We start from the raw sequence: 110,545 nt of genomic DNA on the forward strand, positions 1-110,545 counted from the left end.
CACGCGCTTTCGGTGACAGAGCAACAAGTTAATAACCAGGCGTCTGGTAGGACCGCCTCCAGATGTCATTTATGGGACAGAGAAGTAAACAGGCTTGTTTAAGCTGCTACTGTTTGGGGTTTCCATCACACCAACCTCAATGCATTTTTGTCCAGATTTGCTCCATCAGAGTTGCACAGGTTCTGTGCTGCCAGTTCACTCTCTTGTCTTTGCCACTTCGTAGTTCAGTCCCCGCTGCTGTCACAGCCTGCCATGGGGTCCCGCAAACAGAAATGTGGGTGGGGCCGTGTTACCCCTGGGGTAACCTAGAGCAAACATGTCAACCATGGGTCTACACTGCAGGTTTGCCTGGGCTGCACAATGCTGTATCGTGACATCGTGGGTGCCCCCTGTGACACTATGGGTGCCCCCTGCTCTCCTCCAGCTGCCCCCATACTGCTCAGTGTCTCCACCTGTCTTCTCTCCTGGCTCCTGCCCTGTGTCCTCAGCTTCCCAGCAGCTGTCAGAGCCTGGATACCCCACCTCCCTATCCTGCAGGGCAGTCCCTCTCAGGTGGCCCAGAGCCTCCTCCAGCTGCTGCCCGCTGGACCACAGGATGTGGTAGAACTGCCTTCTCAGTCCTTCATTCCCCACCCAGCCCAGCCAGCCACCTGTCCTCAGGACCCCAAGGGCTCCTCCTCCCCCAGCTGGCGTCCACAGAGCAGGGGCTCAGGGAGCTGATTGTCTCTTGCTGGGGTTTGTCTCATCTTCAGTCCTCTGGGCCCCAGTTTCTCCTCTAAGGGAATCAACACTAGACTTGAAAGGGTCAGAGGTTGGGTGCTCTGGAAGGGCCTGGGGAAGGTGCGTCCTGGGGTCAGGGAGAGTGAAGGCGAGCAGGGAGCTGCGGTCATCGGCGAGGGCTCCCCTCCGCCTACCGGATGCCAGTCTAACCCCGTAGCGGAGGGGACACTCCCCTCTGCAGGTGAGGCCTCGGGCCTCGGGGCGGGGGCGGGCGCGACGGCGGCGTCCCGAGGAAGGTGCCCCAGGTCCGGGGGACTGGGGGGAGGGTGTGCCTTCTGGCCCGCGGGCCACTAGCTCCTCCCCGACGGCGCCGGGCGGCACAGGGGCCTGAGGAGGGAGGGGAGAGTCGCGCACGGAAGTCGGGAAGGAGCGCCGGGCGGCTTCGCAGCCACACTCGGGTTCCCACCGGCGCTGGGACCGCCGGTCCCGCCGGTCCCTCCGACCCCTCCGAGCGCGGCGCCCAGCACCGCCACCAGCGTGCGGGTGAGTCCGCTCCGAGCCACGCCCACCCGGACGGGGTCCGAGCCGAGGCCCCTCCGGCCGGCCCTGCCCCCTCACCTGGAGGGTGCCTGGGGCGGCCGCGGGTGGGGTTCTGCCCAGCCCCGGCCGCGGGGAGGCTGGCCGGGCTGGGATTGGGGCGGGACAGAGGACGGCGGCCCTTCGAGAGTGAAGGGCTTACGCGGGGAGGGCAAGTCCACCCCCTGGGCCCCGAGCCGGGGTTCTTGGGTCCCTCCGGCCCGGCTCTCACACTCACACAGAGTGTGCGGGAAGGCATATCCACCCCTGGGCCCTGAGCCAGGAGGAAGACCCCAGACCTGCCGCTCTGCCCTGAGGGGAGGGGCTGTGGTCTCTAGGGTGGGCTGACCTGGGGATGGGGAGTCCCAGGGTGGCCAGCTGGGCCCTTGGCTCCCTGGGGGTTCTGCCTAGGCAGGGGTGGGAGCCCGCCGAGGGCTACTGGATTCTGATTCTGGGGGCAGAGCAGGAGGCCGTGGGGGCCCTGGGGAGGTAGGCGGGAACATCCTGGAAAGACTTCCTTCCTTCCCTCCCCAGGGAAGAGGTCGGTCTCCGGGGCGGGGCCAGCCCTTGGGCAGCTGGCGGGTACCCGTGCTGAAGTGGAGAAGGAAAGCGGCCTCCCACTCAGCCCCCTCAGGGCGCTCCCAGGTGTGGGCCCAAGCAGGCGGCCTCTCACTCTGCCCCTGCCCTTCCAGAGCCAGCTCTGGAGCCCCGGCTGCTAAGGCTGGCATGTGGGCATACGCTGGCCTGACCCCGAGCTCCCCTGGCTGCCCCTTCCTCCCATGCCAGCCCTGTGCTGGAGTGGAAGGGAGGCGGGGCTGGCAAGGGTGGCTGGGGAGGATGCCCCTGGTTTGACTGAGGCAAGAGAATCAACCCTTGGAGAAAGACTGATGCACACAGCAGAGAACTCTGTGGCCCCAGCTGGACCTGAGCACACCCTTCCCCTGCTCCAGTCCCTTCCACGGCTCCCTGCTGCCCCCAGCTGAAGTCCAGGCTCCCCAGCTGCTGAGAGGCCCTCTGATCTGGCTTCTGCTAACCCCCAGTCTCACCTCCCGGCAGCTCCCTTCTTGCCCTTTATGCTTCTGCAGAGCTGAAGTGCTGAGTACTGAGTCCCTGGGAGGTAGCACCGAGCCCCTGGACACCAGTTGCCCGCTGCCCCTCAGGGCCTGTCCACACCACAAGGGCAAGCTCCCCTGCCAAGTAGGCACCTGCTCTCCGGGCCGTGTCCACTTACACTACGCACTCCCCGTGAGGGCTGCACACAGAGCAAGCTGTGTCTGGGGGTGGATGACCGGACACATGAGACAGAGGGATGGCAGAAGGGAGTGGGTAGGCAGATGACAGGACTCGGAAGATGAGTCAGAGGAGGAAGCAGGGGCTTCCCCGGCGGTCCAGTGGCTATAGGACTCCTCGCTTCCACTGCAGGGGGTGCGGGTTCGATCCCTGGTTGGGGAACTAAGATCCCACATGCGAGGGGGTACGGCCAGGGGAAGGGGACTGGGAAGGGAAGATGAGGAAGCAGAGCCAGCAGGTGGGGCATCCACTGGGGGGGTGGGGTCAGAGGCCGGACGAGCCAGGGCGGGCCTCTCCCTGTTCACGCTGGGCAGTGGGGCAGGAGGGTGTGGAGTGCCGGCAGGGCTGTGGTGTGACCCTTGGCGTGAGACGGGCCGTGGAGAGTGACGGAGGCCCACGTGTGCCACATGCAGCTGGGGTGATGTCACACGGGTGCTCCCCGTAGCCCGCAGGGCCAGGACTGCTGGGAGCTGCGTGGCAGTCGCATTCGCCCCTCCGGTGACCTGGAGGCTGGCCTGGGAAGGGACAGACAGGGGCAGGACTCGCCCGGCTCTGGCTCCCAAGGCTGGGAAGGTCTCCCGGGAGCTGCAGCATCGTAAGAAGTTTCCTCTTGCAGAGCCAGCGGGTGAGGCCGTTGGGACTCCAGTCTGTACCAAGCCCTGGGTGCATGGCCTGCAGGGGTGGGGGCTGGAAGGCCGAAGGGAGGACAACAGAGAGCCGGGTGCCCAGAGCCTGCCCCCCGTCCAAGTGCAGGGACTTGCTGGGGGTCTGCACATGGCAGCGCTGGGATCCCCAAGGCCAAGAGTGCCAGGGTAGCCCCTGTAGGAACCCTGCAGGAGCCCTGGGGATTGGGAGCCTGATGGGCACACATGGCTTCCTGGGGGTGGGGTCTGATAGACAGGGACGCAGGGGCCCCAGACACCTCGCTTCGGGTGCACCAAGCAGTCTGGTTGGCTGGAGGTGGGGGTGACTTCAGGTGGACCTGGTTCCCATCTGTGAAGGCCTCTTTCCCTGGAGGACAGGTGGACAGATGGACAGCCTGATGCTGGAGGCTGTGTCTGTGACCACGGCCCAGAGAGGGGCCTTGCATGTGGCAGGTGGCCTGGGGATGGGGCTGGGGAGCCCAGAGTGTACAGGAAGCTGATGCTCAGGACCTGGTCCCTTTGCGGCTGTGGGGTGTGGGGTGGCTAGACCAGGGCTGGGCAGGGGGCACTCAGACCTGGCCGCTCCTGTGACTGCTCGCCCATTGCCCAGGGGTGACCAGGGCAACCCTGAGGGGTGCATGTACCTTTGCCCTCGGTGGGGGGTGTCTCCCCGTCCAGTGGCCCGAATCAATCGTGGGGGTCAGTGCCCGTAGGACACCTCTGGTCCAGATCACACACCATCCTCCAGGGAAGGTTGAGTTCCCCTTTTCCAAGAGGCTCTGGGTAATGTCCCAAAGCTGTGTGATGTCTCTGGGGCAGGAGGGGTGTCTGGGACCCCAGAGCTGCACCAAGTCCAGCAGCTCATTTCTGGGGCCGCCTGAGGGCCGGCCTCCCGCTGTCGTCTTGGCAGGTCCCTCACAGGCAGTCTTCCCCAGGCTCCCTCCTGCTGCCTCCTGCCAGGGTGGCTTCCCTGTGCCGTCCCTCCCCGCCCTGGGGTCCCGTCTTCCCGTTCTTCAGCCTCAGGCCGCTGCTCACGTGAGGGAGTCTCTCCTTTCAGCCTCTGTGGGACTGTCCACCAGGGACCCTCGAAGGGTCCTCCTGCAGGAGGTCCCGGGCCTGGGGGAGAGGTGGGCGAGCCCTCATCTTGGATCTGAAGCCAAGCACGTGAGGATCCGTTTCACTTACGAGTTTGTCCAACATGACACTTAGCCCCTAAGGCGGGCAAGTCAGAGCCTGCTGTTTGCTCACTGGGTGTAAATGAAGCCTAAAGACCCCCCTCCACTCCCCGCCCTCCCCCCCCCCACCAACCTGGATGCCAATCCCAGAACCCTCCACTCCACTTGTGCAGTTTTTACAGGTCTGTGAGTTTTCGTAAAGAGTCACAAAGACGGTGCGTGGTCCCCCGTGCCCCGTCGCCTGGGGCGCTGGTCAAAGCTAAGAGCCCGACACGGCCGCCTTGACTCACGTCACCGGCTTTTCCACGCGTGTCCTCTCCTGTTCCCGGCTCGTGCGGGACCCCCCACGGCATCATCGCCACGTCTCCACGGCCCCTCCTGTCTGTGATGGTCCCTCCGTCCCGCCTTGTCCTTGGCCGCCTGACTCTGGGGTCCGCTCACTCGGGCTCAGGTGAAAGTGCCTCTGACGTCTTCTGCTGAGATGGGACTAGGGGCTTTAGGGTGGGGATCACGTACTATCACATCACATGCTGTCAGGAGGTCCCCGACATCTCAATTACATCACCGTGACCTTGACCTTCATCACCTGGGTGGGGGGCATCTGCCAGGTTTCTCCTTTGTAGGGTGACTCTTTTCCCCTTTCACGCTTCCTTCATTAGTCACCGAGTCCAGCCCACCCTCGAGAGGGAGGAGTCTGCACCATCCTCCGGAGGCAGGAGCGTAGAAGGATGTATGAGGTTTGTTGATGCTGCCGCAACATTTAACAAAGAATCGGGGAGACTCAGGGGCTCGGCACCATCTGCTTCCCCCTTAAGGTTCTGCCCGCTGGTTTTAGTGTCCGTCCGTCTGTCCAGGACGTGCCTGCAGCAGTCGCTCCTGCACAGTTCTCACTGGACTTACTTTTAGGAAACTCAGTACCGTGTCACACTGGTCCCCAACGCCCTGTGAGCAGTGGCGGCCCTCATGTTCCTGTTGTGTGTGGTCATAGCACAGTGTTTTCACCCATCTGCCTACCGACGGGAATTTGGGTTATTTCCACAATTCTGACATGAAATGTGCTGCTGTGAGCACTCTCGTCTGTCTCCAAAGGTGGCTGGCCCAGGGCGTAGTGTCTGGGACGGTCAACTTAGTTTCCCAAGTTTCAGCACCAATGTGTGAGCCACAGCAACGCACGGGGGTTCTGCTGAGTCACCGGGCTTTTTTTTTTTTTGACGTATAGTTGATTTACAACATTATAGTAGTTTCAGGTGATTTACAATATTATATTACATTCAATATTGTTATAGATCACCCGGGCTTTTTTTTTTTTTTAATATTTATTTATTTATTATTTATTTTGGCTGCTCTGGGTCTTAGCTGCAGCAGATGGGATCTTCATCGTGGCATGTGGGATTTAGTTGTGGCATGCATGTGGGATCTAGTTCCCGGAGCAGGGATCGGACCCGGGCCCCCTGCACTGGGAGCGCGGAGGCTTAGCCACTGGACCACCAGGGAAGTTCCACCCAGGCTTTTTTTTGGGGGGGGGGGCGCACCAAGCAGCATTGGGGATCTCAGTTCCCCTACCAGGGATTGAACCTGGGCCACGGCTGTGAAAGCACTGCATCCTAAACACTAGACAGCCAGGGAACTCCCACACCTGTGTTTTTAGAGCTGTCTGGCCGTAAAATGTTGGCTACCAAATGGTGGAAGGTGGTGCCTCCTTGGTCACCTGGCCTGCGTTTGCCAGATGGTTCCCTAGCTCCATGGTTTCAGCTTCTGAGTGCCCCTCTTTTGTGAAGTGTGCATTTGCATCTCTGGCCCACTTTAAACTGGGCTGTCTGCCTTTTCTTATGAATTCTGGGAGCTCTTTGTATAGATTTCCAAACCAACCTCTGCTGGCCACTTGTGCTGTAGCCTCATTGCATGCACTTAGCCCCACCCGGAACTACCCCTTTGCTACCAGAGCACCCAGCCCAGGAGGTGCTTGTCTGCTGCAATGAGCCCCATCCTCCGTCTGCTCTTCACCCCCAGGGAGAAGAGAGCCTCCGGATCCTGGTGGGGACCGAAGGGGACAGCCCCCTGCAGATGGACATCAATACCACTGAGGTGAGTCTCTGCTTGAGTCTCTCCTGGGCTTGGTCCCACCTACTGCCCCATGGCCCGCACCTGGCCCGCCCTGGTCCCCAGTCCCCACACCTCCTTCTTCTAGACCGAGGCCTCCGAGCCATGGGACTATGTCCTTGTGGCTGATCACTGCACCCAGAGAAACCCCAGGCAGGTCCAGCGGCAGCAGCAGTTCCTGGAAGAGCTCGAGAGGAAGGGCTTCTGCTACAGGGTGGGCGGGCTGAGGGCCTCGCCTGGGCGCAGGGGTCACGGGGGACTGGGCGGATCCCGGGGAGTTGTCTGGGGAGGTGGGCTGAGGACTCGTGCAGGAGAAGGATAGGAGGGGATAGGCCATTGGCTTTGGATGAAGGGGAGGGTCTCAATGTGGAGTAGAGGGTCCCATGCTGCCCCCCACCCTCAGGCGAGGGAGGACCAGGCGAAGGTGTTCTTTGGGATCCGAGCTGACAACCGGGTCTTTGACCGGTACCGCAGACTTCTCATGGAGCCCGAGGCTACCGCCCCCAGAGGGGAGCTGGCCAGGCCAACTTCCATCCCAGCCACCACCAGGTGAGAGGCTGGCCCAGAGTGGGGCCAGGAGGACCCCTGCCCGCCCACATGCCAGTCCAGACAGGCAGCAAGGCTCCCAGGAGTGGTCCCAGGGTGGAGGGCCCAGGGGGCAAGGGTCTGTGAGTCAGTTTCCATGTCTGTAATATGGGAAAATGACAGTTCTCACCTCTTGAAGTGTTTGAAGGTTACATGTGACTATGTCCCCCAGATGCAGAATAGAAACCAGCCTTAAAGGGTGGGCAGAATTTGGAGAGGCTGAGAGGATCCTCCCAGCTGTCTCTCCTAGGCTCTGAGGTCATCTCCCTGGATTCACGTCCTGACTTCTTTCCTCCAGACCAAATGCCCCTCCCTGGACATCTATCCCCTGCTTCCCAGGCACCCAACACCTCCTCTCTCTCCAAGCACCTGCTTCTCCCCACCCCGATCCTCTAGGCCTCCAAGCCAGCCCACCCGCCCTCCCCACAGCCCTCCTCCATCATCTTCCTGGCCCCAGCCCCGGCCCCCTGAACTCATCTGGGGCCCGATCAGGGAGACTAGCGAAGAACACTCCTGGAATTTGGATACGAGGCAGTGGAGGGGGGCTTCCTGTGAACACAGAAGGACTGGCCGGTCTTGGGAGGACACATGAATAGAGGCATCTTGATGGGGCCTGAGAGGAGCAGGCTGTGGGGAGTGCCCTGGGACACTCAGGGGGCCGTGTCTCATAGGAGGATGTTCCAGAGGAGCAGGACTGTATAGTCAGATGCCCGAATGTGCCGCTTCCTGGCTGTGTGGCCTTGACCAAATTACTCACTCTCTCTGAGCTTCAGTCGCCCCATAGGCAAAATGGCTCACAGGGGTGCAAAGAGGATTTGTGCACATAAAGAGCATGCTCTCGACGTGTGGGGGCTCCGGGTGGGACAGGTGATTGGAGGTGGGAGGTCTGGGGGGGATCTGGGAGAGACTATTGCAGGGCTGAGCATCGGGGCCCTGGGAAGAGAGAGACCACCCTGAGGGAGGCGCACCTTGGAACCATGGCACAGCTAGACCCTGGGAGGATTTAAGGAGGTGGGCTCCCAGAGGAATCCTGGATTCTGGGCTCTGGTCAGGTGGTCTGGGGGCTCTGCTAGGACACAGAGGGGCCTGGGACCTGGCCAGATAGAGGGCCATCCTGAGCCAGCTCTTGTGTTCCAGAATCCAAATTGTCAACTTTGTGCTGAAAAGCAAGATGGCAGCTGGTGGTAAGGACTGGATGGCAGCAGCCCACCAGGAGGGGCAGTCACACGGGGAGAACGGGACAGGGTCCTCCCTCACCCCTCACTCCCTTCTGACCCGAGAATCCCTGTGACCACCAGACACGCTCCAGGATTTGGTGAAGGATGGGGTCTTTGAGGCCGTGTTTCCCCTACACAAGGTGAGTGGTGGGCCGGCTGGGAGAGGACCTGAGGGCAGGACCTGAGGCAAGAAGCTCTCACTGTCTGTCGCCTACGCTCAGGGGGAGGAAGACCTAAAGAAGAAATGGGCCTGGTGGAGAAACATGTTCCAAGAGCAGCCAATTGGTGACATCAGGTACTACTGCCCCCCGCGGACACACCTGCGCCCCCGCAAGGCAGGCTGCGCCCCCCGCGGTCACACCCACGCCTCCAGCAAACTGCTGTGCGGGCTCCCATTTAGACACACATTTAGATGCCCTCAGTACAGACGCTCCTTGCCCGCCCCCGCATGTGGCATGTCTCACCCCGGCGTTGGCGCTGGACGGTCACCCCTGCTGGGAGTGGCCCTGACGGGACGGCTGTGCCCCTAGGAACTACTTCGGTGAGAAGGTGGCGCTGTACTTCGCCTGGCTCGGCTGGTGCACCTACATGCTGGTGCCTGCCGCGGTGGTGGGCCTCATCATCTTCCTGAGCGGGTTTGCCCATTTCGAAGCCAGCCAGATCAGGTGGGGCGGAGTCAGGCAAGGGACGGGACTGGGGGGTCAGGGAAGGGGCAGGACCGGGGGGGGGGAGGTCACGGAAGGGGCGGGGCTAGGGCGGGGTCGTGAAAGGGAGGCACTGAGGGTGGGGAGGAGTCAGGGAATGAGCGGGACTGGGGTGTGTAGGGTCATGGAGCGGGCGGGGTTGGGGTGGAGTCACGTAAGGGGGTGGGACTGAGGGGGCTGGGTGGAGTCAGAAAGGGGGCGTGACTGGGGCGGGGTCGTGGAGCGGCGGGACTGAGGGTGGGGCGGGGTCCCCCAGGGGCCACAGGAGGGGCCACAGGAAAGCGCCGCCGACAGCCCGGTCCCTGCACCCCCAGCAGGGAGATCTGTGATGCCCACGACGCCTACATGTGCCCTCGCGGCGACCACATCCCCAGGTACCAGCGGCTCTCAGAAACCTGCGCCTTCGCCAAGGTTTGCGCGGGGGGGGGGGGGGGGGGGGGGGGGTTGGGGGGGGCACTGCGGCTGCTCGCCCGCGGGGAAGAGGTCCCAGGGGGTCCTCCCAGGGAAGGGAAGGCCGCCTCAGCCCCACGCGCCGCTCTCCCCAGCTCACCCACCTCTTCGACAACGAGGGCACCGTGCTGTTCGCCGTGTTCACGGCGCTGTGGGGTGAGTCGCTGTGGCACCTGGGGGGCAGCCGAGCTCCACGCAGCGGGGACACGCCGTGAGGCCTCTGCTTTCTCCCGGCTGCAACCACCGTGTTCCTGGAGTTGTGGAAGCGGGAGCGAGCCCGTGTGGTCCTGCAATGGGACCTGTACGGGTGGGACGAGGACCAGGTGAGGCTGAGCCAGGTGACCAGGCCCAGGGCCCACACGAGTCTGCTGTGTCTGAGGGGGTCCCCATGTATGAGGCGCGGTTCCCGTGGGTGAGGAGTCCCGTGTCTCAGGCGTGTCCGGTGCCGTCCACAGGAGGAAATGCTGCTGGGGCTCATTGCCTGCCCTGACTACCAGCCCCGGCTACGCGCGGAGTACCGTCATCCTCCTGCTGTCTCTGTTGATGGTACTCCTGGGGCGCCCCTGGTGGGGCTGGAGAGCAGGTGGGGCGGCCCCTGGAGGCCTGCCCATCCTGGCCTCCCCGACCCCCGCCAGATCTGCCTGATGATAGGCATGGCCCACGTCCTGGTGATCTGCCGCGTCCTGGTCGCTGCCCTTTTCAGCTCCGCCTTGCCCTTCCTGGGAGAGCAGGTGACCACGGCCGTGGTGGTGACCGGGTCCCTGGTTCACTATGTGACAGCATCCTCGTCATGACCAAGGCAGGGGTCGGGGCAGGGCGAGGGTGCCGGTGGGGGTGGAGCTCTGCTGAGGTCCGAGGTGAGCCCTCCGTCTCCCCTCCCACAGATCAACAAATATGTGGCACTGAAGCTTTGTGACTTTGGTGAGAGGAGGGCCCCCCTGAGCCCCTCTCTGGCTACTGGAGGGAGGATTCAGGGTGGGGATCTTGGAGCCCTAGGCTGGGGGGGAAGGGGGCCTACGAGAGGGCAGGGGCTCGCACCTGGGAGACAGGTGGGGGTCGCAGGTGTCCCTGAGTTGTCAGGATAGGGACAGGCTGGGCGCGGGCTGTCATCGGGGTGAAGGATGGGGGAGGGACGGCCCCACATCTCATTCCAGAGAAGCCCAGGACCTTCTCAGAGCGAGAGAGCGAGTTCACCATCAAGTTCTTCACTCTGCAGTTCTTTGCTCACTTCTCCTCCCTTATCTACATCGCCTTCATCCTGGGCAGGTAAGGGCCACCTGCTCCCACATGCCTCCCTCTAACTCCTTTCTCCCCACCTTGAAAATAGAAATACCTGTTCTTGTTAATTTTTAAAGTAAATCATGCTCAGAACACGTGGAAACCCAGTACAGAAATATGTGAAGGAAGCCCACAGCGAACTGTCCAATCCTCGTCCTCAGAGATGACACTGTAACTGTTTGTTGGGTCTTCCCAAACTTTTTTACACATTTAAGTACACACACATACACCTATTGACATGAGTGATTTTGTCGTGTAAATAATTGTATCTGCCTTACACTGAAAACGTACTATGGGCGTTTTCCATGTCTGCATGGGTGGTGAGGCTTTGTTTTTAAAAACATACTATGGGCGTTCTTTTGTGGGATGCCCTTGAATTTATTTAACCACTTCAGTTGGTGGACATTCGGGTTAATTCCAGTTTTGAGGTTTATAAATAAAGCTGCAGTGGGCATCCCACGTAACACACACGCACACGCACACACTTCCCCTCACCTTCCTAATTAATGAAATGAACATTTTTGGTTCAGTCAACATATCTTTTCTTGTCTTTTCTGAAGAAAATAATTCCTCTATGTGTTCTCTATGTTTGTTCAAATGTTGTAAGTTATACATACACTGCCAATTAATCCCAAACTCTCTAGCAAAACTTTATTTATTTATCTGCAAAACTTATTTATTCAGTTATTTATTTATTTTTGGCTGCGTTGGGTCTTCAATGCTGCGTGCGGGCTTTCTCTAGTTGTGGCGAGTGGGGGCTACTCTTTGTTGAGGTACCCAGGCTTCTCATTTCTCATTGCGGTGGCTTCTCTTGTTGCTGAGCACGGGCTCTAGGCGTGCGGGCTTCAGTAGCTGCGGCACACGGGCTCGGTAGTTGTGGCTCGTGGGCTCTAGAGCGCAGGCTCAGTAGTTGTGGCGCACGGGCTTAGTTGCTCCATAGCATGTGGGAATCTTCCCGGACCAGGGCTCGAACCCGTGTCCCCGGCACTGGCAGGTGGATTTTTAACCACTGCGCCACCAGGGAAGTCCCTCTAGAAGAACTTTAGAAGAAACCAACTCCTGCCAGTATGGTCAAAGACATCATGAGGTCCTTGGAGACGCCCTCGTGGCATCTGTCCCCTTCTCTTGGGGCTGTGCTTGGCCCTTTCATCCTGGGAAGCCCCTTACTCTCTGCTGTGTAGGATCCCAAGTTTTCCAGTGGCTTCCTGTGAAAGGCTACATGGGAAATCATATGTGCTGAGTTTCCTCTTTATTGGGGGCCTGACTGAGCGTCTGCTGGAGAAAGGGTTCTAAGTTGGACATGGTTTTCCTCAGATTTCCGAAGGGTATTTTGGTTTCCGGCTTCCAGCGTTCTGTTCCGCAAGTCTGGCGTTAATGTTCTTCCAACTCTCTGTGCATCTTCTCACTGTCCCCCGTCTTCTGGAATTTCTCAGCCGTGTGACTTGGTGGGTCTTTTTCAGTCGACATGCTTCGGTAATTCACATCTCTCTCCTCCACACGCCAGCTTTCCTCTCTCTGCCGGATGATTTCCACCATCACACAAACATGCTGTCACAGTTCTTTCCGGAAGTCTTCTCATCGGCGAACCCGGTTTCTGGTTCTCCTGCCTCGCGCTTCTGCCTCCCCGGTACTCTCACTGCCTCCTGGCGCTGACCTTTGCTCTCCTGCTGGCCTCGGAACGTCGCCTGGCCCCGAACCCTGGTCCCTCAGACTCCGCTCTTCCCTTGCTCCCCCTCCATAGCCGCCGCCACCCAGGACGTGATGCACATTTATTTGTTCACTGTCTCTCTCAGAAATGGCAGCCCCCCAGGGCGGAGGGTAGGGCGCTTGTCCTTTGCTGAATGCTCAGCTCCTGCAGTCGGCCAGGCGTGCAGAATCAATGCTGGTCAAGTGGAAAGAAATTACCAGGTACTCACTGGGCCTGGAGCCTCAGGGCCTTCAGTTTTGAGAGATTTTCTTATGTACCTGAGAGCCTCCTGCTTCAGCTCCCTCTCCTCCCTTCTGAGGAATTCTTTTTGTTTGGAAATTGGACCTTCTGAATTGATCTACTTTTCTTCACTTTTTTTCTCCCATTCTTGTTCCAGTTTCTTGGAGTTTTTCTCAACTGTTTTCCAACCCTTCTACTGAACGTTTCACTTCTGCTCATGTTCTTAATATCAGAGCACTCCTTTTGACACGTGCAGATTCTTCACAGCCTCCTCTTCATGTCACCTGGACACCAGGGCTTTTCTTTTCTGAGGATGTGGCCTCTTTTTTTCCCTTCTACTTTGACATTTCTTCTGTTCCTTTCGAGTTTCTTTTATGCTCTTTCTTTGATCGGTCTCTGATTCTGGTGTTAGAGGCCCCCCACCCACCCACCCCACCCCCGCCTTAGATGTCTTTTATTCTTGGCCACCTGTCTGTAATTGAGAAAGGCATGTGCCAGTGGCTTTGCTCTGGACCACGTGTCTCCTGTCGGGACCTCTTGCTGTGTCGGTTCCTGAAGGGGAATCCCTGGTCTCCTGCCTGGAGGCAGAAGGATGCCCGTCAGTATGCTGGGAGCCCAGCTGGGGAAGGGACACTGTGGGGTCTCAGTGTCCATTGGCCCAACCCTGCGATCTGAATCTTTGGTTGTTCAACCCCCTAGAAATGTCTTTGTCTTCTTGTGTGTGTGTGTCTTGTGTGTGTGTGGGGGGGTGGATTAGGGGTTGGATAGGAGGCCCAGGGGTTCAGCCGGGCCTGCATCCCATCCAGTGGGTGCCCCCAAGCTACCAGAGGTGCCCAAGTCCTGGGGTGTTCCAGGCTCTTGGGCAGGGTTGTGTTGCTATTCAGACGTCTTCCCTGCAGGCTTAGATCCAGCTTGATGTCTCAAGTGGGCTGCAGGCCTCTCCAGTTCCCTTCCACCTCCGAGGTGATGCCTGGCAGTGGGTGTGGGCAGCCAGCCATTTTAACTGGGAGTCGGCAGTGCACATTTAGATTGAGAGACATTGCTAAAGCACCCTCCAAAAATGCTGTGCTGACTCACAAGGCCACACACTGTGTACGTGACCGCACACTCCACGCTGGTCTGATGAACAAAGACCTTAAAGGTGCGTTATTAAAACCTACTAGTGAGGGCTTCCCTGGTGGCGCAGTGGTTGAGAGTCCGCCTGCCGATGTAGGGGACGCGGGTTCGTGCCCCGGTCCGGGAGGATCCCACATGCCGCGGAGCGGCTGGGCCCGTGAGCCATGGCCGCTGAGCCTGCGCGTCCGGAGCCTGTGCTCCGCAGCGGGAGAGGCCACAACAGTGAGAGGCCCGCGTACCCCAAAAAAAAAAAAAAAAAAAAAACCTACTAGTGAGAATCCAGCATCTTTCCAGATACTTTTGGCCATTGAGTTCCGTTTCCTATAAGTTGTTCATATCATCTGAGCATTTCTAGAACATCAAGGTCAAGTGGATTCTCTTCTGACTCATCATGCCATATTTTACGCTGCTTCTTATCTGACCGTTTCTTTGTTGTACAGCTCTTTATTTTTCCTGTTGTTTTTAATTGCCTTTTTTCCTCCTTGCATGTCTTTATCTTATCAAGGGTATCCAGCCTCTCCATTGTCAAACTGCCTATTGCATGGAGTCTCTTTTCTCCCAGAGACCCTCCATTCTCCCCACACTGGGCTGGTGGCTCTCCGTGCCTCCTGCATACCTGTCTCCCTGGGACTTCAATCTGCTGCTTTCCTGGGTTAGGACCATCATCTCCTGGACTCCCAAGCCTCCTTCTTTCTTGATTTTTGCTTTCATTTATTTTGAGAAGGTATATCGGAGAGGTAAACTCTCTGAATTCATGTATGTCTAAAGGTGTCATGTTCTACTGTTGCACGAGATTGACATGGCTGGGTGTAGAAATCTAACTTCAAAACAATTTTCCCTTCTAGAACTTTAAAGACATTGCTCCGTTGTCTTTGAACATGCAAAATGGATGATAAGAAGTGTGCAGAAAATCTGATTTTTGTTTCTTCCTAGTTGACCTAGAAGCTTTAGGATCTTCTCTTTAAACAGGGGAACAATCTAGGGTGGGTCTTTTCTTCACGCACTGTGCCGGGCAATTGTTGGCACCTTCCGATGAAACAGCCCGTGTCCTGCTTAGGCTCACTACGTTTTCTTCCGTTTTTCCTTAGGTTGTTGTTGTTTTTAGTTTTTATTGGAGTATATGGTTGGTTTACAATGTTGTGTCAGCCTCCACTGCACAACAAAATGAATCAGCCATACGCATACAGTACCCCTCCCTTTTGGACTTCCCTCCCATTTAGGTCACCACAGGGCATTGGGTAGAGCTCCCTGTGCTCTACAGTATGTTCCCATCAGCTGTCTATTTTATACATAGTGTCGATAATGCATGTGTGTCAGTCCCAGTCTCCCAGTTTCTCCCACCCCACCCCTTTCCCCCTTGGTATCCATACGTTTGCTCTCTACGTCTGTGTCTCTGTTTCTGCTTTGCATATAAGATCACCTATACCATTTTCCTAGATTCCACATATATGTGTTATCATATGATGTTTTTCTCTTTCTGACTTACTTCACTCTGTGTGCCACTCTCTAGGTCCATCCACGTCTCCACAAATGACCGCATTTCATTCCTTTTTATGGCTGAGTACTTCTCCATTGTATGTATGTACCACATCTTCTTTATCCATTCCTCTGTTGATGGGTATTTAGGTTGCTTCCGTGTCCTGGCTATTGTAAATAGTGCTGCTGTGAACATTGGGGTGCATGTGTCTTTTTGAATTGTGGTTTTCTCTGGGTATATGCCCAGTAGTGGGATTGTTGGTTCAAGTGGTAGTTCTATTTTTAGTTTTTTTGGGTTTTTTTCCTTAAGTTTTTAAAAATATTTTTTTCCCCTCTGCTCTCTATGGAACACCTGGTCCTCTTGGGTTTCTTATCTTTTTCTCTCATATATTCCATCTCTGTGTCTTTACATTCTACACCTGGAGAGATTTCCTTCACTTTGTCTTTTTGCCTTTTTTTTTTTTTTAATGTTTATTTATTTATTTATTTGGCTGCACTGGGTTTTAGTTGTGGCATGTGGGATCTTTAGTTGCAGCATGCGAACTCTTAGTTGCGGCATGTGGGATCTAGTTCCCTGACCAGGGATTGAACCCAGGCCCCCTGCATTGGGAATACGGAGTCTTAGCCACTGGACCACTAGGGAAGTCCCTGTTTTCTTTTTTTAAGTTTAACAGTTAAAGTCTTAATTTCCAAGAGGGTTTTTATTTTTTTATCCTTTTTTTTTTATAGTGTCCTTTTCTTGTTTCCACAGATACAGTACTTTCTTGAGGATATCAATGTTCTTTTTTCCCCTTAAGTTCTCATCTGTTTCCTCATTATCTCATTTCCTAAAGGGTCCATCTTCCTGTTCCTTTATCGTAGTCCTTCTCTTTTGTACAGCTGGTTTTCCTCGTGCCTGAAGATTTGTAGCTGTCCATTCATACTGAAGAACGAAGGACTGAGTAGGTTTTCCCAGGCAGGATGGGATATGTCTTTATAATAACTCACGTCTGCTGACACTCACCCATTCTATCCTAAGGGCCTCACATTCATCAGCTCTAATCTGCACAACAGCCCTATGGGGTAGGGACTCTCTAAACCCCATTTCACAGATGAGTAGACCGAGGCACAGAAAGGTTAAGAAACGATCTCAGGGTCGCACAGTCAGCAGATAGAAGCGAGTCTGGCGCCTTTTGTGTACTGGCCCTGCATGTGGCATCCCTGGGAAAAGAAGGCAGGAGCCTGTGCAGTCACTCGTGTTTCTCTGGAGGCCGTTTCTGTTTTGTCACGAAGGTTATCACTGTGTCTCTTTATAGTTCCTGTTTTTCATGCCGTGCTCAAAAAGGCCTCCCCTCCTCAACATTAAAAACATGTTCAGGGGCTTCCCTGGTGGTGCAGTGGTTCAGAGTCCGCCTGCCAATGCAGGGGACGCGAGTTCCTGCCCCAGTCCGGGAAGATCCCACATGCCGCGGAGCGGCTGGGCCCGTGAGCCATGGCCACTGAGCCTCGTGTCCGGAGCAAAAAAAAAAAAAAAAAAAAAGTTCAGCTGTGATTTCCCTTAGATGCTTATGGTTTCAACATTTTAAACATTTAAATCTTTGATTCACAAGGAATTTGTTTTGCTGCAGGCGGCAAAGGAGGGAAGCCTGTTTTGTTGTTTTCCAAGTGACAGCCAGTTGTCCCCAAACCATTTGTTGACTGTTCCATCGCCACCACCACCCTTCTGTCACACAGCAAGTTCCATCATTCACTTGACTGTTTTGGTGCTCCGTGGATTCTGACGATTCTGGTCTAGTACCTTTCTGTGTCATTACTACTGTAATGCTTTCCTGTCAGATAGGTCTGGTGTCAATTTTCTTTTTCTCTTCTTTTTCACTTTTCCTTTTTTGTAGTTATTTACGTGTTTATTCTTCTAGGTGAACTTTAAAATAATGTTTGTCAAACTCCATCAAAATTCTGTGGGATTTAGCTTAAGACTGCAGTGAAATTATACATTCTTTTAGGGAGAATTGACATAGATACTGTATTAATTTTCTGTTGCTGACCACAACTTAGCGGCTTTAAACAACACACATTACATACAGTTCTCGAGGCCAAGAGTCCAAAATGGGTCTCACTGGGCTAAAATCAGGGTGTCAGCAGGGCTGTGTTCTGTCTGCAGGCCCTCAGGGAGAGTCCATACTCTTGTTTTTTTCAGCTTCTAGAGGCTGCCTGGCCCGCTCCGTCCTGTGTCTGCAAAGCCAGTAGTGTCAGGCTGAGTCCTTCTCATCCTGACATCTCTCTGGCTCTCCCTCTTACTCATTTAAGGACTCTGGTGATTACAATGGGCACACCCAGATAATCCAGGATTCTCTCTCCATTTTAAGGTCAGCTGATTACCACCCGCCATGTCAGATAACATATTCACAGGTTCCAGGAATGGGATGTGGTATCTTTGGGGGCCTGACATTCCACCTGTCACAAAAATACAAGCGTAAGTTTTTCTATCGAAGAACAAGGTTCCTCTATTCAATGTTGTTTTAATGTTCTTTAGCTGTGTTATAGTTTTCTTCTTATGGGTCCCCCACATTTCCTGTGAATTTCACTCTATTTTATCGTTTTTGCTGCTATCTGCGACAGATATTCCCTCCTGCTACATTTCTCGGTGGTTTTGTTGCACCTAGGAAAGCAAAAGGGAGTTGAGCTTGATATCAATTTTATATCCACTCTGAGCATTTTTCAGATTTATCTGCCCAATCGTTCAGTTGATTTATTTTGGTTTCCCAGATATATAATCGTATTTTCTACAACAAGTTTTTCCTTTGCAAAGTTACACCATTCTGGAATAGTAGTTGTCATGAACTGTAGTAACAGGAGTGCTTGCAGGACTTCACCATGGAGCGTAAGCCCAACGTTTGGTTAAATATACCGTTTTTATCATGGAAATCAGGTGATTTAAACACAAAGTAGCGCTGTATGCACGGTTACCTGGGGAGAAACTGGGGCCCCTCCTCACAGCCTTTCCTGAGCCTGTGAACAGCTGAGAGGTCCCCGGCGGTCCTGTGCACACGCAGGCCTGTCTGGGTTAGCCTCTGCTCACCTGTGGGGCGGGTCTCCTTCCTTCCCCTCCAGGCCCCACTGCTCCCCGACTCCCACTCCTGTCCTGCGCCCTCTCTCAGCCTCGCTGCCCTTCCCAGGATCAACGGTAACCCCGGGAAGTCTGTGCGCCTGGCAGGGCTGTGGAAGCTGGAGGAGGTCAGTCTGTCCGGAGGCCTTACTGCCCTCTTCCTGAACTGCCCCAACCCCCTGGTCATCCCCAGGCCCCGTGCCTGACCTCTCACCCTTGCCCCCACAGTGCCATCTCAGTGGCTGCATGACGGACCTGTTCGTGCAGGTGGCCATCATCATGGGTCTGATACAAACGCTCAGCAACTGCATGGAGTACCTGGGCCCCTGAGGACCACCCTCCCTCCCGGGGCGCCACCCTCACCGCAGGGAGCCCCCGAACCCACAGGACCCCACCTCCCAGAGCCAGCAGTCCCGAGGGGTCCTCAGCCCCCCTCCCCGTCCCCCACCCCGTCCTCCTCGCTCGCAGGTGCCTGGCCCACAAGTGTCGCTCGATGCGAGCCACGTCCCAGGACCCCGAGCTGAGGCACTGGCGGCGCAACTACCGCCTGAACCCGGTCAACACCTTCAGCCTGTTCGAGGAGTTCATGGAGATGAGTACGCAGGGCGGGGCTGGTGGGCGGAGGGGCGGGCGGGCACCGTGCGGGGGCCCACGGTGACGACCCCCACCCCCAGTGATCCAGTATGGCTTCACCACCGTCTTCGTGGCCGCCTTCCCGCTTGCCCCGCTGCTGGCGCTCTTCAACAACCTCGTGGAGATCCGCCTGGACGCCATCAAGATGGTCCAGGTGCAGCGGCGCCTGGTGCCCCGCAAGGCCAAGGACATTGGTCAGGGGCCCGACGGGGCGGCCTGAGGGCGGGCGCTCCAGCCAGGGGGGCATGAGCCGCGAGGCGCGCTGGGGCCACGCCAGTCCCCCTGAAACCAGCGCTCTGAGCCATGGGGGCAGGGCTCAGGCCCCAGGAAAAGGCGGGGCTGGCAGGCACCTCGCAGGCCGCTCCCCCCCAGGGATCCCATTGAAGGGCCAGCGGCCGCCCTGCGGAGGCCGTGCAGAACGGCTTGACTCTCAGGGAGCTGAGGGAGAGGGGTCCAGCAGCTGGGCACAGGGACTGAGAGCAGGTGGCCTTAGTCACCTTGACTGGCCTCGCTGAGGTGGACGGGTGTCAGGGATGAGGCCAGGAGATGCGGCGTTGGACATAGGCAGTGGGAGAGAAGTGTGAGGGAGACTTGGGACCAGGTTAAGGCGGTCTGCCCTGGGGAGGGGACCCAGGAGGTGGAGCAGGCCTGCGGGCAGCCGAAAGGTTCAGGCATAAGATAGGGGGCGGAGACCTGAGCCCCTCCCTGTCCACATCAAGAAGAGGGGTGCAGGAGAGTGGAGGCTGCTCTCTGTTGGCCTTGGCCCAGGTCTTCCTCATCAGGGACCTGGCCCTGTGGCTGCCACAAACAGAGGCATGATGAGGCCCTTGACCATCCAGGCTCCCAGCTTCAGGGGATCAACAGAGGTGGGGGGGGCAGGGGGCGGGGAGACAGTGCAGGCCTCACCCCCTGCTGTGGCCCAGGGACCTGGCTGCAGGTGCTGGCCGTCATTGCCGACGGGATGGTCATCGCCTTCACATCTGAGTTCATCCCCCGAGTGGTGTACAAGTACTGCTATGGCCCGTGCCGACAGGGGGCCCACCCTGCAGTCGAGTAAGGGGACACCGCCACACAGACCCTGGGGGAGCCTCAAACTGTCCAGAGACCCCTGGGAAACTGGCCCAACCATGGCCCAGCCCCAGGGGACCCCAGGGAAGGGCTCGATGCTAACAGTATTGCCTGGGGTGGGCTGCCCTCCCACAGCAACCTGCAGACCCTGAGTGGACCCCGGGAGTGCTGACGGGGACCCCAGTAGGGGATTAACATCCCAGAACCAGCTGTTTTCTGAGCAAGTGATACTGGAACGGCTCCCCTTCCAAAGGCAGACCCTTAGTGGTCTGCATGCTGTCCTCACCCAGTTCCTCCAGCCCTGCAGGGGGGCAGGTCTCCAGGGGTAGGTCTCCCCCAGTAAGGCTGGCAAGGAAGCCTCGGCCCCTGGCAAGGAAGGCAGGTGGTGGCACCTGCAAGTCCCTTCAGCCTCCCCCAGGGGCCCCTCTCCCATGTACAGAGATGAAGGAGGGGGGTCTACACTGTGGCCCACCCTGATGGCCCCCACCAGGCAGGGGTCGGTTACAAGCCAGCACCCCAGAAGCCTGAAGGGACCACACCAAACTCCTCTCCCACTCCCCCCAGCTGCCTCACGGGCTACGTCAACCACAGCCTGTCCGTGTTCTACACCAAGGACTTCCAGAATCCTGTTGAAATAGAGGGCTCAGAGAATGTGACTGAGTGCAGGCTTGGACCCCCATCCCCTGAGAGCACCCTCTGAACTCCTGACTCCTGACCTCAGGTGCTTCCCACCCCAGGTACCGGGACTGTGGCACCGCTCAGAACTCCAACTTCACTGAGCAGCCCTGGTTCCTCCTGGCCGTCCGTCTGACCTTCCTCATCTTCTTCGAGGTGAGCCAACACTGGGGACAGGCCCCAGGGCGGGGCAGCTCTCTGCAGCCTTCCCTGGGCCCCTGCCCCCTAAAGTCCCTGCTCAGCGCACCTTGACCTCCCCACTCTGGCCCTCCCAGCACGTGGCCTTATGCGTCAAGCTCACTGCTGGCTGGTTTGTGCCTGATGTGCCTCAGTGGGTGAAGAATGAAGTCCTGAAGAGGAAGCACCAGAGACTTGGGGAGGCGGGGCTGCCGGGGCCTGGCCCCGAGTCCCGAAGTACCAGAGACTCCGGCCGAGAGCACAGACATGGAGCGGGCCCAGAGCCGGTCCAGAGGCCAAGACGCAGAGCTGCTGCCACCACCGCCCACCCCAGCCCTGGCTGTGTGTGTGTGGGCGGGCTTTAATTAGACCCGCGTATATGTGGGGGTCCTGGGAGCCCCTGTATGTTTGAGGTGTCTGTGAGCTGCACACCTGTCCATGGTCTGGGAGGCCTGTTCCACCTGTGAGGGCTCAGGCTTGGTACTACCTGACTTGAACTCTGAGTGACCCCTGCCACCCAGAGAACTGGGGCGGGGTTGGGGGGGAGACAGTGCAGGCCTGTCCTGTCTTCTCATGCCTGTTTCCTGGGCCCCAGATCCTGCCCCACCCCACTGGCTCCCCTCAATCAGCAGAGTTTTCTCTAATAAAATAAAACTGCTTTGTGTTAATTTCTGGGCTTCTGGCCGATTACGTCTGCCCTCAGGGCTAGCTGGGAAACTGAGGCCGTGACGGGGAGAGGCCCGGAATGTGGTAGCCTCCGCCCTCCTCTGGTTTTCCGTGGGCTTCCAAGTGAGGGGTGCCTTACAGAGGTCTTACCCTCCCTGCACCTCGGGTTTAGGAGCGGGAGTCAAGGCAGGCTTCCTAGAGGAAGACAAAGAGCTTGGGAGGAGAGGCAGAACCGTACCAGGTGCTCCTGGGGACGGTGGAATTTCCGAGGAGTTCCTGGGGCACCGAGACTCTCGGGGCTGGTCGGGCCGGTTTGGCCTCTGCCCCCAGGCGCGGCGGCCGCGGCTCCAGGGGGCCGAGCGCAGGACCGTCTTGAACACCAGCCTGAGGCTCGAAGCAGGACAGTTGGGTCCGCCCTCGCCCCGGCTGCTGGGCGGGGCTGCACCTGCCACCGTCGCTGGGGCTGTCGCCGCTGCGCACCTGGCCCAGGTGAGCCGCTCCACCCTCGCGGCCGCGCAAGCCCCGGGTCTTGGCAGCAGGTGAGTGGCGATCGCGGCTCCTACCTGCGGAGGTGAGTGGAGGTCGCCGGCTCCCGGGAGCCAGAACCGGGCCTGGAGCTTGGGGGGCCGAGGCGGCTTTTGCCCCGGGGAGCCTCTGGACCGTGGCGGGTGCGGTTCCGCAGGAAGCGCCTCGGAGCCGAGCCCGCTGCCCGCGTCGCCCGGAAGCCTCAGCTCCCCCTCGTTCCGGCCCCTCCGGCCTTGCCGGGGCGAGGGCCGCTCTTCCCGCTCCGCCCGACTTGGCCCTCGGCCAGGAGACGGAAGAGGAGCGCCGAGGCGCTGAGGGACCCCGCCTCCGCCCCGAAGTCCGAGCCCAGGCCCGAGGCCTCCCAGGGCGCCGGGGGCGGACGGAGAAACCTGCCGAAGCCGCTGCGCACCTGTGTCCGGGCGGAGCTACAGCCTTCCGCGCACCCCGTCCTTCCGTGCGCGCCCCCGACCTGCCCGCCCCCGCGCCCCTAAACGTGCGCGCCCTGCCTGGCTCACCCCACCCGGAGGAAGGGGGTACTAACACCCCACCGGGAAGGCGGAGCGCGGGTGTGGGGTGTGTGGCGGGCCCGGGGGTGCAGGAGGGGGCCTCTAGGCTCGCGGGGCCACAGCGCTTTGTGCAAGTTCTTTCCTTCGGGACAGACGTCCGGGGATGAAGCACGCGCCAGGCGCAGAGGGGCCGCCGGTCCCAGATGAGGGGGAGTCGCTCAGAGACTGGGGTGCTGAGCAGCAAATCAGACGGCTGGGCGCCTGGGGACAAGGCGCGGGCGCGCGCCCGGCGGCCAGGCTGACGCCGATGCTCCGAGGAGGCGGAGAGCCAGCGTGAGGCCGGTGGGTGGGAGGGGCTAGGGCTTCCTAGGAACCGCGCGGGTGCGGCCGAGCGCGGTGGGCGGTGCAGGGGGCGGGCTCGGATTCGGAAGGGCTATTCTCGAGAGTGCCTGAGGCGACGTGGGGTTTTCTGCTCACTTTGTGGAGTGGGCCTGGGGGACAAGGGAGGGTGAGGGTGGGCGTTAGCAAAGGGGGGACGGGCGCCCAGTCGCGGCTGTGAGGTGGTGGCGCGGGTGGGCATGCCGAGAGGCAGGCAGTCTGGCAGGAGCTTTGAGAGGCAGCAAAGCAGGTGGGGACACCAGGGAGAACCTAGCTCTTTGCCTCCTGCCTGGGCTCTCCCGGGCAGGTCACTGACTGCTGGTGGCCACTAGCCTGTCCGTCAGGTGCTTACGCTGTTCACTCAGCCTCAGGGCCCACTGGGGCTCCTTGGAGGAGCTGCGGCTCGGTGGGGAAGGGGTGCAGTCAGGACTTCTTCCAGTTCTATTGGACCCTGAGCCCAAGATGCACCATCGTCCAAGGGTCTTGGAGGCCACGGGGGGGCGGGCGTTGTGCAGGGGGCCTTGGACAGGGTCAGATTAAGGATGTAGGAAAGCTGACGCTGCAGTGAGGATGCTCTGCCCCTGGAGGGTGAGGGCAGGGACAGGGACCACAGGGGACCCTGCCCGATTGCTATGAGCAGCGCCATCAGCCACCAGTGCTGGGCCCTGAGTTCCAGGTCAGTCCGGGATGGTGGTGCGGGGGAGTCTGCTGTGACTCCAGGAGATGTCGGCTCTCCCCGACCTGGGTTCAGAGCTGGGAGCCTTGCTGAGGCCTCCTATTTGCTTCCTTATCTAGAAGAGGGGGCTTAAGGTCCATGTGATACCCCAGCCCCCTTGTAACTGCTCACCATTTGGGGGCTACACCTGGGAGGTGGACAGGGAGGGGGCCAGAGAGCCCTGTTCAAGGGCCCGTTATTGGTGAGAGTTTCCACAGGAGCCCCACCCGTCACCCTGGCAGGTCAGAGGTCAGAGATACATCGGGGCTGCTCACTGGGGCCTGGGGAGCTACGTGGAGACACCCCCCCATCTCCTGGGTGTTGGGACCATAGGGAGTGTCCGGGAAGCAGGCCATACTGCCCAGCTCCTCAGGCGTGTGCAGGATGGCCCTGACTGGGGGTCCACTGGCCAGGACCCCCACATATCACCATGGCCCCCAGCCCTTCTGCCACCTCCCCGCTCACCCAGGCCTAGCCTTGGGAAGGGAAGGACGGTGCCGGTGCCCGGGTGGGCTGGGGCGGGCCCTAGAGGAAGGAGCTGCTTGACTCAGAGTTACAGGAAGAGTGGGGCAGGCGGGGCTGGCGGGGAGAACCACCAACTGCCCGCCCGCCCGCCAGCCGGCTGGGGAGGAGGGTGGGTGCCTGGGTGGGGTTTAGGTTGAGGAGAGGATGTGACTGCAAAGCCAGGAAGCTACGGGGAAAGTTCTTATTAAAACGCACAAACAAAAGCCAGGTCCTCGCCGTGCTTGGCGATGCGTCTGGGGCAGCCGTGGTGATTTGGACTGGGCCGGGGGCCCAGCCGAGCAAACAGTTTGCTCCCAAGCACACGTGAATGACCTCAGTGACGGACATCCCCTCCTCAGGAGGAAAGAGCTGGAACCAGGTGACTTCGTGTTCTCGCTGCTCAGCGTGAGCCTGTGTTCTCGTCCTTGGATGCCTTTTCCGGCCTGAGCCCTCTCCTCGAAATCAGGCCTGGCTGAGGGGAGGCCCGCAAAGCACGTGGCTTGCGTGTGCGCGTGTGTGCGTGGTGCGTGTGTGCCAGTGAGAGAGCGAGGGCTGACGGGAGGCTGCGGGTGGGTGTGAGGCGCCGTGTGTGTGGTGTGGGGTGTGCACGTGCAGGCGTGTGTGGGGCGTGCAGGGGGCGGTCGCACAACACAGACTACACAGAGGATGGGGAGGGTTGCAGTGGAGGGTGTGCAGGGGGACACCTGTCGCCTGGCCATGTGGTCTGGCCTGAATTTCCAGGAGGGTCCGAGGTTGCCTTTCCAGGGGTAGGAGATCTTCTGAGGTTACAGAGGCCAAGGGGCCACTGTAGGAGTTGCCCTGGGACCCGCTGGGCTGGGGGAGGGGGCGTGAGCCGCCCAGCCTCCCATAGCCCTCAGTGGGCTTGTCCTCCTGCTTCAAGGGCCTTCCCAGGACTGCCCTCCACTCCAAAGGGCTTCTGGAAGGACCCTCCGCACCAGCCCCCCGGGAACGAGCCAGATGCTCCACCGATTTCTGAGGAAATTCCAGCCCAGCCAAACCAGGGGCTTCCAGCTGATCACGGGTCCACATCGGGTCACCCGTGCCGAAGGAATGGGGGGCAGGCTAAGACTCGTCCCTGCAAAGCCTCAGGGGCCCTACAGGTGGGGGGAGGGCCTGAAGGAGCCGGGGCCCTGGTGTGTCCACTTAGCAGGGAGCAGGGGGAGGACTAGGTGCCCAGTAAATACCCGCTGGGCACCAGGGAGGAGGTGCCCAGGGCCCGGCTGCCAAGGAGTCTTCCTCAAAGGCTCTGCCACTGGGGCTTCGTGCCCCGCCGTTCAGCCCAGGTCACTGGAGAGCTTTTTGGGTCAAGAGGCGTGTGGCTGCTGCCAGTCTGGCCGGAGTGGTCCCAGACCCCGTGGAGGAGAGAAAGGTCACCGTGGGCGGGTGGGGGCTTCCCTTGGACAACTATATGGACAGTGTGGACAAGAGTGTCTGGGTCTGAAGATGACAAATGGGTGGAGGCGCCAGCACAGGACCCAGAAGGAGGGCTGCCCCGTGAGACCAGCCTGACCCCCCGCTCACCCCTCCTGCCTCGACACCTCGGCCCAGTGCAGCCTCAAGTGCAGGGTTCACGCGTGCGTGGTGCACCCAGGATGGCGTCCAGAACAAAACCCCATGGCTGGGAGTGAGGCTCAGTCAGGCAGCCCAGCACTTGAGAACCCCGAGCCCCCCGGAGCCTCGGTACAGGCTGAGTGCGGCTGTACTGCAGCCCCCCTGCCTGTGTGTGGCAGCCCTGTCCCAGGGGACTTGGGAACGAGGCCAACTCCTGGGCTCACGAGGTGTGCCGGGAGTGCTGTCCCACCCTGGGCTGTCACCGTGTCCCTGGGGCAGATGACGTGCAGTCTAGGCTGTGCCTGGTGCTCGGGCCTCCACGCGGCAGCTGGGACAGAGGCAGTGCTTCAGTGGCCAGAGTTACACGTTAACTTATCCTGTTCTTGTTTAACTTGCTTCCGGGGATGGCGGCAGCCTCTGACCCATCCTGGTGCCCTGACTGTCTGGCCACAAGGACAGAGAGTGAATCCTGCCCAGCCCTTGAGGGATCAGTCTGCTCGGCCGAGGAGCCCCGGGGAGCCGTGGGTGGCACCAGTGTCCAGCCTGCCTCGAGGAGGCCCCGGCCAGACCATGGCAGGTAGACGGCCAGAGAGGGATGGGCACGGGCTCCACTCCCACCTCCTGCCCCTCAGGCTGGCTCCACGCTGCAGTGTGGCTTGGCCTCAAGCCAGGGGTACAAAGACCTCTGTTTGCCCCTCCCCTATGGCCCGGGGTCCTGACCCCATGGTTAGGATGGGCCCACACCGTCTCCTGCCCAAGGCCTCTAGACCAGGCTCGTGGGGGTCAGGAAAGCCCAGGGATACTGGGAGTGGGCGCTGGTGGGGGGCCATTGGGGGTGGGCTGCTGGGAGACCACACTACCAAGATGATGGCGGTCTTCTATGACTACCGGCTCCGGCTCATCACCCCAATTTAAAGATCTTGGGGAGGTGAGAAGGCTTGCCTGTAGCCAGGAGTAGAGGGTCCTGGAACCCCCAGCTCCCATACCAGGTGGAAGGTGCTGACGCCCAACCCGACTCCCCCAAACCACTGGTGTCCAGCAGAGGGGCCGGGGCCTGGGCATCAGAGCAGTGGGCGACAGGTGCACACAGGAAATGTGTGCTGGCTCACGTCCTGGGTAGACAGGCAGCTAGGCGGGCCCTGCTGAGCTGGAGGGCGGTGCTGGGCCAGCTCAGCCATGACTCCGTGCTAACATCTTCTCTGGGGACGGGCAGCCACATCTGGGGCAGGCAGAACACATACGAACCGGCTGCTGCGGGGGTTAGATGTGCCAAATGCCAGGCCCTGTCCCCCGTGGGACGTGTGGACAGACGTGGTGCGGTTACCGAGCAGCACATGCCACTGGCCACCGTGGTTTTCTCCTGGCCCACAGACCATCTGTGGACAGTGGGAGGCTGGCATCGTGGGCACAGCTAACCCACTCGGTCCTCTCTCTGCAGGAGCCTGCGACAGGGCCCCTGACTTCCTCTCCCCATCTGGAAACCAGGTCCTGTGGCCTGCCCCGGGCAGTGTGGTCACTCTGAACTGCACGGCCTCAGTGGCCTCTGGGCCCCACTGCCCCTTGCCCTCGGTCCAGTGGCTGAGAGATGGGCTGCTGCTGGGCAATGGAAGCCACTATGACCTCCATGAGGACTCCTGGTAAGAGATGAGGGTGTCCAGGGTCAGGTGACCATGCTGGATATACCCCCCCCCCAGTGGCCTCTCTGACCTACACCCTGGTCTGTAATGACCTGGACATGGGCTGGGGAGTGACTGGCCAGACATGCCATGGGCAGAGTGCCACTCTGGATGCACACTGACTGCAGGGACAGATGGCCCCTCTAGACACTCACCTTGTAGACCACCCAGGGCCATGGGGGCCAGCAGAGTCCTACAGCCTGAATTACTCACTGACCGTCGGGCCAAGCCTAGGATCTGAGGACCCCCAGGACCCAGATCCAGGATTAGGGTGACTGTCCCAAAAGAGATCCACACCCCCTTCATGTTCTGCCATTTCTCTTAGCTTATGGCCCAAGGACTGCCCAGGAGGCCCAAATCTACAGCCTCTCTGGGTGAGTCCCAGACAAGTGGGGCTCTGGGGCATCCGGTGATGCTGTCGGGCCCCAGGTGAGGGGGTGGGGCCTGGTCTCCCCAGGGTCAAGGCCAACTGGTCAGAGGTGCTTGTGTCCAGTGTCCTGGGGATCAACCTGACCAGTACTGAAGACTTCAGGACCTTCACCTGCTCCGTCCAGAACATCAGCTCCTCTTCCTTCACTCTTTGGAGAGCTGGTGAGTGGGGTCCAGTGGGGCAGAAGGTAGGAGGGAGGCCTGGGGAGCCTTTAGGCTTGGAGGGTGCTGGGCTGGCTCAGTCAGTGGCTCTGTCCCCAGGCCTGGCTGGGCACGTGGCCGCGGTGCTGGCCTCACTTCTGGTCCTGCTGGTCCTGCTGCTGGCAGCGCTGCTATACGCGAAGTGTCGACTCAATGTACTGCTCTGGTACCAAGACACGTATGGGGAGGTGGAGATGAACGGTGCGTGGGGCGCGGATGCATGGGGAGGCGGAGTCAGCCACGGGGCCTCCCTAGGCTCAGCTCTGGGTGGGGGGGATTGGCTCTGGAGGTGGGGCCGAGGAGGCATCCGTCCCTGGAGGGCACTGGAGAGATCCCAGTCCAGGAAAGGGGGGTGTCTCTGTGCAGCCCAGGAGGGCACAGGGCCAGCAGAAGGGCGCCACGGTAGCCTGGTTCCAGGGCTCCACTCGGAATCCTGTGCTGAGGAGGGGTCTAAGCGGGGCCCGGGGCCGAGATCTGCTGGATCTGCGTCTGGGGGGCTGGCCTGGACCCCGGGGCACAACGGGGGAGGTTTAGGGGGCCCCGAGGGTGGCAAGCCTCGGCCTGGAAAGCGGCCGGGCTGACCCGCCGCCGTCCGCAGACGGGAAGCTCTACGACGCCTACGTCTCCTACAGCGACAGCCCCGAGGACCGGAAGTTCGTGAACTTCATCCTGAAGCCGCAGCTGGAGCGCCGTCGGGGTTACAAGCTCTTTCTGGACGACCGCGACCTCCTGCCACGCGCGGGTACCGCGGCGCCCTGCCCCTTTCCGCTCGGGCCCAGCCCCGATCCGGGGCGCAGGCCCCGCCCCTGTTCCGACCCAGACCCCGCCTTCCCAGGGCCACGCCCCACCTTTCCAGGGCCACGCCCCTCAAAGCCCATCTCCTCCCCGTGCAGGGCCCAGCCCCATCTCTACTCGGGCCCCGCCCCTGTTCCGGCCCAGATCCCGCCTTCCTAGGGCCACGCCCCCTCGGGTTCTCCTCAGGCCCAGGCTAGGGCCCCGCCCCTTCTAGGGCCCCGTCCGCACCGCCCCAGCCGATGCACGGGTTCCCGCAGAGCCGTCGGCCGACCTCCTGGTGAACCTGAGCCGCTGCCGGCGCCTCGTCGTGGTGTTGTCCGACGCCTTCCTCGGCCGGGCCTGGTGCAGTCACAGCTTCCGGTGGGTCCCGCGCGGGGCTGGGTGGGCCCCAACTGCGCCCCCCCTGACTGTGCCGCCCTCGCAGGGAGGGCCTGTGCCGGCTGCTGGAGCTCACGCGCAGACCCATCTTCATCACTTTCGAGGGCCAGCGGCGCGACCCCGCACACCCTGCGCTCCGCCTGCTGCGCCAGCATCGCCACCTGGTGACCCTGCTGCTCTGGAGGCCCGGTTCCGTGGTGCGGAGGGGCAGGGGGCGGGGAGGGAGGGGGCTTGTGGATGGGAGCCCGTGGGTGGAGTGCCATGGTCAGCCGCCCAGAGGAATGGGCTCTTTGGGGCCAAGGAGACCAGGGTCTTTCCGTGTTGGCACCCCCTCAATTGTTCACGCTCGCTAACTGCCCCACGTTGGCCTCCAGACACCTTCCTCCGATTTTTGGAAAGAGCTACAGTTGGCATTGCCACGGAAGGTGCAGTACAGAGCGATGGAGGGAGACCCCCAGACCCGGCTGCAGGATGACAAGGACCCCATGCTGATTGTGGGAGGCCGGGTCCCAGAGGGTCGGACCCTGGACCCGGAGCTGGACCCTGACCCTGAGGGGGACTTGGGTATGCCCACCGGCCCCACCCCTGACCCTGAGAAGCTCAGCCTGAGTTGGAGGGGGGCTGCATAAGGTGGAGCCCCAAAAAGGGTCCAGGTGGCAGGGACTGCTCCCTGCAGCCCGTGGATGGGCTTAATTCCCAGCACCTCCCACTGCCTCTTTCCATGAAGGTGGTCGGGCCCGGGGCCTGACTGGGAACCTCCAGGACCTCAAATACCACCATGCAGGAGGGGCAGCAGGGAGTGACCCTGGCAGAAGGCAGGCTGTGGGCGGCCCAGCCTCAGGCCTGGCGGTACCCCTCCCCAGGTGTACGAGGGCCTGTCTTTGGGGAGCCAGCAGCTCCACCGCATGCAAGTGGGGTCTCGCTTGGAGAGGGCCAAGGCAGTGAAGTGGATGTGTCGGACCTTGGCTCCCGAAACTACAGTGCCCGCACGGACTTCTACTGCCTGGTGTCGGAGGATGACGTGTAGCCCCTGCCCCCTGGAGCAGCAGGTTCACCAGGGACAGCTGGGGCAGGGCTGGGGTGGGTTTTTTTCCCACTCAGCAGGACCACGAGCCCTGTCTACCTGCAGCCTTGGGACCTCGGGGAAGGAGAGTGGGCCCAGCAACCCTCCTTGTGCCAGAAATAAAGTCCTTTGGAATCCTGCCCAGGTCTCGGCCTCTCCTCCCCTGGGGCAGGAAGTGGGTATGCAGTGTTCTGAGCAGAACACCCCACCCCTCACTTCCGTCTCAGGCACTCCAGGGCCCTGGATCCCTTCCTTTTCTCGCTCCATGGCCACCTGGTCACTGCACCTGGGTGTCCCCTCAAGCCCACCCTCTCCCCATCCTCCTCCGTCCTGAGCCAGCTGAGGCGTGTCTCTTGCAGCGGCCTCCTAAGGTCTCCCTGCTTGGGGCCGTGACTGTTCCTAGTCCCACTGTGATCCAGACAGTCCCTGGGGGGCAGGCCCCTTAGAGACTTCAGGTTCTGAGCTTTGCAAAAAAAGCCTGTTGTTGTAATAAATGTCAGTGGGAACTTTACAACCAAAGGGCCTGGCTTGGTGAGATGGAGAGGTCCCAAAACCTACTGGACCCCAAGCCTCAGACAGCATGAGTATACCTATCAGGGCACCTCCAGGCCCAGGAAGGCAGGGCAGGGAGAGGTGTTGGATGCATCTGCCACGTGAGCACAGCCCGGCAGGGCAGCACCGAGGCCAGTAGGAGTCACAGCTGCCCCAGAAGTGCTCGTTCCTCTGCACACCAGGTCCCCAGCTCCGCTGCTTCCGCATCTCACTTGGCTTGAGGCTGCCTCTGCTGTCTGCCCCATCTCCTCCATTCTCTCCGCCAGCTCTCCTGCTGCTGGACACGCCCTCCTCCCTGTCCTGGGTCCCCTGACCTGTAGAGGCCTGTGTATGGGCCCAGCGGGGAGTGTCCTAAGGGGCAGGCATGGTTGCAGGCATGGTTGCTCTTGGGGACATTGCTGAGTCCTTGGGTCCGACCCCCAAGTCTGACCAACCAAAGAAGCATGAGGGGCTGTGGCTGCTATGTTCACGGCCACCTTTATTCCCATTGCTGGCTGTCCCGAGGCACTGCTGGGCCACAGCCAGAGCCACCTCTGCCAGTGTGACCTGGCCACCACCCCACGCATCAGAGCAGCCTCAAGCCCTGCCCCACCCCCTGCCCTGCAGAAGCCAATTCCCCAGCCGCAAGCCCCTGTCCCCTCCCCCGTGGCCCAGGCCTTCAAGTTGCACGTGGATGGGACTCCAGCGAGAGCCCCTGGGCCGTCATCAACCTTCTCCTCCAGGCCAGCTGGTGAGCAGCCCTGAGCTGAGCCCTTCTCTCGGAGGCGGGTCACATCGCACGCTCCTTCTCCAAGGGAGGCTTCGCCTACGGGCCCAGGAAGTCTTCCTTTCGGTAGCCCTTCTGCGGCGGAGAGGGGCCTGGAGTCAGGGCGCTACTGCTCTGCATCCCGTCCCCCCAGGCCCCTGGTCTCATGGGTGCCCTGGGCCACATGGGTTTCCGTGTCCTTCCCTGCCGTCCTGTGCCCACGTCCCACGCTCACAGCCCCACCTGCCCTGGACCGCGGGAACATACCGCCCGGAAGTCTCGGTGGAGCTTGTTGTACTGCCACAGGTTGGCCAAGAGGCTGGAGGCTGCCCGGGAGGACTTCTCACTGTCAGGGCTGGGGGGTAGGGGGCAGGGGTCAGTGGGGTGACAGGCTTGGCCAGGAGGCAGGGCAAGCAGGGGGCGTGCGGGGCTCGGGCCCTCACCTGTCCCGTGTCTTCTTGATGAAGAACAGTTTGTGGAGTCCGTCGAAGTAGAGCAGGTCTCGGGCGGCCACGGGACTGACCACCAGCAGGTTGTTGAGGACGGCCATGATGTTCACCAGCACGTCGGCTGGGGGAGAGCTCTCAGCCGGGCTGCCGGGCAGCTTCTCGATCAGGTGGCTCACCACCTTGGTGGCTGCCAGCAGGTCGGGGTGGTCAGTCTCCGTTGCCCGCCCCCTGCCCCGCCCCCTCGGCGCCTGCCATTCCCTGCTCCCCCTCGGCGCCTGTCTGTCCACCAGCGCTGGCTTCCCAGAAGCCGGCCGGAGAAGCAGCAGTACAGACAGAGTCCAGGCACGCGCCCGGCCCCCAGGGGAGGTAGAACCCAGGCCTCGGGACGGCTGGACTCACACAGCTCATCCTTGTTCCTGGCATTCCGAGACAGGTTTCGGATGAGGCCGGTCAGTGAGCGCAGCTGGTGGTGGTCAGCCGTCCGAACTCGGTCCAGCAGCGGGTTCAGGATGCGTTCCTGCTCCAGAGCCAGCCGGCTCAGCATGCCCGCCCACTGCCGGCGGGAGAGGGGCTGGTGAGAATGGGTGCTGGTGCCCCGTGGAGGCCCCGGGTCTGCTCCCTCCTGGCCCAACCCTCCCGGCACCTTCCTTAAACTCAGTGCAGACCCCGGGGGCCGAGGTGGCATCCTCCAGCTGCATCCTGCCCGCCTCCCTCTCTCGCTCTGAAGTTCTGGCCCCCCGATGCACCGTAAAGTCCGGGAGAGCGGGCTCCTGTCCGCCGTTCACCCCTTGCGTCCCCAGTGCCTCGCGCCGCAGCGCGTGGCCCGGTGTGGTCCCAGGCCACCTCACCCTGCGGTCGCCTGCGGTGATGTTCTGCAGCGCGCCGGCAGCCGCTTCCGTCGTGTGCCGGTTGAGCTCACAGCGCTGCAGCAGCCGGTTGTACAGCGCCACGACCTGGGGGCTCCACAGCCACTCCAGGCCCTTGGGGTCCTTAGACACCTCGGCGAAGGTGAGCGCGTCGGCTGTGAGGGACAACTGGGCAGGAGGGCGTGGAGGGTCAGCCGAGGTTACCCGGGATCCCTGCTTCCGCCCGCCCCCCTGCCCAGGCCCGCACCCACCTCTCGGAGCCGCCGGCTCTGTGGCGTGAAGCAGCCCACTGCCTCGCCTGGCAGCGCCCCTGCCGTATCCCGGCGGCCTCGGCCCTCCAGCCGCTGCAGGGCCGACGGTGGCATCTCGTCGTACAGGCGGTAGGACAGGTTCCTGAGCACGCACACGGCGTTCTCCACGCTCTGTGGACAGAGGGCGGACCTCGGTCAGAGCAGGCTGGAGCCCCTCGGGCCCCGGGGCACTGGCTGAGCCTCACCTTATCCTCGCACTTGCCCACGTCCAGGGCGTGGTTGATATAGGTGACCAGGGAGTCCACCAGCCCGTGGCACTCACGCATCTTCTGGCGAGTGGCCTGGGAGGCCGAGCTGAGGTTCCTTTGGATGGAGGCAAATCAGAGACCCCCACTGGGGCCACAGGCAGAGCCCACCCCTCAGGGACCCACCCAATGCTGAGATCCTGAGCACCAATCCCCTCCTCCCCCGAGCTGGGCTCTGCCCCTCGGCACCTCCGCATGCCCATCCGCCATCCACTTCTCAAAGTGTCCGGGGCTCCGGGGAGGTTATAAATATCAGATCAAATCCCTGATTTAAAGAAATTTGAGCCTGCAGCCCCCAGTCTGTTGACGTCTGGTCGGGGGCCACACCTGCGTCAGCGCCTCTGCCTCTCTGTCCACTTCTCCCAGACCCCCACCCCCGGTGGCCCCACCTTGTCATTCAGATCTCAGATCCTAACGCCCCTTCTCTGGGCCTCCCCTGCCTGCTGCCCGTCGCACCTGAGGAAGCCCGTGGCATTGTAGAAGATCTCCGCTTCCGAGGCGTTCTGCTGGGTGAGGAGCGGTCCCCTGGCCCCTGAGAAGGGGCTCAGCACCAGGTCTGTGAGCTGCTCCAGCGTGTCTCGGGCCAGGCGGTCCTTCAGGTGGTCACTGGAGGACAAGTTCCACAGGATCCCTGTGGCAGGTGGGGCGAGGCTGTGGTCAGGGACGGCCCTCCAGCCCCTCTGCTTCTTCCGGGGATGGTGCCCAGGGCCCCGCCTGGCACTTCGAGCCTCACCCAAGAGCCTCGCTGGGGAGAGCCTGAGTATGGCGTGTAGGGTCACGGGGCCGCAACAGCGCAGAGAGGAGGACGCTTGGGGACACGGGGCCTGGGGCTGGAGTCCAACTCCAAGGAGACATGCCCCAGGGATGGCCGTGGGGACCGAGGGAAGGGTGGCAGAGCGGCGGGCGGGGAGCAGGGCCACCTGTGACATTCTTGCGCAGCTCGTCGTCCTGCTCACGCAGCGAACGCAGCAGCTCGAATATGCCGTTCTCCTCCACCAGGGCCAGCTTGTTGTCCGCGTTGTCGTAGACAAGGTTGCGCATGGCGCCCGTGGCGTGGCGCTGCACCTCCTGGTTGGCGTGGTTGAAGAGCTTCACCAGCCTAGCCACAGCCTGCAGGCTGCGGGCCTGTGGGCATAGCCACACGGGTGTTAGCGCTTGTGCACACGCTGCATAGGTATGTGCAAACGTATGCAGGTGTGTGTGGATGTGTGAGTACATGTGCAGGTGTATGGAGATGTGTGCAGAGGTGTGCAGGTATGTGCAGGTATATGGAGACGTGTGCATACACATACAGGTGTATGGAGATGTATGCAGGTGTGTGCAGATGTGAGCAGAAGCGTGCAGGTGTATTCAGATTTGTGCAAGCCAGTCCCTCCTGCCCCTCCTCTGCTGAGGAGGCCCTGGGCAGATGGGGTCTGCCCAGGCAGCCTGGGGATCAGTGAGGGGTGGTCAGGGACCAGACAGAGGACAGTGAGTGAAGGGGGGCCCGTGAGGGTGGGAAGCAGGGGTGGTCACCTGGTTCTTGGCTGCTGTGTCACTGTAGCACTTGTGCTGAATGTAGGCTGCTCCCAGCACCTGCAGGTTGGGATCTGAGGCCATGAGGTACTTGACCGCCGAGGGCAGGTCGATGTCATCAAAGCTGCAGAGAAAAGAGGCAGGTCAGGCTGAGCCTGGGGACAGGCCAGGGTTAGGCAGAAGCCCCCTCCCCGAGCCAGGCCCAGCTCACCCGCTGCTGAGCCTCTGCAAGGTGCGGTGGCCACTGTAGCTGTCCAGCCTACGCACGTCCGGCAGGTGGCCCGAGTTGCCCAGGCTGAGGCTGAGGCTGCGCACAGATGGCGCCCGGGTCACGGGCTCCAGGACGCCCCCTGGCATTCCGCCAGCCGCCACACGGCTGCGGTGGCCGCTCTGGAACCGCTGCAGGGTCCGCACGGCGGGGGCACGGATGGTTCGGCTGGGCGGCCCCTCGGCAGCCTCCAGCCAGCCCAGGCCCCCAGCCCGGCCAGAGCTGGAGCTGGCCCGGCGCTCAGAGGCAGAGGCCCTGTAGGGGGAGGCGGCCGCCGGCTCCAGCCACTCCTCCACCACTCCGTGGCGGTCATCCGGGCCCCCGGCCCCCAGGCTGAGCGAGCACAGGGACAAGGTGTCGTGATCTGCCCAGCTCCCCACCCCGCCACGCTCGTGGAAGGACGTGGGCCGGGTGGGCGGGGGCGCGGCGAGCCGGGCACCCCCATACCCTGCCGCCCCAAGGGCGCTGCCCCTGCTGTGGGCTGAGCTCGGCCTTCGGCCGGAGCTCAGGTCCATGGCCGAGCGGGAAGACCAGGAGACAGGGCTGCAGGCGGGCCTGGCGATGGGCTGGAAGGTCTGTGGGACAGGGAGGGGAGGGCAGTGAGGGCCGCTTGGCTTCCTGACGCTGGAGCCCCCAGAGCCCCCAGAACCTCCCTCACGGGACCCCGGGCTGTCACTCACCGAGGTGTCCCCGCTCCGGCCCTGGGAGCGGGAGCTGAAACCGGCCTGCAAGGTGTGGTACTGAGCCCGGCACGCACCTGCGGACAGGGACAGCGCAGCCTGGCTGGGCCGATGGCAAGGCACTGGCCTCCTGCCTCCCCTCCTGCCCTGAGCCCTGGTGGGGAGGCCAGTGGACTCTGGGGCAGGTGCCTTGGCTTCCGGTCCCTGCCGTCACCTTGTCATCCCTCCCACAGCCCCCGTCCCTTCCAGCTGTGCCCCTCAGCGGGGGACAGATGTGCTCACCCTGCTGACCTCCCGGCTACCTAGTGTGCCAGGGCCTCCTTCCTCAGCTCCCCGATCCCTGCCAGGGCACAACGCCTGGCCACTGCCCCCAGGAAGCCACACTGACCTCCCGGGAGCCCATCCTGTGCTGTTGGTCACTCGCCGCGGACACAGTCTCCCTGGACCAGTGCCCTGAGGCGCAGTCCCCTGACCCACCTGGCCGAGCCACACCCACCCCTAGCCACACACAAACTGGGGGCACCGGCACCAGCCCGCCTGCATGGCGAGTGGACAGACGGGCAGGTGGATGGAGGGTGGAGGGTGGAGAGATGGGGGGAGGGTGGGTTGGATGAACAGACTGACTGGTGTGTGAAGGGGTATTTAAGCCGGGAGGATGGATGCTGAAGGGACAACTGAATGAATATGTGGATGACAGGTGGCGCGGTGTGGTTGGTCGGGTGTCTAGGAAGAGCTGAGAACACCCGGAGAAGAGTTGGGCAAAGGTCAAACCAAGGCAGAGCAGTGGGAATGGACTGGGGGGTGCATCACCTGGGCAATGCCAGGGGTGGGGTCTTTGGGTTGGGAGGGTATTCCTGGAGTGGTCAGCCTCTGCTAGAGTCCCTGCTGTGGTCACACCTGGAGGGGGAAGAGTCCTATCCCCCGAAGGCCAGGGTAGAGTGACTTGGCTGAAGGGATTCAGGGTGAGGGTGAAGGGAAGGAGGGGCCTTGGACCCTCCCACAACCTCTGCCTCAGTTAGGTCTGGGGGGACTCCCCCACCCAGCACGCTCCCCAGACAGGCCCTGGTTAATGAGGCTTCTGGGAAGGGGCTATTAACCCTTTGACGCTAGTGAGGCCCGGCCTTGGCGGGGCACGGCCCCCACCCCCAAATTATAATCCTCTTTCCCCTAATTAACCCCTCCCTGCTCCCTCCTCTACCCCATGACCCCTGGGCACCCAAATTGGCCACCAGCAAGGCTGAGGCCCAGGGAGGGGAGGACACAGGAATCCAGCCAGCCCTGGCGGCCCCCGTGCTGGCTGACCCTCTTATCCCCCGACCAGCCGCTGGCGGCCAGCACTGGGAAGGGCCCTCTGGAGATCACGCGAGCCGCCGTGGAGCGGGGTCTTGGCCCCGGACATCCTGGAGGCTCCTCTTACTGTCTGACCTTGGTCCCTGTGGCTGCAGCTGGCAAGGGAGGGAGTGGCATTTCTAGAAGTGCCCTGAACTTGCTGCACACACTCATGCACACGCACATACACACTCACGTACACCCGTGCACGTGCCCCATGCACGAACCGGGGTTCCTACACAGGGAGCTGCCTGGCCCTGAGGGGCATTCCCCCACCCGCTGCTCTCATGGAGCGTATCCGGGTCACCCCAGCAGGGCCTCCCCCCTGGCAATTCCGCAGGGAGACCCTGGCCCAGACAGGCCGTGGCTCTCCTCCAGGAGTCCCAGACCCCGCCCCTCACCTTTCTGTCTGCTTATTCCTGTGGGGCATGGGGGGTGGACGCTACAGTCTGGGCGTCTGTGTCTCTGCGTTTGTGTCTCCAGGGGAGTGACGTGTGTGTCTGCGTGTCTCTGAGACCGTGTGTGAGCCCGTGGGGTGTGGGACCGGACGCGTGCGTGTTCCGGGTTTGCCGACAGAGACAGACCTGGCCGGCCACGTGCCACTTCTCCCGTGCCCCCCCTGGGTGGGTGGGAGGCTCAGGGCCCGGTGGGCAGGTGAGGCCCAACCCGACTTGCAGGGAGGACCCTGGGGTCCCTGCCAGGAGGTGGAGGCCTCACCTCTGGCTTCTCCCACGCCTGCAGGGGTAGGGCGGTGACTCAAGACGGGCCTGGGTGAGTCAGGGAGCTGAGTCCGGAGTGGCCCCACCGTGGCCTCTGGCCCTCGCACCACCGTGCCTGCCGGGGCCACCTCCACCCGCCACCCACCGTGGGCACCCAGCCAGCGTCTACCTACCTTTGGCAGCCCTGGCCGCGCCGTCGGGCTGGGCCGGCCCGTTCTGCCAAGACTGCTGACCCAGCTGCAGGAGGCGAGCGCGGACCTGCTCCTGGACACGAGCTGCACGCAGCCTCTCGGCCTCCGGCCCTTCGGTGCCCCGGCGGTCCAACTGTAGGTCCGAGGGCAGCGCCAGGGAGCACACACCCGTCTCGGGCTGCAGGGCCGACAGTAGGAAGTTACCGTCCTGCATGGCGGCGGGCACGGGGGCCGGGATTTGTCTCCGCTGTCTCTTCCCGCGCGGCCCTGTCCCCGAAGTCCCCTCCCTGCTGGCCTTGCCCAGGGCTGGCCCGGAGACTGACCCCGCCCAGCCCTGAGCTCAGCTAGGGGCGGGGACACCTGGGCCAGGTGGGAGGGAGGGGCCCCGCTTAAGGTGGAATTTGGGCGGAAGAACAGGCCCTGCGTGACCAGGCACTGCAGCCATGGTTGGAGTGAGGCCTAGCAGGGGTCAAGTGCTAAGGGACAGCATTGAGGATAAAAGGCTTGGAGTGGAGCTTCAGGGTGGAAAGGGGCTCTATGGGGCCCTCGTCCTGGTCCTTGGTGCCCAAGAGACCCCAGAAGCAAGAGGCGAGATGGGCCCACCCCAGGCTCATGACCCTCCAGACCTCCACCCTGCAGACTCCGGAAGTGCCCCCAGCACCCCCACCCCCACCCCGGCCTCTGCAGAGGCCTCCAAAGGGCTGGCTAGCCCTCCTGGGCTCCCGCCCCCTGTGGAGGTGGGAGGCCTCTCCCAAGCCATGAGTCAAGGCTCAGCTCAGCAGGGGCAGGCGGGGCTGCCCCAGGGGGTTGACTCAGAGGGGCCCTCCTGCCCTGGCTGGGGGCTCAGGATCTGGCGTGCTCCAGGGAGAGCCCAGGAGTCCAGGCGGAGCAGGGTCAGAGTTGTGTGGGGAGGGGAGGCCCAGCAGTCGGTGGTGGGAGGGGAAGGGCCAGGCTTAGTAGCGCTCGCCCCAAGAAGGTCTCCCTGGAGCGCCACCGCCAGCTGGACCAGCACCCTCCAAGGCCTCCCGTGTAGGCCTGGCTTGGATCCAGGACAGGCCCCTGGTGGACTGAGTGGGGGCCGAGCCCAGGAGGGCTGGAGGGGTGTGGGCTGAGTGGCCTCATGTACCTCCTGGGTTCCCCTGGAAAAGTCGTCCTGGGGCCACCCTCACAGGCCTTCCCTCCCATGGGAGGCCCTGACCCTGGGCCCTGGTCCCCTGAAGGCAGGGGACGTGAGCCCCAGGTGGGAATGGTGGCTGGGGGCAGTGGCCTGGGGGTGAGGTGGGGTCGAGGTCAGAAGGCAGCCCTAGGGGTGAGGTCAGTGCTGGGGAGGGGACTGGGGGTGGGAGTCAGAGGTCAACGTTGGCGGTGAGAGAGGGAGGGGAGGGTCCCCGGAAAGGGCAAGGTGAACCCTGGGGTGGAGCCTCCCGGCTCAGGGGATGTGCACAGTGGGCGACCTACCCTTCTGGTGGTCCAGATACTGCCAGCCCCCGGGCTCATCCCAGAGGCCTCTGCTGCCGGCTGAGGAGTCCTGGGCTGCATCCCGGGCCCAGCACTGCCGTCAGGGCCTCAGTGTGGGACAGGACTGCCGGGGCACCGGGAGGGTGGAGTGGGAACGCCCGCACGCCCAGCGAGCTCATCAGACCGGTTGCTTCCCTGGGAGATGTGTTTTGTGTGGAGAAATCCCAGGATACAAGTTTGTACAGCGCTGAGTGCGCCTGGAGGCCCGCCCTTCACTCGAGTCCGCCTGGGCCCACCTGGCAGGGCAGCAGGCCTCGAGGGGCAGACTGCAGGTGGGGTCCAGAGGCCCTGGGTGGTGGGACAGGGCCGCAGAGGGATGGAAGGGGCTTTGGTGGGGTCGGAGCCACGGGATGGAGAGGAGGCGCCAGGCAGATACCCCCTAGGTCCGGTTTTCCACAGCCTGTGGGGCTTCCCCCTCCTCTTGGCAGGGAGGGCTGCGGGGGCCCCCAGGCTGTGCAGAGCCTCCCTGAGGACCTGTGGACCCCTCCACCTCCCCACCTCGGATCTCCTGCCTTTGTGGCTCAGTGCCCAGGGAAACCCTGGGGATCCCGAGCGAGATTTCTCTAACCACTGCAGGGCCTGAGGGACTGGCTGTGGCTTGGAACCTGTGTCCATCTGAAGCTCAGAGCCCGGTCCAACCCCTGCGACCAGCCTTCTGCTCCGTCCTCCCTGAGAGCCCCCTCTTCCTGGAGCCGGTGTGTAGGGAGAGAGCACGAGAAGGATTCTGTGCTGGCTTGAGGGTGAACTTCCTGGGGGAGGGGACTCTGTGGCAGATGGGGGAAGATTCACCCAGGGAGCTTAGAGAACAGGTGGTAGGTCCTGGGAGTCTGCGTTTGTGCACTTTCGGGTTTGAGATCCCGGGACCTGAGGGCCTGCAAGGGTGAGTGATGCTCTTACTTGGGAGGTGGGGGGATGGGGGAGCCTGGACTCTGCCCTGGGGCCTGGGAAGGAAGGGCTATGGGGGCCCAAGAGGGGCAGGTTAGCATTTACAACCCCGACAGCTTAGAGGTCAGGCTGGGGTATTTACTGGAGGAGGGGGACCCCAGGCAGTTGTTACAAAAGTCTCTGGAGGAGGGGTAGGGGATGGGGGGCGATATGGGGTGGTTTTCAGGTACGAGGGCCAGAGTAGGGGGCTGGTGGAAGGACGGACGCCCTCCTGGTGCTGGCTTTGGTGACCTGGGAGGCGCTCACTGTGAAGGGGCTAGGGGTTGCCCGGTGTGTGCGGGAGCTGGAGGAGGGGTACAGAGGGCACCCCACCCCACCTCTGTGGGGAGTCTGGAGTGGGGCTATTGGGGGCAGGAATGGAGGAGAAAAGCTTGAAGATGTAGACAGCAAAATAATATTCAAAACAAGATTCTGGAGCGCGCTGGAGCACAGAGAAGTTAGGTAGATCGTCCGGGGCCACGGAGCCTGCAGAGAGCGGGATGGATCAGCGTGAGGGCGCGTACCAGGCGGGAGGGCGCGGCGCGCCGCGGGGGCCGCGGAGGTGCGGGTCTTGCTGCTAGGGCTCCAGCCGTGCGCGTCCCGGCGTTTCCTGTCAGCAAGCTCGCGAGCGTTCCCACGTCCCGATGGCTGGGCTCCCGCCAAACCCAGCCCAGCCCAGCCCAGCCCAGGGTTAGGGTTAGGGTTCCTCCATGAAGCCTACCTGGGCTTGCGCATCGGGCGCTGCCCCGGATCCCCCTGGGGCGGGGCATCCTCTGTGTCCCCTGGCGCCTCGCCCCTTTGGCGGGGAAGGTCGCCAAGGGTTACTGCCCCACCGCCACCCGTCTGCCCCCTCCCCTCAGGTCTTCCGTCCACCTTGCCGGTTCTGCGCTCTTCCATGCGCTGGCGCTGCTCCGGGGCAGGTGTGTGACCAAGGCAGACGCAGCTTCTCGCGGGAGCGCTCCTTCTGGGGTCGGGGGGTGGGGGGGACACAGACACAGCGGTCCGCCCGCAATGATGCTAGTCTGGGTGGCGGGGCAGCTGAGAGCCTCTGGGACAGAGGGGGCGCCTTGCAGAGGCCCCAGAGAGGACCCTAAAGGGAACGGGGTGGCCGGAGCCCATGGTTGGGGGTGCTCCAGCAGGGGAGGAGGATGAATTGACTAAGGGGAGGGCCCCAGGGCAGGGAGGGTGGAGAGAAAGCTGCGTCCAGTCCCTGGAGGGGTGCGGGATGGTGCTTCCTCCCTCCTGAGTCCCGTCTCGGGTCCTGGAGAAACTCGTCACCACCCATGGGCACTGTTTGCGAGGGCTCGGCGGTAGAGGCTGGGTGGTGGGTGCTCTGTTCGCAGTCTGTCCTTAATCTTCACAGGAGCGCCGGGAGGCAGATGTGGCTCCAGTTTACAGGCCGGCAAACAGGTTCCCCAGGCTAAATAAGTTTCCACAAGTTACGAAGCAAGTGAGGGTGTGTAGGGAAAGGTCTCCCTGAGCGGGACAGGGCTGAGCTTGGGGGCTGGCGCTGGCTGGTGGGTGGGCGTCTTGGTAGTAGTCCCCCAGCTAGGTCTGGGCCGCTTTCTCCACTGAGGTTAAGAGGGCGTTCGTTTGCCTTCCTCCCGGTGGTTTTGCTTTAGTCTTGTTCTCAAAGGGGTTCCCGCTCCCCTGGGCCCTTTCCCATCGCTGCACGAGGAGCCCTTTGCTCTCACCATCTGCTCGGCTCCGAGAACTGCTGTTGCCTTTTTGGTTGAACAGCATCAGAGCTGGGTAACCCTTCAGGCTCCAGCTTCCTTTCCCGAAGGACCTCCGTCCCCTGGAGCTGGGGACCGGGGGTGGGGTGGGGGGCAACCAGGGATCTTGTCGGTGTCTGGATTTTGGCCATTCTTATAGGTGTGTAGAGGTATCTCGTTCTTTTATCATATGCATTTCTCCAATGACATAGGATGTGGAGCATCTTTCCATGTGCTCATTTGCCATCTGTATTTCTTCTCTGGTGAGGGTCTATTAATGTCATTTGACCATTTTTCAGTTGGGTTACTCATTTTATTGTTGAGTTTTAAGAGTTCTTTCTATATTTTGGATAACAGTCATTTCTCAGATGTGTCTTTTGCAAATATTTTCTCCTAGTCTGCGATTTATCTTCTCATTCTTTTGACATTGTCTTTTGCAGAGAAGAGGTTTTTCATTTTAATGAAGTTCTGCTTATCAATTCTCTCTTTCATGGATCAGCCTTTGGTGTTGTGTCCACAGAGTCATCAGCACACCCAAGGTCATCTAGGTTTTCTCCTGTGCTCTCTTCTAGGAATTTTACAGTTTTGTGTTTTATATTTCGGTCTATGATTGATCTTGAGTTATTTTTTGTAAAGGGTGTAAGGTCTGGGTCTAGACTCATTTTTTGCATGTGGATGTCCAGTTGTACCAGCACCATTTGTTGAAAAGACCATCTTTGCTCCATTGTATTGCCTTTGCTTCTTTGTCAAAGATCAGTTGACTGCATTTATGTGGGTCTATTTCTGAGCTCTCTGTTCTGCCCCACTGATCTATTTTGTCTAATCTTTTGCCCATACCACACTGTCTCGATTGCTGTAGCTCTATAGTAAGCCTTGAAGTTGGATACTATCAGTCTTCCAAGTTTATTCTTCTTGAATATTATGTTGGCTATTCTGGGTCTTTTGCCTCTCCAGAAAAGAATCAGTTAGTTGATTGGTGGGGTTTTGATTAGGATTGCATTGAATCTATAGATCAAGTTGGGAAAAACTGACATCGTGACAATATTGAGTCTTCCCATCCATCAACATGGACTATCTCGCCATTGATTTAGGTCTTTGATTTCTTTCATCACAGTTTTGTAGTTTTCCTCATATAGATCTTATACATATTTTGTTAGATTTTAACCTAAGTATTTATTTATTTTTTTCGGTGCTAATGTAAATGGTATTGTGTTTTAAATTTCAAATTCCAATAGTTCATTGCTAGTATATAGGAAAGCAATTGACTTCTGTATATTAACCTTGTATCCTGCAACCTTGCTATAACTGATTATTATTATTTTAAAATATTTATTTATTTCGGCTGTGCCAGGTCTTAGCTGCGCCATGCGGACTCTTAGTTGCAGCATGCGTGCGGGATCTATTTCCCTGACCAGGGATCGAACCCGGGCCCCCTGCATTGGGAGCACAGAATCTTACGCACTGGACCATCAGGGAAGTCCTTATAATTGATTATTAGTTCCAGAAGTTTCTTTTTTTTTTCTTTTCTTTTCCTTTTTTTTGGCTAATTCTTTTGGATTTTCTCCATAGATGATTATGTCATCTGCAAACTAAAACAATGTTATTTCTTCCTCCTCAATCTGTATACTTTTTATTTCCTTTTCTTGTCTTGTTGCGTTAACTAGTACTTCCAGTATAATATTGAAAAGATGTGATGAGAAGGGTTTATCACTGATGTCTAAAAATGTCTTCAAATGTCACCTCGGACTTCCTCCCCTTCCCCATCTGTGTCCTTGGCAGCCTCACCAGCACCTCAGGGCTTTGCTGAGATGTCACCTTCTCAGGTCAGGCTTTTTCTTTAATAAAAATTTTGCCCATATTTTCTTCTAGAATTTTTTTTTTTTAATTTTTGGCTGAGTTGGGTCTTTGTCGCTGCGAGCGGGCTTTCTCTAGTTGCGGCGAGCAGGGCCTACTCTTTGTTGTGGTGCGCAGACTTCTCATTGTGGTGGCTCCCCTTGTTGTGGAGCACGGGCTCTAGATGTGCGGGCTTCAGTACTTGTGGCACGTGGGCTCAGTAGTTGTGGCACACGGGCTTAGTTCCTCCGCGGCATGTGGGATCTTCCCGGACCAGGGCTCGAACCCGTGTCCCCTGCACTGGCAGGCAGATTCTTTAACCACCGCACCACCAGGGAAGCCTGGTCAGGCTTTTTCTGACCACTGTTTACAATGGCAGCCACACTCAGACTCGCTATTCTCTTTCCGGCTTTACTTTTCTTTACAAGCGCTGCCACCAGCTGATATACCAGATATGGTTTTACTGTGTCTGTCGTCCGCTTCTCCTCACGCTTCACTAGAATGTAAGTTCTACGAGGCAGGGATTCTTGTCTGTTTTGTTCACCACTTCTTCCACAGTGTCTGGCACATAGTGGGTGCTCAATAAACAGTTGTTAAAGTGGATTAGTAAATTATGGTATACGTATAGTCCAGATTACATGAAATGTTGTCTGACATTTTTTCCTGCTTCCAGAGGTAGTTATTTTTCTGATGTGCATGCTTCCCCTACCTGTTACACTCCCCCCGCCCCAATTTTTGGAAGTATATAGTCTTTTTTTTGCGGTACACGGGCCTCTCGCTGTTGTGGCCTCTCCCGTTGCGGAGCAAAGGCTCCGGACGTGCAGGCTCAGCGGCCATGGCTCACAGGCCCAGCCGCTCCGCGGCATGTGGGATCCTCCCGGACCAGGGCACGAACCCGCGTCCCCTGCATCGGCAGGCGGACTCTCAACCACTGCGCCACCAGGGAAGCCCTGGAGTATATATTCTTAATTCCAGTGCTAGTTCTTTTCTTGTTACTAACATCTGTATCTGGGGATCATTTCTTCTGAACTAGATACTTAGGGAGGAGTGGGCAGTATGAGCTGGGGCATCTGGTAACCTCTGAGTAGGTGTGTGGCAGGTTAGCTGTGTCCTCCACCCTGCGGGCACCAGCAGTACTCACGTCACGAGTGACTTAGTGTTCACAGACACCCGCGGGCTGCCCTGGTCAGCAGCCACAGAGCTGAATGCCCCGGGCCATCTCTAGGGTCTTCTCAGGGCCCGACTGGAGTGTCCATCTGGTTTCTCTTTCCCTGAAATCCTCCCTGCTGCCCTGTGTTCATGGCAAGGTAAATCTTGCGAGGATTGTGTGGAGTGCTGGGCGGACGTGCTGCCTTCCCACAGAATGAGGCAGTACAGAGTAAAAGCCCCAAAGATGTCCATGCCCTAATCCCCAGAACCTGTGGCTGTCACCTCCATGGCAAGACGGACTTCGCAGATTAAGTAAAGGATGTTGCTTGGGATGGAGCGATTATCCTCGGTTATGTGGGTGGGTCCAGGGTCATCCCAGGGGTCCTTATAAGAGGGAGGCAGGAGGGTCAGAGCCAGAGAAGGAGATGTGATGATGGTAGTAGAGGTGTGAGAGAGACAGGGAGAGTGATATGAAAATGGTAAGCTGCTGGCTTTGAGGATGGAGGAAGAGGCCATGAGCAAGGAAGTCCAGGTGGCCTCCAGGAGCTGGGGAAGGAGGGAAGCAGATTCAGTCCTAAAGCCCCCAGAAGGGGCGCAGGCCTGTGGAAACCTCGATTTTAGGACTTCCGCCCTCCAGAGCCATAAGACAGGAAATTCCATTTTGTTTGTGGAAATCTGTTACAGCAGCTGCAAGGAACTCATATGGGCAAGCGCGCCCGGTGCCAGGCAGAGCACTGGCCTCCCTGCCGTGACTGGGACCCCAAGGAAGGGGGGGGGCCCTCGGCAGCATCATGCAGTCCGTCTGACTCTCCAGGGGGCTCCTGACCCCGGACTTCCACGAGACAAGTCAAGCAAACCCCCCGTTGTGTTTAAACCAGTGTGCATTGGGCTTTCCATTTATGGCAACTGAGTCCTAACTATACCCCAACCTGGTTGTAGCATGTCACCCGCCACCCCGGGGTGCCTAGTGTTCCCACATCCTTGAGGGTGGCGCAGGACTGACATCCAAGGTCTGTTTTCACAACAAAGGGGACTAAGCAGACGGTCGCAGGTGGAAAGGCCTCATGCCACGCTGGTGACTGGCGGCTCCACGCACAGGGTGGTGAGGAAGGGTCCCCAACCCCCTTGCCTCCAGGGCCCGATACAGAAGCTCAAAGGGAAAGTGCGGGAAGAGGTGAGTGGTCTCGAGGGTGGAGAAAGGTGCGGTCAGCACGGCGGCTGCAGCTCAGGTCAGGAAAGGGAGTCAGCAGCAGGCAGTGCCCAGGGCCACCGCGGGTGCAGGGTCTCTTGCTGCCGCCCGGGCCTACCTCTGCCCTCTCAAGAGAACCAGGCCCAGAGGATGAGTCAGAACTAAAAAAAATATTTCATTTCATTCTGAATAAAAAACGGAACAGACAAAACTCTTGGAAATCCTGAAACAATGTCATTGCTACAGCAAAATTTCACAGAAATCATCGCACAGTGCGTGGGGGGCAAGCCCAGGCCCCGCCGGCTACGACGGCCGCCTCTCTGGGGGGAGGTGGGGCGGCCACAGAGGGGGCAGCAGCCTGGGGGGCCAGAGAGGGGCAGGCACGGGTGGTGGCTGTGCCCCCGGATGAGCCCCGCCGGGTCCCCAGGGTCCAGGCTCAGAGCCTGGCCTCCAGCTGCCACGGCAGGACAGCAGCCGGGGCTGGGAGGGGTCGCTGGTCCTCAAGGGGCCTCCTTCCGGGCGGCCTTGCGGCTGCGCACGCCCCACATCCCGCGCTTGGAGTGGAAGTGGTGGTAGAAGTTCCGCACTCGGAGCCGCTCCACCTCCAGCCCTGCCTGCAGGACCCTGGGTGGGGAGGGCGAGTCAGGGCTGCCCCTCAGCCCAGAGGACCTTTGGGGGGTGATCCAGACTGGGGGTATGGGGGTGAATGGGGCTGCAGGGGGAGGGCATGCCTGTCAGGGCTGCCCCTAGACTACAGAACCCTGGGGGTGGGCTGGAATGGAAGAGCTCACGCCTCTGGTCCAGGGCCTGGGGTGTCAGGGCTTCCACTACTGTCCAAGCCCAGCAAGAGGAGAGGGACCCAGGAGAGGCCTGCAGGGTCTGGGGGCAGAGCTGGTTCAAGGGCTTCCCTGAGTCTGCAGGATCCTGGAGCTGGGAAGGGGTTTAGGGGAGTGGGGTGGGGTCCAAGGAGCTCTCTAGGCCTAGATCTGGGGGTCGGAGGGGGAGGAAAGCAGAGTCCCGTCAGCTCGTGAGGCCCCTCCCGCCCACAGGCGGAGGATGTGGAAGTCGCAGTCTCCGCTGGGGGGAGGTGGTCACCTGTCCAGAAGTTCCCAGTCCTCGCCTCCCCACTGGTCCCGGAACTCCTCGGTGTTCATGCCTCCAATGCGGTCGAAGTCGGACTTGTAGATCCCAAAGAGGCCGAAGCCGTTCACCTCCCAGTAGCCTGGCGGGGATGGGGTGCCCTTCAGACGCCGGGTCCTGCAAGCCCTTCCTCAGGAGGGCTCTCAGGGTCACTCCAATGTGTTGGTCATAACCTGGGAGGCCTGCGCATGACTTGGGTGTTGGAGAAGGTTCCTAGGGGCCGAGCATGGCCCTGGGGTTACTGGGGGGAGGACTTGAGGTCCTGGGCACTCTGGGGGTCCTAGAGGCCACAAGGAGTCCCAGGCGTTATAAGGGGCATTGATGGGGCCCTTGGAGTGGAAGTGGTGGGTTGGGAGGCCCCCGGGGGCCTGGGTTTTGCCCTGGCGTGGGTGGGACCCCTGACGTTACCGAGGGGCATTCAGGGCACTACCGTGAGGGTCCCCTGGCGAGCTCCCGCAGCCCAGCCGCATGACCACAGGCGCAAAGGCTAGCTTGCCCTCCACGCAGTGCTTGCGGATGCCATCCAGGATGCTGGGGGGGAAGTGGATGTGCAGGTCGCAGAGGAAAACGATGCTGCTGGCATCCTGGAGACAGCGGGGAGGCCTGAGCCTCGCCCTCTCCTCCGGAAGGGCCCCCCCGCTCCCCCATCTCATTCTCTCCACCCACACCATCCTGCCCACGCACCTCCACCGCGGCCACTCCAGCTTGCAACCCCGCGGAGCGCTCAAAGTTCCCGGTTCGCCTTAGGTATTGGTATCTGGGGGAGGAAGGGGATATGGGGTGGGAAGTCATAGCCACCCATTTCTGGGGCAGGGGGCGGGGGCAGGAAAACCCATGCCTGTCCGGGAGGAGGGAAGCTGTGCCTGACCCTCCCTGGGAGGTGGGGGGGCACCGTTACCTGGGCAGTGGCGCCGCGCGGAGGGCCCTCTCCACATCCATGTCCTCGCTCTCAAAGTCCACCAGGATGACACTGAAGCGAGAGTCCCCTGTACGGACGTGCAGCGCAGCCATGTCTGCCAGGAACTGTACCACCCAGCGCGCCTGGTTCTTCACTGGAGGAGGATGGGGATACTGAACCCACCTGGACCCGACCTGGCGGTACCCTGCCCAGGACCAGTGGCACTCCCCCCCTCCCCATAAGGCCTGCTGGACAAGGCCCCCCACCCCCCACCCCCCCACAATCCCAGGTGGCTGGCCGGCCAGCCCCACTCCCACGCACCTGGCACGATGAAGTGCACCATCACATCCTGGCGCCAGGCCAGGCGCAGTGGCCGGCAGAGCTCCGGGCGGCCGTCGGGGTGCGCGGAGGCGGCTGGGGAGACGGCTGGAGCGGGCTCAGGACTCTCCCCGTCTCCATCTGTGTCGCCGGCATGTGCCCGGGGCAGGCGCAGGAAGACGTACTCAGACAGGCGCAGCCGGCGCCCGCCGCGCTCCTGGAGCTCCAGCTCCAGGAGGAAACGGCTTCCCCGCGCGGAGTCCCGGCGCTTCTCCACGTTCACGATGCGCAGAAGAGCGTACCGCCTGCGGGGTGGGACCCAGTCAGCCCCCTCGGGCTCTGAAGCTGCGTCCACGACTCCAACCCCATTCTTCCCACAAGCCGCCCCCAGCCGCAGAAACGAGGTGGCCACTCAGGTGACGTGGGGTGGGGTGCCGCACGTCCCCCGTCCCCCACCACACCTCAAGGCCTGCTGGGGCGCTCCCCTTCTCAGAAGGCAGGCCCACACGCCGGGGCTCCCTCTCCGTGGGGCAGCCCACAAGGGAGGCGTCCCCAAGCCCAGGCCAGTCCTCTCCTCGGTGCCACCACTTCTGTCCACAGCTGCACGCTCAGAAACCTTTAGGGGAGCCCACGGCCCACAGGCCGAGGCTCAGACGTCTGAATTCTAAGCCGGTAAACGGTGTCTACCTTGTGGCCTCAATACCCCCTCAGGTTAGATACGCAAGCTGCCTCTTCCCGTGGGGTCATTGCCCTAGGTGTCCCCTGCCTGGATGCTCGCCCCAGGCTCCCTGCCCTCCTCTCCAAGGTCCTGGGTGCCTCCTCTGAGAAGCCTCATTTTTGCCCCCCCAGAACCAGCGCAGGGGCTGCCCTGATCTCTGGGGAAGAAGCCTCCGGGACTTCCGCCGCTGGCTCTTCCCCAGCCCTGGCCTGGGAAGATAGGGCCCTGCCCTTGACTAGGTCACTTCTCCCTTCTGCCGCACGTCCCCCCACTCCACCTTTGCAGCCAGTATCCCTCACCATCGGAGCCTACCGGTGTGACCTCCCAGGGGTCTAGATTCTTCCCTTCACCCCCTGCCCATCCCCACCATGCTCTCAAGTATCAGGGACTTTCTGCCCTAAACGCTCTGGGTCTGTGCTCTCGTTCCTTGGGGCCACCCACACCCTTGCACAGCTCAGGGAAGGTGGGGCTGCAGCCATGACCTTTCTGCTGGACAGACCCCCTCATGCCCATGGGACGATGAGCTGCTCTCAGGAAGCTCAGAGCCAAGCGCAGGCTTGCCTTCTCAGCCACCTAGAATCAATCTACCCCAGCGCCTGCCAAGGGTCCAGGCCATGCCATCGCTGCCCTGGACCAAGCCTGTCAGTCATGGGCTCCCCCTTCCACCCCCTCCTCTCCAACACAGCCATACGCTCGTCTATGAACCAGATGGGCCAAACCTGCGTCCTGCTCCAAACTGTGTGTATCAGAGGCAAGAAGAATGACTCCTGCACCTGGCCTTCAAGGCCCATGAGGCCTGTCCTCTGCCCACCAGCCTCCTGGCCAGCCTTTGCCTGTCTCTGCAGGTCCTGCTCCTACTTAAGGGCTCAGCACAGCTCTGAGAACCCCTCAGGGCCTCCCCTCAGGTCAAATTGGGGCCCCCACTCTCCAACCCCCATACCTGCTTGGGGTGGAGACAAGACTGGATTCCTGGGGCCTGGGGGAGACCAGAAGGGCCAGTGGGGCAGGAACCCTGAGCCCTCCCCTGAGGACCAAGACCCCAGCCAGCGAGGTGCCAGTGGGGAGAGGGATCCAGGGGTTCTTAGCTTGACCTTCATGTGTGTCTCTATCTGGAAGAGAGACCTGGGTGGCTCAGATCCATCCTCAGGTCCAGGTCCAAGGTAATAGGTGTGGGGTTTAGAGGTGCAGGACAGGGGAGCCAGCCCTGGGTGATGGGAGAAAGGCTCCTAGCACAGGACGGGGGCCCTGAGCAGTAAGGGGCCCCAGAAGGGTGAGAAGACACTTCCGGGGGGGCAGGGGGGGAGGGGTGTGTGTACCATTCCCAGAGCAGTGCCCCGTTAAACCCTGGGGAAGTCTGAGGGTCCCATGGAGGCCAAGGCCGTCCCTTTCCACGCGCGCCCCTCCCTCATACCCTCCATGGCGCGCGTTGAGCCGCTCCATGTACTGAGCCACCACGTCCACGGCCTCGGCCTCCTGCAGCTGCAGATTCCCCGACACATTGCAGCGCAGGTCGTTCCAGTCCGAGCGCAGCATCTCGAAGTCCACGCTGCCCACGCTGAACGTGCGTTGCCAGTTGATAGCGTCCTCGCGCCAGCGGCCGCGCACTGGGCCGGCCTTCTCTTCGCTGTCCTCCAACGCAGCCTCTTCGCCCTGCGCCCCTTCCTCGTCGTCCCCTTCCTCCTCTTCCTCATTCTCCCCGGGCAGCTGTGGCCTGGACACCTGGGACAAGCTCAGGAAGGAGGTCACGGGCTGCGCTTCGGACGAATAGTTCGAGTCCGTGGTGGGGGCCGTGAGTTCCGGCTCGCGTGCCTGGCCCTCTCGGCTCCCCTGGGTGGTCGGCGCCGGGGCCGGGGGCCTCAGCTTTGCGGCCTGGGGGCCGCCGGTCCTGTGGCCTCGAGCCCGGGGTGGGCGTGGGCGCGCGCGCAGCTGCACCCTGGGTAGGGGTCTGGGGCGCAGGAAGACGCCAGGGAAAGGTGGCCGGGGAGGGCCGTGTGGGCTGAGCGGTGCCGGGGCCCGGGGCGGGACCCGCAGTCCCGGCCGCACCCGCGTGACATACACCTTCGGGGGCCGCTCGGCCGCGGCTGCTGGGCGGGGGGGAGGGGCACGGCCCCAGAAGAGGGGAAGGGGGCGGGCGGCCCAGCTCAGCGCCCGCGAGCGCCGGGGGGTCGGCCGGCCCAGGGGGGCGGGAGGCGTTGGCAGGGCGGGAGTGGCCAGGGCCTCGGTGGGGGCCGCGAGCCGGCGGCCGCCCTGCGTTCCGGGCGCCTCGGTGGGCTCCAGACCGTCGAGCAGCTCCCCATCGTCCTCGTCATCCAGGAAGTCTGTGGGCAGCGCGGGTGGGGTGAGCTGCCGCGCCAGGGCGGGCCCAGCTGAGGGGGTGGGGGGCGCGGGGGGCACTCACCGTCTGGGTTGAGGAAGAGGAAGGCTCGGCGCTGCACCTCCTCCTCTTCGTCTTCCTGCCCCTCCTCCCGGTCCATCTTCATGTATTTGTAGAACCCAAACCTGGGGCAGGGGCGGGGCGTCAGAGACGAGGCTCGGCCGAGGTCCCGCCCATTCTTCCTTGGGCACCACCCACCCACCTTTCCAGATACAGCGGCGACTCGCGGTAGAAGCACTTGTTGTCCGTCTCCATGTGAGTCAGGCGTGTGTGGTCATTGGGATAGACGAAGGACAGGTACACCTGGGGCGGGCAGAGGGCTCAGGTTGGGGCGTCTTCCAGAGGGCCTGGAGGAGGCTCCGGGGACCCTGGGAAGAGGGAGGTCTGGGTCTCAGGGAAGACCTTGGTGAGAGGCACTTACAAACTGCAGTCCCTGGTATCTTGCGATGGGAAAGTCCTTGACGACGTAGGTGGGGGCGTAGGTGCAGGGCTCCAGCACATTCTCCAGACTCCAGGGCTCCACCCGAGGCGCTGCGGGAGGCGTGGTCACATTGTGACCTGGAACCCCTGCCCTGCCCCACCCCGCCCCCCACCCCACCCCACCCCGGGGGGCCTCCTCTCACTGAGGAAGAAGGTGTCTCGGGGATCCGGCCGCAGCATGTCAGCTCTGGGCTCCTCCTGCAGCAGGCGCCCCCCAACGTGGCTGGCTGGAGACTGGGGCACGTGGGCCACGTGGTCCATCTTCAGGGCTGACTCATCTAGGGGCAGAGGACGTGTGGGGACCCCAGGAGTTCCTAGAGATCCCTCCTCACCCATATCCAGACACCACCCCAAAGAGACCGCCCATCAGGAGCCCTCCCCTTTCCCCAGAGGCACTGGGCTCCGCACCTGTATACAGGGAGATGTGAGCAGAGCCTATGACCTCGAACTTCAGACCCGGCAGGAAGGCTCGCCACTGGGGGTTGGAGAGGGTGGTCAGGGCCAAAGGATGGGGGTCAAGGTGGGAACACAGCTGGGTCAGGGGGGAGTGAATCTTCCCTGACGTGGGGCTGGGGAACTAGTAGGGGCAACCCCTTCACGGATGCAGGAAGCTTGGGGTGGGGGGGTGGATGGGAGAGCGGTCCTGAGAAGGCACAGCAGGGAAGCTGGAGAGGCCTAGAAGGCTGGGGTCCCTGGAGGCAGGTAAGGATGCCTTTCCTGACACCCTGGGTGCTTCCGGACCTTCTGGTTATGACCTCTGCCCCCACCTCCCCCCGGTTCTGCAGCCACTGCCCTTCTGGAGGTCAGAGCTGGCCCCCCAGCTCCCCGCTGGACCTCCTCATCCCCACTTCCCCCACTTCTGTGGCTGTGCCTTCCCAGTCTCCCTTGCAGACTCTCCCTCCCCCACCGCTCTCATGTTGGGCTTCCTGGGGGCTGTCCCAGGCCCTCTTCCCTTCCCAGCTCATCCTGGGCCCTTAGTCACTCCCCCGGCTTCCACAAGATCACCCCAAATCTGCATCTGCAGGCTGGGCCCTCTGCTAAGCTGAGCCGGCGTGATACCCACCACACACAAACCAGACACCTGCAACCTCCCACCACCCCCTAGCCCACCCTGGTCATCACCCCACACCCAGCCAGGCTCAGGCTCTCAGTCGCTGGGCATCTCCCTCCGCACCGCCCCCCCTCCCCTGGACCTTCCACTTCTTCTATTCCCACCTCCCTGGTTCAGGGACCGATGGTTGGCCACCCACGAAAATCCCTCCCAACAGGCAGTGGCCAGAGGGTTTTCCCTGAAATGCAGATCCAGTTGCCTCATCCTTAGGAGGAAGCCCTGCTGGATCTGGCCACCAGACTGCTTGGAGTTCCAGAAGACTCCAGGTGGTTCCATTCCTCTGCTGTTCTCGAGACCTGGAATTCATCTTTGCACCCTAGATTCTCTCCCCACTGGTCTCCCTGTGAATGTCTCTCAGCTCTCAAGAATCTGCTCAAGGGTCGCTTCCTCTGTGAGCACAAGCCCCGTCCCTGAGCACCTGCTTTGTCAGCTAGATGGGAAGCTTCTCTGGGGGAGGCGGGCGGGGTCCACATCGTTGTCCTGCGGGGAGTGGCCGGAAAGAGGAGGGCAGGGCAGGGGAGGTGGGGTCTCCAGAAGCCCTCAGAGGGCAGCCGCACTCACGCCCACTTCCACGTGGTCCGAGCCGCGGTCATCCTGCTTGTGCAGTAGCTCAAAGTAGTACCTCCGGGAGGCCATGAGCCTGGGGACGGGAGGAGTGAGGGGGCGGGCCCGCCATGCCCCAGAAGCCCCAAACAGATGGGGAGCCTACAGGAGGTGGGGCTTGAGGGGCAGCATAGCAACAGCGGCTTCACGCATGCACGTGTCACCTAGTCCTCACACACAGACACACACACGGGTACACACCCATGCACACACTCCCACAGTCACTCACCGCCTGGGCTTGGACACCTGGGAGCTGAACTTGGTGAATTCTCCAGGTGCTGTCCACTCCGAACCAGTCTGGAGGGTAACAGAGAAGGGACAGGGGGCTCACCCTCTCCTTGGGGCACCAGCCCCATCCAGTCCCCACTCCTGAGAAGCTGGAGGGGACAGGTGACCAAGCCGCAGGAGGCCCACGAAGACAATGGGTGTGGATGGAGGGGCTGGGCTGCGCGTGGGGGTACCTTGCCCACAAAGGCCACCAGCTGGGCACCCGCCGGGCTCTCGGTTGGGCTCAGCCAGAACTCAGAGTTGTCATCCGAAGCCACGGAGAACTGGACATCTCCTAGGCCACAGGACAGGGCTCAGGGGTCGGTGGGGGCATCATGACACCCTGCCCCCCAACATCCTCGTCCCCCCGCACCATCTCTTGCCGGGTGGATGAAGCCGAAAATCCGGAGGCCGTAGTTCTTCCACTTGGGGGACACAGCCAGCTTCTTCACGGTGGTGCGAGTCTGGGGGGGCAGCGGCCTCTGACGTCAAGGCCCCCGCCCACCTGCGGGCCGGCCGCCCCCCACCCCAGCACTCACATGAGGGAAGAGCGGGAAGTGCAAGTTCCTCCTCAGATGGCCCACGGCGCCCCCGCACCAGTCCTCGAACACGTGCAGGTTCACCTGCCCCTTGTACTGGGGGTGGGAGGAGGGCTTACCTTCTGCACAGCTGCCCCCGGCCCTCCCCAAGGCCGAGCCACTGAGCAGAGCTCACCTCCTCCCGCCACGAGGGCGCCTGACGGGTGAGGTTGAGCGACAGTGGCCTTCCAGCCCCCCAGGGAAACAGCGCGTCTGGGTCCCGACCTTCGGGCTACGGGAGAGAAGGGGCACCAGGGTCAAAGCTGAGGAACGTGAGGGCAGGAAGAAGCCCCACAGCCACACGCACGCGCACCAGACACAGAGCGCGACACAGCCCGCCACACCCGCCGGCTCACTTCACAGAGATCCCTTCCGCGTGCAGCCACGAAGCCCTGACTCCATCACGCCCCGGCCGTGCACACCCACCCGAGCAGACCCTTGGCCACCCCACGTGCACCAGATGCGTCCGCCCAGGCTGGGGCCATGCTCCGTGGTGGAGCAGTGTGCCGCTGTGTCCTCCGTGCACACGGCCTACAGGTCCTGAGGCCACCGGCACAGGAGTGGCCTTGGCTCTCGTGTGTGCTGTGGTGTTCTTCCCCACAGCCCTGCTCACCACCCGCTCCTCCTCACGGCTCTCGCTGGAGTCCTCTGCCCTCTGTGTGGACAGTGCAGCCCGGATGCCCCGGCCATCTGTCACACCGCTCAGCTTCTCACCATCTGTGGGCGGCACATGAGGCGGGGCTGGGGTCCAGGCTCTCCAAGGCCACAGCCCCTGCCGCTGGGGTCAGGATGGCCAGTGGTGTCTCCACTGAAGCCCTCCCTCCCCACGTCTGCCCCTTCATGCTACCCGATGCCCCACCCTACAGCTGGAAGTGCTCTCGGCTGGGCCCTTCTCCCACATCCCACCTCCGTGGGGACGGCCCCTGCCTGCCTGAGTCCCCCACCTGGCTTTTCCCAGCCCCCACTGGCATGAGGGAGCAGTTATGTGTGTGCACATGCTAGCACATATGCTTGCACACACACACCCGTGGGGCTGTTGTCATCAGTGACTCTGCCTCCAAGAAGGCCCCCAGGATTGCTCTGTGCCCTCAGCACTTTTCCTGTGTGCTGGAGTGTTTGGTGTCTGACTCCTTTACCAGAACTGAGAGCCAAGGGTTAGTGCTGGAGCTTGTTGTCAGGTGAGCTGGCACTGTGGTCTTGAGGCTACGCCAGCCCCGGCCCATCACCTGCTGCCCTTGAGGCCAGGGCTCAGGACCAAAGGAGCCCTGGTACCCACCTGGGCAGAGGAGGGATTGGCACTCTGGTCCAGCTTCCAGAGGACATGGGGCCAAGGCGGCCCCGGAGGGAGACTGTCCCCCTGGGGATCCCTTCTGTGGACACCTCTAGAGCTTGGCACCCCCCTAACTCCCCAAGCCTGGGGCAGACCACCTCCACACCCCTGCCTCCCTCTGCTTCCCAGACCTCCTCCCTAAGCTGTGGGCCTGGGCTTCCATACCCTGGGATCTGAGCCTCCGAAGGCAAGGCTTCACTGTGTGCCACGTCTGCCTCCCCTGGTGCTCCCATCTGGGGACCCCCAGTCCAGGAACCCCTCTCCTCCAGGGCCAAGCCTGGCCTTCAAAGTCTATGCCCGTCCCTCGATCCAGACCCCAGGAGCTAGATTCCTGGACTGACACAGTTGGCCTGGGCCCTTTCTCTGGGGGAGGGGGCTGCCCGCGGTCTCGTGCCTGTGAGGCTCCGGTGGTGCCTGCCCACTTGCTTCTCCCCCCCAGTCACTGTCACCTGTCCAGCTGGGAGGTGAGCCCCTAAATCCCCACAGCCTGGCCCTGATGCTGCCTGCCCACAAAGGTAACTCTGTGGGTACTGGGAACCTTCCACAGTGGGGTCCCAAGCCAGGATGCCATCACTGTCCTGCAGGGGCTGAGCCCCAGCACAGCGAGATCCACACGGGCCTCCTGCCTCCTGGCTGCTGGACCCCGGGAAGGTAGCCTTTCTGGCGGGAGTGAACACAGTGCTGACAGGACAGTCAGGAGGGCCTCAGACATGTCCAGCTGCTCAGCTTCCCACAAGCCCTGCCCTGGTGGGAGCCCAGGTAGCGGGACAGGAGGCGGGGCTGCAACCCCGGGGGCGAGAGCCCCGGCTGGGTCTGCTCCTGGCAGGAGCTGCTTGGGGGTTTGATCTTCCATAACCTTGAACAGCTCCTGCCCACCCAGGAGCAGCAAGTACAGCTTCCTCGCTGGTCCAGCTGAGAGCAGAGGAGGCCTCAGAAGTGGGGTTCCCACACCTCCGCCCCCTCGCGGTTGCCGAGTTAGGCTCGCCGGCTGCCCGGGAAGTCAGGCTAGGGAGGACTGTGGTTGCTCAGAAAACCACAGGGCAGCTGAGCAGGAGGCTGGTCACGTCTGTGTCACTGGGTCACGCTCCGGGGTCCTGCCTTATTTGATGGTAGCTGGGGGGCCTCTATGAGGGACTGAACAGTGCTGGGGGCCCCTAGAGGGTGTGGTAGCTGTGAGATGCGTGGACTCTGGGGGTGGGGTGGGGTGGGACAAGCCTGTGACCCCTGGCCTGGGGTGTCTGTGGTGCCAGCTGTGGGGCTGAACAGGGAACTCTGGACCCCTTGGTGGGGTGGCCCAGGACTTCATGGGGCAAGATCATGGTTCTGAGTCTTTGGGAAGCAAGATTCTCACCACCCATCCTAAGGACACCTCTCTTCCTTGAGAAGGGCCAGGAGCAGCTTGGCTGGGACCATCCCTGCCCTGAGGTGCTTCCTTCTCTCTCTCATCACCGCCCCCCCCCGCCCCCCCCAGCACTCTACTCCTCCTCTTCCAAGTGTGTGTCAAAAGTCACCACCTCCAAGAGGCCCTCTGGGATCCCCCTAGCTAAAGTGGCAGGACTCCTCCCCAACTCTTCCCCACATCGCTCACCAGGACCTGATTTGTGGGTTCACTGTCTGTCCCCACTAGAGCGTGAGCTCGAGGAGCCTGGGAGAGTTCACTCCAGGCAGTTCGGTGCTCCCCAAGCTGGATCCCTATCCCCATGCCTCACCCCGCCTCAACACACAAGCGTCTCAGTCCCTGATCACAGGTTTACCTAGGGCACCTCCTCCAGGAAGCGTTCCAACTGCAAGGGTCAGCTCCCTCCCGCCAGTCCCCTCTCTCTCCGTCCTGAGGTTGGGTCTCTGCCCCTCCCCAGCAGATGCGAAAACCGAGGCTCTGCTAAGCAGGCACGTGTCGGAGGCGCAGCCAGACTTGGCCTCTCGGAAATCCCAGCATGCAGGGCCCGGTAGCGGAGATCTCCCCAGGAGCCCACCGTTAACCCCGTCACTCACTACCCGCTCCAGGCCAGACCCCGGCGTCCGCCGGGGTTCGGGGACGCTCCCCAAGAGGGTCGCGCACGTCACTGCTGACGTCATCGGCGTTCTGGCCGGGCTGAGCCGAACCGCGCCCCCTGCCCCAATGTCGCCGAGCTGGGAAGGGCGGACGGGGTCTCCGGGCGGGCCTGGGCGCGATGGGAGGGCCCGGGACCCGCGCTGATCGCGACCCTCACCGCCCCCCGCCCCCAGGGCGCGCGCCCCCTCCCGTACCTCGCCCGTAGCCCAGCCGCTGGCGCAGCGCGCGGCCCTGGCGCACCAGGCTCAGGTGCACGTACGTGAGCCACGCGGCGCAGGTGAGCAGCAGCAGCAAAAGCAGCAGCTTGATCTGTTTGCGGATCTTCTTCACCGGGAACCACGGCATCGCGGCCGTCTCCGCCCCGGGCCGCGCTCAGCGGCGCCGCCGCGGCCCCCAGCTCCAGCGCGCCCCGCGCCGCGTCCCCCGGCCCTGCATGGTCCTTTGTCCGCCGCCCGCGGCCCCAGGGTGCGGCCGCGGCCCCGGGCTGCCCTTGGCCGAGGGCACGGGGTGGGCGGCGGAGCGGCTGCCGGCGGTGTCCCCGCCCGGCCCCGCCTGGCCGCTCGGGCTCCAAGCTCCTGGGGGCCTCGGCGGGACGGAGCAGCATCCACGCTGCGGTGCTACCCACCGTGAAACGGGCCCGGCCACCGCGCCGCGCGAGCCAATCCGGGCCCGGCCAGCCGGAGGGGAGCCAATCCACGGCGCGGGGGGCGGGGCCGGCGTGTTAGGGTGTGCCCGCCGCTGGTCTCTACGCAACGCGCGCGCATCCACCTGGGCGCGCCGGCCCGCGCACCGCGGGGACGCGGGGTCCTGGGGTTGCGGAGGACCCGGGATGCGGTGTATGCGGAGGTGTGAAGGACCGGGGACAGGGGTCAAGGGGCAGAGAATGCACGAGACAAGGAGTGGTGCATAGGACCGGGGGACATAGGGACCCGGGGTCACGGGGTGTAGTGATGGAGGCCGCGGGAGGAGCAGGCTATGGGTCGGGGGACAGTGGGGACACGGAGAAGAAGGGTGTAGGGACGCGTGATGGGGAGACACTAGGAGCTTGGGGAACGTGAGGGGAAGGATGCGGGCAGCCTGGGCTTGCAGTTGGAGTAAGCCTCCTGCTAAGAATGCGGCCAGAAGGAATGGGGCTCAGACAACATGGGAAGAAGAAAAAGGAAGTTTTGGGGAGAGACATAGTAGGGTAGGTGATGGTGGTGGGTCAGGGGGGCTGGGGGCGCGTGGGTGCACAGGCTCCATGCAGGCAAGACTGAGGAGGGTCTCAAAAGCACCTGGCTTCACCCTGAGGGGCACGCGCAGCCACCAGAGGACTTAGCGTGGAGGGCCAGGGTCTGAGCTGGCTGCCAGGCGGACAGCGGCAGCAGAAGGGCGAGCTGGCGGCCTCCACTGAGGGCAGGGTGAAGATGAAGAGGAGGTGCCCCGGCTGTCTGGAAGGGGGCAGGGGGGAACCTAGCCCTCCCGTTTCTGACCTGAGCCTGGGGTCCGAGGTGTGGCTCTTGCCGAGCTGGAGGTGGGAGGGGAGTGTGGGCCGATGCTGAACTTTGCCCACTTGGCTCCCATTCCTGCCTGGGCCACCGCCACCTCTGCCTGCCCTGTCATCTCCTCCACGCCTCCCTCTGCCCAGCTGCCCGGCTGACTCCTCTCTCTGTCCCTTCCTCCATCCGTTAAAGTTTTCTGTTATTGTGTAACGAGCCACCCAGCATCAGGGTTGTAAAGCAACTGTTAGTTAAGCTCCTGGAGTCTGTGGTTCGGGACTTTCGATGGGGCCCCGCAGGACAGCTCTCCTCTGCCCCAGGATGTCTTGGGCCTCAGGTGGGAAGACGTGACCAGCTGGGGGCGGTGACTCCGGTGGCCGGGCTGGACTCATCTGGAGACTTCTGCACCCTCGTGTCAGGGCCTTGGCAGGGATGGTTGAGCTTGGCCAGGATGACTAACCAGAGCACCAGGGTACGGCCACTCCAGGGCAGTGGCCTCTGGGCTCCAGCAAACAGGGCAAAGCACCTGGAGAGTCATGGCATGCCAATTCTGCCACACGCTGTCATAGGCCACCCAGCCTTGAGAGGAGGGGACGTGGACCCCACCTCATCTTGGCAAGATCATCCAGGAAGTTGCAGTCTTAACACTGCCACACTACCCTTTTTTCCCTTTTATTTTGATCTCGGGGCATAGAATCAAGTTGGCCACTTTCCACCGTTCTGTCGATCTGTCATCTGTCCTGTGAGCAACACCTACATCTCTTCAAACCTTCCCCCACCCCATTCTTGTTCTTTCCCCTCCTCCAACCCCCTTTCCATGTCCATGTTATCTGCACCTTCATTAAGATATACATCACATCGTGTGTATTTTAAACATATATCAATAGTTTTGTGCTGTAAATCTCATTGTGTCTCTCCAGACCTCATATATAAAAATGCATATCTCCATGTTGCCGTGTGTGCACTGCTTTCCCTCTGCCCCCTGGTCCTCCACCATGTGCCCATTCAGCCAATAGATACCTGGGGTCCTTGTGAGCCAGAGACTTAAGGGGCACAGTATCTAACAAGGCAGATACGGTCCCTTCTTTCATGGAGTTTCTATTTTCCTAGGCAAAGGCACATGTGAGCAAGCAATAGTTTCCAGTGGTGATAAGTGCTGTGAAGACAATAAAGCATGATGATGGCCTAGAGAGATGAGGGGGAGGGTTTCTTCTTCCTCTTTTTTTTTTTTCAAATGTTGGGTTTCTAAATTTTATTTAATTAATTAATTTATTTTGGCTGCGTTGGGTCTTCGTTGCTGCGCGGGCTTTTCTCTAGTTGCAGCGAGCGGGGGGGCTACTCTTCATTGCGGTGCGCGGGCTTCTCATTGCAGTGGCTTCTCTTGTTGTGGAGCACAGTCTCTAGGCACGTGGGCTTCAGTAGTTGTGACACGCGGGCTCAGGAGTTGTGGCTCGCGGGCTCTAGAGTGCAGGCTCAGTAGTTGTGGCACATGGGCTTAGTTGCTCCGTGGCATGTGGGATCTTCCCGGACAGGGATCGAACCCGTGTCCCCTGCATTGATTCTTAGCCACTGCACCACCAGGGAGGTCCAGGGGGAGGGTTTCTTCTTCTAGAGTGATCACTAGAGGTTCACTGTTTTGGGAAGTGACATCTGATCTGAAACATAAACGAAATCTTTAGAAAGCAAGCATCAGAAAATGGGTGCCAGGGACTTCCCCGGCGGTGCAGTGGTTAAGGCTCTGCGCTTCCAATGCAGGGGATGCAGGTTCGATCCCTGGTCAGGGAACTAAGATCCCACATGCCGCAGCAGCACGGCCAAAATAGGTAAATAAATAAATATGTAGATTGTCTTTAAAAATGTGGAAAAAAAAGAAAGCTACTTGAACGTTAAAAATAAAGGAAAGTGTGTGCCAGGAGGAAAGTGTTGGGGACACTATTGCCTGGGAGGCTCCAGAAGGTCTCTTTCGGCCTGGAGGCCAGCAGGTGGATGAAGGGCAGGGGGCAGAGAGTGAGTGAGAGGCAGGTTGCCTCTGCTGGACGCGGCTGCTCCGTCAGCGACCACGTGTGGCCACGACAGCCTTTTCAGAGAGTAGCAGCCACCACCCACTGCTGTGTCTCCAACTTCACACAAGTTCCTCTTTTGCCCAACTCTGACCCAAACCATACAGGGAAGGGGATCTTGGGAAACGTATTCCCAGCTTAACAACAGAATCCCTAGCAGAGAGGCTCCTTGGCAACTCGGCACACACACACACTTCTACTATTTTTTTTGGCTGCTTTGGGTCTTTGTTGCTGTGCAGGGGCTTTCTCTTGTTGTGGCGAGCAGGGGCTACTCTTCTTTGCGGTGAGCAGGCTTCTCATTGCGGTGGCTTCTCTTGTTGTGGAGCATGGGCTCTAGGCACGCGGGCTTCTGTAGTTGCAGCATGTGGGCTCACTAGTTGTGGCACGTGGGCCCTAGAGCATGTGGGCTTCAGTAGTTGCGGCATGTGGGCTCAGTAGTTGTGGCACGCAGGCTTAGTTGTTCTGCGGCATGTGGGATCTTCCTGGACCAGGGATCAAACCCATGTCCCCTGCATTGACAGGCGGATTCTTAGCCACTGCACCACCAGGGAAGCCCCACACCTTCTACTTTAAACCACTCTTAACCACTGCACCACCAGGGAAGCCCACACCTTCTACTTTAAACCACTCTTAACCACTGCTCCACCAGGGAAGCCCACACCTTCTACTTTAAACCGCTCTTAACCTCCAAGTAAAAACAAAGGCGAAATCATGCTTCTGCTTGATATGATGCAAGTGTCCTGGCTACAAAGAGGCTAATCTCTCCAGAAGAGGCTGATGGACGTTTCACATCACTTTATCCGTCTTTGGGTGGTACGGACTCTAACTGAACAATATGTCCTCTTTAAGAATGTGGAACACTTGAACAATCTCAGAGAGAGTGTGTGAGCATTCATGACAAACACTGGGGTGTGAGGTCAGCTATTGTTAACATACGTTAGACAGAAGGGGTGGAAGAGGAACAGGGAGGAAGGAGGGCGGGTGGAACTAGTACAGGTGTACCTCGCGTGAAGGTAAGGATGAGGTTCTCGTTACTACGGCAGCCACGTGGCAGTAGCCGGCGCCTGTGTCCCCTGCGCACTCCACATCCCCGTGTCCCCAGCCACCACCTCAGCTGCTCATGGCTCTTTGTCTGATGGAGTGACCCCAAGGGTCTATGCCTGTTTTGGGTGGTTCTAGTTTTCTGTTGGTGTTTACTCCAGGACCAAGGGGCACTCAGAGACACCCTGGAGTGTCTCCTGCCTTCCAGACGTCGCCTGCTTACCCAGCTCTGTCATGAGAGCTCAGCTCCCCTCTATGACCGTCATCCCCGCCGGCGCAGTGAGCTTCTGTCGATTCCCTGGTGTGAAGAGCCCCCAGTGGCCAGGTGGCTGTCAGCTGCAGTCTGACATATGCCCCCTGGTGGATGTGCTCTAGGGCTTGCCTGGGACTGAGGGGATTCTAGGATGTGGGACTCTCAGTTTTAAACCTAGGAAAGTCCTGGCAAACCAGGATAGCTAGTCACCGTAATGCACCCCTCCCTTGGAATCTGAGACCACTGGACAAGCAGAGCCCAGAGTTGCAGGGATGGGAAGCAAACATTTCACTGGTGGACCTTTTGGGTTAGTAGAACACTGCTATTCCTATCTCTTGAGAGCTGGTCCCGTGGACCTTGGCTGTGCGAGACCCCGTAGGTTGCTGATTGAGAGCATTAACCCATCTCCATAGTCACGTCTCACAAAGGCCATTCCACCCTCTGTCCACCGTTCTACCAGGCTGGCTGCTTCGGGGAGATGGGAACATGCAGGACCGGTGGACTCCATGAGCATGGGCCCACTGATGCAGTTTACTTGCCGTGAGGTGAGTGGCTGGTCGGGAGTCATGCCGCGTGGAGGATGGCATAGGGGGATGCAGCTTTCTGTGAGCCCACGGGGAGAGGTTCTGGCAGAGCACTGCAGGCAGGGAAGGTACATCCATACCCCGAGGAAGTGTCTATTCTCGGACGAACGAGGCGCCGCCCCCAAGCCACTGCCCCTGGGAGGGAAGAGGGGCTAGTGCTGGTCTCTGCTTCTGGCAGTTGGGCTCTCCGCAGTGACAGCAGCCGGATAAGCCCTGGTGGGCGGATGTCCAAGTTGTGACGCCGCGCAGAGCCTCCCTTCCCCCGCCTCGGCCACTTGGCTCATAAACCGACTGGCCAAGGGCGAGAGGTGCCGGGGCAAGAGGCTGACGTGCCCTCAGAATGGGCCACCTTGTCCTCCTGATGCTGAGGCCCTCCACGGCTGAGGCAGCTCTCATGCAACACAAATTCTTTATACTTTGTTCACGCCCAGAGAAGTCCATGTGCATACTTTTCCCCAGATGTCCTTGTCACCAGTTTTCCAATCACATCCCTTCCTAGTGTCCGAGCATCCAGCCAGCTGGAGAGCTAGTCACTGCCCGTCCCCAGGGTAGGTCTCCGCCTCTTACCTCGTCCTGCAAGGCGGCATGAACAGCCAGGGCACTGCTTGTTCCTCTCTGAGGGCTCACCCTCATCTCTGTCCTGCAACCCCCTGACCGTCCACGTCTGGGCAAGGCCCGCAACCCCCTCTGTAACCAGGCCTGAGTTCCTTTCTTCTCAGGCACCTGGTCATCGGGAAGCCCCGCGAAGCCTTGCTGCATGTTGAGAGGGCTTAGGCGATGCGACGGCTACCTGGTCACGCTTGTTCATGACTCTCATGTGACTTCCTTGGGCCTCCGGGACCTGCTTGAGAGCAATCACATACACGCCACTTCCACTGACAGGGCACCGCTGTGCGCCTGGCCGTTCAGCTCGGGGGTCACACACCCGCCCACGACGGCAGCTCCGGTGGTATAATAACCGCGGCTCATGGCCGAGCGCTTGGTACCCAGGCGGTTATCTTCAGAACGTGGCAGAGCTCTGTGACACCGAGGGGCCACACTCAGGCACCTCGGGCTCTGCTGGGTGGTGCGGCCCCTATGGCAGGGTGACCTGCTGCCGGGCTGCCTCTTCTCTGAGCCTCTCAGCTCCAGGGTCAGAGTGGTACAGCCACACGGGGTGAAAGTCGCCTCCCAGGAGCAAGACACGTCAGGCATCAGGCCTCTTTCTTCCTGGTCGAAGGGACGGGATGCAGCCACTTGCCTGTGACTTGGGAAGGGATGTCTAGATGTGTACTGGGCTGCTGGACCCCTAGGCATTTCAGAGATGGCCTGGACTTTTTGTGGAGTTTACCTTGCACTCTGGTGTACGTTTGTCCTGCTGAGGGTTGTTGCTACGTCTGCTTATCGAGTTCGAACAACATGGCCTCACCCATGGAAGGACCAGTGTGGCAGCTGTGGGAGGGACCAGTGGGCCAGGTCCCCAGCGACCTGGTGTGACATGGGGTTGCTCTGTCTCTGAGGGAAGGCTGTGGAGGGGTGTTGCTGCCTCTTGAAAGCCGGCTCTTCCGACAGTCTCTACTAGCCGGGATGGAGAGACCCATCGCTCAACGGCTGGGCTCCCGGCTGGGAACCAGTGGGGCTTTGCTTCAGCAACGAAATCACGTCAGGAACAGCGGCTGTGCTTATGTTGTTGTAGCTAAAAAATCATCACCAAATCCAAGCTCACCTAGATTTTCTCTTATGTTATCTTCTAGAAGATTTATAGTTTTGGTCTATGATAAATTTTTAGTTAATTCTTGCGAAAAGTATAAGATCTGTGTCTAGAGTCATTTTTTTGCCTATAGATGTCCACTTGTTCCAGGAAGTTTGTTGAGAAGACTATCTTTCTCCATCGTATTGCCTTTGCTCATTTATCAAAGATCTGTTGACTATATTTGATTGGATCTATTTCTGGACTCTATTCTGTTTCATTGATCTATTTATCTCGTCTTTTGCCAAAACCAGGCTGTCTTAATTACTGCAGCTTTGTAATAAGTCACATAGTATCCGTCCTCCAACTTTGTCATTCCTTTCAGTATGATGTTGGCTAGTCTGGATTTTTGCCTTTTCCTATAATCTTTAGAATCAGTTTGTCAATATCAACAAAATAACTTGCTGGGATTTTGACTGGGATTGCATTGCATCTATAGGTCAAGTTGGGAAGAAATGACATCTTAACAATACTGAGTTCCTATCAGTGAACATGGAATATCTCTCCCCTTATTTAGATCTTTGATTTCATTCATCAAAGTTTTGTAGTTTTCCTTATGTGGATCCTGTACATATTTTTTTCTTTTAGATTTATACCTAAGTATTTAATTTTCTAGGGTGCTAATGTAAATGGTACTGTGCTTTGAATGTCAAATTTCCATTGTTCAATGTAAAATAGATAGCTAGTGGGAAGCAGTCGCATAGCACAGGGAGATCAGCTCGGTGCTTTGTGACCACCTAGAGGGGTGGGATAGGGAGGGTGGGAGGGAGGGAGACGCAAGAGGGAAGAGATATGGGAACATATGTATATGTATATGTATAACTGATTCACTTTGTTATAAAGCAGAAACTAACACACCGTTGTAAAGCAATTATACTCCAATAAAAATGTTAAAAAAATTTCCATTGTTCATTGCTAGTATATAGGAAAGTGATGTACTTTTGTACATTAATCACCCTGTAATAATTGCTTATGCATTCCAGGTGTTTTTTTATTTTGTTAATTCTTTGGTTTTCCTACATAGACACTCTTGTCATCTGTGAACAAAGATAGTTTTATTTCTTCTTTCCCTATCTGTGTATATTTTATTTCTTGTCTTATTTCATTGGCCTGGATTTCTAGTATGATGTTGAATGGGAGTAAATGGGAGAGGACATCCTCGCCTTGTGCCTGATCTTCAGGGGAAAACATCTGGTTTCTCACAATTAAGTATGATGTTAGTGGTGCATTTTTTGGTAAATGATCTTGATCAAGTTGAGGAAATTCCCCTCCATTACCATTTTATTGAGAATTTTATTTTTTTAAATTAATTTATTTATTTTTAAATTTTATTATTTATTTATAGCTGCGTTGGGTCTTCGTTGCTGCGCATGGGCTTTCTCTGGTTGTGGTGAGCAGGGGCTTCTCTTGTTGCAGAGCACGGGCTCTAGGCACATGGGCTTCAGAAGTTGTGGCACGCGGGCTCTAGAGCACAGGCTCAGTAGTTGTGGCACGTGGGCTTCTTAGTTGCTCCGCTGCATGTGGGATCTTCCTGGACCAGGGCTTGAACCCGTGTCCCCTGCATTGGCAGGCAGATTCTTAACCACTGCGCCACCAGGGAAGTCCCGAGAATTTTAATTATGAATTGGTGTTGGGTTTTGTCAAACTCTTTTCTGCATCAATTGATAAGATCATATTATTTTTCTTCCTTAGCCTGTAGATGTGATAGGTTACATTAATTGATTTTAAAAATATTGAGTCAGCTTTGCACACCTGGAATAAATCCCACTTGGTAGTAGTATGTAATTGTTTTGTGGTGTATAATTAATTGTTGGATTTAATTTGCTAATATTTTGTTGAGAATTTTTGCAGTTCCATTCATGAGAGATATTGATCTGTAGTTTTCGTTTCTTCTTATGTCTTGATCTGCTTTTGGTTTTATTAGGTTAATGCTGACCTCAGAATGAGTGAGGAAGCATTCTCTCTGTTTCTATTTTCTGGAAAAGATTATAGAGAATTGGTATCATTTCTTCCTTAAATGTTTGGTACAATTCACCAGTGGAACCATCTGGGCCTAGGGCTTTCTTGTTTGGAAGATTATTGATTGTTGATTCAATTTCTTTAATAGATACAGACCTATTTAGTGTATTTCTCCTTGTGTGAGTTTTGGTAGTCTGTGTCTTTCAAGGAATTTGTCCGTTTCATCTGCATCATCAAATTTGTGGGCATAAAGTTGTTCATAGTATTCCTTTATTAACCCCTTAATGTCTGTGGAAACTGTAGTGACGGCCCCTCTTTCACGCTTTCATTTCTCATTGCAGTAATCTCTGTTTTCTCTTTTTATTTCGGGTTAGCCTTCCTAGCAGTTTATCAATCTTATTTACTTTTTTCCCCTCAAATAACCAGCTTTTTGTTGTTTAGTTTTTTTTAAATTGATTTTCTATTTTCAATTTCCTTGATTTCTGTTCTCGTTTATATCATTTCTTTTGGCTTGTATTACCTTTCTTTCTCTAGTTTCCTAAATAAGAATTTTACATTATTGATTTTAGGTCTTTTTTTCTAATATATGCATTTATACTATAGATTTCCTTCTAAGTGCTGCTTTCACTACATCCCACAAATTTTGGTAAGTTGTGTTTTCATTTTAATTTAGTTCAAATTCTTTTTAAAAAATTCCTCTTGGAACTTATTTTTTGATTCATGCCCAAGTGGTCTTGGGTTAAGCTACATGCAGCAATTGAGGCTGCAAACGCTCAGTGACACTGCTCCCATGGTTTTTTTTTGGTTTTTTTTTTTTTTTTTGCGGTACGCGGGCCTCTCACTGTTGTGGCCTCTGCCGTTGCGGAGCACAGGCTCCGGACGCGCAGGCTCAGCGGCCATGGCTCACGGGCCCAGCGGCTCCGCGGCATGTGGGATCCTCCCGGACCGGGGCACGAACCCATGTCCCCTGCATCGGCAGGAGGACTCTCAACCACTGCGCCACCAGGGAAGCCCTGCTCCCATGTTTAAGCAAACCCACGTGCTGGAGACCCAAACCAGATTCAAGCTGGGCCACCTGTTCGGATGTGGGGATGGTGGGCCTCAGATGCCTCTGCATGGGGGAATAGGGCTACCTTCCAGCCATCATCACCTCTGATTATTGCCACTTAACACCCATCCCCAACCATGTGCTCTCATTGGACCACCAGGTTGTCCTGTCTTCATGCCCAGAGATCATGGTCAGAACCCCATCTACCAGGCTGGTGAGATGGCCCAGCCCAAGTCAGCACCTGGGTGGGTCACGATGGCAACAGATGGGCGGCTTGAGCCTGCCTTGGCTGAGTGGGGAGGAGCGTCTCCTCCCGTGTTTGGGTTGATACCACTGTCAGGCCCTCAGAAAAGAAGCTAAGGGTCATTGGAGATGCGACCTGCACCCCACCTGGGACTCGTGAGGGTCTGAGTCAGCATCCCGGGAACATGGCAGCGGTCGGGTCTGTGGGTCGCCTCACCCCGCAAGTGGACTATCGAGCAAGTGTGGGACACACCGAGCAGGAGTGGCCCAGCCCGTCAGCCCCTCCGACCTGTGACAATTTGAGTTTGGCTGAGGGTAGGATTATCTCGAGGGAAGCTATGGGCAGGGGGCCCCCATGCACCCTGTGTGTCCTTGCTGAACGGCTGGATTGCAGGGCTGACTGTCTGAGACCGAGTGCTTTCTGTCGCCATGACGACTGCCACTAGGCAAGTCAAGGGGACCCAGGGGGACCACCATCGACTGCCCACTCCTGTGGGGAGGGACTTCTGTGTCTGCTGCTTGCCCCAGGGCCCCAAGTCCCTCAACTGTGATACGACCCACTCTGCATGCAGCCCATCACATCACCCTGGAACACAGGGCAGGGACCTGGTGCTGCCGTGTGAGGCCTGTGTGCTGTGATCCCGAGTCCCGCCGGCTCCTGTCAGCACCTGTGGAGTGGTGAGCGGTTTGTTCTTGGCATCCTCTTTGAGCCTGCAGTTCTACCACCTCCCCTGCAGGGGCTGCTTAGCCCCTGCACGGGAGGCCAGACCATTCACCCAACACTGGACCAGCACAACGCAGGCCTCGCCACTGCCCCGTGGCTGTCCTCCTGAGTCACCTCCCAACACACATCCAGCTCTGGCGTCTGACCACTTCTCTGGATTCGCGTCACTGGAGGGATTACAGCCCTTCTGTGCCCCAGGGCCCTTGCACGGCTGCCTCCTCTGGCCAGAATGTCCTTGGCCCTTAGGGAATTTCCTCCTTGGCTCTCACTGACCTTGCCCTCACTCCCTCGCGTCTCATCACATTTTGTACGTCACACTGCTTCATGAGCTTCTTAGCCCTTACCAAATCCTGAAATTATCCTGCTTACTTTTTTTTTTTAATTAAAAAAATTGAGGTAGAGGGAATCCCCGGGCGGTCCAGTGGTTAGGACTCCGCGCTTTCACTGCGGAGCGCTGGGGTTCAAGCCCCAGTCCGGGAACTAAGATCCCGCAAGCGCAAGCGGCGCGGTGGGTGGGAGTAGTGGGGGAAATTGAGATACAGTTGATGTATATCCTGCTTTAAGCTTCATGAGGGTAGGGCCTGGTCCTTCCTCCCGGTGGGTCCCCAGCGCATTGGTGGGGGAGGGCGTCCATCCTCCCTGGCCAGCCCCCTGGGGGAAATCAGCAGTCCCCTCCCGCAGACCCTGGCCCTGACCCACGGCAGCAGGGCTCTGCCACCCACCGTTCTGCCGGCCGTGCCTGCCGGTCGGAATCCATCTGCGCTGGGCCAGCAGCCGCGGGCTGAAACAAGGCCCCGCACCCGGGTCCCGCGAGTCCCCTCTGCCTCCTCTCCCGGCGGCCGCCCCCACCCCCACCTTTCGCTGTCCCTGCAGCCGCGTTCTGTCACCGCGGCCACCAGGTGGCGCCGCAGGCCCACGCACGGCCGGAGGGCTCGGCGCAGGGCCGCCGGGCGCCTCTCTCCGGGAGCCGGTGGGGCCGGGGTAGGGGGTGAGGGTCTGCGCCTGGCGAGCGGCCGAGGGGGCCAGAGTCGTCCGGACGGCTCGGGTGGTGTCTTCGGAGGGGGCGACACGTTCCCTGGTGCGCCCCGGGGGCCGCCTGCGGGACTGTGGTTGTCGAGAGGGTCCCTGGGGGAGCCCCGTGACCCTCGACCCCTCCAGGCCCCGGTAAGAGGCGGAGAATCCAAGGGAGGGGGGCTGGCCGCGGAGGCGGGGACTGCGGCGCGGAGAGCGGGGCGGGGGGAAGGGGGGAGACGGGGACCGGGGGTGGGGGCGCAGGGACTGGGGCGGGGACCCCGGGGCGTGCGGGGTGATGGCCTGGCTGCAGCCTTCGAGCCTCCCCTTTCCCCGAAGTGACGGGGCGCGCGGGGGCGGGGGAGCGCGGGAGGCCTGGAGGCAGGGGCTGCGGCCGGAAGCGGGAGGGGCGCGGGCACTGGGGACAGATGGGCCCTGCGGTCGTCAGAGCTTTGTGTCCGAGAAATGGTGAAAGTAGAGAGACACGTGGGTGGGTTTGTGGGAGCGCTCCGCTCTGCGCAGAGACCCTGCTGAGGAAGGGGGCGGCGGGGAGAGGGGGCATCGCCTCTGCTGAAGCTTGTGACGCTTCTGGGACAGAGCCCAGATTAGAAAAGCGGCCACGGCTGGGGCCCTGACATTTCTCCTCAGGTCTGAGCCTTGGGGGTGAGACCGCCCCAACCTCCCCGGTGGGACGGCAGCCCCTCCAGCTTGCCCGGAACCTTAGATCCCGAGCCTGCAGCCCAGCCGCAGACTTGCCTGCGGAGTGAAGATTCGGGGGACCCTGACTCCCTAGAGCAGGGGCTAGCTGGTGAGGGGAGCGGGGAGATGGGGCGTGGGGGGGATGTCGTCCTTGGGGCAAAGGTGGTGCCGGTGTGGTGTAGATGCGTCTGGTTCCCTCTGCCCAGGTCTCCTCTCCGGTCTCCAGACCCCCTGTGGGGCACACCTGGAAATTGTTATGAGAAGGGCAGTGTCCTTTCTCTCTGACCCAGGGTCCACGTACTCTAAAACTGTGGTGGGTTCACTTGTCAGCTTGCAAGGTGGGTGAAATCTCAGACCCTTCAATTCTTCACAGAAGAACCCTCCAACCCTGGGTTTTACTGCAATCTCCCCCTCCCCCCAAGCCACCCCACCCCCTCCCCCCCCCCCCCCCCCAGGCCCCGGCCTTTGTTCTCTTAACCAATTAGACCTGAGGTTAAGCCCGCCACCAGGCTGCCCCTGCTCAGAAGCTTCATCCATCAGGGCAGGGGCCAGGCCTCCCTGCAAACAGCAGCCCTGTGGGTACCCTCCTGGGGCTGCTGGTGGCCAGGGGCTTTTGCCTCCTTAATACCCTACATCAGATTAACTCCACGTTGTATTCTGGCCCCAGTTCCCATTGCACCTACTTTCCACCCCAGATTACCCTTAACCCCATTAAGTGCAGCAGAAATTACACTTTCAGGTCAACGGCAGCATAGAGGCTCTGACGCTGTGACAGCCCAAATTTGGGTATAAATCTTTTCCCAATATCCAGTATTCCAGGAGAAATTACAGTACAAGAATTAACCCTTTCCCGAAGTAATATAAGCCTCAAAGAAATTGAACTAAAATTCTTAAGTTCAAGTCCAAACAAGCTCAAGTACTAGGAAGGAAAACAATCTCAAACAAATCAGTTGGGCTTCCCTGGTGGCGCAGAGGTTGAGAGACGCCTGCCGATGCAGGGGACGCGGGTTCGTGCCCTGGTCCGGGAAGATCCCACATGCCACGGAGCGGCTGGGCCCGTGAGCCATGGCCGCTGAGCCTACGGCGTCTGGAGCCTGTGCTTCGCAAGGGGAGAGGCCACAGCAGTGAGAGGCCCGCAGTACTGCAAAAACAAAAAAAAAACAAACAAAAAAATCAGTTCTGTGTTGCAGTTTCTGAGAAACAGGTCACGTGGCTTCCCGCCTCCTCTGGGCGAGGCTGTGGCCCCGGGGCTGGAGGCTGGCAGTCAGGAAGGCGGGATGGATTCCAGACACAGGAGCCCGCCTGAGTTTGCAGTTTCCTGGCAGCAGGAGCTCAGTCTAGGCTTTTCTTTGACAGTCAAAAAAGGCTGCTTTGTTGTGTCTAGTGGGAGACTTTCCCTTCTTCCCTTCTAGGGTCTTCGGCTTGTGTAATAATTAAATTGACATAAAACAACTTAGCAGCAGAAAAACAAATTTTGTGCATACAGGAGCCCCATGAAAACATGAGACCCAAAGGGCAGCCAGAAAATTGTGGCTTTGGTAACTTCCTGAGCCAAGGAGAGGGGTGGGGTCTGGGGTACAGAGGAAGGCAGGCAGCAGGATGTTGGTGCAGAAAGGCTGCTCTGCAGTGTCTCTTAGCTTGCTTCCTGGTCTCCAGTGTGAATTAGGCAGTTGAGAGGGAGGTAAAGCACTTTTCCTGAATCTGCTGGACTCTGATTGCCTTTAAAGCTCTTCAGGAGACCACCCGAGGCCAGATTAAAGGAGTGCAGGCCCTGCACACACCCTGATCCTTATCAGCAACCCTGCCCTTGAACCATTGCTATAAAACTCCTCCCCGGCTGGAAAACAGTTCTGAGGGCATGAGCCCACTGTGTCCCTCTACCTGGCAAAGCAATAAAGCTATTCTCTTCTACTTCACCCAAAACTCGGTCTCTGGGATTCGATTTGGCACCGGTGCACAGAGGCCGAGTTTTCAGCATCGATATTTTGGGGTGGCAAAACCTGCTCCCCTTCAGTTTAAAGAAGAAAATCCTTCTGGGGGTCTTCCGTGGCTTTGCCTGTCCGAGGCCTGGAGTTGGCAGGGTGAGGGGCCAGGGTGTCCCCTGAGCACCTACTGTCCCACCTTCCTCTTCCTGCCTGGGGTTTTGTCAGCCACCTAGGGTTAAGTCAACACACCCAGAGTCTCTCTCCTTTAAAAAGGCCCAAGAGGGGCTTCCCTGGTGGCGCAGTGGTTGGGAGTCCGCCTGCCGATGCAGGGGACGTGGGTTCGTGCCCCAGTCTGGGAAGATCCCACATGCCGCGCAGCGGCTGGGCCTGTGAGCCACGGCCGCTGAGCCTGCGCGTCCGGAGCCTGTGCTCCGCAACGGGAGAGGCCACAACAGTGAGAGGCCCGCGTACTGCAAAAAAAAAAAAAAAAGAAAAAAAAAGGCCCAAGAGTTACTAGGTTGAATATGATTTTCACATCACCAGATCTACAACCACACAATTTAAAACACGGTTCTCTCCACTTCGCAGAGATTTTCCAGGAAAAACCCAGGACTCTCCAGCAGCAGAGACTGGGGGTGTTTGAGGGAAAAAGGAGAGACCGCGGAGGAGACCGTCTGGTCAGTGGTCACTTCAGGTGGCAAAACAGCTCAGGCTGTTGCTCCCTGCCCCTCCTGCACTGTGAGAGGCTGGGCGCCAGGAGTCGTGCCCCTGCCTGGACCCCAGGCTTTGGTGAGGAGGCCCAGTGGGCAGAAGGGCTGGGACTGTCACTGCCTCACCCTCCCGTCCCCAGGATCCCCAGGAAATGGGAGCAGCTCCCCCATAGCAGGAAGTGGAGACTTGCAAGAAAAACAGCCAGTTGACAGACGCAGCATCTGACCGAGTCATCGCGCCGGATGGACCCGGAACGCTGAGAAGTGTGGCTAACATAATCCCCCATAATCAGGTCTGGGCGGTGCTGGGGCAGCAGAGACGGACCTCAGGAATGGAACAGGACTAGGCCAGCACAGAGGGAAGCTCGTGCATGGGGTACAGATGGACTGAACTCTGAAACCACACCAACACTGGAAGAAAACAGGGGTGAATCCCTCTTTGATCTCAGGGTAAAGGAAGTCCTTCTAACTGGTAAAGGGAAAAGCACAGGCCCAAAACGGGGTCATTTGTGCTAAAGTCCACGATACCAAACCTAGCCTTCTACCCGATCTAACTGCATTTCAGCCTTCCCCAGAAATGCCATCTTAATCAACCAGCCTGGAGCTTCCTGGTCGGCACCGAGGAGGTGATCTGCCCCGGGGATTGCTCTGTGCCCTGGGAGGATGAGGGAGCAGCTTGCCGTCCCGCCTCCCCCCACTCCCCAGGAGGAGATGTCCTGGCCCTACCCTCCTTCCTATAAAGCCTTCCATTTTGTACTGCTCCTCTGAGCGCCCTGGTACTTGCTGGATGAGATGCTGCCAATTCATGAATCACCAAAGAAAGCCAGTTAGAGGTTCAGATTTGCTCAGTTGAACTTTGTTTTTTACATAACCAGACAAGAACAAAAGGTGAATAAATTTGACTACATAAACAGTTTTTAAAGTTGTGTGACAAAAATGCCATATACAAAGTACGAACAACTGACAAACTGGGAGAAAATATTCGGAACATACACCCAGAAAAGGGGCTAATAACCCTAATATGTCAAGAAGTCTTAAAAAGCTGAATAGGGAAAATGGAGAAAATACGTGAGCAGAAAATTTATATTAAAAAAAAAACCCCAAACATATGAAAAAACAGTGAAATCACTCATCATTGGAGAAATGCAATTAATATAAGACTGAGGTCCCACTTCTCACCTATCAAAGTGGCAAGAAATTTAAAATTATGACCCAATCTTTTGTTGAAGCTGCAGGGAAGCCAGCACACTCATATATCGCTGGGGGGGGGGGGGGGGACCACAAATGGTAAATCCTGAAGAGAAATTGGGTGAGACCTGACAAAAATATATGTGCACTTAGCCTTCACCAAGCAACCCTTGTTTTCAGGAATCTACCCTGAAGATGCACTTCAAACAATGGGAAATAGATATGCAAAGGGGATTCATTGCAGCAATGTTTATAAAATGTGAGATACGTATGCACAAGGGGATTCACTGCAACATTGTTTAATCACAAAACATTAGGAGCAGCTTAAATGTCCATACTTAAGAGAGCGGTAGGATAAACAGGTACGTCCAGACTGGCGCGCAGGCCCTGAAGGAGGAGAAGGAGGGTCACTCTAAATGGAGGGGGTGTGGCTCCCAGGCCGTATATCTTGAAGCGAAAAAGGACAGCAGATCACCTATAGTGCCCCCTTTCTTTTAAGAAGGAAGATGATATGCGTCTGCTCATTTGTGGAAAAAGACACAGGGAGCGTAAACCAGAAACTGAAGAGACTGGTTACCTACTAGGTGGGTGAGGAAGGGACGGACAGGGTGGTGTGGACCCCACTGAGTACATCTTTTTATGGAAATTCAACTGCTGGAACCAAAGCAGTGCTTCACATACCCCAAAAGTAAACAGGCAGTTTGGACCAATAAGCACTGGGGAGCATCCACGATGGGATCCGAGCCTCAGAGGTGAGTCTAGTGCAGATGGAGGAGCTCCACCTTAATCCTGATTTGTTACTGCTCTGCCTGAGGGGACCCCCATGACTGTGGGGTGATGACGTCCCATTTCGTGACACCACGTCCTGGTTCACGAGACACCCCTTTAACCAATCCTGATCTACTTTTGTTTTCTGACGGGCCATACCGTGGAAACCAGAAAGGGGATTTTCAAGGTGGTTATGCTGTCACTACCCTAGATGACCTACTGGAAAGCGGAAACCTCCCACCAGCTGAGTCAGCCAACAGGCAGAGCTTCACGCCCTCACCTGAGCACACCAGCTCTCAGAAGGACAAACTGTCAATGTTTATACTGACAGCCAGTGTGCCCTTGGGGTCGCACATAATTTGGGGGTGTTATGGAAGCAAAGGGATTTTCTTTCATCTTCTGGGACTCCAATAAAAAATGGGCAGAAAGCAAATGACCTTCTTACTGCTATTCTCTTATCTTCTGAAGTTGCTGTCATCGAAATCAGGGTTCCCACTGGAAAGACTGGCCCTGAGTATCAGGGGATGCCCCAGCTGATCTCCACGCAAAGGCAGCAGCTTAGCATCTGTGAAGATTGTGGCACCACGTGGATGAAGTCATTCTGCTTCTGCAAAAAACGGCCCTTTGTTGCCAGACTGTTTTCACCCCGGTATCCTTGTAACATGGCAACAATCTGTTCCTGCATCAGAGAAATTAAGATGGATAAACAATGGCTGCGAATTAAGGGAACAGTCAGGGCTGTGGGAAACCCAAGACAGCCTCTTGGTTCTTCCCGGCTCCCTGGCAAACCCCATGTTCAGCTTTTGCATTCCTTCACCCCCATAGTGCATTTAATATGATTCAGATTATAAATAAGCATTGGTGGAGAGGCATCTATACAATGGTGAGGACACTTTACCGTCAGTGTCTGACCTGCCAGGGGCAGAACCCTGGGAAAACTGTTTTTGTTCCCAGAGGCCTCAAACCTCCTCCCTCTGAACCCTTTGAACACCTGCAGCTGGAATCGCTCAACTGCCACTCAGTAGGGTTATCAACGTTCTCGTTGTCACTGGTATGGTTTCCTGAAGGGTTGAAGCCCTTCAGGGATGATGCCCTCACGGTGGCAAGGAAACTGTTAGCGGATGTGTCTCTCTACCACTCGGGGTGGACCTTCCACAGTTTCCGGTGACTGAGGGACTCACTTCACCAGTCAAATTGTAACTGCGCGGGACCCTATGGGCCTCCCTGGGGCAGGCCCTTCCCCTCTATCCTCTGCTGTAGCTCCTCTCTGAAGTACCTGCATAACAGTATCTGAGGTACATTCTTGAGTTGTTTTACAGACGTGAAAACCTCCACCAAATGGGAGATGTTAACTACTTGATGACCAGGAGCGTGTGACCCCAGTCATCCTGGAGCCTCAGGACTGATCATGTTACCCCTGTGACCTCACCATCAACCTATCAGAGAATTGTGCAGAAGCTGACCACATACCCTGCGACCCCCTTCCCTCACCTGGGCTTTAAAAATGCTTTGCTGCAACCCTTCAGAGAGTTTGAGGTCTGGGGGGGCACGAGCCACCCATCTCCTTGCTGGGCCCTGAAATAAACCTCTCTCTGCTGCAAACTCCGACTTTTCAGTTCGTTTGTCTTCACTATGCATCGGGCACAGGAACTTGGGGTCGCTAACAAAATCACAAAAGCCTTAACGAGAACCCTGCAAACTTCTTGGAGTTAGTGAAAGTGAGCAGGACCCTGTGGGGTTCCTGGGCATGACAGCCTTTCTGTGTAGCCCGTTTCTTGACCTTCTCTGATTTCCTAAAAGCAGCTTCAAACCGTTGTTGATGAGGGGAGGGAGGGGAGGAGCAGCCAGGAAACACCAGCGCAGCCTCAGGGCAGGTCCTGGGTCCCCCTCAAGGGATGCACAGAACAATATCTCTGAGCTCTTCTGCAGAACTAAAACCCCCAAGAAATGGAAGATGTTAGCTACTTGATGAAGCATTCTTCACTCCAGAGAAGGTCACAGTTTGATGACCTTGAGAACCAGAGAAGCTCATCAGGAGACCACCTGAGGCCAGATCAAAGGAGTGCAGGCGCTGCACACACGTGATCCCTATCAGCAACCCTGCCCTTGAACCATTGCTATAAAACTCCTCACCAAATCTGCCTGAGTTGGGACACAAAGTTTTGAGGGGCACAAGCCTACTGTGTCTCCCTTTACCCGGCAAAGCAATAAGGCTGTCCCTTTCTACTTCCCCCGAAGCTCCGTCTTTGAGGTTCGGTTCGGCACCGGGGCACAGAGGCCACGCTCTGGGCATCATTATCACTGTCCCTCTCACCCTCAATCATCAGGCAAAGTTGAGAGAACTAAAGGGTTCCTCAAATGTCTAAATTTGTCAAACCTACTGGACTCCGCTGGCCTAAGGTCTCACTGGCTGTTCATAGGACCCCCTTTGGGAAACATAAACTCACTCCACAGGAGAGAGTCACCGGCAGACCGATGTCTGTTGGTATCTGACCTTCTGCTGATCCCTTGTCCCGTGCTGGTGCGATCAGCTACTGTAAGTCTCCACTGTCTTATGCTCAAGCTTCTCATCGATACTTTAAAGAAACTTTCCCAGTCCCAATTCAAAGAATCCTGTCGGTCAGTCTGGAGCCTCATGACTGGGTCTTCTGGAAACTTCACCAGAGGAAGACAGCCTTCGATGTTGGTGGAAGTGACCTTACTAAGTGCTCCTGACCACTGACACTGCTGCAAAATTAGAAGGTACTGAGCCTTGGGTACACATCTCACAGCTAAAGAAGGTCCCACCTGACACCTGGTCCTGTGCAGACACTGGGGACCTCAGGATCAAAGAGACAAGGAGAAGCGGCGGCTGCCACCCAAGACGCTGAATCAAGGTTTCTAATTAAAACGCGAAACCCTTTCTTATTCTTTCCTTTACTCTGGCATTGAAACCAAGTCCCCCTTAAACCGAATTTCTCTGCAGACTTTATGATGAACCTCTCTATCCAAAACTTTACTCCTCTTCTTGTCCCACCCCTTGTTTCCCTCAGGATAGGGGAGTATCAAAGAAAAGGGGGGATTGAAACTAAGCAGGGTCCTGTGGGGCCCTTCCAAGTACAAAAACCCCTCTGTGTCCTCCTGTTTCTTGTTTGTAGAAAAAGGCTTTGGTCTCCCAGGCCCTCCCTGAGTTCCAAAGAGCAGGGACAGGCGGTTACTAATTAAGGAAGTGAGGGAACGCAGAAGCAGAGGAAAAGCAGTTAAATGAGAAAAGTAATGACAATAGTTCAGGATAAAACAGAGTCATAGCTTCTCCTCAAGGGATGTGCACGACAGTCTGACAGAATTCTTGGTTCTTCAGGAGCTAAGCCCTTGCCGGCCTCTTGTTTGTGGAATCTGGACATCCCCCTCCTCTGCTGCTTTAACCTCTGAGACATAAGCCTCTGTTCAGCCCTGCACATACACGTTAGTCACTAAAGGAATTCTGCCCACAGCTTGGGGTGTATGTGGCAGCCCCCTTTCAAGAAACCCGCATGGGGATAAGGAAATATGAACAAGAAAATTCACATGTCTTATCTTTCTCTGAAGGAACACCATGACCAGACCAGGTTAATGTCAACCGGAGTTGACCGACCAAGAACAAAGACCTGGGACTGCAGCCTCTTCTGCCTCCTGACCCCACCTCTGCACGCTTCCCCCTTCCCTGGCATGAAAGAAGCCTGAATTAAGACGGTTCTTTAGGATATTAGTTTGCCATCTTCTCAGATTGCTCGCTTCTGAATAAAGTCGCTATTCTTCCCCAACACCTTGTCTCTCAGTTCAGTGGCCTGTTGTGAGAGCTTGGACTCGGTTATAGCTACAGGTGTCACCCCCATCTGTATCTCCCAGGCTTTGCTAAGGGGGAGGCCTTTTAGACGGCTGGCTCCGTCATCAAAGATTCTGACCCACCTCTGATCCTGGAGACCCCTGGTCCTCCCTGAGGCCAGTTCCTCTCTATTCCAAATGTCACCGCAAACTACAATTGACCCCTTAGAAATCTCTTACTGACTTCAACTCTTACTGTTACCGAGTCCAATATCATACTGCTTGCCACATGACAGGCCAGCACATCAAGACATGAGGTGTTGGGACCAGGAATAGTGACTTTATTTGGAGAGCCAGCAGATGGAGAAGACTGCGGACTCGTGTCCCAGGGGAACCGCCTTCCCTGAGTCAGAATTCCGTTTTCTTTTATACTAGAAGGGGAGGGGGTGTGGCTGGCTGTTGCAAACTTCTCCCAGACCTTGGAGGGGATGTGAGAATTCTTCGTTCCTACAGCACCTTGTAGGTCTGGTCACAATGTTTCTAAAACCCTCCAGCAAGACAAGTGTTGTTCTCTATTCGGCAACTTTTTACCTCTTTATGAATGAAAAGCTGTTATGCCTTTAAAGTGCAAACCTGGGAGGCAGAGCCTTGAGGAGGCTCAAGGCTCAAATATTATGTATATTTCAGGCTACAGGCAACATCCTTTTATTTTTTTAATTAGAAAAAAGTAAAAAAAAATTTTTTTGGCCATGCTGCTTGTCTTGAGGGATCTTAGTTCCCCAACCAGGGATTGAACCCGTGCCCTTGGCAGTGAGGGCGCAGAGTTCTAACCACTGGAGCACCAGGGAGTTCCCAAGGCAACATTCACTTAGTGTTTGAGGAGACAGGATGCAGAGCCAGCGTGACTAAGAACAGGCAACAGAGCACAAAGGTTAGAGCTAAAGGAATAGATCTGACACGGAGTCAGGTTTGTTCTTCTCTGTTACCTTATGCCAGAACACCTGTGCCTTGTTTTTAACCATTCTCCAGTTATAACTGTACCTGCCCAGTTAGACACAAATACCTAAATAAATCTTAGCACTTCTGCATCCTCACCTTCTCATGATTATCTAGATCAGGGCTGCCCCCACCAACTAAGAGATCTCTCCAGCAGCACGCATATTTGCAAGATATTCAGAATGACTCCTTATTTCAGACTAGGAGATTTCTCACCACATGTGCTAAAAATCTGGCTGACCCCTGGCTTAAACGGGTAAACACAGCCAGCAATTCCTGTGAACAAATCCATGAACAATGTGCCCTAACGGGAATGGTCTGGGTTTATCTCTGTCTGTGATGGCTATCATTCTTCTTGGGCCTTTGGTTGTCCAGATGGCTGGCACACAGCCAGGTAATGCCTCTTAGGTTATGAAACTGTGCCCTTAGCTTTCCACAAACAAAGACCCCTCATTGGTGACTCCCCTAGATTCACATTGTAGTTAGGAAGGACCTACCAGGAGGACTTCATGAGTCAGGATTCGTACCTCCCTGGTTAGGAGTAAATGTAAATGAGGATATGATCAGAAACCTCTCCTTAATGCTTGAAGACATTGCAGAATCTGCTGTTAGGTCAAGAGCTGCCCAACAAGCACCCTTAGACTCTGGGCAGTGTTGTCCTTGGTAATAGGACTGCCCCTGATTATCTTCGAGCTGAGGCAGGAGGTGTCTGTGCATGGCCATCACCACCTGCCCACCCAGGTTCACGCTCCTGGGGAGGTTGAAACTCAGTTACATAAGATCACTGAGCAAACCGCGTGGCTTAAAAAGGTGACTTCTTCCACGGGTCTTTGTGATTTTGATTCGTTTGGGTCTTAGGGACCAAGCTCCAAAGTGCCCTGCAGACACTGGAAATATTCCTGCTTATAATCATAGTATCTCCCTGGTGTTCCACGTCCTCTCAAAGGCTTTACATACATGTTCGCAGCTGCTGACCACTGAGCAAATGATCTTCCTGAGACTGGACTGTCAAAAAAAGAACAAAGAGCATTATTGACTTAAAAACTGTGAATCTGAAATTGTGACCTGTGAATATCACAGAGACTGAGCAAAACCCGTCAGGACCTGTGAATATGACATGAGGAGCCACAAAAACTGCAAGAACTTCAGAGTGGTAGCTGGGGGCGGTGTTTAAATTTTAGTTACATCTCCCAGTTAAGCTGAGAGTCTGAGCAAAAGGGGGGACTGTTACAAAGAAACAACAGGCCCCAAATGGAGTCATTTGTGCTAAGCCCCACACCAGCCAACCAAGACTTAACACCCAACCTAATTGCAGTTTCAACCTTCCCCAGGAGAGTAATTTTTAACCAGTCAATTTGGAATTTCCTGGTCAGTCCTAGGAGGAAATATGCTGGTAGACTGCTTCCATTCCCCTTAGGGGGGCAACCTTGCCTAAAATAAGGCATTTCTTTGCTAATAGTTTCCTTTTTTCTTCTCCCTTCCCACCTTTAAAAGCCTTTCTTTCTGCAGCTAAGAGGGAGTTTCTTCCTGTTGCTGGAAGTGATGCTGCCTGACTCATGAGTCACTTAACAAAGCCGATTAGATCTCAAGTTTACGTTGTTGAAGTTTTGTTACTAGCGCCTTATTCCAAACACCACACAAACACAAACTGAGGAATATTCTGCACAATAACTGACGATACTCTTCAAGCATTTTAGGTCAAAAGGCAAGAGTGAAGACTGTTACAGGCTGGAGGAGGCTAGGAGAAATAACGGCTCAATGCAACATGGGATCATGGAACAGAAAAAGGATTTTCGGCAAAAAACTGGTGACACTTGAATGAGGTCTTCAGTTTAGTCAATAGCATCGTACCAATGTTAATCTCCTGGTTTTGATCATGGTACCACAGGGAACCTGGCTGAGGAGGTACAGAAGCTCTCTCTGTATAGTCTTGCAATTTTTCCGTATGTCTGAAATTTCTTGAAAATACAAAGCCTGGAAAAAGTCAATGTTAGGCTCGTTGAAGTAAGTAATAAAGAGGTGGGATAAGGAAGGTAGCATTGTGGCTGGAGCCTGGAGCCAGCCTGCCTCGGTGCCAAAGCCTGCTCTGCTACTGTCCAGCTGTGTGACATTGGGCAGTTTACCTAATGTCTCTGTGCCTCCATTTCTTCTTTTCTAAAATGAGGAAAATAACAGCACTTATCTGATCCGGTTGTTATGAGGTTTAAATCTATTAATATATGTGAAGCATTTAGAACAGTGCTTGGTACAGACTTACCACTCTTATGATGACCAGAACTGTAAACAGGGGTGGACCCCCCGAAGGGTAGGTTAGTGTGTGGGACATTAAGCTAGAGCGGTCCTGGGAGGTGATGTGGGAGAGGCAGATATGGGGATGAAAAGGGAGCTGAGCCGTGTCGGGGAAGAAGTCCTCATGTCCTGGGGACAGAAGAGGAAAGAAATGAGAGGAAATATCCTTGACGAAACAACGAAGCTAAACTTCCCAGAACTGAAGAAAGATGAAGGGTTTCAGCCTACAAAGAGGCAAGATGAGAAATAACCCACACTTAGATATGCTACAGTGAAATTTAAGAGTATCAGAGAGAAGTTTCCAAAAAGAAAAAGTTCCACGGAGAAAGAACAGACCGCCTACCTGGGAACAGGAATCATATTGATACCAGATTTCTGAGCAAATCATATAAGAAGATACAGGGTGATGTTTTAAAGAATTGAATTTAATCTAGAATTTAATATCCAGCCAAATTGTTATTCAAATGTAAGAATATAATAAAGATATTTCCAGAAAACCTCAGCATGTGCCCCTCCCAAACACCTACACTGATAACATTTTTGGAGCAGGAACTGAAAAAGAGGAAAAAACACACCCAGGAAAATCCACGAGTCATAAAGGAAGCGAGGAGGCCAAACGCCTTTGTGAAGCCTTTTCCTATTTTAGGAACAAACCATCACCAATGAAAAGGCAGGAACAAAGGGCAAAAGTGCAGGATGTGGGCTTCCCTGGTGGCACAGTGGTTAAGAATCCTCCTGCCAATGCAGGGGACACAGGTTCGAGCCTTAGTCTGGGCAGATCGCACATGCTGCGGAGCAACTAAGCCCGTGCGCCACGACTACTGAGCCTGCGCTCTAGAGCCCGCAAGCCACAACTACTGAGCCCGCATGCCACAACTACTGAAGCCTGCACGCCCAGAGCCCATGCCCTGCAGCAAGAGAAGCCACTGCAATGAGAAGCCCGCGCACCACAACGAAGAGTAGCCCCTGCTCGCTGCAACTAGAGAAAGCCTGCGTGCAGCAACGAAGACCCAACGCAGCCCCCAAAAATAAATAAATAAAATAAATAATAAATAAATAAATTTATTTTTTAAAAAAGTGCAGGATGTGCAGCCATACAAACCCCACGTAAAATTCTGGGTGGCGCCAACGTGACAGGAGGGAAGATAAAGGTCCACAGGAAGGGCCACCAAAGGGCAAAGGTGTCAGGGGCCCGGGTGCTCAGCGCTGGGTGTGGACAGAGGCCAGCAGACACGGCCAGAATGTTCATGTCCGCCACAGCTCTGGGCAAAGTAGGTACTTAGTATTTGGTGAATAAATGAATGAATATATCTTCTTATAAAAGTTATAAGAAGAGGGCTTCCCTGGCGGCGCAGTGGTTGAGAGGCCGCCTGCCGATGCAGGGGACACAGGTTCGTGCCCCGGTCTGGGAAGATCCCACATGCCGCAGAGCGGCCGGGCCCGTGAGCCGTGGCTGCTGGGCCTGTGCATCCGGAGCCTGTGCTCCGCAACGGGAGAGGCCACAACAGTGAGAGGCCCGCGTACCACCAAAAAAAAAAAAAAAAAAAAAAAAAGTTATAAGAAGAAAAAAAATCCACCAAATGACAATCAACAGAAATGAAAAAAAAACCCAGAAAAGTAGAGCAAATAGCAAATATGAAATATATGACAGAAATAAGTCCTAACAGAAGAATTATTATGTGAATTAAAAGACAGAGATCCAAAAAGGAATACAATTTAAGAAAAGACCCAGAAATATGGAGAAATCTCAGTCTCTGAAATTGGATTTTCTTTTTCTTTTTTTTTTTTTTGATGTGGGACCATTTTTAAAGTCTTTATTGAATTTGTTACAATATTGCTTCTGTTTTCTGTTGTTTTGTTTTTTTTGGCCCCAAGGCATGTGGGATCTTAGCTCCTTGACCACGGATCCAGCCCACACCCCCTGCATTGGAAGGTGAAGTCTTAACCACTGGACCACTAGGGAAGTCCCTGAAATTGGATTTAGGTGATTCCTTGCCAGAATCATCAGGATCGTCTCTGGGGTGAGACACCATCTCAGGCCTGAAATTAGCTCTGAACCCAGAACCCAAAGATAAATAGGCACCCCAAGAGACAAGAAAACTTGCTTGGGGATCGGCAGGAAAAACAGATGACGGAAACTCTGGATACTGGAATTTCCAGATAATGAACTAGCTGTGCTCGCTAAGCTCTTGGAGGTGAAAGGTAAACTTAAACATTTTAGCAGGAATGGGAAACCATAAAAAGTGATATTGCAGATCTGAAAAGGAATTAATTAGAAATCATAGTACTGCAAGATACGGTAACAGAAATTAAGAACTCAGTGGGCGCTTTACAACATGTGGAGCACACCTGGAGAGAACACGCAGTGAGTCCTGGATCTCTCAGAATACTGCTCCCAGATGAGGCCAACGCTGCTGCTCAAGGACCTCACTTGGAGAAGATGCATGAGAAGAAACCATTCAGACAGTGGAGGAAACCACAGACAGCAGGAAGAGATACTGAGGGCGGTGAAAAGCTTTAATCTGTGTTTAATTGGAGTTCCAGAAGGAGAGGATGTGGAAGATGGGGGAAAATCAATATCTGAAAATACAATGATGAGAATTTTCTAAAACTGTTGGAAGACATTAACCCACAGGCGTAAGCAACCCAAGAAATCTCTACCAGAATAAATAAAAATGAATCCACACCTCTGCACATCACAGTAAATCTGTAGCAAACAAAAGGTGTAAACAAAATCATAAACAGCCTGATAAAAACCCAGATTTCCTAATAAGGAGTAACAGCTCATTGGTAGCTGACTTCATAGTAACTGCAGAAGCAGAAAACAGTGGATTTGTATCTTTAGCGCTGACCTAAAATTCTTTACCGAGTGAAAACACTCTTCAAGAATGAGGTGAAATAAAGATTTTTTTTGGAAAACAAAAACTGATGGGCTTTGGCCACCAGTAAGCCCGCACTAAAGGGAGCTCTTCACGCTGAAGAGAACGACCTGGACGGACTGGGCGTGCAGGAAGGGGTGAGAAGCTGCGAAACCTGCGTGTGGTCAGTGTCAGTAGGTAGTAGTTGCACCAAACAATGACAACATCTTGATTTGTCAGAAAATGAAAAATTAAAGAGCATGGCAACAACGGCATAATCAGGAGGGAGGTAAGGGCCTTGTGTCGTTGGGCAGGTAAAAGCACCTAAGGGTCTCAGAGAGATGTCATAATTTATTAGTAACAAGTAAGATAATAGGAAAGGAGTGTTGAGTATCCACACTATCGGATGAAATCATAAAACCGTAAACACCGGCCAAAGTAGAGACATTACTGGAATTAGTAAGAGAGCCTGGTGAAGTTGCGGGATGCAAAGTTCATATCCAAACACTGGTTGTATTTCTTTAGCCAGCAAATGGCCATCAGGCATAACGAAAGGTGTCAAACTTCTTCGGTGGGTGGATCGCAGAAGTGGCCCCTAGTCTCTCCAGCCCACCCCGCCCACCCCAACAAGGGTCCTGGATGCAGGGCTGGGAGCCACTGTGGCCACTTTTGCAAATAGCCTTCAACACTTGTCTGGTTAATGAATGGAGGAAGTGACGCGACCAGTTCCCAGACCGGACTCCAGAGCCCCTCACACACCTCTGCTCTCTGTGGGGACCCTGCCGTGGCCCTAAGAACAAGCCCAGCCCGACATCCCGGAAGGTGAGGGCTCCCATAGGAGAGCTGGCACTGTCCCCTCAACCCACAGCTGACAGCAGAAAATGAGGAGCCTGGCCAAGGCCACCTGAGGCGGTCCAGGTCAGCCGAAGCTCCTAGGCTCTTGGGCAAAAGCAAATGCTTATTGGTATATACCACTGAGGTTTTGTGGTTTGTCATTATGCGACCTTATTGTGGCAATAGTTAACTGCTACGATCTAATTGAAATCACAAAGAGACAGCATTACACAACCCCCAGAGCGGCTACCCTTGGGGTCAGGGGCACTGCCAACAGCAGCATTGTCCCTCGTAGCCACAAACGGCAAGCGACACTGCCCATGGGCAGGAGAGCAGACAAGCTGTCATACAATGGACACAACACAGATCAGAATAAATGGGCTACATGTGCAACCTCGGCGAGGCTCAGGAATGTACTGTTGAGTGAAGGACTATGGGCACCAAAGAAGACAGCATCGTTTCATTTACATGAGTTCAAAACAGGCAGAAGTAAACCATGGTGTTCAGATTCAACCTCCACTCAATCGTGTTCAGTTTAACCCACACTTGGGGGTTAAACCGCGTGTGAAAAGCAGGAATGTACACAGCATAATGACCCAGAGAGTGGTGACCTTCCTGGGGCAGGCATGGCGGTTACCGGCAGGGTGGCAGCAGTGCGCTACTTGTGACTTGGTAGTTTTGTAGGCATTTGCATTTTAGCAATTTGCTAGGCAGAACGTTCATGTTTCATGCATTTTGCTGTGTATTTGTGAAATTTCACAATAAGGAAAGGTTAAAAGTATATGCACCTAACAACACAGACCGAACACATCAGGCACCAACAAATGGAAACGCTGGGAGCAGCGGATTTGTTAGCAACTGTGTTTCTGAAGTCATCAAAATTCTGCCAGGAAAAGGCCTGGGAAACATGTGAAGGCAAAAGGCTAGGGTCTCCCGTGGGTGGGGGATGAGCTGGGGGCTTGCAGGCGACCGCCTGGAAGGACGCATTGCTTAGGACAAGCTGGAACAGACAACCCCAAATCCCTAAGTCCTGATCTGACCACACCCCCAGGAGGGGCACGGGGGCGCTGCTTCCCTCGGTCAGGCAGGGACCAGGGGAGGTGCCACCTCCAGGTTGGAGGCACAGGCAGGCCACTCGGGGACTCACACCCTGGCTACGCCTGGACTGGGCGGCACTAAGGAACCCCACATTCACACCTGGTCAGGAAGACCTGGGGGCGGTCCTTCCTGTGTGCGAATACACTCTCCCCCGGGGGGACCATCCCAAAGTCTCCTCCAGCCCCACGAAGGTCAAAAGTGATGCAAAAGGAGGCCTAGCCATGCCTGCTGGCAAGCAGCATGGCTAAAAGGCCAAATCACTGACCCCCAAACCCGCAGTGTCAACTGAGCAGCAGACAGGCGGTGGACACGGACGTGGGGTCCGAAGTCCCTCCGGGTGGCTGTGCTGAGGACCCCAGCCCAGGGTGGATGCACTCCTGGACTAGACCGGCGGGGGCACACCACCTGCCGTTCTCCATGGCCTTTGGGTGCTGAGGTGGGCACTGGAGACCCCAAAGCTTTCCCATCCCCTTATCGCCCACAGAGAGTCGGGGGTCCCAGGGTTATTTTAAGTCTCGAGCCAGCACAGCCTCTTCGGGTCCAGGCCGATGATTTTTGGAGGGACAGTATCACTCTTTCATATGTGTAATCGACTTTTTTTTTTTTTTTTTTTTTTTTTTGCGGTATGCGGGCCTCTCACTGCTGTGGTCTCTTCCCGTTGCGGAGCACAGGTTCCGGACGTGCAGGCTCAGCAGCCATGGCTCAACAGGCCCAGCCGCTCCGCGGCATGTGGGATCTTCCCGGACCGGGGCACGAACCCGCGTCCCCTGCATCGGCAGGCGGACTCTCAACCACTGCGCCACCAGGGAAGCCCTGTAATCGACTTTTAAAACTTGGACTTAATTTCAGTCAGGTTCAGATGTCAAAGTTCATGCCCGGAGCTCCTTTACCCACAGTTCTCGTTTCTGCTGCTTTTCTCTGCATTTTCACCCCCTACCCCCTCCCGCCCACCTTCCCCCCGCGTGAGGCAGGTAACCGGGCGTGTTGGGCTGACATGACAAGCTGCGCCCTGACTGGAGTATATAACTCGAGAGCTTTGTGATTTTATCTTTCACTGCTTCTGGTTGAGAAGCTATCGCCTCTTCTAACCCCCCAAGTCCCTGCCCTGGACTTTCTCTATTTCCGTTCATTCCTGCCCACCCGCCAGCCCTTCTCTCTGAGCCCGGAGGCCAGAACACGCAGTCAACAGTGAACAGCATGCGATGGCCTTTGGCAGCCAGCAGCTGGGGGTTCTAGGGCTACAGGGTTCTAGGTTCTTGGTCCGCCTTGCAAATATCACAGGGAGCCAGCGGACCCTCCCTTTCCCTCGCTGCTTGTATTAGTCGGGGTTCCCTGGAGAAACAGACCCCTGTATACTTAGATGAGACTTGTCATAAGGAGGGGGACCAGGGCAGCCGCGGGGCCGCCAGGCTGAGGCCAGGCCCCAGTCGGAAGGAGCTTCTCCCCTCTTCCGCCCGCTCGTACTCGGCCCTCGGAGGGGGTTGGACAGACGGCCCACACTGTGGAGGGGGTCTGCTTTACTCAGCGCACCTTTCAAAGTGAAGCTCATCCAGGAAGACCCCCGAGACACGCCAGGATAACCTCTGACCCCGGCGTCTGGGCCCTGCGCCCCGGCCGGGCTGACACAGGGAATTCACATCACGCTTCTCCACGTGGGTTGATCTCTCCCGCCTCGGGAACATGGCTTCTCCTTGCGGCCATCCGGGCCCGGGCCCAGAGGCGCGTTTACGGCGCTGCGCCGCGGCGGTCGGGGCGAGCTGCACGGTGCTCTGACGACGAGGTTATCTGGGATCTAACGGCGGCCAAGAACGCTCGGTTCCTGCTTCTGCTGCCACCTGACGTGGGCTGGCGGCCATCAGCGGCGGGTACCCCTCACCCCCGGGGCCCAGGGTGAAGCTCCCATCGCGGGCTTCGTGACCGCCACAGGGATGTGCGATTCCGCGTGATGCCCGCGAGTGACCCCGCACCTGCGCAGCCGCGTCCCAGGTGCTGCGGGACTTGGGTGGGGGAGGGGGTGGCGGGGTGCGGCTCCGCGCTCCGCGCACTGGGAGTGAGGGTGTGAGGGGCCAGAGCCTCCCCCGAAACTCCCGGAAGACGGCGGCCCCGCCGGCCCTGCCTCCGGCTGCTCTCACGTCTGTGCTGATTGTCTGCAGTCCGGGGCAGCTGGTCTGTGAGCGCGGGCTCCCTGCCCGCTGTCGCTGCGCCGTGTACCAGCTGCGACTGGGCGCGGCAGCATCAGCACCACCCCGAGGGGCTGGACCTCACGCCTCCAAGAGAGGGGACCTCCTCAAGGACAGCGTGTCAGAGTGCCTGTGGCCACGACGGATGCTATGTGCTCCTGATTTCTCCGTGAAGCAGAGCTCTGTTTATTCTCTACTCCATTCTGGCCAGCAAGAGGCCCTGTAGAGACTTGCTTTTTCCTTAAAATGTTAATTCATGAAACTCCAGAGGCTAGGCTTAACAAAAGGAAGAGATATCTTTCTACATCCTAGACATGTTCAAATATCTGGTTTTATACTGTGTTAATCTGAGCAGGTTCACAGATGGATCTTATTTCCCTGTGTAGTTAGAAAGCTAGGTGACCCTAACTGTTACAGGTTGTTCTGGTCTCTCTGATTATTGGTCCTTGGAAATTCATTAGGAAAAGTTGTGTAAAACCCCTAAAACTTTGCAGAGGAATGGCACCTTCCAAGGGGATCGGCCAGCTGTACCATCCCCTCCTGCCTCCGCCACCTCGCCTGCTGCGCAGGGACCGAGCACAGACTCCGAGAGACCCTGCCCCGCCTGAGAAAGGACCCCAGACTTGGGGAGCTGGTGGAGGGGCGTCTCCACAAGATGACATGTCCCTTCTGGGGCCTACCGTTGCAAGTAGAAGGGGTCAGACCCTCTTTTCTTTTGCCTACAGATCACCAGGGCATGCACATAGTAGAGTGTGAGCTGCAAACCCAATTTAAGATAGTCCAGTAGCCACGTTAAGAAAGGAAAAAAACAGGTGAGATTTATTTTAAGGATCTATTTTCTTTGAACCTATATGTAGAAAATATTATAACAACATATAATTAATGAAAGGTATTATTTTTTTAAATAAATGTATTTATTTACTTTTGGCTGCGTTGGTCCTCATTGTGGCGCGTGGCTTTCTCTAGTTGCGGCGAGCGGGAGGCTACTCTTCGTTGCGGCGGGCGGCTTCTCACTGCGGTGGCTTCTCTTATTGTGGACTAGACGCACAGGCTTCAGTAGTGGCGTGCGGGCTCAGTAGCTGTGGCACACAAGCTCTACAGCGCGGGCTTCAGCAGTTGTGGCACGTGGGGGCTTAGTTGCTCCGCGGCATGTGGGATCTTCCTGGACCAGGGCTCGAACCCCGTGTCCCCTGCATTGGCAGGCGGATTCTTCACCACTGTGCCACCAGGGAAGCCCCATGAACGATATTATTGATGAAATATTTTATATCTTAACAAAAAATTCTTTTTTTCTCACCAAGCTTTCAAGGACAGCTATGAGACTTATGCATACGTCTTTTCTCCACTGGAACCCTCCACGTTCCTGGGCCTGGTGGCCACTGTGAAGCGCTGGAGCAGAGCCACCCTGGAGGCTGTCGTAGGAGTGGGAGCTGGCAGGGAGGACCCCCCAGGTGGGGCAGCAGGAGGGTGGCCACCAAGTTCATTCCCCCAGCCTGACAAGGGGAGGGCATAGGGGACTTGGAAGCTCCTGGAGAAAAGGCAGCCACCCTGCCCTGGGTGGGGGGCTCTCAGACGGCAGAGCAGGAGCGGCTGGGGGGAGCCAGATGGACATCGGCATGGAGGGGGGCTGCAGGAGAGGCGGGTCAGGGGCCAGGCCTACTATGTGCGTTACTTCTTTGTGACGGGGAAACAGCACAGCGCTCATTGCCCCTGAGACACCGGAACGGCCTCACCGCAAGACACACACCGTTCTCTGCTCCGATGTCACCATCTTGCTGTGGGGTGGACAGAGTCAGTAAGAGGAAAGCGTGTAATTCAGGAAGGCTCTGGGCGGTGGAGGCATTGACCCTTCCCGAGGCCCCTCCATGCTGCCCCTTAAGCTCCTTGGTCGGTATATCAAATGTCGGGGGGGGGGGGCGGGAGGGGGGAAGGAAAGACGGGGCTGCGCAGATATGCAGGCCCTGGGCTCCTAGCTGCCACCAGATGCTCTGGACCCTGGGGTATCCCACCACAGCTGCCTCCTCAGGTCACGCAGAGCCCAGTGTCCCCAACACCCGGGACATGGGAGACCATGGGAGGCTCCTTTGGGGCAGGCCACCCAGGCTGCTGGCTGCTGACCTGCAACCAGGAAGGACCCAAACCAGCCTGGAGCAGGGACTCAGGGCCAGGAAGGCCAGTGCATTTCCGAGGGGAGGGCGGTGCAGTGAGGGGTGGGCCGTGGGCCAGGGCTCGCTCTGGGGACTGGGGTGTGGAGGCTGAGTGAGGGTCTGGGAGGGGCCCTGCGTGAGGACAGCGGGGCTGCAGCAGGCTTGGGCCTGAGACCCCCGGGGCTGGGGAAGGGTCCCGGGGCCCGACCACACCCCTAAGTAGGGAGGTGGGGTGGCTGAGACAGGGCCTGGCTCAGGTGTGAAGGGAAGCAGAACTCATTAGCCCAAATGTGCCTCTTTGCCATATTGATTACTTTAAGCTGCTTATTTTTAAGCAATAGGACACCTGGGAGAAGCTCTGAAACTGAGTAGAAGTCAGCCTTTCGAAAGACATTTACACGTACGAGGGAAACCTCCATGCAGTGTGTCTCCTCTTGTGTGGGGCATGAGGGGGGACGGCCACATTTCTAGAGACTCTTGTGGATGGAGAAGCTCCGCAGGAAACCTTACAATTGTTTGTGTGCTTTTCCTTGTCACCTCCCAGAGGGGCCTCTCTTCCGCACCCCGCAACACCTTCTGTCTTTAGCTGGAGGTGGCATTTAAGGTGGTGGCTTCAGCATTTCGGGGAGTCACTCAGTTTTCCTGGGTCTCTCCCATGTTATACAGGAGGTACACGTGTATTAAACTTTTATTTGTTTTTTTTTCTGTTAAACTGTCTTTTTATTACAGTGGGGTCTCAACCAAGAACCTGGGAAGGTAGAAGGAAAGTCTTCTGCCCCTTCCAGCCTCTGGGACGGGAAGCTCCCTCCAAGCCCTCAGCCTTCCTCCCACTCACGCTGGTGTAACCTGACACTCGGTGGTTCGCATCCCGCCTCCTAGGACCAGCCCATCCCGAATTCCCCAACTTCCAGGAAAAGGAAACTTCAGTGAAATCGAAACTACTGGGGGAAAGGGAGGACCCCTGAGAGTGTCCAGGCACCTCGATCACAGCTGCCTCACGTCCACCATGAACCACACATCCCAACCCTTCTTCAATGGTGCCCACAGCGGGACCCCCCGAACTATGAGATGCTCAAGGAGGAGCACGAGGTGGCCATGCTGGGGGCTCCCCAGAGCCAGGCCCCCGTGACGACCACGGTGATCAACATCCGCAGCGAGACCTCGGTGCCTGACCACATCGTCTGGTCCCTGTTCAACACGATCTTCATGAACTGGTGCTGCCTGGGCTTCGTGGCATTCGCCTACTCCGTGAAGGTGGGTGGGCGCCTGGGGGGTTCTCCAAGGAAGTGCGTGTGAGCCTGGAGAGGCCCCCCTGCCTGGCTGGCTTGTGGGGTGTGGAGAGCCCTTGTGTATATTGTTCTGTGTGTGTGTGTGTGTGTGTGTGTGTGTGTGTGGCTTGGGGGATCATTCCCAGTGAGAGTTTCACAAGCGAAGCTGCAGGGGTGCACATGGGGATGGGGGGCTATGTCTCCACCATCCCAGGAAGTTCCCCTTCCCAGCCTTGTGAGAGAAGTTACATCCTTCACACTTCGGATTCAGACCTCGAGTCTGGTCCAGAAAAGAAAAAGGTACTGAAAGGACACTGACCCCTGGTGGGGTGAGTGGCCAGCAAAGGGGACAGAGCAGAGGGAGGGTGAGCCCTGGGGCCTTCCGGAGAGGCTGAAAGTCCGTGAGGAAGCAGATCGAGGCCCCAGGAGGGGAGGGGGGCCCACCAGGCACTGTCCTGCTTGGGCTCCGGGGAACGGGCAGGGGTGGGGTCCCCATCTGGGTGAACGGGCCCTGGGGGACGAGCAGGGGAGGGCCTGAGTCACAGCACCTGGCTGTCACCTGGCCCAGCTCCAGGACCCCTCACCGTCCTCTTCTCCCCCAGTCTAGGGACCGGAAGATGGTGGGCGATGTCATTGGGGCCCAGAGCTATGCCTCCACCGCCAAGTGCCTGAACATCAGTGCCCTGGTCCTGGGCATCCTTCTGATCACCGTCTTCATCGTTATTTTCGCCACTGGCTCCGTGATGGTTTTTCAAGCAGTTTCCCAGCTCATGAAGGATTATGGAGGCTCCTAGTAACTGCCGGCAGCCCGAGACAGTCACCCCTTTTCACTGCAGTTTATACACGCATCTGTCCACAGCTGAATGAAATAAAGCATTTGTATGTGAGGGTGTTGTGGGTTTTTGTTTTGTTCTGTTTTGTTTTTTTGGCGGTACGCGGGCCTCTCACTGTTGTGGCCTCTCCTATTGCGAGCACAGGCTCCGACGCGCAGGCTCAGCGGCCATGGCTCACGGGCCCAGCTGCTCCGCGCATGTGGGATCCTCCCGGACCGGGGCACGAACCCGTGTCCCCTGCATCGGCAGGCAGATTCTCAACACTGCGCCACCAGGGAAGCCCGGGTGCTGTGTTTTGACCTGGGGAGGGGGCCCTGTTGAGAGTCCCAGCCTGCCCTGAGACTGAGCCCCTCCCCCCGCCTCCCCCCCGCCCCCCACCCCCCCCCCCCACCCCCGTCCCATCTGCTCCGCTGCTGGGTGGGACCTGCCAAGTCCTAAGGCTTTGCCTGTTTTTGGCCTCGAGCTGGGGCAGCAGCAATTGGACAGGGGTTTGGGGTGGTGCCTTCCTCTGGGGAAGGGTCATGCCGGGTCCAGAACACCCTTGACCCTGTTGACAAAATACAAAACAAAACAAACGAAGCCCGCAAATAAGAAAAGAGTTTATTTGGAGCTTTAGGATTTGCAATCGGAGAAGTGCAGATTCAAGTAGCAAGTCAAACGTGCTGCGAGGAAAGTACAAACGCTGGGGGGGTCTAAACACAACAAAGACATTCCAGAGAAGTTACAGGGCTTGTTTTACAAAGCGGGATCGGTGCTAGCAGGCATTGGGTCACATGTCGGCAGCTGATTGGCTGCTAAACTGAGGCTTCCAGGGAGTAAAGACAACAGGTTCCAAGTGGTCCCAGGACTGCCAGGACGTGTCCGCAGTGGCTCCCCTGCTCCCTTGCAGACCCTTTGACATGTGTCTCCACTTTGCTGTTCCTGGTCCATGGCCCCAAGGACCCCGTCAGCTCAGGAGGGCTACAAGAGTGCACGGGCAGAGACAGCCCCCAGGAGGAGGAGAAATCCCTGCCCTGCCCCGGAAATCAGCCCCCATCCCTGGTTCTGTCAGGCCTCTAGATGTGTGGGCACTTGGGGTGCCCCAGGGCAGACCCTGCCCACAACCAGCTGGGCAGGTTTGGTGTAAGGTGGGGTGGCCCTAGCCTCCCCTTCGTACCCTGACACCCCACGTCCCACATCCCCCTGTCGGGTGGACAGCAGTCGCGAAGGGTGGGTGGCACTGAGTGTAACCCCGTCAGTCTTCACGGATTTGGGGTGAGGATCCTGCTAGGTGGCAGACCAGCTTTGCCTGGAGTCTGGCCTGGAGGAAGTCCGCCCTTAGGATTCCTGAAGATGCCCCGCCCAGGTTTGGTCCCGAGGGAGTGAGGGTAGAGCAGGACAGACGCGCTCGGGGTGGGGGTGGTGGGGAGGAACATCTCTCCTGGCCTCGCCCCTGGCTCCCTTCCTGAGCGCTGCTGGTCCGGGAAGCTTCCACCTGCCCAGCCCACCCAGCAGGGGTCTGAGTCGCTGGGCAGCGCCCCCTGCCGAACTCCAGGGCTTTACTGGCTGCGGGCCCCTCCTCACCTTGGAGTCAGTCCTTCCCAATCCAGAGGGGCAGGTCTGCCAGCCTCCCCTCCTCCCGGACTTCCTTGGGGCTGTCCCCTCCCTGCTCACGTGTGACACACCCCCGGGGAGAGGGGCTCCCTCATGGCCACCCCGAGACCCCAGCCCCTCGGCCATCTCCTGGAGTCAGGGCACTGCAGCTGGGGACAGATAAAGGGGCGTGGGTGCGGGTCGGGAGGGGATCCACAGCTGGGGTCCCTAGTCAGCCAGCCGGGGTCGGGGGTTTGGGGGTTTGGGGTCACACGTCTGTCCCCCCCGACCCCCTGCCTGGGAGAGTGTCCTTCCTGGACTCAGAGAGGCAGGTCCTCCAGCCTCCCCTCCTCCGGGAACCAGTTTCCCTGGGGCCGAGCCTCCCGAGCTCACATGTGGGACCCAAGAGAGAGCGGGCAACCTCGTCTGAGTCACCGTCCTCCAGGGAGGACCCCAACCTACATAGCCCCCGAGGTAGGGCCTTGTGAGGGTTTGGGGTCTAGAGTCCTAGGTGCCAGGACGGAAGGAAATCCACTGTGAAGAGTGCTGAATTCAATGAGAGCCGGACAGGACTGGACCTCAGCCCCGTGAGGGAGCCCAGAAGAGCCTGGATCCCCAAGGGGCCCGTGGAGAAGGGTCACTGCCCCAGCACCAGCCTGTGGCTGCCTGGACTCCTCCAGCCTCTCCTGAGTGATGCATAGCACACCTGGGATACTGTGCAGGGTGCGGTGGGTCAGCCGGTAGGGTGCGTCCCCTGCGCCCACTCCCTCTGGGGCTCAGAGACAGGAATACCTGCCTGGGGTGCCCCTCCCTGTATTGGGCTGAGGCGGGTCCCCACCTCCCGGTGTACAGCCCAGGCTCACACCCAATGCCCCAGGGTCCCCAGTGTCTGTGAGACACTTCCACCCAGCAGGGCAGCCACGTTTGCGTGGGAGGGAGTGGTCTTTCCTCTGGGGGTTTCTGTCGACCGGGGCGGGGTCACCAGCTCTGCTCTGGGCTTCTGCTGTCAGCCCACAGCTGAGCGCTCTGTGCTTCCCCGAGGCAACCGGGGACTCACAGCAGTGTCCCCTCGCAGGGGACATCACAGCACCTTCACAGATGAGTGCACTTTATTGAATTCAGCTGTCAACAGCTCTGTCTCCATAAATTGCTGTATAAAGGGGTGGGGGGAGGGGGTGGGCCCACAGCCCCAGGTGCAGGGCCGGCGGTGGACGGTGGAGGAACTGGGCTGCCTCCATGTCCAGCGGCTAGTAGCCTCTATTATTCGCCATCTGTAAAGCCATCTGGTAGGCTTTCAGGTAAGCAAACACCAATCCAACTATCAGAAGGATGCCCAGGGCCAGGGCACCGATGCTCAGGCACTTGGCGGTGGAGGCATAGCTCTGGGCCCCAGTGATATCGCCCACCGTCTTCCAGTCCCTAGACTGGGGGAGAAGAGATGGTGAGGGGTCCTGGAGCTGGGCCAGGTGACAGCCAGGTGCTGTGACTCAGGCCCTCCCCTGCTCGTCCCCCAGGGCCCGTTCACCCAGATGGGGACCCACCCCTGCCCGTTCCCCGGAGCCCAAGCAGGACAGTGCCCGGTGGGCCCCCTGTCCCCTCCTTGGGCCTCGATCTGCTTCCTCACGGACTCTCAGCCTCTCCGGGAGGCCCCAGGGCTCACCCTCCCTCTGCTCTGTCCCCTTTGCTGGCCACTCACCCCACCAGGGGTCAGTGCCCTTTCAGTAACTTTTTCTTTTCTGGACCAGACTCGAGGTCTGAATCCGAAGTGTGAAGGATGTAACTTCTCTAATGAGGCTGGGAAGGAGAACTTCTTGGGGTGGTGGAGACATAGTTCCCCCCATCCCCGTGTGTGCCCCTGCAGCCTCGCTGTGAACTCTCACTGGGAGTGATCCCCCAAGCCACAGGTTCCACAGTTCCCTTGAATCTGCGTCTACGTCTGCTTGGGAACTGTAAGTGGCGGTGCACAGTTTCCCATCCACGTGGAGCCCCCAGGCTGCCGTCCTCACGTGTGGAGTTCTGCTGGTACAATCCTCCACGAGTCCTCAGACTCCACAGTAGCAACTGTTGGTGTTTACCAGCTGGAGTCAGACTGGGTCTGATTTAAAAACTGAACGGGGTTTCGAAATGAACTAGGTCCAATTTAAGCTGGACTGGGTCCAGTGCAGGTCCTCGGGCGAGTAAAATCTTAAGCAAAGGCTAACAGCGAATGCGAAATTTGCAAGTTAAAAAAAAAGGTGCAAAAATTGGTAGTGCAGGTGGAGCATTTAAGAGCTGTTAGACCACTTGTCTCCTAACCCAAGGACTCCCATGTTAGGATCAGTTGATCGTGGAACGGGTTATATATATTTTTTTTTGAACGGGTTATATTGACTCCAGGTCACCCACCAACGTCAAGAAAATTTCCGAGCAGCGAGATGCACCACGAACCACACACAATGTGCATCCCAGAGGCACATCCCTTTGAGGTTTTAGTTTGGCTCAGAGAGAACCCAAGGCTCAGCTAGAAGAAAGGAACTTGCCACCTGCCGGCACAACCGTTTATTGTATATCTAAGAACTGTTGTCCCAGAAGCTGTAGATATCACAAAAATGGGGAAAGTCTTACTAAAACAACCTAGAATCACAATGGGCGTTTATAAGGACTATTCCAATTAGATAAAATCATTTAAGAGGTGTACTTGAAAAAAAAAAAGAGGTGTACTTGAAAGCAAAGTTTCCCAAATCAAAGAGAGCAAATGGGATACCTGTTTTTATTGGTATGTGGAAGCTTCCAAAAGCCTTCAAAATTCCAAAATACCTTCCTTAAAAAATTATTTGCAAAAAGCTAATGAAAATTTAAAGACACAGGTCATAATCAAAAGTCCACCAAAGCATTAACATTACAGCTACTACAGCTCCAAGACCAGACACCTAGGGGCCCAGGGAATGATGTGTCAGTTGTAGTCAACTGTGGCAATGGAAAAGAGATTGTCCTCAAAGGGGATTTTTCAACATCAACTCCAATGCCCTCCTATCTATCCCCAAAGGAGGCCCCAGCTAGGCCCCTCCCAGAACTGATGGGACTCTGATGGGTCTCGGGTAAACTGCTACACTATTCCCTTAAACAGCCAAGGAAACTAAAATTAAAATTAATGCAAAACTGGAGCCTGCACAGGGGATCCTGGGAAAGCTGACAGAAGCCAGAGAAAGGTGAGGGTTCTTAGCAGAGTCAGCTCTCCTGTGTCTTTGTCTTTATTGCCCGGTCGAGAGAGGAAAACAAAATGTCATGGTGTTCCTTCCTTTCCAAACCAGACCTACAGATTATGGATCCTTTCTCTCCCAAGGACTGCTGTTGTCTTCTTGCTTGTCTCATTTTGTGTCCTAGGAGGGTGGCTTGGCTTTCTGCCTGCCTGGGACATGCAGGTTGTCAGCTCTTCTTTTGGCTGTCTTTGAGAGTGACTCTGGATCTTGGGGAGGTGGTAACCTGTACACCTTCTTTGAGGATGCCTCTTGGGTCCATGGAGTTGTTTGATATTGCCAGGAATATTTACTGTTTGTCCTGGCTGAGACCTGACAAGATATTTAAAAGGATACTCTGGTGTCGATGAAAAATTAATCAAACTAAGAAAGAAATGGAAAGTCTTATTTGAGCCAAATTTGAGGCTTATAACCTGGGAAGAACGTCTCAGAAAGTACAGAGAACTGTTCTGCCCATTAGAAGTCCAGGCACGGTTACATAAGTTTTTTGAGACAAGAGCGCTGTACATTAAATGACACGTTATCGACAGTTTACACGATCCAGAGCTAAGCGACAGCGTGGCCCCTTACCAGGTCAGGAAGGGGTGTTATCTTTAAGGAGCTGCCTTGCTGACGGGTGAATATTGCTCTTTATGGTTGAACCAATATTTCTGCCGATGGGGGAGGTTGGTTGATGCCTAATGTCGACACACAATTCGCAGTGCAGGGAGAGAGGAGGCCAAAGGGCAGAGAAGATGTTGTGTGTTTAAGATTTTCTTGTCTTGCCATAAAATGTGAATTTAACTTCTCACTAGGATCAGAAAGTTGGCTATATTGGAAGCTGATGTTCAAAACCTGATAGAAATATTTTAGGCCTCCTCCCCTAAGCTAAATCTACTAAGAGGAAGGGAAAAACCTCCTAAAGCTCTTGGGAAAGGATTTAAAAAATTTTTTTTGCGGTACGTGGGCCTCTCACTGTTGTGGCCTCTCCCGTTGCGGAGCACAGGCTCCGGACGCACAGGCTCAGCGGCCATGGCTCACGGGCCCAGCCGCTCCGCAGCATGTGGGATCTTCCCGGACCGGGGCACGAACCCGTGTCCCCTGCATCGGCAGGCGGACTCCCAACCGCTGTGCCACCAGGGAAGCCCTTGTAAAAGGATTTATGAGTGGATCAACCTATGGTGTCATTTAAGTTGCAACCCAGTTCTTTGAGGAATTAAAAACAAGTGTCCTTATCTTACAAATCTTTGGAAAACCAGAAATGTGGCTCCAGACACAGTTCAAAGTTCACCTGTTTCTTAAAAATTTGGAATCTGAAGTTGTGACCTGTGAACATCACAGGAAGGATCTTCAGAGCGGTAGCTGGGGGCAGTGCTATTGCCTTAAAGGTTGATGACATCTCCCAGCTAAGCTGAGAGTCTGAGCAAAAGGGGGGACTGTTAAAAAGAAACAACAGGCCCCAAACGGAGTCATATGTGCTAAGCCCCACACCAGCCAACCAAGACTTAACACCCAACCTAATTGCAGTTTCAACCTTCCCCAGGAGAGTAACCTTTAACCAGTCAACCTGGAATTTCCTGGTCAGTATTAGGAGGAAACCCCAATAAGATCCTTTCCCTCCCCCCATAGGTGAATTATTTAAGCCTGAAATCTAAATTATCTAAGCCTTTTTTTTGTTTATGACTTCTTTGTCTGCCTTTAAAATCTTTTCCATTTTTGTAGCCTGTCGATGGAGAAAATGCCCACTGTGAAGAGTTGCGAGTGAAGTTTTATTTGGGGCAAAGTGAGGACTGCAGCCCGGGAGACTGCATCCCAGACAGCTCTGAGAAACCACTCCAAAGAGGCAGCGGGGAAGGTCGGTGTTATGTGTGATTTTCGTGAGGGGCGGTGGGGGCGACGTGCAGTCAAGCATGCATTCTGGCAGAGGCTTGCTGCCGGTCACGAGGAACAGACGTCACCTTGAAGGGTTTTAGTGCTTTTCTAGATACGAGGAGATGCAAGAATAGGGCTCCTAAGATCTCCTGAAAGTATCTAACTCTCTGAAGACCTGTCCTGCCAGTTTTTCCCAGAGCGCAGAGGGCCTCACTCCTGGTCTCCACCCTGAACGCCTTTCAGGGGGTGTTGAATGGAAGTCAGCAGCTTCAGTGGCTTATGATTTAATCCTCGTAGAGGCAGACGGCGAGTGCCAATTTGTAGTTGGCAAGCCCACTGGAGCTCCTTTCCACTTGTTGGATGGGATGCTACCCCATTCGTGAATCATTCAGTAAAGCCAATTAGATCTTCAAATTTTCACCGTTGAATTTTTTGGTATTTAATAGGTTCCTGGAACCAATTTCAATGCGTGCGTGTGTGGAGGGGGCGGGGGCTTCCTGCAAGGTGTCTGAGAATTCTACTCGGTCCAGTTGAATTCTGACACTGTTCGCCCAGACACAGCTCCAGATCCCACAGGCTAGGGTCTCAGCTCCACAGGACAGCCCTCCCGGCCACTACAGACACCAGGTTATCACCTGGGCTTCTGACCCCAGCTGTAAACCAGAGGGGCCCACGAGGCCCTCCTTGGGTTCAACTAATTTGCCACAGAAGCTCGCAGAACTCAGAGGAACATTTTACTTATTTATTATAAAGAATATGACTCAGGAACAGCCAGAGGGAAGAGACACACAGGGCAGTTATGGGGGACGGGGCACAGAGCTGCCCTGCCCTCTGCAGGAATCCTCATGTGCTCACCACCCTGGAAGCGCTTGGAACCCTGTCCTTCTGGGGGTTTTGGAGACTTCATTACATAGGCATATTGAGTAAATCATAGATTGTTAGCGATTGACCCAACCTCCAGCCCCTCTCCTCTCCCTGGAGGCCTGGGGACTGGGGCTGAGAATTCCAACAGTCTAAACACATGGTTGGTTCCCCTGAGAAGCGCTCCTCCTCAGGTGGGTCCGAAAGTCACCTCATTACACACGAGGATACCGTTGTCACTCTCATCACTTAGGAAACTGTAAGAGTTTTAGGAGTTCTTTGCAAGAAACAGGAAGAAGGTCGAATACGTATTTCTTTTTTTTTCTTTTTTCGAATACATATTTCTTAATATAAATCACAATAACTCAACAGGCAAAGTATCACTTGGCTGCCCTTTCACGCAGGGCACGTGGGGCTGAGGAATCAGGGGGCTCCAGGCCCTAATCAAACTCTGAGTGGGGCCCGACCCTGTCCGGGCATTTCCCACCCTTGGGGTGGAATGAGAATGGAAGCAAGTGGTGCTCGGCACGTCCTCACGTGGGGTCAGTGGCTTCTGGGTAGGAGCCACGGTCACGGGGCTGGCTGGTGGGGACACTGGAATTGCTCCCCAGTGCCCACCCCAGCAGGGAGGAAAATCAAAACCAGTAACTAAGTCACCTACATAAGAATCTTCAAGTTGTGAACTTAAAATGATGCGAAGGTGTGTTCGCATATCCAGTCACGTAAGTTAGTTCACGTGTCTGGTGTACGTTGCCATGTGCGTGCGTCCGCTACAAGTGGTGGTGCTTTTGTGTACTTTACCGTACGGTACTGTTGCTGTACATCACAAGGAGCTTCCTAACAAAGACCTGACGGAACTGGAGGCCCAGAGGAAGGACAAAGAGAGACAAGAAGAGGAAGAAGTAACTGAAGAACGGAAGAGATTCACAGCGCAGGAAATGGCAAGGGGGTTTTCTTTATTTGAGGAGGCGCTGTTAGTTTTTGAGGCACAGGACCTGAATATAGAACAGTACATGAAGGTTTCAGTAGCCGTTCAGAATGTAATCCAGTGCTACCATGTCACCTATGATAAGAAAAAAAGAGCCACTACCCAGACATCACTGGATCTTTTTTTTCAAGAGGGTAGATAGAGTTGAATCCAGCAAGGAACCAGAACCTGTGCCGTCAACGTCAGGCGTGAATGAAAGTGCAGCTCGCCCTCCGTCTCCCATGGCTGACGATCCTTCAGCTCTACCGCCTCCCACCGCCTCTCCCTCCTGCAGTCAGTAACTCTTCCTGCCTGTTCCCTCGATGCCAGCCCTGGATGCCAGCTGTTGTGCTGTACTGCTGTACTTTTCAAGGGACTGCGCTGTAAGGTTAAAAATCTTTTAAAGTCTTAAAAAAAAATCTTTTCTTTATTTTTTGTGTTTGTTTTTGATATGCTATTTGTGTGAAGAGTGTCATAACCTCTCACAGTGCAGAACCATATAGCTGACTGTGTTAGCTGGGTACCTAGGCTGACTTTGTTGGACTTATGAACACGCTCTTGGAACAGAACTCGTTCGTATGTAAGGGACTTACTGTATCCCAGACTGGGAGTGAAGCAGAAATTAAGCCACCTCAAAGCCTAAAGGGTGCAGGGGTGTCACCCCCACCAAACCTCCATTTCGTTCACCTGTCTGGCCCCAGACCCAGATGGAGCTGGTGGAGACTCGGGGCCGCGGCAGACTAAGCCGTGGGAGTCCAAGTGCAGCTGCCGTGCCAGACGTACGTCAACCGGGCCCGGGGCTAGGGTGTGTGGACAGAGGTCTGGGGAAGGCGGTCTTTCCTGTCCTGTCTCTAAAGTTGGACATGGCCACCCGGCCACCTCACGGCAGATCTGCCAGCCGTGGGAGGGTTGTGTCAGACCCACCAAAACAGAGCTTTGTTTGTGAAACGAAGAATGTCCACCACTCAACGCTACACGGTTCGGGTTGTCAGCCGCGGCACTTGCGGACCCACAGGGCGTCCTGAAAGGAGCTCGGGACAAAGGTCAGGAAGAGGCTCCTTGGATGTAGAGAAACCTCCGGAAAAAATTTTAATGAACCCGATTTCTTGTATCTTCCTGAAACTGTGCACCCCACACTGGGACTTGAGCCCACGGTCTCTTAATTAGAATCACTCACCTGCTGTCTGGACTTACTGAGGCTCAGCACAGAAGGAATTCAGTGAGAGGCAAAGTGATAGACTTATTAATATAGGACGCTCGTGAGGGATACAGGCGGGCAGGCGAGGGGGTTCTGCCCCAAGTACTAAGCAGGCTACATTTTTATAACCAAAGGGAAGCGGGGAGGGGGGAAGACCGCCTTCTTCCTCATTCTCTGAGTAGATGTCACTAGCTCTTCCTTCGTATCAGGCAGGAGAGTGTTTGACCTTATGAGGTCAAACACGACCGTCATAGCGCTCATTCAAATCAGCAGAAGGGTGGAAACATATACTGAAATATGTTGAATCATCTCAGGTTTCTGTATAATGAAGGTCTCCTACTTTGGAATGTCATCTTTCCCTTAAATTCCTGTCCTTGGTCCTAAGGACCATTATCTTGCTGAACTCGACCAGCAGGATGCAGGCCTCCTTCTTTCACTTAATGACCTGGGGCATATCTCATACTTTTATTTATGGCTTTATAGTTAAGCGGGACTGCTTCGTTCATTAAGTTCCGATAGCTTTCTTGAGTGATCATTAACCTACAGTGGTCTCCCAACGTTCCCTAGGTTTCCCTCTCTGTCTATAATTCCCTAGTGGGACTTCTACGACTACCTGTGTAACTATCCTACCGTATCCCTGTCATTCCCATACACGGAAAAGCCCTAAAAGCATTAGCTGAGATATCTGATCCTCGTAACTAGCAGGAAATTTTACTGAGATGCGTGCTTCACTGCATTTCCTAGCCAAAACCATGTGATACTGGCTTCTCCCCTACCTCGTAGTTTCTCAGAGCTACTGAGAGGCTGTTTCCCAGTCTACAGTCCTCAGTAAGGTCCCTGAATAAAACTCAACTCATAGCTCTTACGTTGTACATTTTTCTTTCAGTCGACAGTTTGGGTGACCACGAAGGGACCCAGAGCAGACGTCTCTCCTTGCCTGAACTCCAAGAGGATAGGCAGCCTTGGTACTAGCGAGGGCCCCTCGTGTCCATCCACCTCCTTGGTGACTCAGAGGAATGGATAAGTTTCTCCTGAGTCTCAGGTCTCCCATCCTGGTTGGCACTCCTGAGTTTTACAATATCTGGTGGTTATTAAACTCCTCGTTATAAGGAGTAGCTCTTTCTTTGAACTTAAGTCGAAGAAGGGGTACCTGGATTCCCCAGTTGAAAGACCCTGAAAAGGTTTAGACTCTGGGTGACTAGGTAGGAGGCTGGCCTTGTGTCTCTCCTTGAATTGGCTACTTTAACAAAGTTTGTCTGAATGAAAGTGACGATATCACACGAGAGCTTTCAGCTCCAAAGATAAGGGACCCAGCTTCTCCCAGCCAGCTATGGCTTTGTTTTCTCAGGCAACTGAAAAAGTTATAGGAGTGGTGGAGTGGGATCTTCATACCATGCAGCGGTCCCAAAGGGACAGCCTCTCATTAAGCAAAAAAACAAAAACAGCTCACTCGTCTGAAGATGCGCACAAAAGGATTGGCCATCTGGTGCTCAGGTTTTAGACTACTAGAGAGAGAGAGACCAAGACACGTGAGAGAGCTAAACGGCTCTGTGGTAACACCTGAAGGAGTTAAGCTCACAGATAGCACGCCAACCCACACAGAACTTTTAACAGCAATTTTATCTCAGCTGACCATGAAATGGGAAACAAAGCCTTCAGAACGGAAGAGAAAGGCATGCCAAATGACCTCCAATAACCCCCCAGCTGGGCTTATGTACTTTTGGGACTTATACTTGCAAGTACGTACTTAATTGGGAAATTCAAAAATCTCTCCCTGCAATGGCCAAGATGGAGCTCTTTCAACATTCCAAAACTGTTCTTCGCGTAAGCAGTTAGAGAAAGCTGGCTTGATAAAATATCTTTTCAGAAGTCTGACCCTAAGGGAACAAAAGTCCTTCTAGAAGAAGCTTGCATTTCTCTCCCTGTGCCTTTGAGATATAAATGTTCTACCAGGTCAGGGAACACATATCCGGGCCATCTCCAGGTCCTGATACTAACGGAAAAAAGGGGCAAGGGAAGAAGCCTTTTTAAAAACTCAAGCACGTAGACTTAGTCTATTTCAACTGTTATTTATAAACTAGTGAGTTTTATATGTTAATACCTGATTCATGACTGTTTTAAAATGAAAATGATGAGATCTCTATCTGAATGTATGTACATTATAAATGTTTCTACCTCCAGGTGGTATTTTCAAATTTAATTTGTAAATGAGCTCTATTTGATTGACTTAAAAGAAGTTAAGTGCTTACATAAATTCTCAGAAATATAATAGAAACTAACCCAAATGCATCTCATGTTATGTGATCAGGGAAATATCCAGTATTAAATTAACATTCAGTATTAAGTTTTGTCTGTTTCATTTAATTAATACAGACATGTCTTTAGAGTCATCAACACTAAGTATACTACTTTTATTGTACCTAGATTTACTAAAAGTCAGATAAGTTTATGTTACATCTGTTACAAAATTTGTCAGCAAGAAAAATAGCTTCAGATGATGGCTGACTTGCTCTGATGTCTCATGAAGTTTTCATGGGTCATCTAAACATAATTGTCGGGAACAAGTGAATTAAAGAGATATAAATGGGGTAAGAGCTTTCAGATGAACCTTTTAAGAATAGTTAGGTTTTATGATATGTCTACTTACCAGATTTTTGATAACTTGAAACTTGAGAGTTTTGCTAAATAAAGTTACATGATGAAAATTTATTGAATGTCTCTATTATTTCCAAATAAGATAAAATACTGAAACATTAATTACAAAACATAGGCTTCCTTTTACAGAAAAATTAAAGATATTAGTAGATATGTTTGGCGCCATACTGAGGCATATTCTATAAGAAAGCACACATTTTTTGAAATTATAAATAATATTTATAAATTTGCCAATTTACAGAGTGCTAAGGTAAAAGATAGTTCATAATTGCTTACTTCTTAGTTCTCACTAGAAATTAAGGTTTTTAAAGGTTAAGGACTCTAATTAAAAATGTAATTAAACTACTAAAAATTAATGAGGAAAACATCTTTGTATGCAAGGAAAAAGAAAGTGTAAGTAATGGAAATGCATTTTGTTAAGGGAAAAGAAAGTAATTTTGTTCTAAAGAGAGGTTAAAAGAGAGAGAGAAAAAAGGGGAAAGCATAGGACAAAATCTGAAGGTAAAAAATTTCCGATAACTTTCAGGTCATATCACTGAACTGGGGAAGAAATGACAGAATTCTAACGAAAAACCTGATGGCTTCAAAAAGCTGTTAACAGAAGGTCAAGATCAAGAGGAATTAGTACATAGGCTGAATGATAACTGTTATGGCTTTCTGTCTGAAATATTACTGGTTTTTCATCTTTGTTTTCCAGATCTAAGGAAACCCTTCTCCTGAAGGTTGCTATGACATGTGGCGACTTGGTAAATTAGACCTTTGTAAGCAGAACTGAACCATTTGTCTTTTCTCTCTACCTGATCCCTCCAGAGTTTGGAAACTTCTAGTGAGTATTCTTATTTTCATGGCAATATAGTTATTTGGATAAGTTCAGAAAGAATATGTTCTCCTTATAACGAGACACAATTGGGAACACTGGTTGTATTAACATGGCTTTGAAATGTCATATTAGACAATATGCAGTCAGAATCAGATATGACCAGACAGCTTTAAGGAACTAAGGCGAACTTCATGGAGCCTGAAGTCCCTTGGAAAAACAACCTGGTACCTTGTTTACGGGGTTCCTAGCAGTCTTATCAGGTGAATAAGGAAGGCCACCTCCTGGCAGGTGCAGGAATTTCAAGATATTTTGGGGGACCTTAAGAAGAGAAGAATCTACCCCAATCTACAGGTATTACAGGCAGAATCTGATGGCAACTGTTTGGTGTGATTTTCCTGGCCTTGAGAGGACTTTTAAAGTTCAGTCTGAGATTCCTTATAAAAAGTTCCAGCAGGGACGTCCCTGCTGGCACGGTGGTTAAGAATCCGCCTGCCAGTGCAGGGGACACGGGTTCGATCCTTGGTCTGGGAAGATTCCACATGCTGCAGAGCAACTAAGCCCGTGGGCCACAACTACTGAGCCCGCGTGCCACAACTATGGAAGCCCGCGCGCCTAGAACCTGTTCTCTGCAACAAGAGAAGCCACTGCAATGAGAAGCCCATGCACCGCAACGAAGAGTAGTCCCTGCTCGCCACAGCTAGAGAAAGCCTGCGCACAGCAACGAAGACCCAACGCAGCCAAAAATAAAAAAAATAAAAAATAAAAAAAAGTTCCAGCAAGGCCAATTTAGAAGAGCCTATAGGATCGATTACACTTATGTAAATAATCAGGTCATGTTTATCGAAACCAGGCTTATTCTGTAAACAAATTAGTCTTAATTTGGCTATATTTTGTAGAAACGAGGGTAATTTTAGAGAGAAAAGAATTTTGTTTCAGTGGATATTAAGTTCTAGTGTTGTTAGTTGTCTCTGAGGTTTTGTATTTACTGCCTGAGACTCACTGCCTAGATGGCTCCTTGTTACTGTGTTGCATTACCATAAGGTTTAATTAAATTGTTTAAAAGGACACTCTAAGCTTGTTTCTGAAGCTTATCACAATAATCTTTCTTTGGATGAACATCAGATGCCCCATGACCTGCAACCAGGAGATTATACACACTGGGAAAGACATCATTTAAAGTATTCTCTCCAACCCAGATAGAAGGACCCTCATCGGGTGCTCTTAACTAGCTCACACACAGCAAGACTGAAGGGAATTAGTTCTTGGATTCATATTTCCCATTTACAAAGGGCCCTTGCACCCGACTGACTGGTCTGTAGAGGACTGCTGATCTCAAACTCACCTTAAAACGATGCTCACCTAGAGTCTGTCATACAGAGTGAAGTAAGTCAGAAAGAGAAAGACAAATACCGTATGCTAACACACATAATGGAATTTAAGAAAAAAAATCATGAAGAACCTAGGGGTAAGGCAGGAATAAAGACACAGACCTACTAGAGAATGGACTTGAGGATACGGGGAGGGGAAGGGTAAGCTGGGACGAAGCGAGAGAGTGGCATGGACATAGATACACTACCAAACGTAAAACCGATAGCTAGTGGGAAGCAGCCACAGAGCACAGGGAGATCAGCTCCGTGCTTTGTGACCACCTAGAGGGCCGGGATAGGGAGGGTGGGTGGGAGGGAGACGCAAGAGGGAGGAGATATGGGGACATATGTATATGTATAACTGATTCACTTTGTTATAAAGCAGAAACTAGCACACCATTGTAAAGCAATTATACCCCAATAAAAATGTAAAAACAAACAACAACAACAACAACAAAAGACAATGCTCAATCAGAAGAGAAACCATGCCCACACGGGGCCAAGAAGAAGATGACATCAGAAGTAGACAGCTGGCCCAAGACGCCAGACCTGACCCATATGATCGTTTATAGTGTCTTCTGAACTTGAACTTTCGCCTGTGAGTCGAATGCTTCTCCATCATGGCGCCATCCTATGCAGAGTTCTAAACTCATCCAGTTTCTGGGCTGACGGTCAACTAACGACATTCAGTACCTCTGGTTATCTTGGTGGATTTCTCCTATGGCTCTGACCGGCTCTGAATGGTCCTTAGGAGATCGATAGAAGAAAAAAATTATAGTTCTGTTCAGGCCACTATCGAATTACTAGGTGGGATCCCCTCACTTGGCTAATGAATCATACTTGCTCTGACCCTGGCCAGAAATATGAATTTTCTTTACAAGTTACTCGAGTTCAATCAGAGCAGTGAGCTAAATTTCAGTCAAAACCCATAATCACTTGCTTATTAGGAGGGACCCTCCGTCAGTTATGGGGTAGATTTACCGGGTTACAGTCATTTAGGTTTAAGGGGCCCCTTGTGCTGGGAACAGTTAAATCATACTAACAATCATCGGCCTCATGACACTAGGAAACTGGGCTGTCCTGTGAACAAGCCAGCACGTCATCACCCCTAGAGACAGTGATTGGTGCAGAGCAAACCGTCAGCCGACTGGGAGTATACTCGGCCACACCTAATGGGAATTCTTGGCCTAACTTCTTACTTACGATGTCATTAATGCTACTAGCTATAGCACTTGTTTTCTGCCTGTTCTACAAGATTGTTGTTTCTTGTATTGACCAATGTGTAAGTGAGCTTCCAACGAAAATAATAACTAAGCAACTTGAAATAGTCAACCAAATACATAGTTCTATATGAGGTTACAATGATCGTAATAATGTAACTCTAGATATGGGAAGAAGTAACATGGGAGAGTCACTTTCTGGACTGTAACAGACTAGAGTGACGGGGGGTCCAGAGACTTCACGGCCACCTCTGACAGGGCCTGGTCCAGCAATAGCACATGGAGCCCTCTGGGCACCATGGGGCAGATGGTCATGACATGCCTCCCAAACCTTGGTTAAATTTATGACCAAGAGGGGCAAATTGTAAGACAAATACTGTTGCCTACCATCCAGTTCTACAAGGATCAGGCCATTAGCCACTGGAGTCTCTGACTGACAGCTCACCCTGAGGGCAATTCAGGACAAAGAACAGGACGAAAAGGCTCTCTGTGCTTTGGAAAACCAGGCCCCTTAGGCAGGGTAATCGCAAGAGGAAATTTTTTTTTTTTGCAGTATGCGGGCCTCTCACTGTTGCGGCCTCTCCCGTTGCGGAGCACAGGTTCCGGACGCGCAGGCTCAGCGGCCATGGCTGACGGGCCCAGCTGCTCCGCAGCATGTGGGATCTTCCCGGACCGGGGCACGAACCCGTGTCCCCCGCATCGGCAGGCGGACTCTCAACC

The 110,545-nt window shown here is 56.6% G+C and overlaps 5 protein-coding genes across 14 annotated transcripts; 3 read left to right on the plus strand and 2 right to left on the minus strand.

The window, feature by feature from the left end:
* The first annotated feature begins 2,866 nt into the window (after positions 1-2,866).
* ANO9 (anoctamin 9) lies at positions 2,867-21,564 on the plus strand. Its single transcript, XM_032640484.1, is given in 26 exon segments — positions 2,867-4,856; positions 5,065-5,142; positions 6,416-6,490; positions 6,594-6,719; positions 6,909-7,054; positions 8,228-8,274; positions 8,389-8,447; positions 8,529-8,602; positions 8,838-8,972; positions 9,326-9,422; positions 9,557-9,617; positions 9,702-9,784; positions 9,917-9,963; positions 9,965-10,007; positions 10,097-10,240; positions 10,243-10,260; positions 10,346-10,382; positions 10,616-10,727; positions 18,414-18,471; positions 18,572-18,671; positions 18,811-18,939; positions 19,018-19,170; positions 19,900-20,029; positions 20,609-20,710; positions 20,782-20,875; positions 20,995-21,564. Coding segments are annotated over 25 exon segments (2,346 nt in total). The 5' UTR covers positions 2,867-4,856; positions 5,065-5,133; the 3' UTR covers positions 21,262-21,564.
* Positions 21,565-21,670: 106 nt separating this feature from the next.
* On the plus strand, positions 21,671-30,444 carry SIGIRR (single Ig and TIR domain containing). 4 transcript variants are annotated; one of them, XM_032640481.1, is made up of 10 exons: positions 21,671-22,101; positions 26,177-26,339; positions 27,201-27,399; positions 27,896-28,029; positions 28,129-28,269; positions 28,667-28,810; positions 29,121-29,223; positions 29,288-29,438; positions 29,616-29,805; positions 30,105-30,444. In XM_032640481.1, exons 2-10 carry the CDS (start codon positions 26,333-26,335, stop codon positions 30,266-30,268), a joined length of 1,233 nt encoding a protein of 410 aa, XP_032496372.1. In that variant the 5' UTR covers positions 21,671-22,101; positions 26,177-26,332; the 3' UTR covers positions 30,269-30,444. The 4 variants fall into 4 exon arrangements, with proteins under 4 accessions (XP_032496372.1, XP_032496374.1, XP_032496373.1 ...); XM_032640483.1 differs by having other exon boundaries at positions 22,074-22,133; XM_032640482.1 differs by lacking the exon at positions 21,671-22,101 and adding an exon at positions 22,817-22,935.
* An 875-nt stretch (positions 30,445-31,319) lies between these two features.
* PKP3 (plakophilin 3) lies at positions 31,320-38,467 on the minus strand. The gene is made up of 13 exons (XM_032640509.1): positions 38,157-38,467; positions 35,936-36,012; positions 35,199-35,830; positions 34,988-35,111; positions 34,393-34,597; positions 33,929-34,103; positions 33,413-33,530; positions 33,168-33,338; positions 32,899-33,084; positions 32,450-32,603; positions 32,045-32,237; positions 31,869-31,956; positions 31,320-31,697 (listed from the first exon to the last, which is right to left on the minus strand). The coding sequence occupies exons 1-13, from the start codon at positions 38,386-38,388 to the stop codon at positions 31,662-31,664; spliced, it is 2,391 nt and encodes a 796-aa protein (XP_032496400.1). The 5' UTR covers positions 38,389-38,467; the 3' UTR covers positions 31,320-31,661.
* Positions 38,468-46,679: 8,212 nt separating this feature from the next.
* Positions 46,680-58,898, minus strand: B4GALNT4 (beta-1,4-N-acetyl-galactosaminyltransferase 4). Of its 7 annotated transcripts, none has more exons than XM_032638710.1 (20): positions 58,567-58,898; positions 55,603-55,706; positions 55,126-55,221; positions 54,951-55,046; positions 54,785-54,875; positions 54,606-54,703; positions 54,374-54,441; positions 54,103-54,181; positions 52,839-52,905; positions 52,574-52,708; positions 52,372-52,481; positions 52,153-52,253; positions 51,975-52,075; positions 50,988-51,894; positions 48,862-49,163; positions 48,541-48,694; positions 48,327-48,399; positions 48,073-48,226; positions 47,598-47,815; positions 46,680-47,126 (listed from the first exon to the last, which is right to left on the minus strand). In XM_032638710.1, the coding sequence occupies exons 1-20, from the start codon at positions 58,715-58,717 to the stop codon at positions 46,806-46,808; spliced, it is 3,426 nt and encodes a 1,141-aa protein (XP_032494601.1). In that variant the 5' UTR covers positions 58,718-58,898; the 3' UTR covers positions 46,680-46,805. The 7 variants fall into 7 exon arrangements, with proteins under 7 accessions (XP_032494601.1, XP_032494602.1, XP_032494600.1 ...); XM_032638711.1 differs by having other exon boundaries at positions 47,598-47,724; positions 48,073-48,173; positions 54,606-54,706; XM_032638709.1 differs by having other exon boundaries at positions 54,606-54,706.
* Positions 58,899-92,893: 33,995 nt separating this feature from the next.
* On the plus strand, positions 92,894-94,132 carry LOC116757923 (interferon-induced transmembrane protein 3-like). The gene is given in 3 exon segments (XM_032640408.1): positions 92,894-93,026; positions 93,029-93,231; positions 93,848-94,132. Coding segments are annotated over 3 exon segments (438 nt in total). The 5' UTR covers positions 92,894-92,983; the 3' UTR covers positions 94,040-94,132.
* Positions 94,133-110,545: the final 16,413 nt, after the last annotated feature.

This window comes from Phocoena sinus, chromosome 8 (assembly GCF_008692025.1).
Source record: "Phocoena sinus isolate mPhoSin1 chromosome 8, mPhoSin1.pri, whole genome shotgun sequence".
Classification (NCBI taxonomy): Eukaryota; Metazoa; Chordata; class Mammalia; order Artiodactyla; family Phocoenidae; genus Phocoena; species Phocoena sinus.

Coding starts and splice junctions, on each gene's coding strand:
- SIGIRR (XM_032640480.1), top strand. CDS start 24,519: ATGACCTCAGTGACGGACATCCCCTCCTCAGGAGGAAAGAGCTGGAAC. Junction 28,270..28,666: donor TGGGGAGGTGGAGATGAACG/GTGCGTGGGGCG, acceptor CGCCGTCCGCAG/ACGGGAAGCTCTACGACGCC. Junction 29,224..29,287: donor TGGTGCAGTCACAGCTTCCG/GTGGGTCCCGCG, acceptor CCGCCCTCGCAG/GGAGGGCCTGTGCCGGCTGC.
- PKP3 (XM_032640509.1), bottom strand. CDS start 38,388: ATGCAGGACGGTAACTTCCTACTGTCGGCCCTGCAGCCCGAGACGGGT. Junction 34,104..34,392: donor GCTGCGCAAGAATGTCACAG/GTGGCCCTGCTC, acceptor CACCTGCCACAG/GGATCCTGTGGAACTTGTCC. Junction 31,698..31,868: donor TCCACCGAGACTTCCGGGCG/GTATGTTCCCGC, acceptor TCTCCGCCGCAG/AAGGGCTACCGAAAGGAAGA.
- B4GALNT4 (XM_032638709.1), bottom strand. CDS start 58,717: ATGCCGTGGTTCCCGGTGAAGAAGATCCGCAAACAGATCAAGCTGCTG. Junction 54,707..54,784: donor CATCCACCCGGCAAGAGATG/GTGCGGGGGGAC, acceptor CCTGTGGCCTAG/GAGATGTCCAGTTCTCCGTG. Junction 52,906..54,102: donor CGGACCACGTGGAAGTGGGC/GTGAGTGCGGCT, acceptor TCCAACCCCCAG/TGGCGAGCCTTCCTGCCGGG.